Consider the following 144179-nt stretch of genomic DNA (forward strand, 5'->3'; position numbering starts at 1 on the left):
TAAACGCCATTTTTCTGGAAGAATTCCTTGATTATATTGGGGCAGAAATAACCACAGAACTCTAAACACACCTCTATTATAATACGTAAAACAGGTTATTACAATTTTATGGATATGCTGTCTCCCTGGTTAACTGTGACCAGCTTGATGTAAAGAAATTTGTCCTACAATCTCTCTATTATCAGCATTGTAACCTGCGGTGTGGCAAACAGTATGTACTTAACAACTTTTAAAATAAATAAATAAATAATACCCTATTAATTCCTCAGTCTAAGTGTATAATCATGCAAATTCCATCAACCAATAATTCTCAACCATATTGGTAAGATTGTATATTATTAATATAATAGGAATTTATACTCAGTATTTTAAGCGAATGTCCTTACATCTCAAGGAGTCAGATGACTTTTCAGAAGATTCTGTGGTGATCTTGAAAAGTAAAGGATCTTATTCTAGTATGCAGAGGACTGAGGTGACCATAACCAGCCAAGATAGAAAACTTCACCATATGTAAGGAGCATCACTAGAAAAGGAGGGTGGAAGGAAGATGGCTTTGAATCTACACCCATCTGATAGAGGAAGCTCTTGTGTCCCTCTGCATTGCCATCCCGCTGGGTGAACTGGCCATTTCCTTTACCTTGCATTACTTTCCTCTATCTTTGTGCCTTCAATACTTCATAACACTTGCCAGTTTGTCAACCTGTCTCCCGTCCTTGACTTAATCTATAACATATTAAGGACTCCATATATGATTGATGAAGGACTAGATGCATGACTAGAGAAAGATCAAAGGAGACAATGCCCTCTGAATTTTCTTCCCAGGTAGGAATCTAGGCAAAGATTCTTATCATGGTCTTTGCACAAGATCACTGGCAAACATTTTGAACATTTGTCTGGCAAAGCTTTAGAATTCACCAGTAAGACTTGATCTACCAATTGAAAAGTTCTCAATGTATAATAGATCTGATCATGAAAACAGAGGATTATCCAAAATAAACTATGCCAGAACCAAATAGGCGAATGAAGTGTTTCATGTTAAAGTGTGAACTTGGGCAAGTCATTAACATCTCTGAGCATTGATATGCTCATGTCTTAAGAGAGAGCTAGTGATATTAGGTTGGTGCCAAGGTAATTGTGGTTTGTGCCATTAAAAAAAATTGCAAAACCACAATTATTCTTGAACCAACCTAATAGTAAGGTTTACTGAGAACTCACTAAGAAAAGCCATGTAAAGTAAGTAGCACAGTGCCTGAAATCCAGTGAGCGCTTAAATAACAGCCAGTCGCACAATAACAATAATAATAAACCTCGGCTCTGAAAAATGCCTCTAATAGTTGGTTTGTCCTACAAAATAAAGCCTAATTGTTTTTATTAGGCATCCCTCAACAATATAATCCCAGTTTCCCTGTCACTCTAGGATCTGCTAGAATGGAAATGGCTCTTCTCTTTTATTTTGATTTTTTTTTATTAACCTGAACCTGAAGATTCACATCACTAGATTCAAACAGATTAAAGATTTTCATGAGCCCTTCATTTTCTCCTAAATATGATTCCAAGTGCCACCAATAAGAAGGTGAGAATCTTCACTAACTGGATAGTGGACTACCCCTCCAGCAAACGACAGACTTGTTTCTTAACCTCTTTAAAAACCTTCCTTGGGGCAAAGATTATGGGCCCATAAACTGAATTTTGTTTTCACTTCCTATGGTGAAATTTTATTCCAACTTCTCTTTAACTTACAGGCATACCTTAGAGATATTGAGGATTTGTTTCCAGACAATCACAATAAAGCAAATATCACAATAAAGCAAGTTATACAAACCTTTTCACTTCCCAGTACATATAAAAGTTAGGTTTATACTATACAGTAGTCTAGTTTGTGTGCAATAGCCTTATGTTTAAAAAAGTACATATTTTAATTTAAAAATGCTTTATTGCTAAAAAATGCTGACACTGCTGTGCCAAAAGTGAACACGTGCTGTTGAAACAATGGTGCCAATAGATTGCTCGACACAGTGTTGCCACAAAACTTTGATCTGTAAAAATACTTAAAATAAAACAGTATCTGTGAGATGCAATAAAGCAAAATATAATAAAACAAGTTATGCCTGTATTTGCTTTACATATTGGGATTCAAAGAAACTGATTTTTCCTTAGAATACTTAAGGAAATATACATACTAAAAGCAGCTTGCACAAGGTAGCTTATGCCTGCAGTCCCAGCACTTTGGGAGGCCAAGAAGGGTGGATCACCTGAGGTCAGAAGTTCGAGACCAGCCTGGTCAACATGGGGAAACCCCGTCTCCACTAAAAATACAAAAATTAGCTGGGCGTGGTGGCAGGCACCTATTTTCCCAGCTACTTGAGAGGCTGAGGCAGGAGAATCGCTTGAACCTGGGAGGCAGAGGTTGCAGTGAGCCAAGATCACACCATTGCACTCCAGAGCTTAGGTAATGAGAGCGAAACTCCCAAGTAGGGAAATGTAATATGTTACATGTTATCCTTTAGTCTTGTTATAAGCACACCATGTAGGAAAACACATAACAACAACAGTCTGTTCAGCTGAAGGTATCAGTTAAGGTGGTATTCAGTTGCATGTATCAGAGACCTGATTATAGCAGCTTAATCAAATAGGACCTTTTTTCTCCTGTAATAAGAAATAAGAGGTAGGCAGGTCCAGCACAAGTTCCACTCTTCAAGAACCTCATCAAATATGTGGGCTTATTCAAGAATCTTGCTCCATCATCCATATTGCATGACATTTGTCTTTATAAAGCAAGATGGCTATTCCTCTGGCATTGTTCCTGTGTTTGGGATAGAATCAGGAAAGGCTGGGACAGGGTAAGGGAAAAAACTTCCTGCCCTATGAAACTATCCCTTTTTGCCAGGGGTATTATTTCTTGCCCAGAATCCTCCCCACCCTCTTTGGAATTTTGCTTGACTTTCATTGGCTGGAACAGGGTCTATATAGCCATCCCCAGCTACAAGGGATTAGAGGAAGTGAACACTATTTTCTTTTCTTTTTTCAGATGGAATTCCACTCTTGTTGCCCAGGCTGTAGTGCAATGGCATGATCTCAGCTTGCTATAACCTCCGCCTCCCAGGTTTAACTGATTCTCCTGCCTCAGTCTCCCAAGTAGCTGGGATCACAGGTGCCCACCACCACACCTAGCTAATTTTTTTGTATTTTTAGTAGAGACAGGGTTTCACCATCTTGGACAGGCTGGTCTTGAACTCCTGACCTCAAGTGATCCACCCACCTTGGCCTCCCAAGGAGGTAAACACTTTTAACTGAACACATTGACACCCTTTACCAAAACACAGTTCCAGTGGTAAAGCAGGAGAAAGAAGGGAAATAATGAAATATGGTAGGCAGCTAACAGTATCTGACACACTTAAGAACAATAATCATCCATTTGTTCCTGTAGGAAGGACAAATTTTTACAGTATAAGTGCTACTTGTGCAGTTTCCCTGGATCCCCAATAATAGCCACTTTCTATTCAAAACAGAATAACTAAAGGATGCCTTTTCCTTATCTTGACATTCATAATACTGCCCCCCTCCTCCTGAGAAGGCTTTTTTCTCTCCTAGTCTCCATTGAATTCTTTCTCATGCTTCATGAGCCAAATCAAAAACAACTCTGAAGCCTTCTGCAAATATCTTACCCCACTCTATACCTGGGGTCAAGATAAAGCTTCCCATCCTCTGCAGTAGCTCCAGAACATACTAACATGTCATCTACACTGGGATTTTATTCAAATTATTTGTTCATAATTAATTATTAATAGCTAATGTTTACCGAGTGCCACATTCTGCTGCTATATGCTTCATATGCATTATTTTATTTTATCTTCACAACAAAAATTGGGCACTCCAATGTTCATTAATGCACTGTTTCCAAAATGTGAAAATAACCTACATTCCCAACAAAAAAAACTGAATAAAGAAAATGTGGTATATATACACAATGAATACACTATTCAGCCTTAATGAGAAGAAAATTCTGTCATGTGTGACAACAAGAATGAAAACTGAGGATTTAATGCTAAGTGAAATAAGCCAGTCCCAGAGACACAAATACCATATGATTCCACTTACATGAAGTATTCAAAATAGTCAAATTTATAGACACAAAAAGGGAAATTTCCAGGGGCTAGGGGATTGGGGTAATGAAGGGTTTCTAATCAACAGGCTTAAAGTTTCGGTTGTGCAAAATGAATAAGCTCTAGATCAGCGGTCCACAACCTTTTTGTCACCAGGGATTGGTTTTGTGGAAGACAATTTTTCCATGGACTGGGGAGGGAGTCCACGGGGGAATAATTTTGGGATTAAACTGTTCCACTTCAGATCATCAGGCATTAGTTAGATTCTCATAAGGAGCATGCAACTTAGATACTTCACACACGCAGTTCACAATAGGGTTTGTGTTTCTATGAGAATCTAATGCTGCTGCCCATCTGACAGGAGGTGGAGCTCAGGTGATAATGCTCACTGGCTCCTCACCTCCTGTTGTGCAGCCCAGTTCCTAACAGGCCATGGACCTGTACCAGCCCATGGCTCAGGGGTAGGGGACCCCTATGCTAAACAAGATGGTACTTATATTCAATAATTATGTATTATACACCTTAAAATCTGTTAGGCAGATAGAGCTAATGGTAAGTGTTCTTACCACAATTTAAAAAGAAAATACTTAAGGTGGTCCATTATTTTCCTTTTATACATTTATTTATTTTTTGACAGAGTCTCTCTCTGTCATCCAATCTGGAGTACAGTGGCGCGATCCTGGCTCACTGCAACCTCCGCCTCCTGGGTTCAAACAATTCTCCTGCCTCAGCCTCCTGAATAGCTGAGATTACAGGTGCCTGGCACCATGCCTGGCTAACTTTTTGTATTTTTAATAGAGATGGAGTTTCACCACGTTGGCCAGGCCAGTCTCGAGCTCCTGACCTTAAGTGATCTGCCCACCTTGGCCTCCCAAAGTGCTGGGTTTACAGGCGTAAGCCATCACGCCCAGCCCATTATTTCCATTTTATTGATGAGTGGTAGGGCTGAGTTTTGAACCCAAGTTAAACTGACTATAGGATCTAAAAGCATCATCACCATACCATTCATAAATGTCTCTCTGAGAACACTATCATCCTTTTTGAAGACAAAGACTACTTCTTAAACGTCTATTTCTTCACGGGATTCTTTATAACACTGGACTTTGTTCACTGCAAGGGATCAATTAATGTCTCATTTCACAGACAAGCAAATTGAGAGTGAGGGAAGTTGTTAGTCATAGAGCCTAGGCAAGAACTATGTTATTTTTGCCCTGCTTCCAGTTTACTTATCTTTACACTACACTGTAATCTGCTATCCAATCTTTTGAAAAATGTTGAATACCTACCATGGGCCATGCAGGCACTATGTTTTGCCTAGGTCAAAGGTCCTAGTCTTAAGGATCACAATCTTGCTTATTGAGAAGAAACAAATACTGGAAAGGATCACATGAAACATTTTCATCTTTCAGCCTGGGGCTGTGTGAAACTGTTGCTAGTTCTGGGTCCAAAGGAATGCTGGGAGGAAATCCACCAAGTCTGCCATCATTTATCATTTTGTGGGGTTTCTGCCCCTGGTTTCTCCTCTGCTCCCTACAGACCATTTCTGATGTCACAACAGCAGTTCAGCTCTACAGAAGACACATGTCTGGAAATCCTCCGCTTTTGCTCTCCTGGGTTCTGAGTCACACCACTTCTCCCACCACCTGAGGGATAAGTCTATCAGAGAACCTCACAAGACTTTCAGTATGTCAGAATTGTCATTACTCACTGTGCAGATTTTTTCTGGGCTCTGCAGTCTTTGAAACCATTTGCAGAAAAAGAAAACATAAACTTCAGACAACTCTCGATTTTATGCCAATGAAAGTATAGGCCAGGCATGGTGGCTCATGCCTGTAATCCCAGCACTTTGGGAGGCTGAGGTGGGCAGATCACTTGAGGTCAGGCGTTTGAGACCAGCTTGGGCAACATGGTGAAACCTCAACTCTACGAAAAATACAAAAATCACCTGGGCATGGTGGCATGCACCTGTAGTCCCAGCTACTCAGGCTGAGGCAGGAGAATTCCTTGAATCCAGGAGGTGGAGGTTACAGTGAGCTGAGATTGTGCCACTGCACTCCACCCTGGGTGACAGAGTGAGACTCTGTCTCAAAAAGAAAAAACAACAAAAAAAGAAAGTGTAAAGAAGAGCCTTTGCCCCTTGTGTTTGGGTAAGCCAAGCCCCAAGCTCTCTACCCCTCTGTCATACAACATTGCCACCACCAGAGGTAGCTAGCATGGAACTCTGTCTTCAACAAACTGTTCACTGCAGAGGATCTTGCTGACATTGAAGTAAGCCAATGAGGTTATCTATTTCTTCATATCTGCTTCATATCTGCAGTAAATGTCCAGGCACACAGATGCCCTCCATGGGGAAAAGGGAGGAAGCAAAAGTTAGCCATGGCCAGTGGCTACCTCTGGCCCCAAATTTCATCTAGAGGAAAGAAACCAACCTGGCCCAGTGGGCTTAATCAATTATGAAAATGGCCTTCAAAGATCCTTTTGCGGCCAGTGTATGAGCAATAAAAATGCACTTCCTACCTCTACAACATGGAAAAACTCTGACTTCTTCTTCTCCTGGCTTTTTTGTTGAGAGGCTGAGGTGATATAAATGTCCCTTGAAGAAGACATATTGAATTATTCATACTTCTAGAAGTTTAACAGCAACTCTTTGACTCTTTGCACCCACTTCTGAGGATACAGGGGTGTTTATGCAAGGCCAGTGAAGATCTAAAGATCAGGTTTGATTTGGTACTCGCTCTGAGGAAAGGGGATAAATAAGATGTGTAAAGATAAAAGGGCAGGTGTTGAAGATGTCTTTGGTTCCCCTCTTCCCATACCCTGGGCATATCTGTGATTTTAGCTGCAGCTATAGTGGATTATTTCAAGAGAGCTAAGACTCATGTTCCTCTGTGAGTATATTCTGTCTTCATCTCTGTCTAGGGGTCTTTTCTAAGGCAACAGGAGTCCATTCAGTTGGAAAGGCAGCCCAGAAATGCAGGGGAATTCATGTCTGTGAGGGTAATTCTCAACCAATAAGGTCCAGAGTTGGTAGGTACACAAGACAGCCTCCCTCCCACAGATAGACCATTCTGGGGGACACTCTCACACCTCTCAGGAGGATTGAGGAGCTGCCTCAATGCTCTACTCTTATGTTGGCCTTTCCTCCTTCCCTGTCTCTCTCTCCTGGACTCTCCATCCTTGCTTCCTGGGACTATTTTCCAGGTTCAGAAGTCCTTGTATTAGGTACTTCTTTTAGTAAAATCCAAACTTACATACTACTGATATCAAAACAGTTCATTAGTAGATTCAAATCAGTCAACTGGATAAATTTGAGAGAAGAAAAAATCAGTTCATACTTATTATTTGACATTATACAAACCTAGGGAAAAAATGTTTGATTAATTTTTTAGTAATTATGTTGACAGTGCTTGAAAGCAGACTACAGGTGCTATTATACTGAAGCAAGTGGCCTACTGTAACAAAGGATTATGTAAAATTTGTTAGCACAAAGATTGCATACACTAAGCCTCCCTAGCTCCTTTCTATTCTTATCTAACATAGACCTTTCTGCCACGCAAAGTGTCCTCCAATTTGGTGGTCAGGCAACAACAAAATCGTGGCTCCTGAAACTTAACTAATTTCTATAGTATGAACATATTCTAGATTATTAAAATATTTTCAGTTCAAACAAGAAAATGCAATAGGCTTCACTTTGCCATAATCAGGCCTCTGTCACATGCTGGTGTTATGTTCTAGGACTATGATTTAGCTGCAGCCTATCTGACAACATGTCATAACAGAGAGGTTAAGTGTGGTTCAGCTGTACATTGGTAATTATCCTTATCTGGTCTGATTTGACATAGCTATAGAAATACTGTAATTGTCTTACAACATTGAGTCCTAATAAATTGAAAATCAAATAGACTAAGTATTAGTTAGGGTTCTCAAAAGAAACAGAGCCAATTGTACACAGAATGTGTGCGTGTGTGTGTGTGTGTGTGATGTATATATGTATATAGTATTATGTAGTATACATATATACATTACATTCTTGCTGTTTGTGTATATATATACTGTGTGTATATATACATATAATTGACCCTTGAGAAGCTGAGCAACACAAGTTTGAACAGTGCAGGTCCATTTATAAGCAGATTTTTTTCAATAAATATATTTGGAAAATTTTTGGTGATTTGTGACAATTTAAAAAAAAACCCACAGACAAACCTTGTAGCCTAGAAATATGTTTATAATTATGAAAAAATTAGGTATGTCATTAATACATGACATATATGTAGATACTAGTCTATTTTGTTATTTACTGCAAAAAATATATACATATCTATTATAAAAAATTAAAATTTATAAAAACTTATGCACACAAATGATATATGGTATGTTATTTGCTGTTAAGAGAAATGTAAGCAAATATAAACATGCAATACTAAGTTATAACTACATAAAATTAACTGTAGTACATACTGTACTACTGTAATGATTCTTTAGCCACCTCCTGTTGCTATTGTGGTTAGCTCAAGTGTTGGAAGTATTCACTTAAAACTCCCTGTGATGCTAATCATCTCTAGTAAATGGTGTATTGCAGTAAAAATGACATTTCACAGTTCTTGTGTATTTTTCATTGTGTTTAGTGCAATACTGAAAAGCTTGAATAACATCATGGGACCCACATGAAGTGCCTCTAGTGATGCCAGAAGCACTTCCAAGAAGCAGGGAAAGGTCATAACATTACAAAAAAAAAGTTGAGTTGCTTGATGGTTACCATAGACTGAGTTCTGCAGCTGAAGTTGCAAAACATTTCATGGAAAAGGAATTCAGTGTAAGAACCATTGTAAAAAAAGAAAAGGAATTCATGAAGCATTTATTGGAGCTACGCAACAGCCATGAATACCTTGCATTTTTTACAAAATACCTTCTTAGGTTGAATTGAAAATATAGTTCTTTTTGTGGGTGCAGGATGACTATAAAAAAGGCATGCCTACAGACTCTAGTATGATTTAAGTCATCACATGACAACTTAAAGTGAAAGGAAGGTGAGGGCTCCAAGGCTGGATAAGTTAGTGCCAGCAAAGGATGGTTTGATAATTTTAGACAGATGTTTTGCTTCAAAAATATTAGGATAACAGGAGAAGCAGATTCTGCTGACCAAGAGGCTGTAGAATTCCCAGATGTCACTTTAAAAAATCATTGAGGAGAAAGAATATATGGCTGAACAAGTTTTAATGCAGACAAAGGCACCTTATTCTGAAAAAAAAAAAAAAAAAAAAAAAAGCCACAAAGGACATTTTTTAGTATGAAAGAGAAACAAGCCCCAAGACTTAAGGTAGGAAGGGCTAGACTAACTCTATCATTTTGTGCAAATGCAGTCAGGTTTACAATCAGGATTGCCCTTATCTGTAAAGCTGCTAATTCCAAAGCCTTGAAGAGAAAAGATTAACACTAGGTGCCAATCTTTCAGGTGTACAATGAGAAGGCCTGGACAAAGGGAACTCTTCTTCTGGATTGGTTGCATCAAGGCTTTGTCCCTAAAGTTAGGAAGTAGCTTTTTAGTGATTGCCTTTTAAAGTTTTCTTAGTATTACACAATGCTCATGGCCACCCAAATCCCCATGAGTTTAACACTGAAAACATCAAAGTGCTCTACTTGCCCCTAAATACAGACATCTCTAATTCAATCTCTAGATTAGGGAGTCATAAGGAACTTTAGGGCACCCTATGGAAAGAATTGTCAATGCTAAGGAAAAGAGCCCTGATAGACTATCTTGAAAATCTGGAAGGATTATACCATTGAAAATGCCATTGTTATAGAAAAAGCAATGAAAGCCATCAAGCTCAAAACAATAAATTATTGATGGAGAAAACTGTGCTCAGATGTTGTAAATGACTTCATAAGATTTATGGAAGAGCCAATCAAGAAAACCATGAAAGAGATTGTAGACATGAGAAAAAGGTGAGGGTTGAAGGATTTCAAGATAAAGACCTTGGAGTAACTCAAGAGCTAGTAGACACTACAGCAGAGGAATTAGCAGAAGATGACTTGATGGAGATGAGTGCTTCCAAGCAGAGCCAGACAATGAGGAAGAAGACATAAGAAAGAAGGCGCTAGAAAAACTAATGTTAGATAATCTGTCAGAAGAGCTGTATTTATTCAAAATTGCTTTTAACTTCTTTTATGACATAGATTCTTCTAAGATATGGGCACTGAAACTAAAGCAAAGAGTGGAAGAAGTGCTACCTTATAGAAGCATTTTTAGAGAAATAAGCAAAAGAAGTCAGAAATGACAATGCATTTCCATAAACTTACACTGAGTATGCCTGCCTCTCCTGCCTCCCCTTTCTCCTCCTTCACTTCCTTTGCCGCCTTCACCCCTAAGACAGCAAAACGCAACCCTCCTCTTCCTCTTTCTCCTTAGACTACTCAAGGTGAAGACAAAGATGAAAACCTTTATGATAATCCACTTCCATTTAATAGATTATAGTAAATATGTTTACTCTTCCATATGATTTTCTTTTCTTTAGCTTACTTTATTGTAAGAATGCAGTGTATAATACATAGAACAAACAAAATACGTATTAATTGACTGTTTATGCTATCAGAAAGCCTTCTAGTCAATAGTAGGCTATTAGTAATTAAGGTTTCCTGGAGTCAAAAGTTTTATGTGAACTTTCAACTGTGCAGGAAGTGGGCACCCCTAACCTCAGCATTGTTCAAGGATCCATGTATATGTATATATATATACATATGAAGAGATTAATATGGGAATTATCTCGTGATTATGGAGGCTCAGAAGTCTCATGATTGTCTGGAAATTAAAAAACCAAGAAAGCCAGTGGTGTAATTTAGTCCCAAGCTAAAGTTCTGAGAAGCAAGGGGCCACTGGTATAAGTCCCAAGCCCCAAGAACCGAGAGCTCCAATGTCCCAGGGCAGGAGAAGATGGATGTCTCAGCTCAGAGAAAGAGAGAGAGAGAGAACTCCCCTCCTCTACTTATTTGTTCCATCAGAGGCTCTCCATAGATTAGATGGTGCCCACCCATGTTAGTGAGGGTATGTCTGATTCAAATGCTAAGCTCTTCCAGAAACATCCTCAAAGACACACCCCAAAGTTATCTTTTACCAGCTTAAACATTAATGACAGCATTAAAGAAATTGAAACAGAAAATTAACTATTACATATTTAAAACATGGAGATTAGATCATCCCTTCCAGGTCTACCTGTGAATGACATTCCATAACATTAACACAATACATTTTAATAATTGTATTTGCCTATTCTATAAAACTGGGTATATGTTGAGGGACAATATGTTTTAGATGAAATTGCTGCTAGATGAATATACATTAAATGATAAATCAAACCATCAAATACTCATTAAACCAAAACAGAATTAGAGGAAGTTATTTCATAGAAGACTTGGGAAATCTCAATCAAGTTCTGAATGGTAAGAAAGAGTCAAAATTGCTATAATCTATGTATTTCTCCTCTTCAGAGTAAGAAGCAAAGTCTCCAGAACTCATAAAGTTTCTCAGTCAAAACCCCATTTTTCTCTATCCAGAGCTGCGAATGTGTGTTCTCATCAGATCACAGAGCCTACTCCCAGGCTGCTCAGTAATCCATGAGCCTCCTTGCCCCCGACTCCCAGCCCCTGCCCCCATCCCCCACCCTGCCTTCCTTCGGAGCCTATCTGTCTGGGACCAAAAGTTAAGTTAAATGAAGCCAATTGGCAATCCATTCTACTACTGGCATGAACAGCTTTATCATGTCAAAATGGTTCCTCTGCTTATGTCTCCTGAAAATTTATTTCCCTAAGTTTTTGTCAGTCTTGCCAAATGTGCTGATCTGGGAAATGCTTGGAAAAAACTGGGGGAATGTTTCAACTCTACCATTGTTGAATTTTGTCTCCACTTTAAAAATCAAGTGGTGTACCCCAAAGTGCAGTGTGTACATGAGCTTCTTGTAGCCACAGTATAAAGTCTGCTTTTATAAACAGGTTACCAAATCCCAACAAGAAGTATAAGGGCCAAGCAACTCAAAAATCATGACACTTCATTTTCTTTCCATTATGTAGTGCTAGTCATAGCTCAGAGCTGAATGAACTTTGTATGGCTTATTCCATTTAATCTTCACAACAATCCTATACATTTGTTCAGTTCTTTTTAACTCCATTTAGAAAACTCAGGCTGACAAAAATCAAGGAATTTGCTCAAAGTCATAGAGTTAGATAGAGGTGAAGACAAAGTCATGATGACAAAGGAAAATTTTAAATATTCTGTTTTATTTTTGAAATATCACTAAAATAACCTATTCGTCAAGCAAAACTGAGTTTATTACTCACTGTTGTGAGAATTTACTACCTTGACAGAGTTACAGTAGCAGTAACGTTTCAAGGTAGGAGGGCAAAGCTAAGATATTCATGAGGTTGACGGGTGGTATGGTTTAAGGTGGACCTTTGATTTCACTGGATAAGGACTATAATACAATGGGTTATCATTGGTGGATATATCAAAGTAAGGATTTTAAAAGCAAGAACTTCAAGGAGTCTTAGAGAGGAAGTCGTCATTTCATGCTATTGAAAATTTGAGCAGTTTTAAATGAGTTATAGGTAACTTGCTGAAAGAAAGAGAAGTCATCCTTTGGAATTTTTAAATTTATGAGCAAAAGTTTTCTGGAGTAGTAAAATTGTGTTGTAGAAGACTGTGGGAGAAAACAAAAAGGGTATGTTAATGTGGAATTCTAAGTGTGTGGGTGCAGATGATTTTGGCTCTCCTCATCAGACAATTGGTCTTGACCTATATTTGGAAAATGTGGTTACAAGACTTATCCTCAAAGGGTTAAAAAGTATAAGGAGATGGAAGTTTCCTAGGTTTCAAGTTCACACGGACTACTCTGCCTCAACTTACATATCAGCCTTCAGAATGAAGACCCTTCCTGGGAGTAAAAGGCCTTCTAGATTGGAGACTAGAAATGAATAATCTCTGGAGGGAGAAGGAAGAATTTATTCTATCAATTGAAGATTACCAGACCCTACAACTGTGCCTGCCATATAACATATGCTTGATAAAGATTTATTGAATAAATAATACATTATTAAACAATATAATAACATAATTATTAATAAAAGTTCATTTTACTATCTAATGAGTTCCTGCTCTGTACCAGTTATCAGGCTGGTACTATTTAATTCCCATCATGCTGGGGACAAATTTCCAAAGCCCACACTCAAAGATGCAGAGCCAGGATTGGAATCTGGACTGCAGAGCTGAGAATGCTAAGCCCAATATCGACTACCCTATGAAGAAAAAAAGAGAGCAAAAGAATATTAGATTATCAGAAGGGGAGAAGAAAATTATAGAGTGAAAACTTTGACTATAGGATTGCTAGAAGTATTTGGGGTGTGTGTAAACTCCCAGCCTTGCTGTTTCTATCCTGCACGTTTGCTTTGTTTCTGTTTTTTAACTTTCCTTCACACTTTCTACTGTTATAGCAAATATCATAGTTCAAGGAAATTCCTGCTTATGTGGGGTCCCCCCTACTGACCCCTATGCTCTTGGAGCTTATCTTTGTATCTCAAGAATCTGGCATAATTCTGGGTACAGATTTGACATTCAACAAACATATCTGCTGAATAAATAACATATCCCTTTGTCACATTAAATAGCAATAAACACTTTAAATGCAAATGCTTAGGGCATCTCTATTTTAGGAGACTTCCACATCCTAGTTCTGGAGACACTGATAAATAAGACAAAATAATACATCAGATAGACACCAAAATATGATCCTTGTATTTCAGAAAGCTGATTTTGGAGAATGTAGCTTACACTTGCTGGTGTCTAGGTTTCTTCATACTAAACTTCAGAATTAGCAGACATCTATGTAGTCATAGATAGTCCTGGAAAAGCTGCCGTCATCTGCCTGTAGGAACAGGACCTTTGTCACTAAACTCATGCCCTCTGTAAGCAGGTAATTTCCCCGGAAGGTAAAGGAAAGAAAGGGGCTGTGTTTTTCAAAGTCATCTATCAGATTAAGTTTCTCTTCAACTCAGTTAGAAGCAGGAGGACTGCACTAGTAAAATTTCATGCACATGAAATATAATCCCAGCACTTTGGGAGGCCGAGGAGGGTAGATCATGAGGCCAAGAAATTGAGACCATCCTGGTCAACATGGTGAAACCCTGTCTCTACTAAAAATACAAAAATTAGCTGGGCATGGTGGCGTGCATCTGTAGTCCCAGCTACTCGGGAGGCTGAGGCAGGAGAATTGCTTGAACCCAGGAGGCAGAGGTTGCTGTGAGCCGAGATCACGCCATTGCACTCCAGCCTGGGTAACAAGAGTGAAACTCCATCTCTCAAAAAAAAAAAAAAAAAAAAAAAAAAAAGGCCACCTTGAGATTACAGTGAACTGTGCAGCTAGCCTGATAAACAATAGGAAAATCAAGGAGAGGCTAACAAACTTTTTTTAAAAAGCAGCCATTAAAATTCTAAAACCTTGAGGAGGAGAGAAAATGACAATTCAGGTTGCATTGTAGCAATGGGCTCTTTTACAAAAAGACCTACGTAGTTTCCTGATAAAGCTAATTATCTATCAGTGCAATTTCCGAAGCTATGAGGCTTACAGTAAAGAGTTCCTCTTTAAGATTTTATATAAATTACATAAGGGGGTGCCAAAACTGCCCTTTCAAGACTATATTCTCCCCAAGGTTAGAGATGGTTTTCTACTCATCTTTATTGTGGGCGCTAAAGGAATCCAGAAACTAATTAATCCATCATTCACTAGGCCAACCTGGCTTGTGATGAAAATCATCACAGACTAGCTTAGAGCTTGTATTTTTTTCACAAGAGATGCTGCACAAAGAATTTGACCGCTCTCCAAGATGATTCCCCATGTTTTCACAGCAGTGGCTTCAGACTGGGAAAAGCACCGATACCATTTACTGGCATTTCAGCGATTAAGTGAGTGAAGGAGAAAAAAGCAATTTTATTTTTAAGTTAGAAAATCCTGAAGCCAGCATCACAGAGAGACTTAGAATTCAACTGTTTGCCTTACTGGAAACCATCTCTTAAATAATGCAAAGGGAAAGCTGCATGTACATCCTCAAAGAGTGAGTGTTTGAAAAGGCAAGAAAGCAGGCCTACCGGATCCCGGAAAATCCCAGTGCTGCTCCAGGGCACACCCAGGCTGTCAGGTGGGCTCCGCCTGGGCAGAAGGTTATGCAAAGCAGACCAGTCCAGGGCTCCAGCCTGGAGGTAAAAAGCTCAACTCATGCATTCTTATCACCACGAGGTGTAAGAGACATACAGGATTAGAACCACATTCTGGACACTTCAGCCTTTGCTCTTGGGTTAGTTTCATTGTTCAGAGACTATACCTAACACTGAGATGAGAGACATAAGTAATCAGCATAGACAGGGGAAAAAAACCAATTTGAAACTCAGGATTTAAGTTCCGCCTATCTGTTAGAATTTGGGTAAATCTTTCACTTCTTTAAGACTCAGTTTACATACATAAAATGGGAACACCAGTCCCCGCCATGCAGGTTTATGGAGATGAACAAGTGAGATCAATATGTTGGTACACTGCGAAAGGGAAAGCAGTTGTTGTTCAAGGAAGGTCGAGAAGGCAGCTGCCTAAGAAACTGCCTGCAAATAGGTCTGAAGTCCTTAGGGATAAATGTAGTTGCTGCACTTTTAACTTTGATCTTCCCCCCTTTCCCTTTCTGTGACCCTCCCCACTTGTTCTAGCCTTCCTACACTGCCTTTCTTTCTTCATACACTTCCCCTTTTTCAGGATCTACCATCACAGCTTTCCCTTGGGGTTTTCGTTAGGTGACAGCATTTTAAATTAAGTGAGTAGCTTTCCCTTCTTTCTTTCCTTCCCTGGTCAAAACCTAATTGTTTGTCATTCCATTCCCTCAAAGCTTTTATCCTTTGTTAGGAAGGGAGAAGGGATGACTGACATCAAATAAGCTACTCAGTGAACTAGACACTGTACTTATATTACCTAATGTAAGGATTCTCATAGTGACCAAGAGCTCAGCATCTCCTGGGAACTTGCAAAAAAAAAAAAAAAAACACCAAATTCTCAGGCTCCATTCATGACCTGTGGAACCAAGAACTCTAGGATGGAGCCAGCCCTCTGTATTTTAACAAGTTTTCTAATTGATTCTGTATACCCTCAAATTTGAAAACCACTGATCAAATGCAGTCCTTTCAATGTGATAATCATGATTAGCATTATACAGGTAAGTAAATTGACTTGAGTCTGAGAGGTTAAATAACTTGCTTGAAATCACACTGCTTATAAATAGCAAGTTTGAGATTCAAATTCAAGGCAGTCTGGCCACAGTCTGGCTCAAGTCCATGCTGCCTCCCATAACACCATAATGATCATCACTGAAAATGTCATCTTATTCCTGAGAGAGAATAGTGGTATTATAGCAGTCACACAGTACTAGGGCTAGAACACAGGTTTGGGGATTAAACATTCAAACCCTGATCATATGCCTCTTAGTAATGTGACTGGGAAAGTCATACTATATATAAGATGTAATTTCTTCATCTGTGTATCTTTAACTTGATTTAATTTTCATAAGCTTTAGCAACAAAGATTCCAGGTAGTTCTCTCATCATTCATGCAAGAACGAGTGACATTTGAAGCACTGACATTATCTTACCTTCCCTCCTACAGGTAAACCTTTTGTGTCTTGAAGCTCTGGGCCTCCTTAGACTCATTCAAGTTCTATTGTCCAAGAAAGGGAGCATGACCAGCTGTTCTGTTTAAAGGAAAAGGAAGGGGAGCTATAAAATTGATATGCTCTCCAACCCCCCATAGCCAGAGTTAGGAACAAACAAACTCAAGTCCTTAAGGACCCAAGTTCAGTTGGAAGCAACAAGATCTTTTATCTGAAATGAGAAAAAATGGAATAAATATTTCTGTGCTTAGAAACTGATAAGGAAAATAGCCCAACTATTAGATAAAGTAAGAGAAATTGTGTCCCTGAGTCTGTAGTGGACACACACTTGAACGTAGCCTGGAAATAACCAGCCATGTTATTTCCTAGATGGCTGGTCCTGTGGAGCTTGACCCTTGCCTGGAACTGACAGACTCAATGACTTAAGTTTTCATCTTGGGGGGATAAACAGAAGCACATTTTTCTTAGCTCGGGCTGAAGTGAAAGAAGTGCAATCTTTCTCCTTCAGTGAATCTCAATTTCCTCATCTGTAAAATAGGAATAAATGAATGAATATTTCTAAAATGTCATTAATAACAACAATATTTATCAATTCAATTTCATTGCCAATTTCTCTTAATTTTTAGTGGCAACCTAGAGGGCTATGTTTAGAAGGATTCTGAAGCTCAATGTCATAGCTGATTAATAATAAATGGCACGGACATGGGGAGGCCAAGGGGCTACTTTTAAGGTACACTCCAAATTCCTCAACATGCCTTAAAATAAAGACCTTTGTGATAGAGACTTCTTCAGCTTCACCTCATCACATTTCTCAGTCACTCACCTCATCCCTGACCACTCATCTGCTCTAACCAAAATAAATAATTTTCACTGCCTCGGAGATAGCATTCTAATATTGTTTCTTCAGCCTGGAATATTCTTGCTCTTTACCTTTTCTCCTCCCAAGCTTTATCATAGCTTCACGCCTTCTGCCCACATGTGTACACATACACACATCCCATATTTTGCAGGAGGTTGTTATATCCTCCTGTGATATGTTCCTTAGTAATCCATCCTAACCCAAAAATTTGATTGGGTGTGAATATCAGTTTTCTTGTCTTTCACTGGATTATAATTGCCTGTGGTCAAGAGTACTGACCTAAGGAGTACTGCGTCTAAATATACAGAGAACATCTAGAAAGTGCCTGGCATATGGTAAGCACAACATAAATATCAGCTATGACTGTCATTAATTGGTACTAACCTGTTGTTTTGAAATCGCCAATATCTGGACAATTTCTTAAAACTTAACCATAACAAAATAATGAGATTGAATATGTGAAAAAGGTCTTTAAATTTAAGTAGTATAAACAGGAATTACAACCTCAGCACTTAATTCTTATGTCTGAACTCTCTCCACTGATATTATACCTGTAATAACTGGAACCTTTCCTTTCTTAAGCACTTAAACATACATATGGATTCCATAGTAAACTGAAACTGATTACAACATATTATGTTACATATAATACAACAAATACAGGTGATTTTATTAACATTGAAACATATTCTAACTTTGCCCACTCCAGGCTGATATACAAAACTTGTACCTCTTATTATATACACTATACTGACACATTAAAACAGAAAATAATTGTGACTGGCTATGATCAAGAAATTATTTTGTCTGGCATATAATGCATTATTTATTATAACTTGCATGATCAGCATTTTGATATCTTAAAACACAATTTCATAACAATATTGAACATCCAGACTTATCTATTTGTTTATCTGGTTCTAAACTGTAAAGAAAGTAGTTTCAGAGGTCATGATTGAAACCTGGTCCACCAAACTTTCTATGACTCTTCTTGCTTTGATGCTCAAACTCAGAACACATTGAAACTCTGTACTAATAACATGTTTTCATCTCATACAATACAGGTTAAAGAGTGTCAGCTGAGAAATATGGAACACCAAGGTCTTTACTAAACTTAAATTCAGAATAAGATTCTCATTTTTCCCTAAACCCATGAAAAATGACATAATGTTCTGGTTCTTTGAAGAATCAGAAGTCAATATTACCTTATATACCAACAACAAGAGAGTTGCTCAAATGTAGATCTACTGTTATAATTGATAAAGTAAAGCTATGAATTTATGCACTTTTAACATTGTGTTTGCTTTAAGAATCTTTAGAAATAAAAGCTGTTGCCATTTTGTATACATCAAGGTGTGGAAGAGAACTTCTACTTTCAAAACAATGATGGACAACACATAAGCCTTGGGCAGGAATTATCTTATTGATCTTTAATTGCATGCCTAGCAAAGGAAGAGACACAAAGTGGGTCCTCTGGAAATATCTGCTAAGTTGATCTGAGCTGAAACAGCTGTCTTCATGGAGCATATCTGATTCTTCACAAGTTTAGTCAATTTCAATCAAATATATATTTTATCTAGAAACATTTCTCAAGCATGTTTAGTATCATATACAGCTAGATTTTATTTAGGGAATTGCTTTCCATTTGAAAATCCAAGCCTAAATCCAAAGTTCATAATTTCAGGTGAGTTTTCCAGAACTCATTGGCATTAAGCAACGTAAGCAGAATTCAACTCTCAGAATAATGTTATTTCTAAAGGAAAATACCTCTGCTTTCATACACTAGTTAAAGAAAATACTGTCAGGTAAATAAGCAATGAGTAGGGGATGCTGATGTTGTTCATTGCACCCCAGGAAGAAAGAATATAGAAGGAGAAGGATTGAATGAGTTTTCTTCCTCAGAACCCTGCATATGATATTGACACCAGCTTAGTGAACAAGAGGACAAAAAAGAACAAAAGGCCTGGTTAATAAAAAGGATCTGTGAGCCTGCAGTACACTGCAGATCCTACAGAATCTACTTGAAAAGGTGCCGAGTAGTGAGTCTGTCACCACAAACACTCCAATGACATATGGCCAATAGGTTGTTGGTAAATATTTAATACACTGAAACTGGAGACTCTAATGCCAAACCACTAGGGTTACAAAGAAGGAGAGCCATCATGACAAAGCCTGGGCCTGCTGGTGACAGTGGTGCTGTGTTACTGAGCTCAGGTCTGCAGACTAAAATTAAAACTCACTCCATTCACATAACACAACTCCCTGCAGGAGCCCTTGGTAGATTTTCTCTTTAGTTAAAACTGTCTTCTATGGTTCGGCAGCTTTAGCGCAGAGGGAATTATATTGTTGGACCTTCACATCTGTCTTACATACTCTACAGTGACTGAAGTTACTGTCTGGTCTTGGGGTTCCCAAGTCCCCAGTGCAATAGCAGCGTTTACTTTTTGTCAGACTTGTCATGCTCTCCTTATTCTGATAACGTGGGATAGATTCTGTGTTAGCTAGTCCAATATGAGAGAAATACAATATCTGATTAGTGATATATATATGTGTGTGTGTGTATGTGTGTATATATATGTATATTATATATATATATATATATACATATTTTTTTTAAATGAGAGGTCTGAATTTTGGTTGATGATAACCGTAACCCAACTGTTGCCTAGTCCTGAAAAAGTTTTAGCGTATTCAACAATACACCAAATAGGAGCATTCATTCCTACTTCCTACCACCCAATACTGTTGACTCACACCAAAAATTCAGGTCATCAGGAAAATAACTGGAAAAGGATAGAAATGTTAATAATAATATTAGCTCCTATTTTTGACTGCCTGTTTGTACCAGGTCCTGTGCTAAATGCCGTTTGTACATTATTTCCTTTAATCTTCACCATAACCTTGTATGGTCGGCATTATTATCTGCATTTTGTTGAAGACAAACAAGAAAAAGTATCTGTCTCAGAGGGATAAGTCCAAAATTAGAATATAGTTTCCTCTGATGTAAAGCCTGTGCTGTCTGTCACCAAACTGTGATAACAGGTCTCTGAAAAGTCCTTCTAGGGGAAAGGTCCTATGGGACCACGCAGGTAATACAGTGAGAAGTGGGATGAGAGTAAGACAGAAGTGTAGCTAAAAATTCTCTGTTCTAATTCCAAAGGGGAAAAAGATTAATTGCAATTGATACTTTGTCTTTACATCAGGGATACATCAAAGGGGAGAAAAGTTGAGAAGTTAGTGAAGGGATACATCATACCAGAAATAACGATTGTCTGTCCCGGAGGGGCTGGTCTGTATGTGAAGTTGGAGGGCTGTGCTGCACATGTCATCATCTTGCTTTAAGGAACATTTCCCAAGAAGGTCATTATAAAGGGGCAATGACATTGCACATGAGATTTTTCTTTAGATTCAACCTTCCCTTGTTTATTTGATACCAAATATTTTTAAGATACATATAAATGCATTAAGCTGCTAGTGGATCATACTATAGTCTTACATTGTATTGAAATTTTAATTTAATATTTAATATTTTCATAAGCATTTTCATTTACATGTTTCAAAACTTATTATTAAATACCTATAAAATATCTCATCGGCCTAGCTAGGACCCCCTGAAAGGATGAAGGCCATTACTAATTATATATGCCCATCCTAGTGTTTGGTTTTGGCATCTGTTCTGATGATATTGTAAGGCACACTATTCTCCCCATCCCCAATACACACACATTAATACACACTCATGCCTGAACTAGTCACCCATGGTCAATGCAGTGGTCTTTAGGACATAATTCAAATTACAGTCTCAACATTTTCACTAGGATTATAGATCCTCACAAACCAGAGTGTCTGCCTGGAGGTCAGGTGACCAAGTCTGTGTTGCATTACTCATTGTTAAAATTTCAGCCAAACGAGGAACATATGTAAAATTTATAGACATTCTGGCATCATTCTTAATTAGTAACCACGATCTGAGCATTTGTTATTTAAGCTCATTTAATTCCAGCCAGATTACACTGTGTTGCAATGCAAGCTGCCTTCTGCAGCATCATGCAAGGTTCCATTAGCAGGCTTCAGGGAAGCATGAAAAGTCACATTCTATCAGTTCTCGGAGCATACTGTCCTGAGCTGGAAGCAACGTGCGCTACCAGGGGCCACAGCTCTGGCACAGTGGACCACAAGGTGGCGCTATCAGTGAGGGGCTACTGGCCAGCGCACCTTAGTGCCTGCCACAGACCTTTTTAATTTTCTGCCATATGTTACATAATAAACATTAATTAAAGAACCATGTTTTTGTGAGTGTGTGTACTCATTCACCCATGTGAGCAGGGGTAAAGAAATTTTTTTTTTCCAATGTAGATGGTGTGGTCCGGAAATGCCATTGTTGACCCGGGTAGAAAGTGTGATGCTTAATGAAGATTAATGGATTTTTAAAAATGAAAACAAGTGTCAAGTTATGGGTTCAAAGGTTCTCAGTTGGCCATGTGGTTGCATGTCAGAGGCCTTGATGTACTGTGGTCAAAGTGTTACAGCTCTTTCTAATAAAATCTGAAACTTTTGAATGAAAAATCTGGCAGGGTTTGTCTCTCCACAAACACGCAGGGCAGTTTGTGCCAGTATGTGCAGAAAAGCAGGAGGAACCAGAAGGGATCAGGGCAGAGAAAGATGTTCAGTAAACGAACTGTCTCTCTCTCTCTCTCTCTTCTCTTCTTCTTTCTTCTCAGGGGGAAAGGAGGTTATTTGAGGACCTTTTGCATATAGGGGAAGACTTGGCGGCAAGGTCCGTGTTTTGGACTAGAAAAAAAAACCCTGGGGAAGCGTGGGGTGGAGCCCAGGGAAAACGATGAGTCATGGAAATGTGGTCAGGAACAGTGCACTGTCATCCAGCCCATCTCAGCTCCCACTTGGAAATCTAGTCCTGATTCCCCTCCTGTTGGATCTGGGCCAGGACTGTATTTCTCTGAATCTCATTTTCTTCACTGGTCCAATAAGGAATTGAATGGCATGACCCCACAGACCTCTTCCCAATTTGAGGATTCTATTATTAATTTAGGTGATAAAGTCTAACTTCTCTGCAATTATTGTTTGAAATAAATCTCTGCTTATGTAGACAAATTTCCTCTATTTTACAGCACATGCAGAAAAATGTTTAGTAACCCCTAATCTTTTTAATATAAAGCTCTGTTATTGAACTTCAAACTTGTTTCAATGAATCAATGTTTGTTTAGGACCTTTCTTGGGCTCAGTCCTCTGGTGAGAGCTGCTGGAGATATGAGACGTATGAAGTAACTCCTGCCCCAGAGAGTTTGCAGGTCAGTGGAGAGAACATGAAGCAATGAGTAAATGGGACAGAACGGGAGATGGTGGCAAATTGTGAGGGGTCCTTGAGGGGAGGAATCTTAGACAGATCTTGGAGGAGACAGAATGTTACTGAGCTTTGAAAAATATCTACAGAAGGGTAAAGGCAGGGAACTGACTAAACAAATAAAAGGAAGTTATTTATAATTCACAGGATGTATCCAAGCAGGGAAAAGGGCAGAGGGGACGGAGCAATAGCAAGGGCACGGCTTAGACCATGGAGGAGTAGTCACAGAACGAAGCAGTGGAAAATGTGAGAACAATGCAGAATCAAAAGGAAGACCTTAAAGGCCAGCAAAATTTAAAATGTATACTGTATCTATCTATCCATTAGAGCTATACTAGCTTTTGAACATAGTCTTTAATCATACTGTACTCTTACATTGTGTTAGGCATTCTAATTTAATATTTTCATAAATATTTTCATTCATTTCATATGCTTCATAAACTTATTAAATACCTAAAGTATCTCATCAGCCTAGGACCACCTAAATTTGAATCTCTGCCTTACCATGTGCTACTTGGGGCTGACCTTGGACAAGTTTTTATCCTCTCTATGCCTCAGTTTCCTCATCTGTAAAATTAGAATAGTAATAAAATTTTCATTAAAATTATATGCATTAAGGTATCAGTGTCTAGAACAATATCTGGAAAAGGGATAGCACTCAATAAATGTAGTGCTTAAGTAGATTTACCATAATTTATTGAATCATTATCCAGTTTTAGGAACTTACATTATTTTCAATCTTTTACTATCAAAAGAAGCATCACTGCACACCTCTTTGTGCAAAAAGCTTTTTTGTTATTTAGAGTTAGATACTTCTTTAGAAGAAAAATTCCCAGAATTGGAATTAACAGAGTCAAAGGGTGTGAATATTTGAAGATACTTGTTACATATTGCCAAAGTAGCTCCCCAATGGACTGTACAGCCTTGCCTGCATGAGATAGTGCCTTCCTTAAAGAGAAACAGAAAAGTCCCCAACTTGATAGAGGGTATTAGTATATCAGTGACATCAGGTTTATTTGTATTCCCTTAATTATTAGTGAAAACCAACATCCTCCCATCTTTATAAACAAACAACATTTTCACTTTTGTGAATTATCTTTCAGGATTTTGGGTTATGAATCTGTTGAGGTCTTGATCACTTTAACACTGCTTCCTGTTGGCATTATGTATTCAGTTTGTACTTGGATGATATTTAACAGGCACTGATACATTCCTCCATAGTTGTCCTCATGTCATTTAATGCATATGTGTTCCCTTTTCGGTATAACAAGAACAGTATGTCATAATTCCTTAGCATCCATTTCTGACAATTCTTAGTACCTGAAACAATATTCTATACACAGTAGGTATTACATAAATACCTGATGAGCCACCGGAAGAATGCCATTTTTCTTCACCACTTTAATCAACAGTTTTCTAGAATTTTAAATTCAGACTTATATATATATGCAATGTTCAGCACATGACTCTCAACTATACTCACATACTTTTATTAGTGAAAATGCCAAACTTAGACTTCATCATTGAAGAATGGTCAAGGAAGAATAGTGTTCATTGGTAAATCTCAACAGTATAATCAGACAATCTTTACCCAGGGAACCACTTCCTCAATCCAAAATCTGAACTCCGTTTTTCAACAAGATCTCAGGCCTGAGAAAAGGGAGAAAAGAGAATGCACTCTCTTCCCTTCATACTTTTTGGCCATGGAAGGTTTGATGGATAGCAGAGAAGTAATGAAGTGTATATTCTCCTGGATAGTCTGATGTCAGCAGGGAAAGCAGAGTGGCCTATATTTCATGAAGCAAAACGTTGACAAGGGCCAAACTGCAAGCTCTCAGCACTCAGGTCATTTAATTAGCATTTGTTATTTTTATACATTGGTAGTTATGGATGTCAATGGCATTTTAATATCCCAGAATGGTCATAGCACCAGTATACTCACTCCCACTAATATTTCATGGCTCATGGATCATTTCTAAATCAAGAGCCTGGCTGGTAATATATTTTAACACTTTCCATAACAGAGCTAGAAGGAGGCAAAAAATGATACTCTCTCCTGAGTACACAACATACTCTCTCCCACTTAGTTTATGATAACCAACATTATTTTTCATTTATTTTTATGAGATTTATAGGGCGTATTTGCTCTAGAGAATTCTGTTCAGAATTACAAGTAGTTAGGTGATTTGCTTGCATGCTGTTAATTTTTACTTACTGTGTTAAAGCTTTAACATATTTTAGACTTAAAGACTGATGATCATACTCCTCTGAAAGACCCAAACCAAATATTAAGCCTCTCTGTGAAGTCTTTATTTTATAACTAATACCTTCTTAAAAGCAGAAGTAATATAAATCAAACTCTCTTCCTCCACCCTATCATATTGTTACATGATATGTAACAACAAAATATAATGAAGGGAGCTTAGTTTATATTAATTCTCCCTGTTGTGTAGAAGACACCTCTTTAGTGGTCTGCTCAACTCCTTACTGCGGTAACCCACATTTTGGAGAGCAACAGATCACAGGGTAAGATGGCAAAAGCCACTTTTTACATTGTATCCCACCCCTATCTACTGCTAATTGGCTCAAAGGTAGCTACCTGACATGTTAGAGCAAGCAGAATCTTTCCTAAAAACTTGAAATTAGGATCGGGGGCATGGGGGTTGCTTTTTGGCCTCTTAGCTAGGATCAAGTGGACAGAGAGAAGAGAAGAGGGAAAATGCTGCGAAAGATGAGGAGGTAGAAGACTAAAGAATGGAAAGAAGGAGAGATTCAGAAGTCCAGTAAGAAATTCAACTGTGATTGACACAGAGTAAAAAGTGGCATGAGATGTCTACCACTCTGTACCTGCAGGTATCAGAGGGACACAGGTGCTGTGTGTCTAGGAAGAGCAGAAGCAGCAGGCAGGTAGGGAGGAGCAGAATCCAAGGTGAAGAGTGGTTTAATGGCTCTCTAGATCTTGTCTCCAGCCTCCTCTCTAGTCCTAGTTATGTTCTTTTCTGCTTGTAATAAATGCCCTGTTTTAAACTTAGATCAGATTATTAAATTGGTTTCCAACACTTGACTACAGCATCCCAATATTATAATTGTAAATGTCTCCCTAGTTGGACTATGAGTTTCTTAAGGGAAGGGACTCTACTTTATCCGTCTTTATTATATCCTAAAATATCCAAAGGAGTGCCTGGCAATAGTATGTGCTCAACTAATATTGGTTAAAAATGTTGAATCACTGAATCATTCAACACACACCCAGGAATAACACATGAAAAAGACCCATTGTGAATATTTTGAGATAAATTTAGCAAGTATTTTAACAATTGCCACTTCAGCTTGGGAGTTAGTATATGCCACCCACCTTTGAATGAGATAGAGACTAGATAATTTCAGATTATTTCAAAGTTTCTTTCTGGCAAAAACGGAAATAATGAGCCACAGCATCACAGTTTTTACTTTTCTCAAAATATTCCAGTCTAGTGTAAAATATTTTGAACCTAAATAGAATTTTTTTAAAGTAAGACCTTAAAATTTTCCAATTCATAATAGGTAGATAGCCATTCATTTATTCTACAAACATATGCTGAGCCCCTTATACTAGGTACTATGTCAGGTACCAAATTGGAAAGGAAAGAGTCTAAGAAAGAGTCTCTTATCTTGAATATGTCTTGGGGGGAATATAGTTATCAAAATACATAATAGTAATATTTGACAAGGTTCTAAAGTGGAGATCTCTATAAAACATAATGTAAAGTAGGACTCAGTGGGGGAAAGAACAGAGAAGCCCTCCCAAAGGAAGTAAGTTCTGAACTGGATACTAGATGATAAATAGTAGTTAGCACATTACAACAAAAATGATTTATATTAAGTTGTACAAAGTAGAATATAAAATAGCAAGTGTTGGGAGATTGTTTGGGTCAGATTGTGAAGGCCCTATTAGAAGCTATACCTAGGAGTTCAGATGTTGTCAATGAAAAAATATATTAACAGTATAACACTATCACACATGTATTTAAGTAATTATTTAATAGATATTACTGAGAATTTAATAAGTGCCAGATACTGTGGTAAATATTTCATAGATGTAATACTATGAATCTACAGGGAGAAATATAACTTTTGTAGTACTCCAAGTGGTGTTATGTGAAATTATATGTATAAAAAGAATATATTAGCTATTCCGCAAATGTTACTTCCCTTTTCTTTGATGTTAGCCTTAGAACAAATCCACTAAATAGCACACTCCTTGAGAGTGAGTGCTATGTTTTAGTTTTCGTGGAACTGAAAGTACACAGTAGGAGAGTAATAAAAGTTGTGATGAATAAATCGATTAACAAATTACACAATTGCTAGTGAGTGTGGGAGGCACACTGGAGGATGATCTTTAGAGTCAGAAAATTCTCACATCTGACTTAAAGCCCTCTCTTATATCTTCTGCAATAATCCTTTATTCCTCTCCAAAAGACACTGCCATCATGATAATAGCAATAAAGAATAAAAGAAGGGCAACTTTTATGCATCATCAGTGACCTTAGCCATGACAGTGACCACTCTAGAAGTATTCCTTCACTCATAGGAGGCTACTTACCAGGGTGGTGGGAAAATTTAATAGTGTGAAATGTAAGGTATGGTATAAATGAAAACAACTATATGAAATGGTAAAGACTGAGTTAAAACAGACAGAATCATAATTAACCCAGGGCCTTGAGTGATACAAAAATAGGGGAAAGAAATGATCAGGAGAAAACAACATTATAGGCATTTCCCAAAACCTCCGCTACCTGTGTGTTTTCCTTCCTCCCCAACTACAGGATTTTAGCAGTTCAGACTCGATCTTCAGGGATGAGATTTAACTAATATAAATACTTCTACAAAATGCATAGAGTAGTATTTATTTACTTTATTTATTTTGGGGGAAAAGTCAAGATTAAAATAGCACAGCTGTTGCACCTCTTCAACCCAACCATCCTCAATCAATACATAGGACTTACAGATGACCACTGGCTGTGGGCAGAAAGTATTCTCTCCCCGTAGGTCTAGCATATTGGGCCAGGTGCACCAGAGGAGGAAAGATTCATCTTCTTTAGAAACATCTAAAATAGGTACTTGCCAGAGACAGGGCACCAGGCTGCAAGGCCCGTTGGCCTCTGAAATATTTTAAGAACGGATAGAAAATGTGTTTATAAATGTGACACTGGCCTAACTTTCAAAAGAATCTAGAAGACCACACTGAGGTCAAACAGAAAACTGAAGAACTGTTTGATAAAGGCAACAGTACTCTCTGCTCATCCTTGAAACCAGAAGATTTAGATTCCAGGCCCAGAGCCACCACTTACTTACCAGGTGTCCCTAGGCAAGTCACTTAGGGTTTCCAGGGCTCTGTTACCTCTTGTGTAAAATAAAAGTGTTGGAGTGGAAGTTAAGTATTGGGATAAGGGACAGGAGTGGACTCTGGCTAAATTAAAATAAATGTATTAGAAGGATTTGTGTTGCTCACAGAATTGAATTGAAGGAAGGCCCAGATAACAAGGCCAGGAAAGAACAGGGACTAGAGATGCTCTGGGGACCTCAGGAGCAGGAACTCCTGCAAAGCCTAACCAAGAAGACCATGCCAGAGAGAATGAGCGTTAAATTTTCTCTTCTTTTTTTTTTCAGTCTTTTTATCACTTTATACAAAGTCTAGAGGGAGAGAGCCCACTGACATGGTTTCTGACTCTGCCTGTCTATTGGCTAAGCAAGAGCAAAAGAAGTGCCCAGTAAATGCAATTTACATCTGATGGGGGAAGGATTATTCCCCAAAATGAAGTATGGCTGAAGCCGAAGGAAGATAGGATGGTCTCCAAGTTGCTGAAAATCCATGTGTCTGGTTCAGTGGGCATTAGATACCTATAGAGCAGTAATATCCTGTGATTTCATTTAAATTTTGTTATACTATAAAAGAATATTGATACATAAATGGAAGTAATCAACAACACAAGGGAGATACATACTTAAAGGAAAATGGTGGCTTTTCCAAACAGTCTGATTTAGAAAGTCTTGGATGGGTCTATGAATGAGTACTTTCAGAATGTTCCCAAGGGAGTTCTGACACCAGGTTAGATTTGAGAGTTACCACTCTCCTCCCAATGTGTTTGGCTGGAAACTACACACAAACACACACACACTTTCCCTTCCAAGAGTGTTTTCACATATTATTTAATGACAGCCAGATGTAACAGCCATACAGCCTAACATCATGGTTCCCTAACCTCCTCTACCTTATACTCTAGCCTGGAGGGCAAGAGAGCATGGTATTACACAGTACAGTTTAGCCCAAGCAAAAGCAGCAAATACTCTCCCACTCTCCTTTATTAGAAACACTCAATTTAGCAATCCTCCTCCCTCCTGCTGTGCTCACTGCTCCTTCTCCCCACCTCATACGCCATATGCTTTTAATCATGCCCCCACGGTTTCTCTTCCTGCAATGTCCCGGGCAAATTAAACTTGAAAAACAGAAATCTGAGAACTTGGAGCAAACATGGAAACTCGTGACAATGGTGGGAATCAGCAACCAGACTGAATTCTCTAGCCTACAGGCAAGGAGATTGTTTTGGCCCTTAACATAACTAAACCAGTAGTATACAGACTTCCCATGAGAGGGTTTAATTGTACTTTTTGTGACTTTCCTTAAAGATTTTCTTCATGGGCCTCTGAAGTTCATTCTAAAAGGTCCTCTTAGAACCTTACTCAAAATTTCACAATTTTATTTTTATATTTCTTTCCCTGGAGTTCCATTTAACTATATTTTAGGGGGGTCTATGAAATCTCTGACACTGCCCCCCAGAATATTGAGTGATATAATCATGTGGATTTTTCTAGTGAGAACACACTAACTTGCACGAGATTTTCACAAAGATGTATGCACTTCAAAAAACACAAAATCCACTCATCTTAAAAGCTATACATACATTAGTGACTAAAGTGTTTAAATCTGTAGGTCAGAGAAATCTGCTGCAATTCCTTTCTTCATCACTTCCGAGATGAGACCTCAGGCAAGTTACTTCTAAATCAATGTGCACAGTCATTTGGCAATAAAAACATCTGCTGCATCACACTATCTTACAAATTAGATGAATTAAAAATACAAGTGATCATGCAGCACCTGCTACTCCATAAATACTGGATTTTAATATTATTATTATACATTATTATTATTACTGGAAGATGCAGAATCTGAAAGCCACAGATGTCCAATATCATCAGGTGTTCACAAAGAAGAACATAAAGGCAGGTCTTTCTATTTCCAGGAAAATTCACCAATGGGAACAGATTCCTAATTATTTTGGATTTATCTGGATCCTCTGGCCCAAGAAGGGGAAAACCTTATTACATTAGAATCATGTTTGCAACATGGCAAACATCAAATCTGACAGGCTTTGCTTCTGTTAAGGATGAATTCAACTAAAAATCTAACGAATGAAATTCACAGCTTCACAGATTCACAAAGATTCATGGGACCTTGGGAGTCATTAATCCCAAGCATTTCATTCCTGGGTAGAAAACTGAGGTTGAAATTGGTCAGACAACTAAGACACAAGAGAAGTCAATTTGAAAGTAAGCCAAGTGGCCAGTTTATTGTGGGCTAAATGTTAATTCTGTGTCCTGATAACATTGCCTAAAATTATACCTGAGAATCATAAGAATTGGATCTTAATTTTGGGCTGTAATATACATACTAAATGTTTATTCTCAGAGTTTTTAGCAAGTACCAATTAGGTGTAAAGCATTGCAAGCATCAGGGAATTTAGCAGTGAGTAAAACAGATCAGATCTTTGACCTTACAGAGCTTACATTCTAGAAAAAAAGATATACACTAAACAACAAATTACAAATTGATGGTTTAATTACAATTGTGCTTAACAACTGCATGGGTCTAAACACACCTGCTTCACACACAGGGCTAGCATGATTACAATGTGAACAAGTGCCTGTTGGGCACATAATAGAGTGAGTGATTCACATTGTATCATCATATCAGCTTCCCCATTCCCTACATTGTTTGCCAGTTACCGCTTTGTGTGTAAAATACAAGTCAAGAAATTTCATCTCACAAAGTGCATTGGGTTTTGACTCCAGTTTGGTGGAGGTCACCATGATTTTTATTTTTTTCATAGACACCACTGAAACACTTTCATGTTTTAGAATACTTTAGTGGTCTTCTCCAGGTTTTATTCATTTTTTCCCCCAGTTCTGAGAAAACCTTTGACAGGTAAAATCATGAGCGACTTAAAATGAAATAGCTTTTTTAAAAATTTAAACACAAAAAGATGTTTCTTTTTCTTCACCATTTAAAGAGGTGGGGCATAGCGCGATGTTCTGGGAGGTTCTTTTCTTCATGCTGACCTAAAAGGCCAGGACTCTGTAAAGTTAAATTGTATCCTCACTGTATCTCTAGCAGCCAGGTTGAAGCCCAGCCATCCCTGGCTCTACTCACCTTTAACCATCTCCCAGCCTCTCCTTTTTTCTCTCTGCTCCACACTGACACCACATATTCTTCCAATTCTTCTTTGGTGAAAACCCTGCCCCATGCAAGCCCCTGAGTTATCTCCCTATTATTGAAGAATCAAGTTGAACTTCTACTGACTTTCTAATCCCAGCTTTGCCTTGGACTCACTATGTGGCCTTGGGCAAGCTCCTAATTGTTCTAAGCCTATTTTTTATGCATGTAAAAGGGGCAAATACCAACAGAGGGTGATGGCAGGATTAAGTGAAATGCCATGGATTAGCTCCCAAGGCCACATTCAATAGGTTTTCAAAAATGTTCTGTCCCTTTTATTAATCTAACAGGAAACCTATGACTGGGGTTTTCTGAAGGTGTTTTGTGGAGCCCTAGCTTTCTGCAGAGGGGCCTCAGGATTATCGTGGCCAGTGAGAAGACAGACAGCCAGCCAGATACTGAACCTGCAGCCCTGCTGCATCTACAGCAACTTCTTTTACATCTGCTCTGTGTATTGGGATTCTGAAAGCATTTTGTTTCAAAAAATAATTTTAGATCAGAATGAGTTGAAAAGTGGGAATGTTAGCCAACTGTAAATTTAGAAGGAAGAGTCCACAAAAGACTCCACTCACTTCTGACACCAACTGCAAGTTCATTGGGTTCTCAAAACCACCTTCAGTTACAATAATTCACTAGGACTCAGAACACACTGAAAGAAATTGTATTCACAGTTATACTTTGTTACCAATAGAGGATAAATATTGAGATCAGCCAAGGTCATAGGCACATAGCAGATAGGGCAGTGTCCAGAAGGGTGTCAAACATGTAGCCTGAGGTTTTCCTCTTCCTGTGGAGTCAGAGATGTGTTATTCTTTTGGTTTCACTGTGTGACAATACTCCCAGAGAACTGCCATCTAGAGTAGCTTACTCAAGCCTTGGTATCCAGAGTTTTTACTGGGACTTCACCATACAGTCATGACTGACTATGCACATGGACCTGATCTGAGTCTCCAGGACTTGTGAAAGTGGACTAATATTGCGTGACCTAAAACCCATGCCCTAAATCTATTATTACCCTCTGGTGTGGGCAACTACCCCCAAATCACTTTGTTAGATGATCTAGTATGACCTAAGGCCCTCAGGCAAAGACACTTCTATCAGGCATGACAGTTCATATGCCTAGAGATTACCTCCCAGAAGCCAAGGGCAAACATCAGAACTCTCTTTGAGTCAGGTTAAATTCTTTACTATACAAAAAGCTACTCTTCATGCACCCTATCTACTCTAGCTAAGTCTGTCAAGAGCTGCCCCACCTTGATTTTTTTATTCATTCCCCACCTAGAATTCCCTATCACCTTCATTCTGTTTACTCCCAGATCAAGGCCTATCTCAAGTCATACCACTGCCATCAGAGCCCTCCTTGACCGCACTGGTCCATATTGACCCCTCACTTTTCTTATTTCCAGTGATGCATTTTATCTATGTACTTTCTAACACTTCAGTTACATAAACATTTATTATTTGTGCAGTGTTCTGAAAAAAAGAGAGAGACATAAATGACCAACACATTGATCTCTGATTTAAGAAAGATTCGCATCTAGTAGGACAGGCAGGTTATTTTCATTCAATTATTTAAAAAATATTTATTGAATTTCTATTCTGCACCAGGACATAAACTAGTTTAACTAGTCTGGGAAACTGAGATCAGCTCCACGTGTATAGTCAATTATGACTGTGTGATGAAGCCCCAGTAAAAACTCTGGACACCAAGGCTTGAGGACGTTACTCTAGATGACAGTACTATGTGAGTATCGTCATATGGTGAAACCAAAAGAATAACACTTCTCTGACTCCACAGGAAGAGGACAACTTCAAACTTCAAACGAGTTTAACTAGTATAGGTCCTGGTGCAGAGTCGATATTCAATAAATATTTATTAAATAAGTGAATGAAACCTAAACACAAGAATATATAGTTATCTATAATTACAAACAGAAAAAAATATAAGAACCAATGAAAGAAGATGAAAATGACAAAATCTGATTCTTGCGGGTCTTGGTATCCCATTATTACATGAATGGTGAAACATTTACTCTAAGATGATTTTTAAAGTTAGTAGTTTTGTATTTATTTTAATGAAACACTTACAACAACATTATGTGACCAGTATAATACAACCTGTGATTTCAGTTATTGTTGTTTAAAACAAGGCAAATTATAAAAAATAAGTAATTTCGTGTATTTAACAATGACTATGGCCATATTGCTGCATATGAGCTGAATCATAGATAACTTGCAGCTATAGCTAAAGTCATGTAATCAGGAATAGGATAGTTGAACTTTAGGAATTACACCATTGGTAAAGGGAGTGACATGCTTGGATGTGGTTTTTAGGAAAGTCTCCAAGGAACTGCCATGAAAAAACAGATCAGGTTGGGATAAGCCAGCAGCTACGGAGACCAGTAAAGATGCTATTGGAACAGTTCTGGTCAGAAATGAGAAAAATAGAAATTAGAGGAGAGGAGTGGGATTGGAGAGGAGGTGATTGATTTTTAACAGTCTTTAGGACTTTGAAGATAGACCGGAAGTAGGGGTTAAGAAAGAGGGGAAAATCTAGGATGACACCTGGGCTTCCAGCTTGTGTAACTCAAAAGATTATGGTGGCGACGAAGACAGGAAACATGAAAACAGAAACAGGTTTGGAGGGGAATCAACTGAGTTTTTTAACAAGGTAATAGGAGTCTTCACTATATTTAAATGCATGAAATTATCTCATTGTTTCATATATATAAATTATATCTCTTCAAATAAAATGTAATCAAAAAAATAATGGTATCCTTTTTCATCAAAAATAAGAAATGATATTCATTTTTTACATTTCCCAGGACATGTTTGATGGAAGAGGATCAACCTTTTACAGAAAGGGTTTTAGAGTCTCATTCCCAATTAGCTATGTGATCTAGACAAAGTTGCTTAACCTCTCTAAATCTCAGTTTCCACATCTCCAAAATGGGATAAGAACATTAATACCTGCTGCCACATTTTAAAGAGCTGCACAGGTTTTAGTTGGGGATGGGAGGTGGTCTTGTGTCAAATAAGGATTTTTTCCTTGTATTGGTTTGAATCTCATCAAAATATCAGTAGTGAGAAACTATCTGTGAAGAGGCCTTTTTCAGTAACCACATGTATAATATTTTTCTTCCAGTATAGCTTTCAAAGAACAAAGCTTTCTGAAGACTGTATCTAGACATTAAAAGGAAATAGATATTTTCCTATCTAACCCCATGTTTTCTTCATCCTTGAGAAAAACAAGACTCCACACCTGAAATTCACTTTAATGGTCAAAAGGGCTTTTTTCCTTTCTTCTCCCTCACCCACTTGCATGTTTTCTCAGGCTACACCCAAGCCTGGTTGTGATGTGCATTGCATATTTTAATGCATAACTCCTGGGTAGTTCTCTAATGTACAAAAAGGTTAGGCTCTTCAAGTGCAAAATGAAATCCACTGGGCTACAACTTAAACAGTGTGTTTCCAATGTGGGGAAAATGTCAATAACAGGCTTCCCAGAGCTTCCACAAGAAGGCAGAAGGAAAAGCTGTGACTACACAGAGAAAAGAACTAGAAGGTTTCAAATACCTCAGTGCCAAAGAACACAAGTGATTTCTAGTTGCCAGGTAAGTTGCACTGGAATTCTTCCACCTGACCCTCCAGATCCATGGCCCATCCTCCTGCATCTGAACTTGGTAGATGACATTAACAGGCTCACTCACCCTCTGGCTTCCTTTTTGGTTCAGCCAAAGGGAACCTGAGCAGGAGATTGGAGGGAAAGAGAAGATGACTATGTTTTTTTTATTCTTTTAGCTTTCTTTCTGGGGAGTCAGGGAGCATGGAGAGAGCAGTCAAAGGGGCTGAATATCCTATCAGCTGCTTTTTACTAAAACATTCTCCACTACCAATTTCTATTAATCACTCTCTCCCCTTTCCTCTTCAGGCATAGGGTGCTAATTGTGCTTTCTGTGTCCTGCTATTGAGTAGTAAGTAGTATTTCCTGGGGCAAAGCCCTCATTCCTCATCTTTCTTTGCTGTATCCTTCAGTCACTTACCTACTTCAGCTACCTTTGCTCTGTACGTAACTCCAAAATCTTTGTCTCTAGCCAGAAATTATCTTTCTTAATGTATTCACCATTCCTTTATTACTCAACAAACAATTTTGAGTATCTACTATGTATTAGATAGTAGATTTCTGTAACACACGGGTAAATAACAACATCAACCTTAATCATGGCTCACATTTATGTAGTATTTTTATATGGCAGACACTGTTGACGGGCTTTACATATATAACTCATTTAATTGTCATATAACACTGTAAGTTAGGGTTATTATAGTTCCTATTTAAAGGTAAATAAACAAGCACAGAAAAATTCAGCAATTGCTAGAAGCCACACAGCTAGTAGGCAATAGAGATAGCATTTGAACACTGATATCCTGGCTCTAGAATGTAAGCCCCTGAACCATTATGCTATATGGCCAGTGTCACACTGCTGAGGTAGTCCCCATCTATCTCATGCCAGAAACTATGGTTTTAAACCTTGTATGAGGTATATTCGAGTGTATCAGAATCTAGAAGCTCTTACTTCCTTTGACAGCTGTCTAGAAGCAAAAATATCTGAATTAAGCTTAAATGTAAGAGTTTGTATGAATGGTTTTTTTTTCTAAAGTCACTGGTAATAAATATTACTAATGTGGATCAAACCCACTCTCTAAATCTCAGAAAATAGTATCTGGCCTGAGAAATCAGACATCAAGACAGAGAGGTATGACAGAATGAATTCACCTCTCTCCACCCTGGAAGGCAATTTGCACAATGTCTAATAGGCTGTAAATATATGCACATTGTCTGATTTGGCGATTCAATTTTAGAAATATGTTCTGAAGAAATAATCTGAGAAATGTACAAATATCGGTAAAAAACATGTTCATCTGGAGCATGAATTAAGAATGTCAAACTTGAAATAACTGAAATGTGTAGCAAGAGGAAACTTCATATTCATAGAATATATATTAAACAGTGACGAAGAATGAATATATTTATATGTTCACAGAGAAAATGCTCACAATTTATTTTTTAAGTAGTTTAAAAAGAGTACATATAGTGTAATAACATTTTTTGTTTAAAGAATTACACATACGTGTAAGATAATTTTAAGAATCTGGAAGCATATATACCATGTTGTTCTCTCCACATTGTAGAGTTGTGGATGGGTAATTTTTATACTCTTTATTTTTATCGCTACTTCCAACATTACCTCAATTAACAATTTTTTTCTTAAAAAGCCACTTTCTTTAATAAAAGGCATATTAAATTTTCTTCCACAGAAGCCAGATCAGAAGTGGGTATTTTAGTATTTACTTGCTAGAATACAATTTTTTCCGAGTCATGATTCTGCAATCAAATACAAATCTATTTATTGTAAATTTACAACCACCAATTCCATAATAGATCTCTTTTCTATTTAAATTGTCAGAGTCTAATTTACAGGTAACTCTCCTTGCCTTTTTCCTTGAATAAATGAAAACAACAGGAATACAGATCTCTCTCCTGCTATTTGCCAGATAGATGATCTCAGAAGGAGTTACTTCATCTTTCTGATCTCAAGTTAGTTTCCTTATATGTGGGGATAAAAAATAATAAATAATTCAAATAAATTTAATAAGAATTTAATAAGCTGTATGGAAGAGGTATTCTGTAAATTTAAAGTGTTACGTAAATGTTAACCAGGGATAGGTGATAGTATTTTGCCTGTTTTTCCCTGTCACTAACTCATTGTGAGACCTTGAGAAAGTCACTTAACCTCAACGTTTGTCAAGTTCTTCATCTTTAAAATGAAGAAATGAATGGTTCTGGAGACTTCTTGTTTTTGACTCTGTCATTCTATTATTTTGTGACTCTACTGGGCTGTTTGTGGGTCGTGACAGATGCTTGCAGAGCCCTAGAAAATGATATAAAAATTTAAATCATTGAGTTTGGCAGAAAACATGAGGCTGTCTTCAGTGCTGATGTAGTGATGGGTAGGATGGCTTTAAAAGAAATGCTCAGTCCTGGTTCCTCTGAATCATTTTCTCTCCAAGTGAGGACAAAGATGAAGAGTGAAGAGATGCTGCAGCAACTGTATACGTGGAAACTGACCCAGAGTAGACTCCCAAGGAGCCTGTTGGAGAAAGTCATGCCCAGAGGACAAACTCTGTCCCCTGGAGGCCTGTTGCTGTCTTCCCAAAATGCTCTGGCTGACTCTCCTGCACTGCCTGTCTTGGAAAGCCCTGTGATAAAACTGAGTGGTAATGACTCTTTAAATGTATTTATGGTAGCAAAAAAAAGTGCGTGTGAACGCTGAGCAGAAGAATGCTCCTGACCAGAGAAATGTGTTACTTATAGAAAATAACTTCTGGAAAAAACATGTCATTTTTCTCCCAGTGAAAGGTACAAAAATCTTCAGAAAAACAGAATATCAGAAGCACAAAGGTATTTAATGATCAGTTGATTCAGCTCAGTCTTCTATAAAGGTGGAAACTGAGTCCAAGTAGGAAGAGAGGGGAACAACAGGGAGATGAGTTACTCAATACCTACTGTTTTCCAATGCAGGGAAAGGTCTAATTTTTATTTTCTCTCTCTCTCTCTGTCTCTCTCTCTCTCTCTCTCTCACACGCACACACACACACACACACACACACGCACCTGACATATATGCACTCATATATACACATACATACATATATACACATATATAATAGACACATATTATATATAGTATACTTGTGCGTATAATACTGAGATATGTAAATAGAGTTCATATCAACTCATAAAATGGATATAAAACATTCTCTATTTCTTTAATAAGAAAGCAGAGATTAAGCTAGATTGGATGACTTCTCAAGGTCACAAATATAATTAGTAGAAGAGCTTGGGTCTTTTGTCCTTGACAATCAGAATCAGAGGAAAGAAAAACTTTTTTCCTTTTTTTTTTTTTTTCCAACTTAGAACATCCGGCCCAGGGATGAGTAAGCAGACACTAAGGTACTTTTTTAACTTCCTAAAGATATAACAACTTGGATGCCTCTAAGTATCAAGCCAGTTATTCCTTTATAGTCTTGCTTTCTATCCTGGCCACTGGCAAAGTGGCATTATTATCCTATGAGTCATCATGCTAATAAATATATCTAATTTGAAGATAACCCCTTCTTCACTTTGCAGAATGATTTAACCCTCCCTCCTCTTCATCTTTTTCCATTCCCAGCACCAGTCTCTCGTGTCTAAAAACAAAATGTCACTGAAGCCAGTTTCATGAAATGAGGAGAGGATGATAAGATCCTAAAATATTTCAAAACCATGACTTTAGAATGGAACTTTTGGAGCTGTGTGAAATGACTTACAGAATGAGTGCCTTTGATAACAGAAGGGATGCAGGAAAGAGTATGTTCAAGTACATACTAGAGTTTGCAAAGAGACTGTCTTCTGAAAATTACTGGTAGTGGTCAAGGAGTGATATGGAAGGGAAGTGGTCAGGTAAGAAGTCTACATTTTTTCAGTTCTTCCAAGCTCCTGAAGCAATTTATACCTTGGTTTGTGATTGCATTTATCTCCCTGCCTTTTGGCTGTTTCTTTCATAACTGTATCTTCAAGGGCAAAGATTATTGATTAAAAAGATAATACTCAGGGACTAGCCCAGAGCTTGGCATAGAGAATATTTTTGCAAATATTTGCTTACTGGAAGAATAAGGTTCACAGAAGTAGAATTTCGGTGAGGTTGTTGAATGCTTTTTATCTGCATAGCATTTTGTCCTTCTCTCTCCAACCCTACAATAATTCTTCCCACTTTGAAAAATTCAAGTGGACATAACCCTCATCCACAATGACTCCAGTGATGAGCTTCTGAACCAGGCCTAACCTGCAAGAGCTTGCTCCCACTAGGCTTCCCAGGTCAGGTAAATGTGTGATTCACGTCAGACCAATCAGGGCTTTCCCCTAACATTCTGCCAGCACACTTGGGAAAGTCTTTTTTTTTTTTTTCTTCTTTTTCTGATTGCATATGCTCTAAAGACCAGGTAACTTGGAACCATCATGGGGCCTTTAGCTAATGAGAGAAAGGGACAGACAGAGAAAGAGGAGTATGTTACATGAACATTCAAAGGCTAACGGAGTTGAGAGGGAAAACCTTAGTGCCATTCTATAAACACCTGAATCCAGCTTTTACGTGAATCTTACCTCTTTGTCTTTCCAGATACAATAACCAATAAATTATCTTACCATTTTAATTGTTCTTTCACAATCAATCAAAAGAGACATTGCCAAGACAATAAATCATGTGACTTCTCAAAGTCCCTTTCCAAAGTTTAGATAATTTCATCCCATTAATGGAAAGGATGAGCTACTGGCTGACAAAAATTCAACATAAAAGTACCAACCAGGGGTTTCATGGATCATCTATATTAAAGAAAAATTCATATTAATAAGAGGTGGTTTTTTTTCTAGTTTTGTTTTGTGTTTTTTTGTTTTTTTTTTGTTTTGTTTTTGTTTTTGTTTTAAACACAGTCTGGCCCTGTTGTCCAGGCCAGAGTGCAGTGGAGCAATCATAACTCACTGCAACCTCCATCTCCCGTGCTCAAGTGATCCTCCTACCTCAGCCTCCCAGGTAGCTGAAACTACAGGTGCCTGCCAACATACCCAGTTAATTTTTGTCCTTTTTGTCAATGTTGCCCAGGCTGGTCTTGAACTCCTGGTTTCAAGCAATCTACCTGCCTCAGCCTCCCAAAGTGTAGGAAGCCATTATGCTCAACTTTAATGAGAATTTTCTAGGCAGGCCTGTGAAGACAGTCTCAGCAAAAGCACTATTTTCCTCCAAAATTTCAAGTTCTGGCACATCTATTCAATCTCTCACCTGTTTGCCTTGTTACTGTTTCCTAGAACAGTGTATAATTGAATGATTATTAGGAGTGGACTCAGAAACCCTGGGCTTTATCATCTACTGTGCAGTACCGAACTGCAACCTTGAATAAAGTCACATTAATCTTTCCATGTCTCACATTCCTTATTGCTAACAAAGGAATAATAATAGCTATTTCATGGATAGTCACAGGAGTTAAATGAAATTAATTACATACAAATATAGAGGCCTGATGTCAGGCATAAAATATCATTTGTGTTTTTTCACTCTAGCAACTGAATTATGCAAATAATATTTACTGAATGCATACTATGAGCCTACTATGCTATTTTATTTAGTTTATGAAAAAAATATTCAATGCACATTGATTGACATCTTCAGGTGGACAAAAAAGGAATATTCAAAGACATTTTCCAGTAAAATTTCATCAAACAGTCTTCATTAGTTAATCTTGACTCTCTTTTCATATCCTTACAAGACAGATGGGCATCAGCTCCTGCCCTTTCTAAGTAATGTAATTCCCTCCAAATCTCTTCCCACTCTGGAGCTGTTTACCTTTGTGAAATTCTGATGGCTGAATCCTCACACTTATTATTCTGATCAGCCCATCAAATGTTTTCATTTATATCCCTACTCTTTAGAATATAGAGGAAATTTATATAATATTTTTTTTCACTTTCACAGTGATTTTTCTCACATCCTTCTCAAAGATTCCTACCATGGGTCTTTGAACCTAAGGTCCATAGTATGTCTTTTCCACAGCTCAGCTGGGATTTTGTTAATCATTACTGTTGGCTTATTAGAAAACAATGACAATATTCTTGCTGTCATAATTAAGTTATCAACATGATTGTTATTCTTTTTCAGGGTCTAGTTTAGATACTAAAGTCATGATCAAACCAAGGCTTCTGCTGCCCTTGTGATATTTACTTACCAATGGGGAAGAAATAAAACAAATAAATATATAGTCATATAATGTGTAACAATATATCAGGCATTAGTAAGCTTCAGGAAGCAGAATAAAGCAGGGTAAAAAAGTTGGCACTTCACATAGAGTGGTCATGGAAGGCATCATTAAAGAGGTGGCTTAAGCAGAGAGCCAAATGAAGTGAAGTGAGAAGCCATATGATTATCTGGAGAGGAACATTCCAGGTGAAGAAAACAGCCGCGGACATGATTGAGGACCAGCAAGGAGGTCGTTAAGACTGAAGTAGAGCAAACAAGGGAAGAGTGGTAAGAAACAGCATATATGTCTGGTTTTAATGTAATTGTCCATTTATATATCTGTTTGCCACACACAACTCTAAACTCCTACTAAGCACAGCAGCATCTTCTGCTTCCACATTTCCAGTGCCCAGCATAATACCAACAAAGAGTGGATGCTAAAATGCTCAGTAAATATTTATAATAAATGATACAGGCATGATTTAATTATTGGAAACTCTGTAAGTGATTGTCAGATTTGGAACCAAATAATACATTCTGGTTAGGCCAGATGTGACATGTTTTAAACACATGTAACTACAGAAACAATGTTGCATGGATAATAAATAGCGAGTCTTATGTTTTGGTGTTTTTCCGTCAAATGAGATTACTCATTTGAAAAGCATTGAGGTGTTACAGAACTGCTAGTGGGCATATTTTTGTATGTGATTCCTAATTAATTTAATGTGCTAAATGTGCTAAGAATGTTATCTTATGACTTCTGTGACTGAGAAATGTAAAATACAAAAGAAAACAGCGATGAAGGGTTAGGAAGTGAATGAGGCAAATCCATTGTTGAATAACAAACATGGTAATTACACCAGTGACATCTTTGGCACTGAAATGACCAAATAAATTATTACTTGCCTAATTATCTTGTTTTAACTAGATATTGCATAAAGATATTTTTCTAGACATACTAAGGAATAATCTTTTATATTTTTAGAAATTTTGAAGTTTTCAGCAATATTATAGTTAAATCTCAAAGTATCCTTCATGTTAAACACTCAGAAAGGTGATATCACAGGACTAAAGTCACAGGTGTCAGGCAAGAACTTCAACTCAAGTCTTTTAATTCCCAATCTAGCGTTCTTTCCACTTAAGAAGGATTCAGCCATTAATAAGAATCGAAGAATCATTTAGACAACAGCAAACATGGAATTAAAACTTCTAAAAGTGGCTAACTGTAGTTTTTTAAAAAATGTCTGGGACAGGACAATTTTAAGTAGGAAATAGTCTTAATTTTATAATCACATTGAACTAGCCATGAAATATATAAACATATATTGCATGCAAAATATAACAATTTACTTTTATTCAGGATCTCAACAGAACAGAATAAAGGCCATTTATTTATTTTAGTTCATTTTGAGGACATTTTAATTTTTTTATCTAGGCTAGACTTTTATGAATTTGCATGATTCCTAAAAAAGAAGTTGTTGAAGGCTCTCTTTATGTAATATACATAATTTAAATCCCTATAATTATCAGACTATAGGAAAGAAATCACCATACAATGGAAATATACTCTTAGGACCACATGTAAAATTTTTCTTCAATTTAACATCCCTTCTTTTTACTAACAATGTCTTTTCTACTCTTGATATTATTTATGTTGATCACTTTTTATTGTTTGTAAGATATTAAATATCCAAAAATACAATGTAAACACAATGCAAATTAACTACATATAAAGATACACATCTTGTAAGAGATTTACAGCTCTATGAAGTATGTTAAATTTTCAATGCAGAACTTCTCAGATCTTCCCACAGTCATTCACTGACTCAGGAGAATATGGTAAAATTAGATCAGCTAATTAATACAGAAGAAAAATCAGCAAGGATGATGAGATATGCATTTCAAAATAGAAAAAGTTTAATACCAAAGGATAAGAGCAGTCCTATAGAAAATTAGTGCCAATACAGAATATTTTTGCAAAAGTGGCCCTCTTAATTATCATGTTATAAAAGTCAAATGCAAACTAAAGTTTCTAATATTGTATTGTCACACGATTATGCTGAAAAAAGTTGCAACGTGAAATCAATGCTCAATATACTCTTTGTCCTAATACTAAGCACATAGTTGCAATAATAATTTAGGCATTATTAAATGTAAGATAAAGTGTTTTCAAGGTTTAAAATTGTAGAAAACATACAGTGGCTACTTCGTGATTCCTTTATAAATCACCTCCAAAGCAAAAAAGGAACAAAAAACAAGAACACAAAATCCTTCTTCACCAAAACTACAGCAACTAGAATGTAAATAGCCTACATATGTAAACTACACATGCAGAATTCTACATATGTAGAATGTAAATACAGGGAAGAATGATAATTGAAAATTATAGGGTATGGAAATACAATGAGTGAGGATATCCATAGCTTTAGATCTCAAACAAACCCAGAAAATGTTATTTATCCAGAGTATGTGTCACATCTAGGGAAACAAAACTCATCAGAACAAAAGGTGAGTGGTAGGGAAAGTATATAGGTTTTAGTATGAGCTTCCATAAATCAATTTAAGCATAAAATCTAGATTCTTGGACAGCATGACAAAATGTAAAATATATGGAAAGCAATCTGTCGGTGAGGCATAGAAAAGAGATACATTTTATATTATCAACAGTACTAGAGTACAAATTTAAGACTAAGAAAATTCACTCATCCTTCTCATCCAGAATAGAACTTTTGTTGCTCCCTCACATTAATCACCTGAAAAACTCTCCTCTTTAAAGACCGCATACTATAGAGCTATCGTCTATATGCCATAAGAGAAAAGGAGACAAAGGATAGGATTTTTGTAGCAGAAGAAAATCATAACAATATGTATCACTATGAATTTTTTTTCTTGACGGAGTCTCGCTCTGTCACCAGGTTGGAGTGCAGTGGCACAGTCTCAGCTCACAGCAACCTCAGCCTCCCAGGCTCAAACAATTCTCCTGCTTCAGCCTCCCAACTAGCAGGGACTACAGGCATGTAACCCCCATGCCCAGTTAATTTCTGTATTTTCAGTAGAGACGAGCTTTCACCACGTTGGCCTGGATGGTCTCGATCTCCTGACCTCGTGATCCACCCACCTCAGCCTCCCAAAGTGCTGGGATTACAGGCATGAGCCACTATGCCCTATCCACTATAAATTTTTACAACATAATATAGCAACAACTTTTATAAAACAGGAGCACAAAGGAGACCTAAAAGAGCTCAGGAATCTATGAAATGTAAACAGAAGATAAAGTGTTAGTATAAATAGCGCAGAAAAGAAGTGAAAGAAAAATTAAAGTCAAACTGGGCCAACAGGAAGTTTCTTTGAATTCCAAAAAACAGAAAAAAGTAAAGATAACATTTCCTAATAGAAGTATCAAAAAAGAAAGGAAGCAAAGGATGTAAGGAGGGAAAAAGGGAGGGTGGCAAGGAGGGAGGGAGGAAATGGAGAGAAGAAAGGAGGGAAGGAGAGAAGGAGGGAGGGAAACTATAAATGACAAAAAGAAAACAACAAAATCTACCTCTAGAAAATTCTAAACCTCTCTCGAACAAGTATTAGATGAAATAAGAAATTTAAAGTAAAGCTGAAAATCATTTTTTAAATAGCCATAATTTATAGTCTATATTTATGAAATATAGCTAAAAAATGCTCACAGAAAAAAATCATAGCTTTAAAAACATGTCAAAAGAAAGAATAAATGAATCATTGGAGAATAATCATTATTTAATAATGAGTAATAACATACAATAAAATAAAAATAATGAGTAAAAACATGTAATTATTTCCATAAATGTGGCAAAGATGGGTTCATATAATTTAACACCCACTCTTGAAAATACCTCTTAATAAAATAGGAATAGGAGGACTTAGAGTCAGCATCTTAATTAAGGGGGTAACAATGGGGACTAGTTCCATAAAGTAAAATGTTAATTGAGAATGTCTTTATCATCATTAGTCTTTAACACTGTGGAAAAATTAACCAATGCAATTAGGAAAAAAAAAGAAGTATATAAACATTTAAAATGTGGACTAAATGATTAGTTGTACACATAAAAAATGATTTTGTAGGAAATCCAGAGCATAGATAAGAAACTATTACAAAATAACTTGCTATGGTATCTATATATAAAATTTATATACAGAAAATAATGAGCTTACTATGTGCCAATGAAACCATTAGATGAAAATATCTCCGTTTACAAAGTCGACAACATAAATTTCAAACTTAACAAAACTCATGTTGATCAACATGAATACAATTTAAAAATGCTCATCATTGGCTCAGAAGTAGTAGACAAAAACATGAAAAGGTTTGTCATGATCTTGGATGAAAAATTCAAAATCACATACTTCAGTTGTGCTTTAATCAACAAATGTAGTGTATTTTCAATTTTTAAAAAAGCAGCAGATGTACTTGGGAAATAGAAAGTAGAAAAACATTAGTATTTTATAAATAATAAACAACAATAATCCAGTATTTTTTAAATAAAGAAAGAGTGCTAAAAAGAATAATTCTGTCAGATATAAGACATGTTATAGAGCTGCAAAAATTTTAAAATGTGCTATATTTAGTGAAAAGATCATTTCTGGCTCTTGTCTTAAAGTTAGCAAAGCCAATGATTATTGAGGAATTGGGTCACTTTCTTTCAACAATTATTTACTAAGCAGTAGTAAGCCCCATATCAGGCCCATGTTAAGCACTAAGAGATAAGAGTTTCATGATATATTCTTAGGTCACCTATCCTCACAAAGCCTATTACAGCTAGTGCTCGACTTACGACCACGACTGGCTCCGACAGACCGGTCGTAACACGATTTGGTTGTAAGTTGAGTAGGCTATATGCACGCGGAGATGGTAGTGCTGCCGGAAGCTGGTCCGCACTGTCGTACGCCCAGCTGGGCAACGTTTGCGCTGCCAGACACGGAGCAGTCGTGGCTAGCGATTGTGGTCGTAAAGTCGAATGATCGTTAAGTTGCATAGGTCGTAAGTCGATCAATACCTGTATCTGTCTGTCTTTTTTAAACCTTGTGTTGCTGTTGTTTTGTTATTTGTTTGTTTTTAAGAGACAGGGTCTCGCCCTGTCACCCAGGCTGGAGTGTAGTGGAGGTTGAGTGCACTGCAGCCTGAACCTCTTAGGCTCAGGCAATCCTCCTGGCTCAGCCTCCCAAGTAGCTAGAACTCTGGGCATGCTTCATCATGCCTGACTACTGTACAGGTATTTTTATTTTTTATAAAGACAAAGTCTTATTATATTGTCCAGGTTGGTCTCAAGATTCTGGCCTCAAGCAATCCTCCCATTTTGGGATCCCAAAATGCTTCAGTTTTAGACATAAGCCACTGTGCCTAGCCCTTTTATGAGTTTTATAAAGTTGAAAAAGTCAATTACCGATTTTCTTAGCCTCTCATTCTAGGGGTAGCCATGAGTCATCATTAGGGGAAGTACAATGGGATGTTCATGATAAGACATTTCTTTCCCAAATAAGAAAATGGTGAATGAGGAGAAGGCTCTCACCACCATTGCAGTCCTCTTGTTTTCTGATTTTGAATGCAGTCATGACTTCTGGATCTGTTACAGCCATCTTGAGAGCATGAGTGATAACACTATGGTAGAAAAGCTCAGGAAAGACCAGAAGGATAAAGAATTGTCCAGGTCCTTGTTAATATTGTCAAATAATTGAACCAAACCAGCAGCTAGCTATCTCCAAACTCACGTTATAAGAGAAAAATACTCCTATTTAGCTAAGCTACTGCTAGTAGGGCATCCTGTTATTTGAAGTGGGATGCATTCCTAATTGAAAAGATGAATGTAAAAAGCAATAAAAACTGGGCAGATATGGTTCCAGCTTTTACAGAGTTTAGCATAGTATAAGGAACATTAAAATACAACATTAAAAATTGATTCCAATTTTGTTACTAACCCTTGTTTAGACTTTGTCTCTCCCTGTCCATTGTTTAGAAATCATTTTTTTCCACCAATTTGTTTTGACTCATACAAACTCCATGAGTTAGCCTAAATGGGGTGTGTGTGTGTGTGTGTGTGTGTGTGTCTATGTATGTACATACATATATGCACTACTGTCATGGAACATTAAATTGAAAGAATGGGCAGGAAGTAATAAAGTGGATGTCTGTGCCCCTGGTGAAAATGGCATGGAGAAGGTTGTGTCTCTTAGGTTCTGATGGATGAATTCCAGTTCAGTAGTTAGTGGATAGCTAGAGAATTTACCACTGAATTTTGTGGAGGAAAAGACAGGGGCTGCCTTACATTTCATGTCTTCATTAAAATGGCATGAGTGAGTAGTTTTAACTTCAAGCTGGTTTTCCTTCACACATGACCTGAGGCTCCAACCAAGAAGCTATGGTTTCTTGACTCTCACTGGACAAAAGGTTTTGCCCCCAAGAACACAAGAACACTCACACATATGGGCAAAGCCAACCAGAATTCTCCGTGCAAAAGTCTCCTCACCATTCTTTGTCATGTTTATTAATTATCCTTTCATCAGTTGGAAGACAGTGGGCCCCCTGGAACGCCAAGCTGGCTGAGGTAGGCACCGCATTCATCACCGGACAACTGGTGGAGGCTGACATAATGTATACAGATCCAATTCCAGACAGAGATAACCTTCCGTGGCAAATGCTCATAGCCGTATGGTTTCCCAGACACCCAGTGCCTAAAAGACAGGTTGACCTTTTCAAGTTTAGCTTATCAAGATACATGTTCACCTCACCAGGAAAAAAAAAAAAAAGGAACTTTCTGCCTATGAGTTCAACACAAGAGGTTTCTGCCTTACCTGTGGATACACCATCCATCTTCAGATTTTTAGTATGAAGTGGAGCCAACAAGATACTGCCTTGTATATATAGCTCAAAATTTAATTCACTCACTTGCTAAAGCACATATAAAATGCGATCATATATTTGAAAAACTCTTGATAAACACTAAAATATTATATCTATACATGATATGAATATTAGGAATCCTAATATAAAACAGTGATGGTGTTATATCCTTGTTCAAAAAACATAAAAGCCTCCTATTTCCTACACAATTAAGTTTTAACTTCTAATCATTAAGAGAGAATGGTTATCCCCTTTCCCATGGTCTCTATAAAAAATATGGGGGTTCTTCAAGTCTACTTTCCAAAAGACAGTCATACTGAAGGCACATTTGCTGTCCTTCTCTAGTAAAGTAATTAATATAATTGGTGAAAACCATAAACAGAGAGTGAAGCCACCCCACTGATCAGTTGGCAACAGATCACGGAACCCAAGGGGAGATTTCTGCTTTTCTGCTCCAGCTTCATCTCCTACAAACAGATGGAGGGAAATCTGGGTCATGTGGCCTCAAGATATAGGCTTCACTCTTTTCTATCTGTTTTCAGAAAGTCCTATCTAAAAGTGGTCCCTTGCCCCATCTGGCTCTTCAACCCAGAAACTTGAAAGTAAAAAGGGTGAGTAGGTGGAAATCAAGCACCAACCTACACTGAGGCCCCAACATCCTCAGGGACCTCCAAAGTCCCTGCCTATGTTTCTAGCCCCATCTGTCCCACATCTCCATGGGTTTTCAATGCTGTGATCATGCTGCATTAGTCAACATCCCCAAGTCGTGCCTCTTCTTTCCTTCCCAGTGCCGTCATTTATGACGTTTCTTCAACTTAGAATTCTCCTCCTTCTATTTCTGCTTTTTGAGACTATGCGATTCACAATCCTAGTTGCACATTAGACTCACCTGTCAAATTTTGAAAAATGCAGTTTCAGAGCCTGTCCCCAGAGATTATGATTCAACAGGATCAGAGTGGGACCCAGGCACGGGGAAGGTGTGTGTGTGTGTGTGTGTGTGTGTGTGTGTGTGTGTGTGTGTGTGAGTAAAGCTCTCCAGATTGTTTTAAGGTGGAGCTATACTTGAAAGCCACTGATTTGTCTTCCCTCAAGTCCTACTTCCTCTAGAAGGCCTTTCCAAAAATGCTTTTAGCCAAAAAAAAGTAACATCACTTATTACAGGTATTAAATGTTGACGTTTATTGACATATTCCATGTGACAGGCACTGTGTCAAGGGTTATTCACACAGACAAGCTCTTTTAAAGGCAGGTATTAGTGTAGTCAATGAGAGCTGGGATCCAGATATCCTGGTTTGTTTCTTAGATCTTCCACTTACTAGTCATATGACATGGGTAAGTTATTTAACTTCTCTGTGCCTCAGTTTCTTCACTTGTGAGAAAAATAACAGTTTCCATCTCATAGGGATGTGATGAGGATTAAATGAGTTAGTATTTACACAGGGCTTAGAAAAGAACATGGCATGAAGTAAACTACTATAGAAGGGTCTGTTGAAGAAATACATTTCATTATTTAAAGTTCACAAGAATCCTATGATACTGAGGTTATTATATCAATTTTATAGCTGGAGAAATTGAGGCAGTCTTATTTAGAATCTGTGCTTCTTAACCACAGTTAGGCTACTCCACACATAATGAATAGGAAGAGTTTCAGGCCAGGGACTGAAAAAGAAAAAAAAAAAGCATAGAGAAAGGAACAGAGAAATAAAAGCAGAAAGCAGAAATGGGAGAGAAGAAGCAGAAAACCTAAGATAAAAATTAGGGGAATGCATTATCAGTTTACTGGTTAAAGTCTGAAGAGAGGAAAGAGAAGTGTGGGAATGCCCAGGTTTCCACCGTAAGTGATGCATGGGTAACAATGGTATGATGAACTGACTTGGATCTTTCCTTCTCCAAAAGTTCTGTAACAGTGCAGGGTTACAATTACTCAGGGACTCTGTTGTTTTCAATAATAATTTGGGGAGAATACAAATATTCACCTGATTGGAGAAGGGAAAGGGTATGCTTTACATAGTGTTTCCCAGAGCCACTTGAGGGAAAGAGCCCTGAAAGCATTGTGTAGGAGTGTGTCAGAGAGGAGCCTGAAATCCCATTTCTGATTGGGACATCCAGTCAGTGTCTAGTTTTGCTAATTAGTTCCTGAGCTATTGAGATAAAGTAAAGAGCACAGGGAGATGGTATAGTGATCCAATCTGGAAGACAGTCCCAAGATTCCAAGAGGCACAAAATCTATATCTCCTCTTTGCACCAGAGTCTCTCAAAGGGTAGATGTTAGGCTGGAGATGCAAGCTTGCTGGAGGCTATTACCTTGTGGAGCAAAGAGAACACTCATCAAAGGACTGTGTGCCCTGAGGCCACCAGCTGGAGGTTACCAGAAGACCAAGTGGAGTTTCCCAAGTGGCCATTAGATTTCCATAGAAAGATGGTCATGCACAGTGGCTCACATGGGTCACTCCTATAACCCCAGCACTTTGGGAGGCCGAGGCAGTCAGATCACTTGAGGTCCGGATTTTGAGACCAGCCTGACTAACATGGTGAAACCCTGTGTCTACTAAAAATACACAAATTAGCCAGGTGTGGTGGTATGCGCCTGTAATCCCAGCTACTTGAGAGGCTGAGGCAGGAGAATCGGTTGAACTGGGATAGGCGGAGGTTTCAGTGAGTCAAGATTGTATCAGCGAGCCAAGACTGAGCTACGCCAGCCTGGACAACAGAGCAAGACTCCATCTCAAAAGGAAAAAAAGAGCATTTAGTACTCAATAAACAGAGACTATAAAGCCTATAAAGTAGGCACTATTCGTATTTCTAAATTTGATATCTGATTTAACCAATGCCCAGATAGTTCAATATCTTCAGCCAGCTCATGCAGTTACCCAGAGACAGTCACTGCTAAACACGTCTTCTGATTCCTTATTTAGTGCTAACTTGTTTCATTCCTACTCTTCAAGTTGCCTTGTCTCCAGGTTGGAGCTACAGAAAGAATTTGGTAATTCACATTAATGCAGCAGCGTTCTAGAGCAGGTAGTTGGACAAGCAGAGCTGCATCCACTATCTAGAAACACTCTCCTCAAAGCTAATTCTAGGCTGTTGAGTATCTGGTCATTGCTACACCTCTCCATCATGCTGCATTACAAAATACAGCAGTGTGACTTACTTTCAACACCAGCCACTATGAGCCAAGTGGCAGTAAAGAATAGGCTCCCATCATGGCCATTGCTGTGAAAATGCCAGCAGCAGGTGCAGCTGGGATGGAGCTTATCAGGAAAAGGCAATGTGACCAGAAGTGGAACTTCAGTTCCAGAGTGATTATGTATAATATAATTTCTGTGTTGAAAAATAAAGGAAATTTTATCATATTACATTACGCCCAAAACCATGGCTGTCTTCTGAGCCAGAGAACCAAAGAGAAAGCAGAAGCAGGATTTCCTCAGGCACCTAAGTATACCATTAGCCATGCATTGTTAAAATACCTGCAAGTCATCTTCTAGACTTCAGGAGGGTAGGAGAAAGGGGCCAAAGATGAGGGTGTGAGCCATCTTAGTGTTTCCATTTCTATCACTTATACTATCTTTGAGAAAACTTTGTAAACCAAAGCTATGTGGGAGGCTTAAGTAATCTGAAGTTGGAGCAAGATGCTGTTCCTTCTGCCACTGCTACCACTGTACACCAGGCCCACAAATTTTACTGAATAGTGGCACCAGTACTGCCGTGACTGGATATTGAATACCACTTCTACCATTGCCACTGTGGAATAAATTCTAAACTGCTGCTGCTTCTCTGTAGAATCTGGTTGGTCAAGGTTTAGTCACATATCCTGGTCTCCAGGTGGTTACCAGATTTAGCAAATAAAAATACAAAATGCACAGTTAAAAATTTCAGATAACAATAAAATTTTTTCCATGTATTTCCCATGTAATATTTGAAATATACTGAAAAACTGTTGTTTATTTGAAATTCACATGTAACTGAGTGTCCTTAATGTATCTGACAATCTTACCCCAAGGGACCAGCGGAAAGGAAAAGTGAGAGTCTGGCTTTTGATGTCTGGCACATAGGATGGTAAACCCAGATTTCCACAAAGATGCACACGATGATGAATTTTCCAAATATAGAAAAGAGTTTATTATGCTGTGCTGTCAATGATAGGTATATCTACTCTTCAAAGTCAAATTAATATGTCATCCCTTGTCATAAGCAATATAAAAAAAGAAGTTATTCTAACTTCTCAGGGACACATTTGTAACCCAAACACCTAGAGGATAGGATGAAGCAGGCAGAAAGCCATGTTCATGTTTGCTTCCCATGAAAACCTGTTTTTTTGCAGATGTGTTAAGTACAAGGCATTGGATATTTTACATATTTTTTAATGTCCAAGCCTGGGCTTCATCCAGGGATAAAAACGTGCAGAGGGTACAGATGTAACTGGCTACAACTGCATCTGTGAACTCGACTGGGCTGTAGGGTTTCCTCAGCCATAGACCTTTTAAGGAATTTCACAGACAGAGAGTGTGGACGCCTTGAGTAGAGGCTGTAACTCAGGCTTTGATGAGACAGTTTCAATAAGCACCACATAACCATAGTGCTTCAGCAGGCCCAGAAGAAGCATGGCCTTAAGGAACCCTGCTCTAGTTTTGTGAGACAGGTGCTTCCACTAGACCCCAGGACTGTTGTCTGTGCCTGTGCTGCTGGATAGGAGCTATGCCTGGGAAGGGCCACGAGCCCCTCTGATATATAGCCCAAATAAAGGGGAGGCATTATTGTCCTTGAAAGGCACCGTCTTCCAGATAACCAGAACTATGTGTCCCACGCCTGTGGGGCTTTGTTCTCAGCAGAGTGTCAGATGCTGTCCAGCCTTGGAATGTAGTTGCTCCATGCAACCAGTACCAGGTGGGAAACGGAATCCTCACTGGGCCTCTCTCCCAGGTCACCACAGGCTTCAAAGTCTCCCCAGGGCAATCCAATCATTCACCTCTGTCTTTTACACATCCCCTCCATCAATCTTTTCCAAACAGAAAAAAGGAAAATGACGTTTTCAAAGTGTTGCCCCTTCCTACCTGACACTTTTTCTAGGCAGTTTCCAAAGGAGCCTCTTTTTAGAGCCCTCTTTTTTGTGCTAGATGGGGAAAGGAAAAAATGTTTTCTAAAAGCCTCACTGTGATTTTATAAAAATGTTGAAGATCATTCTATTTAATAATGTCCTCCCTACTCCATCCCCAACACGCACACTCAGACACTCATAGATATTAAATCATTTGTTAGCTTACTTGTATTCACAAATATTTGTTAGGTATGTTTATCAAGAAGTGCCAAGTACTATGCTAAGCATGAATGATATAAAGATGAAAAAGATGAAGTGATCTTGGCCTGCACAGAGTTTTCTTCTTTATATACCCCACAGAAATAAGTATAAAGCTTTACATATGGTTCATTCAATTAAACTAGTATTTAATGAGTAATTTGAATTCATCAAGAGAATAAATTCACTATGATAATTAAATCTTATTAAGAAGATAGATGCCCTTCCTTCCTTCCTTCCTTCCTTCCTTCCTTCCTTCCTCCCTCCCTCCCTCCCTCCCTCCCTCCCTCTCTTTCTTCCTTCCTCCCTCCCTCCCTTCCTTCCAATACATATTTATGAAATGTTCACATTGTGTCAGGTGCTGTGCTGGAGGCTGGGTATCCAAGAATGAACAAACTCTCAGAGGAGTCGCTCCTGTAGTCGTAATTACAATCTAGTGGGGTAATACACATTAAAAGATCATCTCCAAAATGAAATTATAACTGCAAACTGTAGTAAATTATGATCATCTCTGTTGACTGAATGAATAAATGCTACTATGAAAGTATTCAACAGAGGAGACTGGTAAAACCCACAGGGCTGGAGAGCTTAGATTTAATTTGGCATATGACAGTATTACGGCCAAGTAAGGAAGAGGAGGGAAGTGGGGAGAGCCTATCATACACCAGGCACTGTGCTACAAATTAACAAATATTGTTTCAGCCTTTTGAGGTATTCATTATTATCTGCATTTCATGAGCAAAGAAACTGAGTCAGATATTTGAAGTAATTGGTTCACCATCAAAAGTAGTGCTAGAGCTTAGATCTGAAATCAGAACTGCTTGACTTCAGAATCTACGTTATTTTCATCACACCACATTCCCTCTCCCTACAATTACTAGGGTGCCACTTTTCAGCAAATAGGCAAAACAGTAAACATGATAGTCTCATGTCCTAGCAGCCTGTGCTTTGCTCACTTGGTTCCACTTTGGCCTTTGTGTTCTTTAAACATGTTCCCATCTCACGGCCTTGAACTTGTCTGTATGTTTTTGTAGCTCTGTCCCTCGCTTAGTCAAATGTTTGCTCAGCAGTGACCTCCTTAGAGAGGCCTTATCTGACCATATTCACGAAAATAGTGCCTGTCAGTCTGTTTACTCTCCTTTATTTTCCTTTATACCACTTATCACTATGTGACAATATATTAGATATTTGTTTGTTGGTTGTCACTTCCCCGTAAAATGTAAGCTCTAAGTAAGTTAGGGAATGCATAAAGCAGGGTCTTAGCAAAAGATGAACTCTACTATGATGGTTTAACTGAAAGGATTTAAAAAGAAAGGTGGACACTTTACAGTGGTATTTAGGTAGATTTAAAGAAAACAAAGAAAAATGTTGAGACATCTAGAAGTGTGGGGGAAAAAATGGAAGCCATTACCATCCCTAGGCTTAGTGGAGAGATAAGGGGAGGAAATACTGTTCCTGAAATCAGTTATTTCTGGAGCATAAAGGAGAGGCTGGCCAACAGCAGCTGTGGTCATAGAGGAGATAGCCAATGCTGGGGCATCTCTGAGCAGAGAGAAATCCCAGGCAAAATACTCCAATCTCTCGCCACTCCACCCCTGCATCTTTTGCATTTCCTATATCATTGGCTAAACCCAACTGGAATCCAGCCAGTGAAGTTACACAGGTGCACTCTACAGTAATCCGACTCCGAAGCACACAGCGGGAAGAGAAGGTAGAGAATAAATCTGAGACTAGAAGCGAATAGGGAATAATCAAATATAAAGACTTCATTTGTTTCGTTTGCTTCGTTTTCCACCATCTAGAACATTGCCTCCCATACTTTGAATGGTCAATTATGTGTGTGCATGAAATTTTTTTTCAAATGCCCTGTGAATGAGAAAGACAAGAGATGGACATCAGAACACACAGGAGCAACACAGGTTTGGTTCAATGAGTATTTCTAACCAGGCGATGGTTGTGAGCATGGAATGGAAAACCATACCTGAAAGCTGCTTCTAAAAAGTGACTAGATTTCAGTTTGTTCAGTGTAAAACACTTCTGTAAAGTCTAAAGGTCATATAAATTGTGAAACACAGATCACACCTACAAATGTGAGGGAATGCCTTCTGCATGCAATATAAACCAACATCCACCCATTCAGTTGGTCTGAGCTGGTGTCCAGGTAGAAAGGAGAAGAAAGGAGTTGAGGTTAAGTGATCACGCTGGCTGGTATCTAAGCTGTGGATCATCAAGATGCAAGCAATGGAAATGCACTTAAATGTGCTGAATAACAAAAACAAGAATATATCGTGAGGACACAGGGCTATCTAAAGGGACCTAAAGGAAGGAGATATAGGAGGGACTACTGTAATTACTCTTTTCACCTGTATAAGACTAGATGGTCTGTCAGTCTTTCAGCAAATATTCTGACACCTGTATAAGACTAGATGGTCTGTCAGTCTTTCAGCAAATATTCTGAACTCTTACTGTGTGCCAGGCACTGGGTTAGATTCTGAGGTAAATACAACAGAGTCTCATCTCTGCTTGCCTGGTCATATTTAAATATTCTCTTATTCTCTGTCTCTCTGTCTCTCTGTCTCTCTCTCTCTCTCTCTTTACCTCTCTTTCCCTGTCTCACTCCCCCACCCACTCTCTCATTGGCTTTACTTGGTTTTGTGCAGACAGCCTAAACTAGCGGCTCTCGCCCCTGACATGTCTTTATTGACTTTCGAAGGCTAGTGCCCGCATAAATATGAAGTTTCTGTGTTTTTAAGTTCCAAACAGAGAGAATCTAAGGAGCTAACTGGGGGTTCCTATGATCCATTCAAACCATCAAGCAGACCAGTGGTGATTCTCACCCATTCAGCACAGATAATAGAAGCATACTCAGTAAAGAGAACATGAGCAGAACTGGAGAGAGGAGACATTATTGGTACAATGGGACATCTCTTCTTCATCTCCACCCATTCAGCCTTCCCATGATTTCTTCATTTGTACACACCATGGAAAATGTGCAAGGACAGGATTTGAAAGAGGATATGGGAGGGTGCGTAGGTGAATATAATATTCTGGCTCTGGTTATGGATGCCCTGTGAGTGGAACGCACACCCTCTGAGGATTTATTCTCCCAGCTTGTTTGTAGAATGTCCACGCATAACTCATCAGATGACCTATCTACCCACAGACTCTGCCCTCTGGGTCTGTCACCAACAATAAACAGCATGATACATGACAAAATATGAAAAAAGAAAAGGCATTTGTGCCTCTGATTTAGTTCTGACTAAATGAGCAACTACAGTGAAGACATGCAGATCAAATGGAAATTCCTGACATTAGTCCATACTAATGAAAACATCTATGGTATAATGAAAGATACAAAAAAAATCCTTATAAAATGTAAAGCCCATAGAAAGATGAGATGATTCACAGTAACCCAAACATAAGGCAGTTTGGAATCTGAGTCATGTGGTACTCAATGAATTATCAATTCTTGCCAGTGGCAATAGTGGTAATGTTCAGAACATTTAAAATATTAACTTTAATTCATTTATGCCTTGCCTTGAAAAAGCTGGAGAGAGGCAGAAATTCAGAGAACAGCAGAATCACGTGTGATTGTGTCCACTTTACTGTTTTAGACCATTCAAGCTGCTACAACAAAGTACCAAAAACTAGGTAGTTTATAAATAACAGAAATTTACTTCTCTGTTCTGGAGTGTAGGAAGTACAAGATCAAGATGAGGGCAAATTCAGCGTCTGGTAACAGCTGTTCTCTTGCTCATATATGGTACCATTTCACTGTGTCCTCACCTGGTGAAACATGTGAACAAGTCCCTTTGGGCCTCTTTCATAGGGGATTGATCCCATTCTCATGGGATGAAAAGAGCCCTTATAACCTAATCACTTCCCAAAGGCCTTAGCTCCTAATATCATCTCCTTGGTGATTAGGTTTCAACATATGAATTTTGTAGGGACATAAATATTCGGGCCATAGTATCCACATAAAAAATTGCTCCCAAGATGCCCCTAACTGTGATAGGTGTCACTATGATAGGTGTTTTCAAGATTAGAGGAGTTAGAGCCATGGATGAACAGAATGGTCCATATGTTTCTTCATCTCTGAAAAGAAGCTTAACACAAACAAGAAGTGTATGATGGCACTGGAATCGAAGGGCTCCATGTGGTACTGAAAGGGCAACAGTGGCCCACCTGTTCCACCCCCAGTCAGCCTGACCAGGAGAACCTTCAAGAGCTTCCAGAAGGCAGTGGACACAAATATGTTTTATATGAGTTCCAAAGACTCACAGAACCAGTAGCGACCTTAGCCTTATCACCAACAGCTCCTTCATCTTATAGGTGAGAGAAATCTGGACTAACAGTGGTAAAAGCATATCACCCAGGGTTATAGGTAGTCACAGGTCTGCCATGAGAGTTGAACACCCCCACTAGCGTATGCCTTCTGCTAAGCAGAATTCTGGGCTGACCTCCAATGATTCTCATCTTTGTATAATCCGATTCCTTTTTGGTGTGGGTGGCACCTGAGATATCACTCTAATGATTATGTTATATTTTGTGGCAAAGAGATATTATCCTGGGTGAGCCTGATCTAATTAAAAAGCTGGCTTCTGGCTAGTGGCAGAAAATAAAGTCAGAGAGATGAGCTCTAGCTGGCCTGGAAGAAAACATCTACTTTGTGAACTCCCTGTGGGGACCATGTGGCAAGGAGCTGCCAGTGGCCTCCAGTAGTTGAGAGAAGTCCTTGGATAACAGCTAATAGGAAAATAGGAACCTCAGTCCTACAACTGTAAGCAAATGAATATTTCTAGCCAACAAGTTAGATTGGAAGAGGACCCAAGCTCCAGATGAGAACTAAAGCCCCAGCCAACACTTTGATATCAGACTGGTGCGATATTAAGCAGAAAATCCAGCCATGCTGTGCTTGAACTTCTGATCTGCAGGAATTCAAAGATAATAAATGGGTTATGTTTTAAACTGCTAAGTTTGTGCTAATTTGTTATGCAGAAAAGTAAACTAATATACTCCCAAATGAATTTATCTGGGAAGGACTCTTTTGATTTCAAAGAACTGAAGCTTTATCAAACCAGCTTGAGTAGAATAGAAAATGGGAGGAGAGATAATTATTATAAAGGCAGAAACTGCATAGAATCCAAGGACAAAAACAGAATAAAAAATTGAATACTAAAAAAAATAAAAGTAAAAAACAACTAAAAAGAGTAAGCCTGAATTCTTACAAAACTCTTACAACTGAATTAGTCACCTCATCTACCCACCTCACTGTGAACCCCATGTTCCAGACACATGAACTATTCATTTATTTAAACTACTTCCCTGCCTCTATGCCAGGGTAATAAATACATTTTCTCTTGATGCCTACTTCATTTGACTGGCCATAGCTGTCTGTAGTGCTGCTCTGAGGAAGATGATGAGATTGATGTTTGGGATCAGCAAGAATGATGAATTAGGAGAGCAGGTAGTGGCTGTGTAAGGAAGGGAGTGGCTAATAGCATGTGCCCATCTATTTGCCAACCCAGTAGTCTGTCACTTTTTATTCTGTCTCTTCAGCTTGAAATTTCTCTTCCCTGCTAGCCCAAATTCTACTAATCATTCAAGGCTTCTCCAAGAAGCCAATCCTGATCACTCCTCACTCTGCTCATCCACAATTAGAATTATTTTCTCCCTCTTCCTGGTCCCAGAGTACTTACAGAAAGTATTTAAAGAAAGTACTTGAAGGAAAGTGCTTTAAATAAAAATACCTCAGTTTTCAAATGTAATACTGTTTGGGGTTGAATTATGTCCTCCACAAAGATATTTTGAAGTCCTAACTCCCAGTACCCCAAGACGTGATCTTATTTGGGAAATTGGGTCATTGCAGATGTCATTAGTTAAGACAAAGTTAACACTGGAGTAGGGTAGATCATTCATCCAATATGACTGTTGTCCTTACCAGTAAAGAAGGGACAGAGACAAGGCATCCTTATGGACTGGTGACCAAGTAAAGACAGGGACAGAGATTGCAGTTGTGCTGTCACAAGCCAAAGAAAGCTTGCGGCTACCAGAAGCTGGAAGAGGCAAGGAAGGATCCTCCTCTGGAAGCTCCAGAGGAAGCTTAACCCTGCTAACACCTTAATTTGATACTTCTATCCTCAAACTCTGATAAAATAAATGTCTCTCATTTTAAGCCACCCAGTGTGTGGTACTCTGTTATCGCAAGCCTAAAAAGCTAACACAGATACCCTATTAGGTTTTTTGTAAATTTCTGTATCTTTTATTAGAGTCTAAGGTCCCTGAACACAAAGTCTGTATTGTATTCACATTATTTTCTTACATGATAGATATTTTCAGTAAATTTGAGACACGTGGAAGGATTTATTAACACATTTGTTGATTTAGAAATATATATTGAGCATCTATTATGTGTCAGATAAAACTCTAGGCCCTTGGACATGCAGCAGGGTACAAAATCAATTTTTAAGATCCTGGCTTCAAGAAGCTTTTCAATGAATGAATTAAAGACCAAGTGATGGATAATGAACAACTATTACATCTTCCAATCTGGCCAGGATTGGTTCGGGTATCTGAAGTAAGCTAAATTTGCAGAATGAGTTTAATAGTTTAATGCATTCAGTTTCTAAGGTTAATGCAATGGCTCTTAGCAGGGGCAATTTTCATCCCCAGGGAATATTTAACATTGTCTGGAGACATTTTTGATTATTACAACCAGGAGAGAAGGCTGCTGGCATCTAGCAAGTAGAGACCAGGGTTGCTGTTAAACATCCTACAGTGCACAGGACAGACCCCACAGCAAACACACACACACAAAATTGCTGAAGTTGAGAAACCTTGAATTAGAGTATACAGGGAAACCTGGGAATAGGTAGGGAAGTGAATGAATCTGTATCATCTCCCATCAGCTAAGCACTGTGCTGAGATAGTTAGATATGTCACTGTACTTCATCTAATTTTATAGATGAAGAAACCAAGCCTCAAAGTTAAATAACTTTCCCAAGACTGAACATTTAGTAAGTGTTAATGCCAACATTAACCCAGGTCTGACTCCCAATGTTCCTCCACATCACAGCTGCTTTGTTCAGTACAACTTCCCTGACTTGAAATTGAATTGAAGTTGAACGCCAGGCGTGAGGACATTGAATCCCAATCAATAGACATAAAGGAGACTCCTGGGGCCATTGTTATACCGCCAGGCCTTCAAGAGTGCTCTGTGGGGACTATGGGTATCACGGAGTAGACAACCCCATCTGGGGATCAGCTCAAAGTGGGGGTGGTGAGATTGAAGAGCTGACCCTCCCCTAAATTCCTGAGCCAGATAGAAACATAGGTAATGAAAGGCTATTCTCTAGTAATACAGGAGTTCCATAAACTAATGAGGACTATTGGGAAGTGGGAACGGGAAAGAAATATCTAAAATGAAATAACGAGAATATAAAAACTACAGCAAATAGAAAAAATAGAGATGAGAAATATCTGAAAAAGGGGGGGGGCTAAAATACAGTTTATTTATTTGTCCATTCAACTGATATTTATGAAGCGCCTACTTTGTGGTAAGTAATACCCAAACACTGGATTGTATGCTGGTGAACAAGTAGATGTAGCTCCCTGTTACCATGAATTACAGTCTGATAGAACACATCAAAACAATCCCATAATAGGGGTGTGTGTGTGTATATATATATGTACACAGATTTAGTCTCAATTACATTTAGTGGCAGTTTGGAGAATCAAGATGCTATTATGTAACCTTGAGTTTACATGTTTTCTCAAATTATGCATCCTCTGTCAGCTCTTTACATGCATTCTTCAAGGGTAATAGCATAATGATGATAATGATCTTCTTTCTTGTGTTCAAAAAGATTGCTTGGCAGCCTCTGATGAGACTTAAGCAGTAGGAGACAAAAGGAAAAAGAGGACTGGGTTTGGAGTGGCACATTAGAGGAAATTAGCTGGGAGGATTAAGGCTCTTCAGAAACAGAAAGGCTCTTTCTAGAGTGACCTAGTTGAAATGATTTAAATATATATCATATTTGGCACTCTAATAACTTAAAATTCTATTTTTCTTGTTGTTGTTACCATCTTCATATTCCCCTCCCACAGAGAGCTTCACAACAGGCAGTTCTAAAACAAGTGGCTACAGTAAATTACCAATTTTTCTGGGGAGGTCTCTGATAAATCTTTGAAGTAGGTAAATTCTATCTTCAGGGTTCATTCATGCCCAACGCCTAGAAGAGTTCTAGCCCATAGCAATTACTCGAAAAATATTTGCTGAATAAATGAATGCTCTTTTCTTTCAGGACAACCTCCCATCCTTGCAAGGTATTCAGTACTTTCTCTTTCTTTGATGACTGTGGGGGTCACCCTTGTAGTTCCTGATACCAATCATCATTTACATAGTTGATGAGTACTTACTGTGTGTCAGACATTGTGCTACTAGATACTTCGAGACAAAAGTATGATTATAGTTACTGCTGTTATTGAGTTATTTATCATTATCACTATCACCTAGGAAATGATATGCACTCCTCAATGGAAAACATCCATTTTTTAAAAGTTAATATATTTTAGAAAGAGATTGTTTCTCTATTATTCTATCAACTCCTTTACCTCTGCTTCTTACTAGAAAGTCAGCTCCAAGGAAGCAAGAAACTTGCCTCTTTCATTTGCAGCTGTGTCATCACTGTGTGAACACAGTCTGGCATATAGCAGCTGTTCAATAATTACATATTGACAGAAAAAATAAATGAGTAAATTTGTAAATGCATAGAAAGGATTTTGGAAGTATATGGTGGGCAGGGAGCTTGGTAGATAGAAAGAAGGAAGAGAATATATCTCTTTACTTAATACACTTTTATATTTTTAAATATTCCATAAGAAGCCTGTGTTATTTGTATTTTTTAATAAATAATAAGGTTTTGTAAAGATTTTCATAGCAAAATTAGATCAGTTTATACAAATATTATAACTCAACTTTCTGCAGTTGAATTAAAGTCCTACTATATGAAGCAAACCACCCTCAACAAAAATCATAGGATAAAAATATTGGGTACACAAATAAGAAATAACAGAAAACAAGTAAGAAGGAACCCAGACTGGATTTAGTCATTGCTATGGTCAGAGTGTTTGTGTGTCCTCCAGATTTATATGTTGATATCTAGAAAGTGGACCTTTTATGAAATAATTAGTTCATGAGGGTGATATCCTCATGAATTCAATTAGTGCCCTTTATAAAAGAGGGCCTTGTCCCTTACACCATATGAGGACACAGTTAGAAGACACGATCTATAAGCCAGAGTTTAAACCCCCCCCCCCCCAGAGACTGGTGGTACCTTGATCTTGGACTTCCCAGCCTTCCAAACTGTGAGCAATAAATTTCTGTTGTTCATAAGCCACCCAGTCTAAGATATTTTCTTAACCCAAACAGACTAAGACAGTCATCATCAACTAATAATTTTGTCATTTTTAGAAATTCTTGTTTAAACCTAGATGAGTGGTTCCTTCTGAACTGCTTACAGAAGCTTCCAGAGCAAGAAGATGGTTAAAAATTTGACTGTCTTTTAAAGACTTAATTTTGTCTGAGTGACACATTACATACATACATACATACATACATACATGTAGACATTATACATACACATTACATTAGATACATAAGTTATAAAGGTATGTAAGGTATATCTTTCCTGTTCCCAAGAAGGAGCTGCCCTCAAGAAAGAGCTTAAGGTTTGATGGATAAGACAGATATGTAAACAGAAGAACTGTGATACAATGTGCCAACATCTGAACAAATTGTTCGTGATAGGAGTTTGCTCATTAAAGAAGTTAGGAGATAACTAGGGGAGAAATACATGTCTGGTAGTTCTTGATGAATAATCAGTCTTTCTTGTAGCAGCAACCAATGCTCTTGAACTTTTAATAGAAAAAATTGACTGGAAACCTAATATGTGTTTAGCAGGGATGAGAGAGTATTAGAAAGCGATAGTTGAAACAGTATTTCACTTCCACAAGCCCTGCTTGTTTGAATCATATGTAATTATCTAACAAGAAGGAATACATAGCAAAGGCTAATAACTACCTTGATGACTACTTGCTTCAAGATAGTATGTTAGTTTTTGCCCCAAACCCTAGCCCTTTACCTATAAAATAAATACTATAAGATATTGAATAAGTAGAGCTATGGAAGAATAAAATGTTTGTTTTTTCCCAAATTATATCACATGGATAAGTGGTCATGTTGCTACTTAGAATAAGAATTATCAATGAGAAAAGCATCTTGCCAACACTTCTGACATTTTGTGTTCTCATTATACAGAACTACTTGCAATTCTGCAAACACATACATACGACTTAGGATTTCCACTCCCTTCCCACTCACACTAAAACTCTACTTAGAAATCACCTTCTCTCTGACTTCCCCAGCTTGCCAATAGCCTATCTCTCATTCTTTTCTTTGAATTAATTCTTTCCCTGTTATGTTCCTCTCTTATAATACCTAACTCACAATAGTGTAGTTTCTTGTTGATATGGTTCTCCTTTCCTACCACCCTACAGCTCCTTGAAAACAGACAGTATCATGGCTCATTCAGCCTCATCTTTTCAGTATCCAGCACCTTGTCTGGGACAATGGCAGTGTGAAGTCTGGAAAACAGAAATTATTGAGCCAGAATAATCAGTGAAGAGGCAATGTTTGTTTAAACAAAAAAACCCAGGGGCAGAATTCATCTTTTCTCCACCCATCCTAAATATCAAATTCTTATACATAAAGTTCAAATGTAGTAAGCCATTGTGTTTTAAACCTAATTATCAACCTCTCTGCTATGGTTTGAATGTATCCCCCAAAAAGCATTTGTTGAAAACATAATTCCCCATGTAACAGTGTTAGGAGGTGGGGCCTGGTAGGAGATATTTAGGTCATGAAGGCTCCATTCTCATGAATAGATTAATGCTGATTATAAAAGGGCTTGAGGTTGATGGTTCAAGACCCTTTACACTTATCTATTGTTCTTGCCCTCTTTTGCCCTCTCTTTGCCCTTCTTCCATCGGAAAACACAGCAAGAAGGCCCTCATCAGATGCTGGTCTCTCAGTCTTTTACTTCACATCCTCCAGAACTATAATCAGTGAATTTCTATTCACCATAAATTATCCAGTCTCAGGCATTCTGTTATAGTAGCACAAATGGACTAAGTCATGCTCCTACACTCAAAACTCACATATATATTTCTATTTCTGCAGTTCTGATCTCAATGAATGATACCACCACCCACAGTTACCCAAATCAGAAAATAAGACATCATATGAAGTAGACATCTATTGTTTTATCTACCCAGTAGCTCTTCACTTTCATTCCGATGAACCATTCCATGAACTCTGTTTGAAGGAGCTGTCCCTGGCCAACTCTTAACCCAAGTGCTTTGGAATAACACAGTCTCTAGGGGAAATGCACATACCTTGTCAAAATCAGGCATATTCATTTCACCAGTCACAGTGATTGGCTCCAAGAAGGACAGTGGTCTAACTTAGACCACGTCCATAAGGCTCAGTTCTATGACTGTTGTTTGACCCATTGAAGAAGTAGAATCTCTCTTTTCTGAGGCTGAGTGCTGAGATAATGTCAGGCTGAGACTACTAGAGGCATCACACTGAGCCTAAGAATAAAGCCTGGAGAAAACAGTGGACAAATGGTCCCTGAGAACAACATTGGACACCTTAATGAAGTTACACCTGAAGATTGTTTAGTTCCTTGAGTCTAAACATTTCCTATTTGTTTAAGCCGGCTTGGGCTGGGTTTTCTGTTATTTGCAATAGAAATTTACATCATTATGGACTCTCCCTCTCCTATGCAATCAATCACTAAATGGAGTCCATTGCGCCCATTTAATGTCTCCTGAATCTGCCTCTTTACAAGTAGATAGTGCCATATCCACTGGCAAGAGATACTTGCTATCCGCATTGCTTACTGAATTTTAGCCTCAACTTTCTGCTCTTGTTTTTCACTCTCTCCAAGCCAATCTCTATGCTACAATCAAGGTGATTTTTCTAAAATGCATGACATGATCATATGACTATGCTGAAACCACCACCTACATTAGACTTTCTCTTACTCTTTCAGTCTACCAGGGTCTTTCTTTCTGTCCTGTCAACCACCATCCCTTGGTATTGTGTGCAGGCCACTTTTCTACAAACAACTCCAGCAGTTGTGTGACTTTTGCCTCAACCTTCTGCCCTGGTCTTGCCCTTCTCTAATCCAGTCTCCACACTGCACCCTGTATTAATTTTCTAAAATATGTAATAGGATAAATTATTGTCTTTCTTAAAAATTCTTCCATATCTCCCCATTGCCTACAGTATAATATCTGAAACCTATACTACATGGAAGGTCTATGCTTACTTCTCTAGCTTTATTGCTAACTACTCCCCTCACCTGTACCCTTCTCTTCAGCCATACTAAACTACAATCAATTCCCTTAATGCATTGACCTGTCTTACCTCCTGATTTTGTTCATTCAGTTTCCTTGTTTTGGAAAGATTTCTCTACTGCTTCCCTTTTCCCCAGCCAACTCCACCTAGAATTTCCTACTTGTTATTAAAACAAGTGGTCAGACACTGATCTCAAAACAATGCTTAGACATTAGTGTATCTGGAAGACTTTCCTATTGCACCTTACCCAAGTCTGGGTGAGACATGCTCCTCCTGGGTAGTACATAATAATCTTGTGCATACCTCTCTTGCAGCACTGAACTATAATTGCCTGGCTTAATTTGTCTGTTTTCTGCCTATACAAAAATCCCAAGGAAGTAGGAATTGTGTCTTATTCAGTGTCGTATCCTCAGCATCTGACACAGAGCTTGGCACAAAATCAATGCCTAATAAATATCTGTTGACTACATGGTTAAGTGTACGGTAACTTGAAAAAATATTCTACCCTAAAGTTGATAAATATTTTCTCCTAAAGATGGGAGTCAACCTTAGCTGCTGCCTCCCTCAGAGCTGAGAACAGGTCTCATTGCAGCAGAGGGAAAAAATAAGCAGGAACAGATGATGTGGCATATGCAGCTCCTTGCTCTTTTCCTGCAGCAAGAATTCACTTTCGCTTTCAGGTAGGCCGGGGCTGCTGTGCAGTCTATTCCAATGGCCTCCTCAGGGAGCCTAGAGGAAAGACGACTTGGCACTGAGTGAATGAACTGCGTCCTGATGAGAAAGGGGGGGATTTTCCACCACTGTATCAGTCCAGCAGACTGCTAAGCGGCTGCATTTGTTGGGTGACAGGGAGGAGGAAGGAAGACTAATAGACCAACCCCGGCCAGTGGTGCAATGCAGCTTCCAGGAAAGAGAAAACAGTGAATTTTCCCTGGCCACATACCACACTACAAGAAGAGAAGGGAGGTGGGGAGAAGGGGCCTTTTGGACACTGATCTCGTCCCAGATCTGAGTAACTCCATCCTTTCCTTACAAGTCTGTCCAAAGAATGCCCTTTGCTGCGTGCCTTCCCTAAACCCATCACCTCAATTAAACCTTCCCTAACTCTCCAACTTACAACAATCTCTCTGACTCTCCTACCAACCACCATACCACTTACTGACCAAACATCCATTGGTACTAAGTACTGACCACTTTGCCACAAACTGCTACGGCTGAGTTGCCATGCATTTTCTTATTCAACAATAGAAGCAAGCCCTCACTTTCCTCCCCAACCAGACTGAAAGGTTAGGGATTACATTGTGTACTTCTTTATACGTCCTTTATACTTCTGTGGCATTAAACACAGTGCCGTTTGTGATTAAGATATCAAGAATCAGGGCCAGGCATGGTGGCTCCTGCCTGTAAACCCAGTGCTTTGGGAGGCTGTGGTGGGTGAATTACTTGAGGTGAGGCGTTAGAGACCAGCCTGGGCAATATAGTGAGACCCTGAAAAACCTTTTTAAATCACTGGGTATGGGGCCACACACCTGTATTCCTATTCACTCAGGAGGCTCAGGCAGCAGGCCCTCTGGAGTCTGGAAGTTCAAGGCTACAGGGAACTGTGATCATGCCACTGCATTCCAGAAGGGGCAATGGAGAAAGATCTTGTCTCAAAAAAAAAAAAAAAAAATTGAGAATCAATCAACAGATGACTAAATAGATTAAGTCTGGTTTACTCATTCATGGAAAGGCTCACTGTAAAGGAATCTACTAAATAGACACAGACAAGGCTTTCTACAGGAATCAACTTCTCCTGACCCGAAAACCCCAGAGTATCAGTGGCAGATCTTCATTTTACCCTAAACCAAATGACATTTGATAGACAGGATCAGGTGCTGGAAAATATGAGCTTCCATGGATCCCGTATCATATGCTATCTATCTACAGTTAGTTCATAATCTGCAATGCTATCCCCAGGGCTCCTAGGGTTATGTTGTACCACTGCCACTAGTCCCTATTTGGTTTAAATGGGATCAAGATGTACGCTATTTAAGTAGTAGTGAAATGTCTGTTGTTTCAGGGAAAGAATTTGTTCTCTGCACATTTGACAAGTACAAGTGCACCCCCTTTCCTGTGATATGGGAATCAATGTAGAATATTCACAGCTACTGTCACATTAGAGGAAAGATATTATAAGTCCTTAGGGCTTCAAGGACAATCAAGATATGTCTGCACTCTCAAGAGATTGCAGTCTAGAACTTGTGTTCAGCAAAGGGTCAGTTCACCAAATAATAGGAGTTCGGCAAAGGGAATAAACATATGAAAGGAAAAGGAACATGGGCTGAGCACCAGTGTAACCAGGGGATTTAGTCAGTGAAAGAGGTCAGTTAGTGTGAGGTCATTCTAGGCTAAGGAAACTGAGAAAGCCAAGTACAAAGGCAGGAATATGCCGCACTGTTCAAGAAACAGTATGAAAATCAATCATTTGCAAAACAGATAAGTAAATTGATGGTTACCACATAACAAGACTCACAATAGCAGTCTCTTTAACAAAATGTGAAACCTATTACTAGAGTTGTTTTAGAGGGTTGTTGGAAATGTAAAGTTGTTTTAGAGAATTATTGGAAATCTGCACTGCATCTTTAAGGTTTTGCAGTATGAAGCTGCTTGTGAGACTGCATTCATTGCTGAGAGCTGCAGCAGTGCTTCCCGAATCTTAATACAAATATGAGTCATCTGGGGATTACATTAACATGCAAATTCTGATTCAATAGATAAGGGGGGTAGGCCCTGAAATTCTGTATTTCTACCTAGCTCCTAACTAACATGAATGCTACAGGCCCACAAACAACATTTTTAGCAGCAAAGTACTAGAACATCTTTCACTTTGTTGAAGTAACTCCTATCTATCATTAAACATCCTAGATGATAGAATCCTTGGAAGAAAAGATCATATGTTGCAAAACGTATACAAAAAATAACTGTAATCAACTTTATTCCCCATACTGGTTCAAATAGGGGCTGCTCCCCATCAGATGTGTATTTCAGTCAGAACAACAATGTAGGACTTTTAAGGCCTATCACAAGGATCAGCAATGTAATGCCTATGAGCTAAATCCAGGCCCCCACCTGTTTTTATAAATAAAGCTTTATTGGAATATAGTTACACGCATTCATTTACACATTGTCTATGGTTACCTTTATGCTACAATGTCAGAGTTAATTCATTGCCGCAGAGACCATACGGTCCTCAAAATCTAAATTAGCTGCTATGTGGCCCTTTTTCTGTAAAGTTTGCTGATTCCCAGTCCTGTAAAATTGAGGACATGATTTCTGAGTGTCTTACTAGCTATGAACTTACACACTCAGCTACCCTTTAAGCTTTCTGACCTCAAATCCAAATGTCTACAACAGTGCTTAGAAAAAATACAAAGTCCCCCCAAATTATCTTGTTCAGAAAATCCCCACATCATCTGGCTGGTCAGAGAGATGGTAGGAGATATGAACCACGAGGCTTCATATAAAACTCTTGGCAATTGCAAAACACTTTCAGCACATTTATATCCTTGGGTATGACCTGTGAAAGAATAGTGTGCTGGTTCAGGAGTAAATTCAAGACAATGTTAAACTGCAGGTATGTGGTTGTTTTCACCCATCCTGGAACCCAGGTCAGATTTTGTGGTCTGATCCATCTTGCTTGATAAAAAGCCAATCCTTTTGAGAATCCCTGTTTCTAGTAATTAGTTTCTATTCTAATCTTTCATAGAATTATGAGAGCTTCAAAAACACAGGAAGTAAATCTCTGCTAACTTCCTGGGGAATTTAAAGTGTCCCAGAAAAGAGGCATTTTTCCTGGATACTCTTCCCACCTGTTCCATTCGCCTGGATTCGTCAATCATGAAGCTCAAAAGGAAATTAGGAAGGGTCCATGTGAAGGAGGGGCAGGGGCAATAGTAGGCGCCCTTAAGAGTTTGGCATGAGGAAACTGAGGCCTTCTGAGAATTAAACTATAAAATCAACAGAAATGAATCATACTAAAAATATGAGAAGTCATGTTAAAGATTGCACTTGCAGGCCTGTAAGACTTGATGTTCATCCAGATAAGATTATTAGCACATTTAAAGGAAGACAGGGGGATGTGCCTGGCAACAGAAAAACTGCTCAGTAAGAGAAGCCTGGAGTGGAGAGGAGGATGTGAGGAGTTAACATTTGTGGTACTTTTCTTAGCCCAAACCAGAAGAGAGGATGCTCAGGACTTACCTCTTTTGAGGATTTCTTCCTTTCTTTCTCCCTAATCTCTCGTGTCTCTCCCCTCTTCAAACCTTCTCTTTCCCTTTCACCCATCCCCCTTTCTCCAGTGCCCCCCTTCTCTCTCTCATCTTCCCTTTGTCCTTTCCACAAATAGGCGTATATTATATATTCGGCATTAGGCCCTGTGCTGTAGAGTCTGGGGATATAATGTGGAAAAAAAGTGGGCATGATCTCCACTCTCAGGCAGCTCAGAAATCTAGTGAGGAGGCAGGCATTAGTCAAATAATGGCACATAGAAATGTGTAATTTCTCTAAGTAATGCCTGTGGTAAATGCTATAAAGCAGTAGCACAATGCAACATTAAGGTCTTTGCTCTTGCAATGTCTTCTATCTAGAACCTGCTTTTCCTAGATACTCTTAAGGCTATCTGCTTACTTTCTTTAGGTCTCTGCTCAAACATCGTTTATCAGTGGAACCTTCCCTGATAACCCTGAATGTAAAACAGCAACTTCCTCCTTCCTCACCTCTTGTGTGCCATTTACATTTTCTCTATCATATTTACTACTTTCAGATATTATATATATGTATATGTTTCACATTTTCTTTTAATGGTGGTTCTTTTTTGCATGGCTCTGTTCATAGAAGGATGGAAAGTTAGCTTCATGAGAACATGGACTTTGCTCTATTATATTCCTAGGATCCGTAGTAGACACAGATACATGTTTATTAAAAATATGAATAATATATATATATATATATCATCTGAAAGTGTTATTACAATTTGTTAAAAGAGTAATAGGAGTTTACAGGATCAGGAAGAGGAAAGCCGTAGTGGGAAGAGAGGAACAGGTAAGACCTTGGAGACTAAACAGTGGAGCTAGAAGGAAGATGAGGCAAAATCATGTCAGACTTTATGACATGAGATTAATAACAAGTTATTTTTTCCACTTTTATTTTAAGAGCAGTTCAAAGCCATGGAAGGTCTTAAACAGAGATGACATGTTCAGATTTTCATTTTTAAAATGTCATCCTGGCTACTGATTGGATGGTGGATCAGAGGGATCAGAAAAATGCCATAAAGCATTTGAATCATGCAGCCAACTCCCCTTCTCTGATTCCATGCTCACTAAACTCATCTCTAATTCAAATTTGGCTTTCTGGAATTTGACAGAGAGAGACCATGACATGTGCTTTCGAATGTACATGAGGGATACGTGAGTCAATATAAAGTAGTAAATGCATATTCTGTGTTTCCTGTCAGTCTCTTCAAACTCAGGTTCTCTGAGACCCTCCTGTGAGATAGATCCTGCCTAAAGCAGTAAAGCTGAGGGTCAGCCCTTAGGTATCACCCATAAGCCTAAATTAAATGTCCATTCTGCAGCGCCTCAGAAGAACCCCAGCTGACCTGCCCTGATAAATCCCCAAACTCAAACCTTGCTGTCCACTTAAGTCTTTGGGCTACTAAGCAGAAAATCACTGTTTAATTCTGAAGAGGCCTTTGCAGACTTACATGAAATTACAAGCCAGTGCAAAACCCAGCTTAACTGGTGGCTGATCTCAAGGAATGAGCAGTTGTGCACAAGGAAATGCCATGGTTCGACAACTCTGACTTTTGGGGGAGCAACCCTAAATGAATATCCATAAAGATCATTATTTAAGGTGACAACAAGGTAATAAATAAGGTATTTGTTTGAAAGCAAATAAAACTAATCACTGAGGTTCTGCTCAAATCATTTGGAAAGAAATTTGCCTGCTGAAAATGTGAAATGCAGCCAATGAATCAACCACACCCATGAAATGTCTAAAAGGGACTTCCAAACAATGAAGTGCAAATGAAACTTCTAAAAAGGCAACAGCTTGTTCCCTTAATGCAACCCCATTCCACGGGGTTTTTTCTACCCAGACATCTGAAGACCCTAGCCATCACACAACTTCCAAGATGCCCCCACACCTATTCCAAATATTGCTCTAAAACCAAATTTTTCCAGGTTGACAGTGTAACCACATGGTATCCTACACAAAGAAAATAAAACAACATTATTTCCACATGTCATCCTTGACATTTACTTTTGTGGGTTTTTTGTTTGTGTTTTGGCTCCTAGTTTCTAAAGAAAAAAGTCACTTCCTCCAGGATTCGCTGTTAAAAGACATTAATTCTACTCCCAGCTTTGCTACTAACTAGTTATGAGACCTTGGAAAGGATCTGAGCTATAGTACATGACATTTATTTGTTTTTTCATTCAATAGCCTTTGATACTTTACACAATGCCAGGCCCCATGCTATGTTCTTAAGAAATAAAGGTGCACAAGAGAAATCCTCTTCTAAGACATTCCAAGTTCCTTGGGGACAAGAACAGCATTGCAACAACAGCAACATGCTGTTGCAGAAATATGCAGAGTATTAAGTGGGCCTAGAGGACAATGCAGCTCTGCCCAAGGGAAGCTGGAAATGCATCCAAGAGGATGTGGCAGCTGAATTAAGATTTGAAAGAAGAGTTGGAGTTTACCAGGAAAATGGGGCAGGCCTCCTCTGGGGATGGAGGATATTCCAAAGACATAGCAAGAGCAATGGCATTGAGGTAAGAAAACAAATGTTTTGTTGAAGGAAATTGCAAATCTTCAAGAGAACCAAGGGTGTTATGAGTTGTGCAGAGTGAGAATGAACAGAAGATATGGGATAGGACATTCTGCCTTACATTGCCAGGCCTCTGACCCTATCCACTTAGTACTCGCTATTCCCATTCATGCTGACTACTCTTTCTGCCTGCACCAGTGAATCTTTTCCAGAGTGCTTTTGCTGGTCTCAGCAGCATGTTCTTCCTATTCACGGGGTGGAGTGAAGTACTGAGGTGTTAAAACCACACACCAATGATGGACGGTAGTTGGTTGATAAATACTCAACAAGCTCAGCCTCTGAGACAGTGCCCTGTAATTCCCAGTGTGCTCATAAGCACACATAATTAGCTTTCTTCCCTTCCCTGTTTCACTTCTCCACTTGCCTAACGTTGTTTCCTGGGATGACCCCCTCATATGGTTTGGCTGTGTCCCCACCCACATCTCATCTTGAATTGTAGTTCCCATTATCCCCATGTGTCACGGGAGGGACCCAGTGGGAGGTAATGGAATCATGGCAGGGGTTACCCTCATGCTGTTATCATGATAGCAAGTGAGTTCTCACAATATCTGATGGTTTTACAAGGGACTTTTTCCCTTTTGCTTGGCACTTCTTCCTGCCGCCATGTGAAGGACGCGTTTGCTTCCCCTTTCGCCATGATTGTAAGTTTCCTGAGGCATCCCTAGCCATGCTGAAGTATGAGTCAATTAAACCTTTTTCCTTTATAAATTACCCAGTCGTGGGTATGCCTTCAATAGCAGTGTGAAAATGCACTAATAATACACTCTCCAAATAAATAAGTAACTTGCACTGAAATATTTGCCTTACTTTGGGTTTCCCTTAAAGATTTCAGTACAAGTAATTTATTTGGCATGTGTGCAGCACATGCTGCATCACAATTACTACGATGTTCCTCTCCTGAGGGTTGGGATGAAATGCGTGTAGAAGGCTTAGGCATTAGCTCTAGGGTTTTAAAGACATGAATGCAATATTAAGCATAAAAATGGTGAAGTTGTTTGTCTTGTTTTAAGCGCAATAGAAAACTTGAAAGTACAATGACAGATCAGGCAACTATCAACGCAGGGCATAATATGAAAGGTGGAGAGGCTCCAGGGCAGCATGAAAAAAGACTTAATTTCCTGCAGCTTGAAGGCAGACTATGGATGAAGATAACACCCAAAATCTGATTGTAGAAATGACAGAATTTAAAAGGAGGCAAAATTCACAGCTCTGGCAAGACCCTTATGTGAGAGTTCAGGTCCTAAAGGGAATGAGTGAGTTCCTGAGAACAGGAATAAGAATATTTGGTGAATCTGCTTGAGAACATTCAAACCTCAAATTACCCTCACCCATCTGGGCTAAAAGAAGAGGCTGCTTCCACACGGATAAAGAACATCTCTCCATGGCCTAGAAAGCATGCAAAGCCCTTCATTTGAGATAGACTGATTCTAAGATAAACTTGACTTCTTCAAAATCTTCCCTTATCTTCCCCCATTGCTTTGAGAACAGTGAAAAATACATTTGACTAATTAGAAGATTTATTATTAATTAACTTTTGGTACATGTATGCCTCTCATTGTATACAGTTTAAAGAACTCATACTTTTAAGCATTTTATGTGAACTCACTAAATCTTAAGATAGATTTCATTATAAAGATTTATGCCCCTGCATTTTATTTATTTAGTAAAGGTAGAAAAAGGAAAAAAATACACACAGTCTTATTAAGTTTATTTTTCAAATAAGATAGTACAATTATGTCAAATACATAGAACCTACAATCACTACAGAAAATACTTTTGGATAGCAGTGACTCTAGACATATAGGATATATATGACCAAGTCACAGCATGGCCCAAGCAGAGACTTACTGAAACGGGAATGGGACCAAAATAGCAACCATGATCCTTGAGCCACAGAGATCTAAGGTGACTGCTAATACACCATTCATGTGCCAAAGGCAAGGTAGATGGGCAGTTAAGAAGAATAAAGCTTAACTCATATAGCAAAAATATAAAAACAAAAATATGACTCTCGAAACTCAATAACTTTCAAAACAAACCAATAAAACAATGTACAAAACATTTGAACAGATGCTTTGCCAAAGAAGATACCCAGATGGCAAATAAGCACCTGAAAAGATGATCAACATCATTAGTTATTAGGAAATGCAAATTAAAACCACACAGAGATACTACTGTACACTTACGAAAATAGCTAAAATTAAAAAAACTGACCATACAAAATGCTGGAGAGAATGTGATGGAACTGGAACATTTCCATTTTAGGAAAAAAACTGGCAATTTTTTAAAAAGTTAAGATGCACCTTTTATGTCATGCATCCATACACTTCTAGATGCATATAAAGAGGAAAGAAAATATACTTCCATACAAAGACTTGTATATGCATTTTTAAAGCAGTTTTATTCATGAAAGCCAAAAACTGGAAACAGTCTATATGTTCATCAACAGGCGAATGGATAAACAAAGCATGGTATATCCTTATAGTGAAATATACTTAGCAATGAAAAGGAATACATTATAAGTACACACAACATAGATGACTTTCAAAACTATTACATTGGGTAAAAGAAATGGGGTTATGTCTACCCTCACACAAACAGCAGAATTGCTATTGCTTACTACAAAAGCAGTAACTCCCCAAACTCAGTGTTCCTCAACCATGTTGCAAACCCACTGTGTGTGCAGCATCTACTCAGGCCTCTCCACATGATTCCCACATGATTTTGAACAGTGGTAATGCCAAGGATAGAGGATATGCATGGACCCAACAGCATGATGTCCCACTCACCAAGGCTAATGTAGTAATCCCCACTGTCAAATATTTAACTTGTTGGCTAATACCAACCAGCCATTTGTTGGTAAGTCAATGACATCAGTTTCCCCTCTAAAAGGGTAGTGATTCATCCTGAAATTGATAACATATTCTGGTTATGAATTTTCCTTCTCTGTCTGTAATATCTTAGCATCACTATTTGATGGTAAAGAGAGTGTCTATTTACTAAGATCCCATATAATATCACCTCAGACAAATGACTCACTTTAAGATAAAGGAGATGTGAAATGGGCATGTGATAATGAGATTAACTTTTCCTACCAATACTGCATTATCTAGAAGCTGCTGGCCTGATAGAATGTTGGAACAGCCTCTAGAGATGTAGTTAATATACCAGCTTAGGGATTAACCTTGCAAATTTGATGTGCTGCTCTTCAAGATATGGCATGTGGTTCTAATCAATGGTCACTGTGTGGTGGTCTGTTTCCACCAGAATACCAGAATCTGGGAACTCACAGGCGAAACCTCTACTTCCAGTGATCTACAAAGGGAATTTGTGCTTCTCATTTCCACAACTTCGGGGTCTACTGGTCTTCATGGGGAGGCACTTTTGCCAGCAGACAGTAAAGGTCCTTCTAACCATAAAGCTATACCTCCTGCCTGATCATTTGGGGCTTTCTATTGACAGGAACAACTGGAAACTTTCACATTGTCAGCAGTAATTAACCCTAGGAATCATGAGAAGATTACTGCTACAGAGTTGGAGTAGTAGAGAGAATGTATGGAACTTAGGGGATTCATTGGGGCACTTCTTGGTATTTCCAGACAGTTGATAAACATGAAGCATTAATTCCAGAAGCCAGAGAATGACTAGGGCCAGTAATAAGAAAGTTGACCCTGTGAGGGATGAAGGTCTGGACTACTCAATAGGGCAAGCAACCTAGAGAAGCAGAATTTTTGGCTGAGAATGAGGGAAATCTAGATGGATGGTAGAGGAAGGCAATGGTAAGTATCAATAGTAGCTTCAGGAGCATCAACAGCAGTGGGTACTGTAGCTTATGCCACTAAACTTCTTTTTTATTTTTTCTTCCAAGAAATTGTAATCATCCACTATAATGAAGAACCAGTAAGGGAACAGAATAAACTTAATATGTGGCACTAGTAGATATCAAAGGGGAAAGGAAGGGTCTACCTGGTGGGCTAGCAGATATCCGAAGAAAAAGGAAGCAATTCTAACTGGCCTCCTGGGCGCCCCCTCAGCATTGAGCACAATTGCCTGGCAGCCAGAAGCTTCTCATTGATCAAAGTTACATGGTCTTCCTTCCCCTCCTTCTCTCACTTTCCCACTAGAGGAATGCAAAAGGCTATATGAGGAAAGGCGAGCTGGATGATTTCCACATTCACTTTTATTCTAAAGTTCTATACATTGAAGACCAAATCTGAGACTCAACCCCTTTGAGATTTTCCCCCTCATGAGCCCCGTATCAAATTGAGCACATCTCGGTTCTTCTACTTCTTAGTACTGGCAGCCTGGATGACACTTTTATTTCAGATTTACTTTACTTTCCAGTTGCTTACAAGTCCCAGGGTGGTCTCCTCAATCCATATCATCTAAACTAGTGAGTTCCCAAGTATTTTATCCTCAAAGTAATAATAACTTCACCCAAGTACTCACAACAATGTTGTGAAGTAGGTTCTATTATTATTGTTCCTATTCTGTAGAAGCATAAACTAAGACTTGGGGATATTACATTATTTCCCCAAGGGCACTCGGCTCATAAGTGGAAGCATCAGGCTTTGAACTCAGGCACTCTGTCTTCTTAACTAGTATCCTCTAACACTTCTCAAGAACTCTTTTTAATCATGTTTTTCCTTTATGAAAACCTTTTTTTGAAACATTTGTCTAGATAAACTAATTAGGTATGAATTACCAAATTTTATTAAATAATGAATTTATTTTCTTTTTTAATTAGCCAAAGATGTATGGAATTTCCAACCATAAACTTGAACAAGCTAGTATAATAACTAGAATATAATCTCTATAAAAGCTATTTGTTGAATGAATGAGCTTAGCTTATATAAGTTCAGCAAAAGTTAAATACATTTGACATTTAAGTTAGCCTCTGCAGTTTGGAAGGGGGTCTTTTTGTGTTAAATTATCCCAGATATAAAATATAAAAAACAAATTCAACAAGCTTCATTGTCACCTGCTGGACTCTAAGTGGTCTAAGGATTCCAAATTGTTCCTCATCTGCTGAACTCTTTCTAGAAGGGTTTGGAGAATAAGTGGTTGTTGTTTTGTTTTGTTTTTTAATCTTTTGTTCTATTGGAAAGCCGGAAGACTCTTTCTTTGCAAAAAAAAAAAAAAATGCTGATTCTTCAGGAATCAGTTTTGAGCTATAGTGGTAAGGAATAGAGCACTCAATCTCATTTGGACTACTCCTGACATGCTGATTTCTCTGTTTTCACAGTTGTCCCCATATGTCACAGTTATAATTATCTCTTAAAAATACAAATCAGATCCTAGCACTCTCCTACACAAAACCCTCATTGGGCTGCCAATGTTTATGTTAAATTAAATCTCAACTCCTTACGATGGCCTATAAGACTCTATAAGACCTATTTTCCAAGAAAAATACTATGTTTCTTTTTTTGTCCCTTGGAAAACTGAACAATCCCCAGAAAATCCGTGAAATTTGGTGGATCTTCCTACAGAAATGCATTATTCGCCATTCAATCATCTGATAGTAGTTCACCAATCCATTCTTAGACACGGAACTTTCAATTGGTCTCTTGGTGCCTCAAACTTGAGTGTGAACTTACAGCTAAGGACAAGTGGGTATCTTAGGAAAGCTTCCAACATGAAAGAAAAAGACTCAAACAGGCAAACAAACAAAAACAAATTCATACTTAATAGTCTCACAATTAAGAAAGCATAATGAAAATTTTTGCATCCAAATAAGAAGAGGATGCCATGAAAATAACAAAACAAGTAGTGAAGAAGAAATCACTCCTGGTAATTTACAGTAGCCAAATAAAACACTCAATAAGAGCTTTAGAAGAAGGCATCAAGGAAATCTCTAGGAAAGTACACAAAGGACAAACAGAACATAGGAAAGAGGAAAGAAAAACAGGAAAGGAAAAATAGAGGGTCAAACAGGAAGTTTAACATCTCTCTAGTGTGCGTAGCAGGGAGACTCAAAAAATAGAGAAGTGATAAATTTATCGGGAAGGGAAATAGTAAAATTTCCCAGAACTGAAAAGGAAATCTCCAGAAAGAAATGAAACGGGAAATATAAAACAGGTAAATCTTGATTTAACTCAACACGGGTAATTAATAACTAATGTCTAAAGTTAACAAGCCAAGAAATAGCAGTATACGCATGTTATTTAGAAACTTTAAGGTAAATACCCAAATCAATAGGTATGAGGGTTGAAATGAATCCCTCTGAGAAGAGAATCTGGAGGATAAGATAGAATAGGAAAGAGTAAGGGAGTGCTATTTATATACATATGTAAAAAATTATATGTACTCTTTGGTATCTTAAAATATGCACATGTATTACTTTGACTAAAATATAAAAATAAAGCTACAGTATATAAACTATGTAATCAATGTTTTTTTTCCAAGGCATGGTTTTTGTCCTGGGAATTTTGGCCTTCTGGTAGCACCTTTCAAGAATATTTTCCTCATGGTATTCTTTTCAAACTGAGATGCTTAATGTAATTTGTGATATCGTGCTGATGTGAGTTTTATGGAAGTGATCTGAGGCCCATGCTTTGGGAAACTGATCTATTCCAAAGGATTCCCTGTAATTGCAAGCGTTACAGCTCAGCTAGGGGTACTGCAGGACAATTTGAGGAAAAAACAAAACCAAAAACAAAATAGTTAAGTGTGATTTTGGTCTTTTTCTTTGTCCTGTATCTTCCCTGTCAATTGTGGAATTCATTGTGAAATCAGAAGTGCTGGCTGAGTATTCAGGCCCCTCAGTACTCTCATTTCTCCTATCTATTCCCTGTACATATGGCTCATAGAATCCAACACAGTGATTTGCCCAGTATTAATAACTCAGAAGGTACCTAATAAATAGGAAAAGAAGGAAGAGACCGGAAGAATGGGTTATTAAAAAGTCATATGCAGGACACAACCAAGTTTTTTATATCTAAAATGCTGCACAATGAACAATAATTCGTTAGTTGGTGACTGGCTCTAATATGGAAAATAATTTGTTTTGACTTTTATAATAAAAGACCTTCAATCTATAGTGATTGTGCATCTAAGCCAATGACCAGCACAAGATGTAGAAAGAAAAAAAAAATCATAAGCATTGACTAATGCTCATAAGTACTTTAAAGTCTCTTCTGGGATACAAAGTTGACACACATGAAACAAATAAGTGCGTAGCTACTATGTGATGTCATTTGGGCAGGAAGTACAGAAGAACTCATTGCCTCTCAAACAGACCAGAAATTCTTACTTGAGCAATAAAACATGTATGCTACCTACACCGAAGCACTTTTCATGTATCCTTTTAGATACTATGCATTACTGCTTTATAAGTAATTATTATTACTGTCTCCATATTAAGATAGACTTGGAGGAATTAACTATGTCTGATTCACACAGCCAGGGTGGCAATGGAATTTTAACAGATTTCAGACTTAGGTTGGTTTGCCTATTGTTCTAAAGAGCAGATAACACAGAGAGAGATGCAGAAGAGAGGGGAAGCCATAGTAAATGAGAAAAAAGAATTGGAGCTGGAATGGGTACAGGAGGATGCACTGCCCATCAGTACTGAGAAAGAGCTGACTGGGAGGAAGCCTGTACTCAGGCATTTACGAGCTTTGGAGCCAGACAGAGTGAGATGTACATTACAGCTCTGTATGTTACTAACAGTACTAAAGAGCAGAAAAGGTCTCCAGCCTTTGTTTCCTCTTCTATAAATTGGGATAACTGCTTCTAAGGTTTGTTGTGAGATTTCAATGACACAACTTCTGCTTTCAAAGAGAATCTCTCATAAATTCTTGATTCTCTCTCTTTTTTTTCTGATTGGAGCAGAGCATGACTGATGGTGGAAAATAGTGGTTGATTGTTGGTCACAAACACCTGGCCTAATCTTATCAGTCAAAACAATCACCTGCACAAAAGCAGGGCTGTACATTCTTCACTGGATTTTGACAGGTTCGTCGGTTGTTTTATTTTGACCAGCTCAAGTCAGTCCAAACAGTTTGTGCAGTTCTAGGAAACAAGCTGAGTTTGGCCTGTGCATTTTGGCATCCTGAACCACAGGATCATGGGGGGGAGGGGGAGAGGAGGGAGGATGGAAAAGTACCCAGCAGTGCCTCCTGAATACAACTTCCTGCTGGCGAAATCCACCTCTCGCTGACTCTGAGTCACCAACAGCATGCCTTCCCTCCCCTGCGGCCCATCCGCCCATTAGGCCCGGCAGCTCCCCTCCTATGCTGACTTCCCTCGCTCGCTCCCACACGTGTGCTCAAGGTGGAGGCAACCCTAATGAGGAATCACGAGGCAGCTGCTGTGGCAGGCGTTTCTTCCTCAGCCAGCAAAAGGAGGCCTGCAGCAGCATTGCCTGCAGGGCCTGCTGGCCCACTGCCTTGCAGGTCACCCCTCAAACCCAGGCTCCCCTCACCCCTGTAACCTGGAGCTCCCCCCTAGGATGGGGAACCATAGGAATACTAGGTTGGGCTCATAGACCCCAAAGGCACCAACACAGTCTCAGTGATGAGGGGAAACCCTTAGACACTTGCTCTTGGGACTTTTCTCATGTATTAACACAGTGGGAAACCTGAATGCAGTGTGATATGATGAGCATCAGGAAGATGTTCACTGCAAACTCTTCTTGAAGCTACTGTCCCTCAGCCTGATATCAACATTCTCTATAATCTTTCTTTTCAGTCTATTTTCCAAAATCGTTCTCTGCTCTAGCACAGGGTTTGTTATGAACTTGACTAATCTATCCTAAGACTGCCCTGCAGCACTTGATAGAAACACAGACTACAAGATTCTGATTCAGTAGATTGGGGTGGGGCTCAGGGATTCTGTGTATAAGACAGACCTTAGATGATTCTCCTGATCCAGCAGGATGGGGAGACAGCACTGGCCTGGTGGTTTCCAGTGTTCTGGATGGGCAGTCCTAAGGCTCGGCTGAGGTACCCCAATGATCACTTTAGAAGAGGGTAGTAGTTGAAGCAAGGGGAGCTCAGAATCTCAAAACGCCTCCCTGTAATGGGTTAAACTGACAGGTTGAATCAAAATATATGTTGAGTTTTAACCCCCGGTTGTTGCTAATGCAGTGTTATTTGGAAACAGAGTTATTGCAGATGTTACTTGACAAGATTAGGTCATTCAGAATTAGAGTGTACCCTAAATTCAATATGACTGGTGTCCTAATAAGAGGAGGAAGTAGGAGGTTTGGATGCAGATATACACACAGACACAAGAAAGAAGGCCATGTGAAGACAGAGCAGATTGAAATCATATTGCCACAAGCTGAGGAGCACCAAGAATTACTGGCAGCCACCAGAGACTGGGAGAAGTGAGGAAAGGTTCTTCTCTAGAGCCTTCAGAGGGAACATGGCCCAATTAACACCTTGATTTCATACTATGAGAGGATAAATTCTGTTGTTTGAAGCCACCAAGTTTGTGGTAATTTCTTGTGACAGCCCTAGGACATTAATACATTCCTCTGGTTGTCTTCTATCACACACACACACACACACACACACACACACACACACACAGATGCACATTTACCCCTCACATATACCCTTTAATTAGAGCAGTTTGTTATTTTTATTTATGTTATATTTTGGAGTTCAGCATAACCTTTCACTTGGCAATGGAAAAAATAGGAGATTTATTACTAACCAAAATTTGAAATCTATCACTTTGGCCAAACTGAACCATGACCTATCCCCCAGGCATAGCCTGAAGTTTTCTGATGCTATATTTGTACTCACAACATTCTGTACATCTGGGCACTTTACCTAATTTTCTCTTGTTAAAATATCATCTAACCATGAAGCTCAGCTTCAACATGATCTCCTTCATTAAGTCATTCCTGAAATCCCTTCAATTACATGTGACTTCTTTGGCTTTTGAATTCCATCTGAATTTTGGATCTCCTCTCAGAGTATCTATCTTTTTCAACATTGTACCCTAGCCACATGGGAAATGTCTTGGTCTCCATCTTGATTGCACCTTGGGTTCTATATTTTATCCATTTTGTATCCTGTTTCACACTCTCACCCAGTGCTTTCTAGAGTATCTTTCACAGTGAAACTGTTATTCGGTGATCATTTAATCAATACAAGCTGATGGGAAAATTTCACAAAAGGCCTTATTCACTTGGATTATTTGTGCTGTGTAGGTGTGATTATAATCACACGATAAAATAAAATTTTATCAATGTTTCTTAACAAAACATTAATTTCAAATTCCCAAACACCTACTTTCTTCAAAATATGTCTAGCCCTCAAAGCTTCCTTAGGCCATATTCTTTGCTAAGAGATCACTTGTTTTAACTTACTTTAAAAATGGCGTAGATGTTTTAATTCATCCTAATAATCCAGGACAATGGGTTCTTACCACAGAAATCATGCAAGTAATAAAAAATATTAATCCAAAAAATGATAAGATTGAATTTGATATCTTCATTATGGTTTGATATACACTAAGCTCAGCTTTCTTAGTCCACTTGAAACTGAGTACTTTATAAAGGAAAGAGGTTTAACTGACTCAGTTCTACATGGCTGGGAAAGCCTCAGGAAACTTACAATCATACCAGAAGGTGAAGGGGAAGCAAGGCAAGTCTTACATGGTGGCAGGAGAGAGAGAGAGGGTACAGGGGAAATGCCACTTTATAACCATCAGATCTTGTGAGAACTCCCTCAGAAGATCTGAGAACTCCCTCATTACCATGAGAGGATAATGGGGGAAACTCCCATGATCCAATCACCTCCCACCAGGTCCTTCCCTCAACACATGGGGATTACAATTCCAGATGAGATTTGGGTGGGGACCCAGAGCCAAACCATTTCATCAGCCAACCAGAATCAAGCTTACTAGAGTTTTCAATCTGATATATTTGCTTCTCATGTGTAGGAGACAAGAGTCTGATGATCATAAAAGATACTCTCTTAGGGTTCTTAGGTTAGTTTAGAAACAGAATGTGTTTCTATCTGCAGTCATCTCAATCTGTTTCAGGTTTAACAGCCACCTTTAATGTTCTTGGAATGTTACAAAGCAAGGTCCTTATCTTAATCATCTTTAAGATATCTACACCCACCATGAAACCTGCTATTCTCCAATTGCTCAATAAAAATCTACTGAATGAATAAAGGAGCCTTATTAATCCAAAGAAATCTTGCAGCATAGCAAGATTTTCAAGCATCCATTAGAAAGGCAGAAAATGAAATTTGGACAGTTGTGAAACAAGATAAACAATTAAACAAATAATCAGAAAATATAACTTTCCAGAATTCCCCAAGCTTCAGAGATCTGATTATTTCAGATTTTCTGTTACCTAAAGATAAAGAAGGAAACTCCAAAAAGCCTCCCTATGTGGAGAACACTGTTTTACACCAGCATGCTACATAAAGAAAAAGAGGTCTATTCTGGTCAGTTGGCTGACAGCACTATTTTTCAGGTATCAACAATATTCTCTATTTAGTCATCAAATGATCTCCATCAGGTTACCACGTCCTGGTGCTATTCTATTTTCATGAGTGTTCTTTCGTCACCAACACATTTTCATCCTTCTTAATATTTCCAATGGCATCACTTCACTCCACTAACGTAAAAAAACAAGCAATCTAAAAATTACCCTCTGCTGTTTCCCACTCATCCACAGAGAGTGAAGTTGCCATTTATGGACACTTGCTGTTGCCATGTTTTTCAGAAAGTTTGCCATTCCACAAGCTGTTTTTAGCCCCCATACCCACGACACTTCTACAGGCATTTAGTATTTCTTTATCTGATGCCTTTCCAAGGCAATACCTCCGCCTCCTCATTGAATCATGCGGGCTGTCTCTTAATCAAATGATATTTTTTGAAGTGTTTCCTCACTGGAACCCACAAGGTTGTTTCTCATATTTTCCCCCACACCTGCTTTGTATACTAACCTAAGGAGAACTACTTACGTGGTTTATTGTCCTTTTTGGAACAGAAATACAATATTTGTCATTTTCCTGTTCTCCACAATCTGGCCCAACAGTTGAGAGTGTCTAAAAATATCAACTAATACTTCGTTATTTTCTTGCTCTCCAGAAAATAATATATTTTCTCTGTTTGTATCTGGTGTTCTATAAAAGCTTGGCCAGATTCAAAACTCTGTGGTGCAGTAAAAACAGCTTGAACATTAGCAGCAGAAAGATGAATTTAAATTCTGTTGATCAGAGACGTGACACTGAATACAAACACATATAAACCTCAAATTTCTTGTCCACAAAATGGGGATACAAAGATTTAAATCACAAAGTTGGGTGAGTTAAATGAGATCATTGGTCTGCAGTTCACATAACTAACACACTGCATGACACATATGAAGGAACCAACAGTGTCTCCAAATATAGAAATGTCATAACTGTGACAAGACGGTGGAGCAGGTAACTGTGCAGAGGATGGCTGTTCACCATCTATGATATCTCAGTGTTAAGATAAAAAGGAATTGTTAGCTTAAGGTTAGAAATTGAATTCTTCTTAAGAGGAAGTAATTTTTGTTTAAGAAAAAAATATCTTGATAAATCTCTTAAAGAGTAGCAGTTGAAACCTATCATACAATGGCAGAAAGCAATAAAAACATAGCTTAACTACTAAGCAAGATGAAGGAACTGAAATTTAGGGATGGGAGAAAGCAGAGAACTTAAAAGAAAAACGAGAAAAATGAAGAGAGCAGAGCAACATGGTGAGAGATTAGAGTCTAAGTTACCCAATGTGATCAGGGGAATTTTTAAAGGAGGAAAATGGGAACTGTCCGATAATCAACTTTAAGCTATTGTTTTAATGATATATAATCCCCCTCCATATCCTCAAACCTAACTCTTATACAAAGTTCTGGAAGAATGTTTCATCACTTGGGTTTTGTCCTGTAGTGGTTATGGATATCAAGCAGTGAAGATAGAATTCTCCTTCTGAAGTAACACAACAGGGAGAACATGTGTGAAGTGCTGAAATAATCCATTTTTATGTACAATAACTTGGATTTGGAGAGAACCATGAGAATGTGAGCTACTGGAAGATTGCAGAAAACTTAGAGAAAGTAAGAGCCTTTCCATAGAACTGAAAGGGGCTCCGGCACTGTTACCTAGACCAGAGTTGGCAAACTCTTCTCCCAAAGTGCTGAGATTACAGGCATGAGCCACCAGGCCTGGCCAACAAACTTTTCTTCTAAAGGGCCAGCTGGTAAATCACACAGATTTGTGGGACATATAATCTCTGTTGCAACTGCTCAACTTTGCATTGTAGCAGGAAAGCAGCCATAGACAATGTGTAAACAATGGAGTGTGATTGTGTATCAATAAAATCTTATTTACAAAGACAAGTGCTTGGCTGGATTTGGTCCATGGACAGTAGTTTGCCATCTGCTGATCTTGACCAGGGTTCAGCAAATTGCCTTCCAAAGACCAAGTGTGGTCCTCTGCCTATTTATGGCTGTGAGCTACAAAATGTATTTTATTTTAAAAATGATTACATTAAAATGATTATATAAGTATCTACATAATATCTACTATTTTGCTTCTTGTACTGAAAAGCATAAAATATTTACCATCTGGCTCTTTAAGAAAAAGGTTATGCTATGGATTGAATGATTGTATCACCCCAAAATTAATACGTTGAAATCCTAACTCCCAATGTCATTGTATTAGGAGGTGGGGCCTTTGAGAGGTAATTAGCTTATAACAGCAAACCCTCATCATGAGGTTAATGCCATTGCTGAGGAAGACACCCTAGATCTTGCTTCCTCTCTCTGTTCTTCACCATGTGAGGATGTGAGAAGACAGCCATTTACAAACCAGAAAGAGTGTCCTCACTAGACACTGGATTTGCCATTGCCTTGCTCTTAGACTTATGAGTCTCTAGAACTATGAGAAATAAATTTATGTTGTTTATATCTGTGGTATGGGTATAGTTTGGGCATAGTGTCCTCAACTAAGGCAATTTGCCAATCCCTGTTCTTAACCATAAGGGCTAGTTGATACCTGTATTAGTCTGTTTTCACACTGCTATAAAGAACCTCCTGACACTGGGTAATTTATAAAAGCAAGAGGTTTAATTGACTCACCATTCAGCATGGCTGAGGGAGCCTCAGGAGACTCATAATCATGGTTGAAGGTGAAGGGGAAGCAAGGTACCTTCTTCACAAGGCAGCAGGAAGAAGTGCCAAGCGAAAGGAGAAGAGCCTCTTATAAAACCATCAGATCTCTTGAGAACTACTCACTATCACAAGAACACCATAGGTGATACAACCCCCATGATTCAATCACCTCCACCTGGTCTCTCCCATGACACATGGGAATTATAGAGATTATGGGGACTACAATTAAGGTTTTGGGTGGAGACACAGCAAAACCATATCAACACCTGAGTTCCATGTACCTTAGACAAAAATTTTTGTCCCTTTTGTTAAGATCCAAAGTTGAGACCTGAAGGAAAACATGAAGAAAAATTTCTTGTTGACTCTTAAATACTCCCCCAAAAGCCATCTCTGCATATCAATAAAAGAGGCCAGTATATACACAGTTACAAAAGCAGATAACCGGGAAGTCTTCTTTTGCTATCTCTTGAGCCCTCACTTAAGGATACACAAAGACCGGTCAGTTCTCTTTTGAAAATATCTACCCTAATCCAAGTTACTAAAATTATCATTGATGTTATCCTAGTCCATGCAATCATCCACCTCTCACCCAGATAACTACCATAGCCTCCTTCCTAACTACTATCTTCCTACATTTCCTCCCACTCCTCCCACCATCTAGTCCATAATAGAAGTTGGAGAGTTTTTTTTTTTTAATTTAAGTTCCTTTTTACCCCTTTATATAATACCCTCCAAAAATTCCCCTATTTCATTTAGAATGAAAATCTAAACTCTTGACCATGGCCTGCAATGTACTGGCAGATCTGTCCCCTACCTGCCTCCCAAATATTAAATGATGTGATTCGAGCCCACTTCACTTAGTTCTTGTCTCCTTTACCTTCTCTCAATCTCTAGGACTTGGCCAAGCTCTTTTTCAAAACAAGATCTTTCGGCTTTGCTTTTGCTTCTGCCTGAAATAATTTTCTTCTGGCTTTCCACATGGATGACATATTTTCATCATTCAGTTCTCAAATATCAACTCATCGGAGAAGATTGTCATCTCTCTCTGAAGTTGATCCCTTACCCCATTATTCTGCATCCCACACCTTGTTTAATCTCATACAATGAATTTACCTCATTAGTAAGCTCCATGTATACTACGCATTGCATAGTGCTCAGCACTCATTAGTAAGCACTCATAAATATGTGCCGAGAAAATGACAGAATGCAACAAAGTTCATATTAATAATCACAAAACAACCCAACATTTTATTGCAATTTGGCTATCCATGAAACCTTTTCAGATCCATTAACTCACTTAATCTTCATGGAACTCTGTGAGGTAATTATTTTATGATTACTTTATAGATAAGGATAATGAAGCTCTCAGAGGTTGAGTAAATTTTATGAGATCACACGACAATTAAGGGAAGAATCCAGGCATGAGAAACATATTCTCTCACTGTAAATTTGCTGCTCTTTCCAAGACAACCATGTAAATATCTACTAAGAGTCAAGTAGCACTAACATGCTGTGGCTTCAGATGTGGTTCTTTGCAGTTACCATTTTGCAAAGCCTAAGGGGTGAGACTCCTCAGGGACCCTCAGGGATGCAAATCCTAGTAGGAGAGATGAAAGTAACTAAATGCAGTATATTTTGTTAAGAGAGAAAGAACTTCTGGGTTTAGGATTATTAGGAAAATTGTATTTGTTTCTTAAGGTTGCCATACCACAAACTAGGTGGCATGAAAAACCAAAAACTTATTCTCTCACAGTTCTGGAAGCCAGATGTCTGAAGTCAGGTGTCAGTAGGGCCATTTTCCTTTTAAGACTCTGGGTGGAGTCCTTCTTTGTCTCTTCCTAGCTTCTGGTAGTGTCCATGAATCCCTGGCCTTCCGTGGCTTGCAACTGTATTACACTGATCTCTGCCTCTGTTTCATGCAGTGTTCTATATTTCTATGTTTCTCTTTTTCCTTCTTATAAAGACACCAATCATATTCAATTAGAGCCCATTCTAATCAAATGTGACCTCATTTTAACCTGATTACATCTGTAAAGTTCCTATTTCCAAATAAGATCACATTCAAGGTACCAGAGGTTAGGACTGTATCTTATCTTTTTTGGGAACACAATTTAACCTGTAACAGAAAGCCTTACAAGGGAAAGAATAAAGACAACATTTTGAGGTCAATCATTCTAAAGTAGTAAAAAAGATAATTTTATTAGTTAGGTTTCTGCTAGGATAAAGCTACATAGTAAACAACCCAAAAATCTCAGTGACATACAAGAAACATTTTCTTGCTAATGAGGCTGAAGGCTGGCCAGGGTAGCTTTTCCCCAAGTGTCAGGTCAGGTTCAAGCCTTCTTTAAGTCTCTCATTATAGGACCAGGGGTCCTGTTCTCACAGTGGATGGCCAAAGTGCAAGAAAACAAGCAATCCAGGCAAGCACACATAAAGCCTTTGCTTGCAACACCTCTGCTAATGTTCCACTGACCAAAGAAATTCACCTGACTTAGCCCAACATCCAGTGGAGCCAGGAAGGATATTCTATCCACTCTAATGAGAGGCATAAAAAGGAATGAAGAATTGAGAAAAATTATCCAATATTTTACAAGGTTTATTACCAAATATTTATTCGGTGGGGCTCTGATACGTTTCAAGGAGCTCAGACATAGAGACTGGGACTGGGACTTTCTTCTCCAAGCCCTCATGAAGGTCTTACATATGAAGATCTTTATCTATACTGTGTAACAATTCCATGTATCAGATATTAATAAAAATCTCCCAGGAATTTAGGTATCATGAAGAACTCTCTAGAATTAATGGGAAACTGGTTTTCCCAGATATTCATTCTGTATGTTTTTTGTTTTCACAAATGGAAAACATGGGTCCTGCTTGTGTAACATACAAGGAGGCTATTATAGAGACGATGATCCAAGAAGTTAAAATGAAGAGAAAGATATCTTATGTGAGGCCATTGGGAAGAGAAACAGCCAAAGAAATAAGAGCCAGTCAAAGCACTTATAGGAGTATCAAGAGTCAGAGCTGAGTGAAAATTATAAAAGAATCAGGTCTAAAACAGGGCATGAGGTCAAGCGGAGACTAGTAAAGAAGAGTAAGGGGAGTCCTGGAAATTCCAAAAATATCTATCTCTCGAGCATCTTTGGCTTCCCTCGGTGACTGGCATGGGTGGGGCCTATTGGCACATCAAATAAGGTGAAATATAGATGCAGGGTACATGTGTTCCATCTGAATACCCAAACCGCAGAGTAACATGCAAAATTAATTTTGTTCTGCTGCAATAACCTACTCCATTCAGGGAAAGAATATACTATTGAAAGATATTGACAGCATAGAGCTGCAGTGAGGGAAATGCCCTATCAGTATGAAGTGAGGCAAAGGAGCCTGAAATGGTTCACTGAAGGCTTTGCATTTAAATAAATAGAAAGTTATCAGGTCCCTATATTGACAGAGGTGCTTCCTAGAGCCAAATGAGTGGAAACCTCTAGGTTTTCTAGGAATATTTTCAGATGAATCAGGAGAATGAAGGTTCTTGAAATTGTGGCATCTTAGAAATACTGAAGGCGCTGAAGATTTTTTAGCTGTGGGGACCCACAAATATTTAAAATGTTTTATGATAAACTGTTCCATATGTTGCCAATGAGATATGAGAACTAGGAAGATTCCTGTAAAGCTTAAAATAGGGAGGGGCAGGCAAGGTGGGGCTCAGGAGATACTCTGGTCTGGGTCTCATGTTCAAAACTTTTGGCATTATTTCTATATGAGGTTTTGTGTTTAATTGTTGTATTATCAGTGTTTTCTCTGTATATGTCAAAAAAGTAACACAAACATTACAAATGTAAGATAATCCTGGCTTGGCATTAAAAAAATATTTTATGAACCTAAAACAGAGAAATTACTCAGATCTCTCTCAACCTGTAAGACGCGTTGGTTCCCTGCCACTTACATCATTTGAAAGGGAAAGGGCATCTATCTAAGGATGTTGGAATTTATGTACTGGAAATAGTATTGTACTAGATGTCTAAGACTCCATTCAACATCAGCATTCTTTAATTCTAACTTATCTCGCCTGTACTATCTTGTCTGTAAAGGTGGTTGAGAAATTCTTAGCATTTCTCAATGTGTAGTCTGCAACAACATTATCTACTCCTGGAATGCTCTTTGTTCTCTCCCCATCTCCAACCCCACAACCTCCACTCCCAACACCCCAGTAAAGTTCAGTAATGCATACTCCTTCTGGTTTTAATTGGAATGTTAGTTCCTCACAGTAAACTAATTTATCAGTTTAGGTTAATATTTCTATTGACACACAGCTACCTCACTTAAACTCCTTGAGGGGCTGGAATCATGTATCATTTTGCCAATATCTAGCACACAGCATGGTGCCCTGTGAACAGCAGAGGCTCAACAAATAGTTATTACATAAATAAATGAATTATTTGGAATATTAATTGATGTCAAATGAGAAATGCTGAATTAACTATTTTTAACAGGTTTCTTTATTACAATTTTCAGATTCTTTAATATGTGAAAGACTATAAAAACGTAATGCAAAGGAGATATATTTGCTTAATTCTAGGATATGCTTTTAAAATATTTTTTACATTTTTCAAATTCTATCTTTGTATAATATAGTGCTTTATAAGTTTATTTATCTACAGCTCCACTAAAACCTGTTATTAACTCTTAATAATTAGTTCCTACAATTAGTGGTATCATAAAATTAAGGAACTCCATTAGTGTACAGTGCTTCTCAAATGTGGTTGATTGTGGAATTTTTCTTTTTTTAGATGGAGTCTCACTCTGTCACCAGGCTGAAATGCAGTGGTGCGATCTCAGCCCACTGCAATCTCTGCCTCCTGAGTTCAAGTGATTCTCCTGCCTAAGCCTCCCAAGTAGCTGGGATTACAGGCACATGCCACCACACCCAGCTAATTTTTTTTGTATATATAGTAGAGATGGGTTTCACCATGTTGATTGTGGAATATTTTTTAAAGAGCTTCTGGGACTAGCGTTCTCTGCTATACATTTTAGGAAACACTGGAATAGAACACCACTTCCAAATTTACTAACCTTTGAGTCTATTGGCCAGAATCGGGAAGCAACATGCTATACATGGAAAGAACAACAAATTATAGCTGCTGAGACTTGAATATTTCTCAGCCTGTTTAGTAACTCCAAACAAGTCGTTAAAGCTCTCTGACTTATGAGTATTTTACCAATAATAGAGGGACAATGATATCTTCCCTGCTTACCTCATAGGACTATTATTAGAGGCTAACAGGAAAGTAAAATGTAGAGAGGTCAGATTCTGGTTAAAGATATTAGAATGAACAAAGAGTTTATATTCCCCTCTTCCCAAAAATACACTGAAATGACAGTAAAGTGATCTTTTTAAAAGGGCTAAGCTCACAAATATAAAAAAAGGAAGAGGAGAATACAGCAACATTTTGGAAGCTGGAAGGCAGATGGATGAGTGATAACTGATTCAACAGATCCTAAAATACTGAAACCTAAAGAGGAAAACAGATAAGTAACTTAATTTGCACTCCTCAGACCCAGAATATAATTGTAGGAATGAAGTCTTTGAGAAGGCAAGAAAGAGAAATCCAGAGCAAAAACAGGATGTAAAGGTCTTCCCACTTGAGGAGAAACAAGAGGAGGACACTGCCCCTCCCAAAAGAAGAGAGAGAAAGTATGAAAAACAAACATTCCAGAACTGACATATGTTTCCTCATTGAAAGTTCCTGCTGGTTGTCCAACACAATGAATAAAAGAGAGCTACCACCATGATACATCATCATAAAAATTCAGAATTCAGAAGATGAAGATAACTGAAAAGCTTTCTGGGGTGGGGATGAGGAGACAGAATCAGAATGGAATTAAACTTCTCAATAGCAACAATTAAACTAAGAGTTTGCCTCATATGTTTGACCATATTGATAATAGATTTACACTTACACAAAGGGTTTGGTAATAAATTAGTGCTTGGTAAATAGAAAGCAAATCAAAGAAAACCAATAGAATTATTTATCCTGGAAAAGAAAAACTTTTGAAAGAAATGAAATGTAACTATAGAACACCACATCATTCACCTGCAAAAATGTGTTCACAAAATTATGATAGCATAAACATTGAACATAAATATAACCATAAATTTTATATAACTATATTCAAATAAGGGTTTCTTATTTTTCTATTGTAGTTATGAAAAATTATCACAAACTTAGCATCTGATGAAGGTGTACATTTATTCTCTCATATTTATGTGGATCAGAAGTTCAGGCAAAGCTTAGTTGAGTCCTCTGCTCAGCATCTTACAAGTTGCAATCAAAGTGCCAGCTGGGCTGCATTCTCATCTGGTGGCTTAACTGGGGAAGAAGCCACTTCTAAGCTCATTCATATGGTTGACACAATGTATTTGTGTTGACTACAGGACTCAGAGTAGCTGCCTTCTTCAAAGCTAGGAAGAGACTTTGAAGATGAAGAGATGAATTTACTATTAAGATGAAATCTTATGCAATGTAACATAACCAAGGGAATAACATCTCCTCACCTTTGTCATAATCTATTGATTAGAAGCAAGCCCAAACTCAAAGGGAAGGGATTAAACAAGAAGTTAAATGCCAAGAGATGGAGATCATTGGGGCTGCCTTAAAGGCTAAAATGCCAAACACTGTATAATGGGCAAACTTTTCTTTTTCTGATACCCCATAGTCACATGGTCTGGTAGAATTAGAGATTTGGATAGAAGCTGAGCTGTTCCATTAAAACGAAAAAAAACTTCAGTAAATTTACAGAGTTGTGTAACCATTCTCAAAACCCAATTTTAGAACATTTCGATAGTATCAAAAAGATCCCTCATGCCCATTTACATTTAATTTCTGTTCTCATCCTCAGCCTCAGTCAACTACTAACGTGTTTTCTGTCTTTATAGATTTTTCCAAGCTCTTACAGCTTTTGACACCAAAATGAGCCAGTTCTTCTGCACCCCTTTCCTTTTTCTGCTCTAAGTTGCAAGGGGCTAACTCCTGCTGCCTGTATTCTTGAGGTCCCTGTATCACCAACTTCCCAAGCATCTCTTGAGGTTCTTCCATAAGTCTCCAACTGGCACTTGACAAGCCCATTGGAGTTTCAGCTTTCCTCAAAAAGCCTTGATTCCTAGCCTCCAAGAACAGCCTCCTCCCTTTCTGGCCCTGGGGGCAATGGTATGCTGGAGTTGGCTCTTGCTGACTCATGATAATCAATTGTTAAGTATTTGGGAATTTTGTAAGCCTGTTGTTAAACCATTGGTAGCTTAAAATTGAATACAGTAAGAGCATTTATATCGTGAAAAGCACTACAATCAGGATATTTTTGTTTTAGTTTTCAAAGCTAGTTTATTAGTACACCACTGCTTGGCTTCCACCATTTGCTAATTTCTGGATTATCTCCAATGTATTCAGCCTTCAAGATGTCTCCCAAATATCTTTGTATCATAATATTCACACCCTTATATAGTCCCTCCCTCCCATAGTAAATAGGGCTGAGTTGGGTAACCATTAGATTATTGCATAAATAATGATATTTGACTACCAAGGCTAGGTCACAAACAGCATAATGGCTTTTGCCTTACTCTCACTTGAATTACTCTCTTGGAGAAGTTAGCTGCTATGTTATAGTAGACTCAAGCAGCCCTGTGGAGAGGTCCACGTAGGAAGAAAATGGGGCCTCCAGCAACAAGTCATTTAATTGAACCAGCTTGGAAGTAGATCCTTCAGTCATGTTCAGCTTTCAAATAATTGCAGTTCAGATTGGCATCTTGACTGTAATCTAATGGCAGACTCTGAGATAGCACCAAACAGCAAAGCTGTCCTTGGACATGACCCACAGAAACTCTATGAGACAATGATTATTATCACTAAAGCCATAAGGTTTTAGTGTAAATAATTATGCAATAACAGATACCTAATGCAGATTTCCGTATAAAGAATTATGTGCTACCATAACATAAGCCTAAATTATGAAAGTGGCTTTGAAAATGGACAGTAGATGGCAGCTGGAGAGAATCTGAGAAAAACGTCAGTGAAATCCTGAAGCATCTTTAAGGGTCTACTAGCAGAATACTCTGTGAAGGCTGCAGGTGAGGGCTTAATAGCAGAGTAAAGAAACTATTACTGGAATCTGGTGAAGGAGATCCTTGTTATATAATGTCAGGAAGTTTAGAAGCACTGACCCATTTGATTATATGAGAAATGGGAAACATATCTAAAGATGAAGTCAAAGATGTGACTTCAGAAAGAGTCACACCAGTGCCTCAAAGAACCATTCAGTCAACTAACAGAGTTTCTAAGCAGCTGAAATTTGTTGACCCTCAGCAGTCTCAGCAGCAGCCCAAGGAAGAGAAAGCCTCATCTTAAAGAAATTCATGGATATACCTTGTGTCTTCTAATACCTTAGAAATAATAAACAAAAGGAGATCTTTGCTTCTTGGTCCCATAGCAGTGCTTACATCAATCCTGACTCAGTACATTGGCCTAGAGGCTTTGCAATCCCTGAGAGATTTTCATCTCAAAGATAACTGAACATTGTATACCCTAAGTGACTTCAGTGGGCATCTGGCCCAGAACAAGTCACTGTACCATAAATGGAAACTTTCTTCTCAAATATGCTTTTGGAAATGTGTTTTTAGCTTGTTATATAATCTAAATTCACTTGCAGAGGAGCTTCACTTCAACCATTGGCCATTCTTCCCTCAATGGTCCCATTTCCACATTAAAGGGAATGGACCCAGCTAGTATGGCAAAAGGGTCAATTCCTGACTACCATATTTTTTATGCACAAACACAAACTGGTATCCACAATGTTCCCAGAAATGACAAGAATAATGAGATAAAGAGGGAGTGTCAGGGAGATAGCAGATTAGGGGTTCTTGAAATTTTAAAAATAAACTGCCTTCACCCACATCCCCAGTGTCCCTCCCATACACTAGGAGTCCTTGAAAGAATAAATCAGCTTTGATCTAAGAAGAATAAAGCAATTCAGGGCAGTTTGAATTTCAGTGGATTAAGGGAGACATTTTCAGCAAATGTACAGCGAGAGTAGGGAGGCATTGTTTTGTCACAGCAAATCATTACAAAGAATAGAAAGTGTGCCTCAAACACCAAGATAGAAGGCTATTGCATGCAGGGTCAGTAAATTACCTAAACTGAGTATCTACTGTAGAACAGATGTCCAAACCTATTACTTTATTAAAATAGCAACTTAATCACCAGGTCTCTCTTTTAGAGAGTTAAATAAAAATGTTCCATGTGACTAACATAGCTTCTCTGAAAAGAGGATATCCTGTCCACAGGATACAGAGTTTCACAGACAAAAAATAATTTATAATTTTATAAATAAATTATGCAGAGATTTAAGTTGCCCAAAGATAGGCTCAAATAAGTGTGGAGGTTCACAGGTAGCTCATAGAACAAAGTGTAAGACCATGAGAGAGGACACCCCTGGGCTGCTCAGATCATTTGCACAGCATAAATAACGAATGATAGACATTTGGGAAAGCTTCTTTATGATATAAGCTTGTAAATTTTCTACAGATAGTAATAAGAGTCATAGTTAAGACTTAACTGAACGCTTCAATGAACTAAGATCAGGTACAAATCCATTAATTCTCACAACCACACAGTGAGATAAATGTTATAAGGATTCCCAGTTTGCATATAGAGAGAAACGTAGATGTTAAATAGCCAAACATCACATGGCTAGTATTATAAATGGCCAAGCCAAGTAAGTAACTTAAGCGCATGCTCTTAACCGCACCAGACAGGAACTTAAAATAAACATTGAGTAATTAAAAATAAAAATATGAAGCCATTTCTATAAATAATAATTAGGGCCGTTGTTTGAGAAGGCAGAAACCAGTATGAAGTACAAGGAAGATAAGAACTCTATAGCTTTCGTAACCATTGGAGGTAAATTTTAGTTAAGTTCACTGTGTAACTACAAACATTCATTTATTTATACACTGTTTGCCCTCATAAATCCTGTGTTCAAAACCATGCCAAGCATAAGCATCTTTATATCCAAAATAGATAACATAAGTACTGCTTAACTATACAGTAAAGATTATGCTGCCCAGAGAGGGCAAAACCAAGAAGGCAGCTACTCCTTGCAGGATGCTGTTTCCACAAAGTTTGGTTTTGTCTCAGAATGTGAAAGCAACGCAATCTAATCTGGTGTGACTGAAACAAAGTACTTAGTGCTCTAAGTTCATTTAACTGAATGTGCTTGGACCACTTACATGAAACATCCTAACCTATTTTTATTGATTATTTCCACTAGTGGCACTTGCTGAAGTTGAGCAGGAAATCTAAAAAAGTCTAAGTAAATTCCCAAATGAGATGGTTTTTGAGCTAACTTCAAAATTCATGACTCTATGATTCTAAGTTGTTGTTTCTCTAAAGAAACCTTCCAAACAAGTGAGACTGTTCTTTTAAATGTACCTGTCACAGTCTTCAAAATGTGCTTTCGTATATACCTTCCCTGACCTTGAAGATCACACCATTTCCTCTTACAATTGAATGGACAAGGGAGTAATACACGTTCTCAAAGAATCACTCTCAAGAGTTCATTTTACTTCCCAGATCTAACTGAGAGCGACTGAACAATTTGGAAAGTACCTGATATAACAGTTGAGTATTTTGGAGAAAATTCTGCCATGTGGAAAAGAAACTGCGAAAATGATTTCTATCCCATCCATTCTGTTTAAGAAAAAACAAAAAGGATTTTGGGGTGACCTTGATCTGATAGAATGGTGTGAATATTTCTTCATTGAGGGAGTAATATTGAATGTAGATTCTAGTGAACTATTAAACTTTCAAATGGGACACCCAGAGACTTAATAGACACATGAATGAAGGTTTCAATTCCTTTTCTATAAAATACTATGGATATGCTAATGCAAAACTTATACAAAACCAAACATCTAATTATTTTATTCTTTTTTCATAATATGCAACCATTGTTTGGTTGAATATTATGTCTCAGGTATTGAGCTAGGTACTAATAGCAATGACAACCATGAGCTAGTGAACTCTTTAAAGGTAAAAACTATAACTGACATTATTTTGTATCCCAAGTGTCTAATACATTGCTCTGAAATGTTTAATGAAATAAATGAAATAGATAAAAACTTTTCTAAGTTTTAAAACATCTGGCTATAATATTTTTATGATACACTAGATGGTGTGTAATAAACACCAGATTTCTTTTACAGATAGGTCTTAACTGGACCTTGAATCCTTTGACACAAGAAAGGAGAATCTAAAAAGTTGACAAGATTGGCCTCAGCAAGATGCAAACCTCAAGGCATATTAAGATGGATCAAATTCTCTTTTATCTTACTTAAAACATAAGTGCTTAAAAGAATGTGGCCTCAGGAGATTGACAGTAAGATATGAAAGTCCAGCTTAAGAGGTTGACTCTTGGCACTTCAGGATGCCAAAGCAGGGATATTGCCTGAGCTCAGGAGTTCGAGACCAGTCTGGGCAACGTGGTGAAACCCTGTTTCTACTAAAATACAAAAATTATCTGGGCATGTGGCTCACATTTGTAGTCCCAGCTACTTGGGAGGCTGAGGCACAAGAATTGCTTGAACCTGGGAGGTGGAGGCTGCAGTGAGCCAAGATCGCACCACTGCATTCCAGCCTTGTGACACAGTGAGACCCTGTCTAAAAAAAAAAAAAAAAAATTGACACTTGGGAGGACAGGTAGGATAAGCCCAATCCCGTATTGCCTCCTTTTTATGCTTGGGCTCTCATAGGAGGCCCAGATATCAGAGAAACCACTAAAGGAGCCAGAGTACAGCCAAGGGAACCCTGCCCAGAGATGAGGAGACATGGTAGGTATTAAGTGTGAATATTCTATGGACATAGAGAAGAAAAACCAAACGTTTGTAATTTTTTAAAGTGGGAGGAGTAAAGGTGAGCAATTGAAAGAAGTAAAAGGTCTCAACCATGACATTTCTCTGAAATGTGGATTTTTCTGGTTGGGGGGGATAGTAAAGCTTTATTGCAAAACTACTCATTCTTACTATTGTAAACTACAGTGCAAGTTTCTCTTTATCAGGTTGAGTCTTAAAGGGGTACAGAATTGAATATACACTGTGGGATTACTCATTAAGACATAGGAAATCTGAATTATACAGCATCTTTGCCCTGACTGTATTTATTTCTATACTTAAGATTTACACTCCATTGAACCCAAAATGACTGACAGCAATGTACTGGCTAATATACAATGTAACTCAACGAAAACCAGGATTTCATTCACCAAGAACAATTTCAAGGCAAAGATGCTCCTATGTACTTAAGTGAATGGATTGGGCAGACATTCCATTAAATTTCACAAAATGTAGTTCTAAACAGTCTAATACATTTAATAAAAATGGAAAAAAAACCATGAAGTCATAGAAGTCTTATTTCCTGTCATAAAGAACTTAAATCTAGGTGCAGTCAAAACTTACCTTAGATTTATAATCAAGAAAGAATTTATTTATCCTAGCAAAAAGGATGCTGTTTAACAACAGCATTATGGGTGGTATCTTTAGCCCACATTCTGCAAAAAAATAGAGAAAGGTTATTTTAAGCAGATAATTTTAATATCAAATCTTTATAAAATCATAGAGTATCATAAACTAAAAGTCACCTAGGAAACTTCTACAGAATAATCTAAATAATATAGTTCAAATAATTTGCTTGACTTAATACAGGGATAGAATATAAAGTCTCCAGTTCCACAGATAAATGACATATTTATTTAAATGTCAGCTGTCTTTGGAGAGCATTTGGCTGATGCTAAATTTATGATCAGATGCCCTAGTAATTGCCAATAGCATAAACAGCCTATGTTGCTAATTAATGACAATGGTAACTAACAAGTGTAGAGCTTTTTTCAGTTTATCAAGCATTTTTTATATCCATTACCACACTGTATTTTTATTGTAACCCTGAAAGACAGGTCCTACCACTGGTTTTCTTTTAGGAACAAAAGAAATAAAGGCTCAGAATTGCTAAGGAGCAGACCAAGATGGTGCATACAGTAAGGAATAGTTAGAACTCAAACTCACGTTTCCTGACATAAAATTTCATGTCCCTTCCACTAAATATTTTTTGTCGCTTCTAGTTAAATATCAACCCAAAGTAAAATTCTCTCATGGAAAAGGCAGCTTTGGTTTGGGGACCAATAAAGGTTTTATTTTGGCAATCTTTAGTCAACAACGTGAAGGAAGATGGGAAGAAGAAGGAAGGGTGACCTGAATATACGATTTTCTTATGAATATACAGGCTGGATCCTGTCAGCCTCTGTGGCTATTATAAGAAAGAAAATTGGCCTCTTCATGACCATTTATACTAATCATTAAGAAGCCAGAGTTTGACATCATAGAATATATACCAAAATATTTTCTCAAAATGCCTAAAGGAGATTTAGAAACTATTCTTTTTTCCTTAAAAAATTTCATCATGAGTTTCATACTTCTATAATGATTTTTATTGCCATCAACATATCCCTTCCCGGCACAATTACTAGAAAGTCCTCTTGGGATAGACATAATTTCCTAACTCTCTTCCATTGGTTGGGGACAAAAAGGTTCTGCCAGGTGAGGAAGTCTCCACTCAGGGTCAATAATCTAATTCTACTGAGGAAACTGTTGGTATTTATTCAACAGACTTTCAGAGGTAGGGCAATTAGGGATTCCATAACTTGGCTACAGAAAACAATACACTGATTGCCTTCTAATTTGCCTTTTTGGCCTAAATTTATACATTCCTCATTTTATTCATTTACTCATGTATGCCGCTAGTGTTGATAGGATGAGTTAACTCCAAAAGGCAGCAAAAAATATGTGATTCTTGAAGAAACAGCAGCTACTGTTAAACTGCTCTTCAAGGCCTATCCTTATGTAAATAACAAAACCATTTTACAAGTGTCAAAGAACTTAGTCTTTTGAGGAGAGAATCTTCATGCTGGGCATATTAAGCCTATATATTCCAATATTATAAGTGCCAGGGACTTAGGATTGATTTATCCCTGGGCACGGTGGCTCACACCTGTAATCCCAGTGCTCTAGGAGGCTGAGGTGAAAGCGTCACTTATTAAGGCCAGGTGTTCAAGACCTGCCTGAGGAACACAGTGAGCTCTCATCTCTATAAAAAAAAAATCAGTAAGTTTAAAATATGTATTTTATATATATTTAAGTATGTATAAATTTATGAATGTTTTATATAAATAGAATTTTAATAAATAATTTATATAAATATATATAAAGAGATTTCACATAGATAGGTATTGATATACCCCTAAAAGAAAGAAGGAAATAAATTCTGCTGAGCAGTCCAGGGAATAAATACCAAAATATATAAATAAGTAAATAAATAAATGGATTGATTTATACATGTTAAATAATGTTGTAATTCCTGAATTAAAGGCCATTCTATAGACAAACTAATTTTTTTTTGACAAGGCAAATAGTAGAATGAGAAAGTCAAATGACCTAAGAAAATTTATTAAAATTTTCCCCAGTAGAGTGCCATAGTCCTTGTGTATTTCTGAGGAACTTTAAATAAAGTCATTTAGGATGATTGAGGTTTTCTAGGTGCAAGCCAGTGATATTAACATTCTTTTCCCACAGGTTGATGGTAGTGTGCGACCTGAGGCATACGACTTTGGTATTTACCTGAAAGAGAAACCACTTGATTATCTCGAAACCAGACAGTGCCTTAACAATAGGTTAGAAAGAGATTGCATTAGAAGAGACCACTGTAATATTTACAGAACAATCATTTGTCAATCCAATAAATAACTATTGAATGAACGGCCATAAAGGATAAGGACCAATGTTAAGTGCTAGAGATACAGCAGTAAATCAGAGGAGCTATTTGCCCTCACTGAGCCTATGGTCTAGAAGAAAAGAGAGATATAAATGAATCACAGAGAAATTATATATTGAGAATTTCTCTGGGTACTTTAATCAAAAATCAGAAAGCGGGTATTAGGAGATAGGACTCAGACGACATAAGGCAGGTGGTCCGGGGAGCTGAGTGGTCAAAACAGGCTTCCTAAGTTCCTTTTAAGGAGAGGCCTAAAACAGTGAGTAGGTATTAACTCGGTAAAGACTACAGGGCCGTGTGTGTGTGTGCCCATGTATGTCAGGGCATGCCTCATTGAGAGGAGGAGTTGAGTGTTCCAGAAAGAGGGGATAGAAATCTTTAATGGCACAATGGAAAAAAGAGAGAAGATCTATGGGACTGGAGTAGCAATTTGGTATCTGAGGGGAGAGAAGGTGGAAAACAGAATACAGACAAGTTCCTGCCGGCCTTACAGGCTGTTTTAAGAGTAATGAGTATCAACTTAAAAGCAGGAATAAACCTTTGAAGTAGGAAAGTTGCTGGGAATACTCTGAACCCCTCTGTGGTGACTGAGCAACCCCAAGCCTCTGGAAGAATTGGCAAAACCCAAGCTACCTAAGAAGAAATTGTTGTTAATTTTTAACCTGTAAATTCTCTTAGAATTTGGTTTCCCTGAAATGAGTTATTTGCTCTGTGATGCTTGTTACTTACTGTATCGATTATATTTGAGAAAATGAACGATAATGTGAAATGTAGAGATGTAACTTGTCTTTGGCCTGCTGAGCTGCAACTTGTAACTTTGGCTCTGCTGAGCTATTCTGGTAAAAACAGGAACTCTGTGAAAGGGACTAACCACATAACTTGACTGCCGGAGAGAGATGACAGCGCGTAATGGGCTTCTTGTTGCAGAGAGCCTATAAATGGATGTGTAATGGAGAGGCTTATTACCTAGATTCCTTTCCCAGGAAAGGCATATTGATTAGGGTCCTGGAAAGGGAACACAACCCTTATGGAGAGCCTATTAACGGATGCGTGAGGGGCGTCTGTCTCTGTGGTTGATGAGGATGTAAAAGTCTTTCTTCATCCACTGCTCCTCCAGGCCTGCATGGAGGCCCCCTCCTCTTGCAGTTTTTGTGGTCAGGCTGGTTGCCCTGTGTCAGATCCTGTTCCCCCTGTAGCTGTGAGCCCAATATGTTCTTGCTGATAATCATAAGTTTATGTTTAACCTACAATCTTGCTAAGGTGCGTGATTTCTATGCTGACACACAGAAAGTTATTTTTACATTGTTCTGCTTTTATAATACCACGTTGTGATTTTTGTGCACCAGTTTTTGCAAATGTGTATTCCTTTTGTATGATTATCACTGAAACTTTGCGTAACTTCGCTCCTCCTCCCCTATTGAAAGAGCATGATAAAAAACTGAGGCTTTCAGGGGAATGTCAGACATCCACTGAGCAGCATTATGTGGTGTCTCCCCTGGGCTCAACTTTAAGGAAAACTTTTTCCTTGTCTCTCTTTCTTTTTCACCTACCACTCCATCACTTTGAGAGATCTTAAACCCACGTCGATATATTGGGAGCTGGTCTCGCCAATAGAAAGTAATGTCATCCAATTTGTATTGTTTTTTTAAATTACTCTAGCTGCAGACTGGATTGAGGAAAGCAACAGTGAATGCAGAGAGACTAGTTGGAGGCTATTGCTGGAACATATAAAAGATTACAGTTTTGACTGAAGATGTGGTAGTGTAGATGGAGAAAAGTGGATGGACTATACAGCACTTGGAAACTCATTGCATATGAAGGTGGAAGACTTGTAGGTTTTACACTAGTGACTCTTTGGAGGCAGATGCCACTACTTAGATGGGAAACCCAGCAAGAGATATTCAGGGCCTACAAGTCTTGAAACTAAATTACACACACACACACACACACACACACACACACATAAATTATAACTGTCAACGTTATAGGAATGTAATATAAAAACAAGCTATACTGAAATGTAAAAGTATATCAATACATCAAATTTCTTTGAGTACTTCAACTAATATTTATAAGCAATTTGCTTTTTAAAGTGCTGTTCTAACATGAATATTGGTTTAAATTTTCATAGCACACTTTAGAATACTCTCATAGTAAAAAAAAAAAAAAAGAAGAAGAAGAAGAAAAAGAAAGAGCTTTTAAACCTATATCTCAGATATTGGCTTTCCAGATAAAAGAGACTTGGTCTTGCCCATATTCAACAGGAATGTGAGAAAGTTCAAGCTGGTTTGTCCCAATGAATATTTTTAACTGTCTCGTTCCTCTCAGGGATATAGATCCTAAAGAGCTTCCACCACTGAATGTAGCATTTAAATTTTAAAACAATGTTACACTACTAGGTAGTTATTTGACAATATAACTAGGATCTGGAAAATGGATGTGAGTTGGGGAAGGCTTCTAGGTTTTGATCATGAGTAAAACAACAGTAAAAATTGTAAAAATGACAGCAACTTTATAGAAATTTTACAGTTTCCAGAACACATCTTCATAATCTCATTTGATTACAGTTGGTATATTTCTCACAGGGAAAACATGATGATAAGCTAAAATCCTACAAAATGCACTGAATTTTAGAGCTAAATAACTTGTGTGCCCCCTTAAAGCTTGAGAAAAAAAACAGTAAGTTGAAGATAATTTAAAGACGTTCTGCTTGACGCAGTGGAAAGCAAACTTTGCCAAACCAAGAAACACTTTTTTCCCCAAGAAAATAGCCCAAGCCAACATTTATTTAAAAGATTGAAATAGATTAAAAGATGACACATCTACAGTGACTTATTAAGGGAAACCCAGGATTTCGAGGGCATAGTCCCTAACATTTATGGTGGATGCCAAGGAAGATTAAAAACCTGCTCTCCCACAACACAGCTGTTTATGCCTCTGTCATCAATAGTTTAGGCTGGACGGACAAAAGGTCTGCTCCAAATTGGCAAGCCTTATGTTCTTATTATGTGTGTTTCATCACTGTGTTCTAGAAGAAGAAAGACCATCACCACCAACCAACATCCTCTCATTCTGGTGTCATCTAAAAATACCTGCAGACAGTATTACCCTGCGATTACCTCACACGCCTGCCCATCAGCCATAGCCACCTCCTACCTCCCGCTCACTAATAGCACAGTCCTGTATCACCTCCTACTCAGCCAAGCAACACTACTGTAGCTGCTTTAGATACACTCATATCTATATATATAGTCTCATATATAAATATATATTCAGACATATACTCATGTGCACACAAAAATGCTTTTACAAAAGAAAAAGGGAAAGCTAGTTATGTGAAAGTAGCTGCACTTTGGAAAGTTAGTGTGATATGCCATTTGGAAAATAGTTCCTGTTCCGTCTGGGTTTTCACCCAAATGCCTACAGAAAAGCATTTAATCATCTCAGACATGAGCAGTATTTGGTTTTATTAACTCTTGACTCTTGAGCAATTGGAGCCCCCATTTTCTAAGTCCATTTATCAGGTCTTCTATTTCCCTCTTTTAATATTATAACATTATAAATTTAATATTTATAATATTGTAGTACAAGTTTTGAACCAGTCTGGAGCATTTTCTATTTTAAGAATGTATTTATGGATACTGTACTCATCATTCAACAAATATAGATTCCACTGCTACCTGTTTTTACTGTTTTTTATTATTATTATTTAGTAAATCACTGAGGTAATGGTATATCATTTTGGGACAGAAATTAGTAAGATGGAAAGGAATCAAGAGCAGGTACAGGGGAAGGGAAGCAGAAACAGGACTGGGAGAGATCTGTCTCTGATAGCAACAGCAGGCAAAACCTCTATTAGCATAATCAGAGCAACCATGGCTTACTGCAGGGATCAGGGAGCCTGTGACTCTCAACTCAGCTGCACCTAGCAACAAGCCCAAATGAGCACCATGGAGTAGCACCTAGGGCTGTGAGCAGGAACTGAGATCACAGCCGGGAAAGCACTTTGAGGGTGAAAATGGCATCAGCCTGCAGGGGAACGTCTCCATGATGGTCCCATAATATAATTGATAGTGATCATTCGTATAATGGTGATTGAGCAGACAATAGAATGGGCACTGTGCAGACAGGACTAGGCTAGTTGCCAGAAACCCAGGACTCAAATCCTGACTCGGACGCTAAATTGCTCCGTGACTTTGAGCAAATCTCTTCAAATCGCTGAGCCTCAGTTTTTCCCATCTGAGCAATAGTTACCTCTCCCATTTGCCTGACAAAGTTATTGTAAATATTTAATTAGAATTGTATCTGAAATGCTCTAGGAAGTATAGCACAGGATATGGCTGTACATTTATGACTGAAAGACTGTGAATCCTGACTCTGTATTGGTCCATTCTCATGCTGCCTGGGACCAGGTAATTTATAAAGGAAAGAGATTTAATTTACTTATAGTTCAGGATGACTCGGGAAGCCTCCGGAAACTTACAATCAAGGCAGAAGGGGAAGTAAAGACATCCTTCACCTGATGGCAGGAAGAAGTGCTGAGTGAAGCGGGGGCAGGGAGGGAAAGCCCTTATAAAAGCATCAGATCTTGCGAGAACTCACTCACTATACCGAGAACAGCGTGGGGGAACTGCCCCCATAGTCTAATCACCTCCTACAAGGCTCCTTCCATGACATGTGGGGATTATGGGAACTACAGCTCTAGAGGAGATTTGGGTGAGGACACAGCCAAACCATATCCAGCTCCACCTGGATACCATCCACGTCCCAGACTAAAATAAGTATCTTCCACTGCCCGCGGCTTTTCTCAGTGACACCATGTTACTGGAACGTAAGCTCCACAGGGACAGGTATTTGGAACAACGCCAGGCATACAGGGGGTCCTCAATCAATATGCATTTTATGAATAAATGACTCAACTAAATTGCCCAAATAAGGGCATGTTATTGGTGATGTTTTCTTGTTTTTCATTCTGACACATCTAATAAACACCTCCAGGTGGCTATAACACCTGGTTTCCTCAGTGACACACAGTGTTGTGCTAATAAATGCTTAACAATTGGCTCTCAGGGAAATATTTCTGGCATTTGCCACTTTTCATGGTGTATATTCCCACTGTGACTGATTTCAAGCTACCACCATGATTACATTTGGAGTTGGGAAGAGACGCCCCCCATCGAAGTGCGTGGGCTGGTGTGAGTCAGCTCCAGCTCACCACAGCCTCCGCTGCTCTCATCCTAGTTAAGACGCTCACCTCTAGCAGCTTGGCTTGACTCCTGGATGTTCCTCATTATACCCATCATCCACACAGCCATCAGCATGGTCTTTCAAACACAAGCACCTGATCACGTTTTTTTTTTCCCACTTAAAAACCCTCTGGCTAACATAATAAACCTCAAATACATAGTATGACAGACAAGGCGTTTCCCAGTCTGAAGGCAGTTTACTGAGCCTCTTCACTCCCAACCTGGGTGCTAGCCACACTGAACACAGTTCCTGCATTTTTATATCTCTCTGATTTTGATCATGCTGTTCTCACTTCCAGGAAAGGTACCTCCCTTTCCTCTCCACATGACAGACCACCTGCCTATTCTACAGGCCCAAATGAAGAAGGACTTCCACATCAAAGCTTTCTCTAATCATTGCAAGTATTTCCTCTTTACCCCTCATTTACCAGCCCCAGGTAGAATGAATTTCTCCCTTATTTGCATCTTCACATCTTTGTATTCCTACTTCAATGATAACAAGTATCAACTTGTATTATAGTTACTTGCTTATTTCTCTCTCCCTTCTGCTGTTCTATGAGCTCCCCTTAAGCAGGACCTGGTCCTTTATGAACACTCAGCAGGTATTGAAGCACTTGGTTGAGGTCCTTCAACACTTTGCTTTGCGACTCAAAGTTCTCTATAGTTCAGCAGCATTAAGTCCACCTGGGAACTTTTTCAAATGCAGTGTCTCAGGCCTCACCCAGACCCTACTAAGGCAGAATTTGCATTTTTAAAAGATGACTTTACGATTCATAGGTACATTAAATTTTAAAAAGTTCTAGCTCAAAGAAAAATAACTAGGGCCAATTATTGATGAACTTGACAACTAGGCAAAGATATTAGTATTTTTGGGAAATAGAAATCAATTAACAGTCCTTGAAGTGAAGAAATATAGCAAGAATACTACCAATTGACAATTAATATCTCAGCTTGGTGCAATGATTTAAAACAATAATGTTAAAGCAGTGGTTCTCAACTGAGGGCGATTTATTTCCTCCTCCACCCACCAGAAACTATTTGGCGATGTCTGGAGACATTCGTGGTTGTCACAACTGAGGAAATGCCCCTGGTATCTAGTAGCCAGAGGTCATGGATGTTGCTAAACATCCTAAGGAAATGCCCCTGGGATCTAGTAGCCAGAGGTCATGGATGTTGCTAAACATCCTAAGATGCGCTGAACAGCCCTTCACAATGAAGACTCATCCAGTCCAAAATGTTAATAGTGCAGAGGTTGAAAAACCGAGGCATAGAGGAAGGAAAAACAGGAAGCTGACGAAATAATGCAGGCATATAATTATGAACCAAGGCCAGTGTCAGGGAAGTGCTCGGTCAGCTCAAAGGAGGGAAAAGAATTAGAGTTGCTTCAAATAAATTGGCAGAATTTAATGACAAAGGGTGAAAGAGAGAAATCAGAAAATGGCTCCTAGTTTTTTCCTTTGGATAAAAGCAAGAATGGCAGCCACACTGGCAATAATTGGAACAGCTGTCATTTCCCTTTTGGACAGAAAGAGATGTATTGAAGCAAGATGCAGAAAGAACTAGGCAAATCAGAAGGATCCTTATTTTACTACACTTATTTACTGAGCACCTACTATGTTACTGAGCTGTGTGCTTTAACTCGTGACCATATTCAATCCTCCTACAACAACCCTTAAAGTCAAAATTGATAGCATGTTCCTACTGAAGCAACTGAGGCTCAGAGAAGTTACTTAACTTGCTACATTAAGAATTAGGCCTCAAACCCACAACTTCTGACTCAATATGCTCTCCTCTCTGATAGACATAGCAAGAGAATTCTATCAATTGCTGCTGATTAATCATAGTATGGCTGCCTATATGAATAGGCATTCAGAGGCATGTCTGCACTCATCAGCAATGACCATAATCATTAATTAGACATACCTGTCACGGAGCAGGAATGAGACACAGTGGCACATCTACTGCATGTTTTAGGTACTCCTTCTGTACTGTGAGCATCCAGAGTCAGAGATGGTAGACTCACTTTTTCATTCATTTGAAGGATCAGTCAGAAGTGTTTTGAATTAAAATTATTACAATTCTAACAAGCAGTGAAACTTTTCCCTTTCATGTAAGAAGATCACTGAATCTATATCCTATTTCTTCTTAGAAACCAATAAAAATGTACTAAAAAAATGGTGGCATTGAATCCATATTATTAATGCCAATTAATATTGACATTACTAATATTGAAAAATTATTGTCATTGAGCATCCTGAGGGTTCGAGTTGTCATTTTTGTAAAAATAAAATAAAAATTATTCTCAGCTTCTTTCAAAACTGTAGTGATAAAGTGATATTAAGCTGGTGCAGAAGTGATTGCGGTGTTCCCAATGAAAGTAATGGCAAAATGGCAATCACTTTTGCACTGGTGTAATATTACTTTATGGGAACATAAATACAGCTGAAAGGAACAAAAGATTCCGCAAAAAAAATACAACCTAAAACACTCATTTTTCTGTGACTGACTTTATGCTAATTAAATTTAAGAAGCATTTAGTGAGTACTACTGGGAGTCACTACTCTACGTGCTAACGCTATGAACTGAATAAAAAACAGTCCTGATTTCAACAATTGTGAGACGCGTAGAGATCTAAATCAGTATAAAGGAAGGGGAAGGTTAAAGTCATTTTCCTTGCCCTAACACACTTAAACCTCAGTTCCCTGCCTGACAGTCCCTACTGAAAGTTCAGGACCAAACAAAAATAATACCTCCTTTCTGTATCTTTCCTTGATTTTTCCAGACAGAATTAGTTTTTCCCTCATCTGGGTCTTGCAACACAGAATATATTGTTCTGTATAATACACTATGCATATTAAACATGTTAATTATTTATTGACATGTTTATATTTTTCCTAGGACATCATTTTGTTGAAATCAGGGCTGTTTTTCATTCAGTTTATAGCATTAGCACATAGAATAGTGACTCCCAGTGGTACTCAATAAATGCTTGTTACATTTAATTAGCATAAAGTCAGTCCCAGAAAATGAGTGTTTTAGGTTGTATTTTTTTGCTGAATCTTTTGTTCCTTTCAACTGTATTTCATCTTCCTAAGCTGTTTGTGTTGATGTACACTGTTAAAATGATTTGACGAAGTATAAAAGAGATGAATATCTGTGTTTTTAAACTTAGAATAATGTTTTCTAGGTTCACCCACATTGTAGAATGTATCAGTATTTCATTCTTTTTTATAGCTGAGCAATATACCATTGCATGGATATGTCACATTTTGTTTATTCAATTATCTGTTTATGGACATTTAGGTCATTTCCAGCTTTTCCCTATTGTGAATAGAGGTGCTATGAATATGTACACTTTTTTTTGTTTGAACACCTGATTCCACTTGTGTGAAATAGTCAGTATAGGCAAATCATAGAGACATAAAGCAGGTTAGTGGTCCAGGGTCTGGGGATAGGGGAAGGGAGAAATGGGGAGTGACTATTTGATTGGTATGGAGGTTCTATTTGGGATGACAAATAAGTTCTGGAATAGACAGTGATGTTACTTGTACAACATCATTAATGCCACTGATGTTACACTTTAAAGTCATTAAAATGGTAAGTTTAATGTTATATATATTTTACCACAATAAAAATATTTTTAAATGATAGGTAGAAAGATAACATAATTGGGCCAGGAGTGAGGCTCTTTTGTACATAAGAAACATTCCATCTGCTGTTCTGCAATTCGTCCAAGTTTGCATTCAGAAACTGAGAAGCTGTTGCCAATGCTGATCAAACCCTCATTTATTGCTGTGAGTGGTGTCAATGCAACCATCTTTTATAGTAATTTTATAATATATGTCAGCACACATAACAATGTTCATGCCATTTAAACTTGGAATACTTCTAGGGATTTATTTTAAGAAAACATTTCACAAGAACTACATAGCTGTGTGCATAAAAACGTTTATTACAAATATGTCTATATTAATTAAATGTTGGGAGGGAATCTTTGCCAACAATACAGGGAACTGTTATTTAACACATGCAATATTAACATAGTAACATACATATGGAAACTATTTAAAGATTTAATGTTAGGTGAAAAGAAGGGAATACTAAGTTTTAACTCTGTATGAATATGACTTATTTAAAATGTATGCAGGGATTGATTGACATTAGAGAGTTGTATATTGAAAGGAAAAGTGTAATAGGTGTAATAGGACTTTTTTTCTTTTAAAAATTTCTTTCCTAGTCACTCATTCAAAAGTTACTCATTCATTCCAAAAAGCAGTTTTGAGCAGCTAAAGTATGCCAGACACCGTGTTAGGAGTTGTGGCCACCAAGATCTGCTCTTATCATGTTTCCATTCTAACATGGAAGATTGAAGCAAATAATTACAAAAGTAATTATTTAATTGCAATTGTGACAAGTGGTGGGAAGGAGATGTACAATGAGTCAAGAATATGCACGTTTTATTTGAAGTCTCTTTTGGGTATTCGGTGGAAATGTCTAGTAATGGTTGAATGTAAATATCTAGAGGTGAGAAGAGAGATTAGGATTATCAACGCAATTGTGGGAGTTATTAGCCTTTTGATGGTAATTTAAGCCACAGCAATTGCCAGGACTGCCTAGAGAGGAATCACAGACTGAGAAGATAAGAAGGTTTAGGAATAAGAGTAGGAGGAGTTTCAATAAACAGATGCAGTTTCGTGTAGTTGTCAAAACAGGGACGCTGTAATTATATTTCCTAAGTTCAGATCCCCAACTCTGAGAGTTATATAACTTTCTTGGATCTCAATTTCCTTATCTGTAAAGCTGGGATGACTTCTCATGGGCTGTTAGGAGGATTTGCTGAGATAGTGTATATAGGGTGCTTTGACAGGTGCCTAATACATATCAAATGCTACATAAGTGTTGGCTAGGTGAAAGTCAGATATCAGATGAGAATAACCCAAAGGACCCTAGAAAGAAACGCAAGGCAGTAGGAGGAAAATAACAGGAGAGTAAGGTAAAAAGGAAGTGGATGAGAGTGCCAAATGTTGTTGAGAGTTTACATAGAATGAGGACTGAAACATCTACCTTACATTATGTTACAGAGATGCTGGTGGAGCAGAGGATATGAGAGGGAGACTTGTGTGGGATAAGAAACGAACAAAAGTAACAATATTGTCATCATGTTATAATTTTTCAGAGGAGGGAGCAAGGAAAACCCCACAGGCAGCATCTTAGAGCGCCACTATGGCCTACTACCCCAACCCCACAGAGGCTCCCACAGCATGGGAGAAATTACTCCTCAGCATGCTCTATGAGATCATAACCTTTTTTTCCCTGCCACCAGACCCAAATGTAAAGCCTTAAATATTTCCAATATTGTCTTTAAAGGCCAGCCCCTTAATTGCTGTCCTGACTCTTCCCTGAAGCCCTTACCAATTCCCTTTATTAGTGTCCAACTGATTGAGTTACAGAGGAGCTGGCCAAATTTATCATCACAATTGCTCTCACTGTAATCACATTTGGACCCAAATCTGACTGAAGTGAAAGTGTGAGTCTTGAGACCCTTTTGCTAATAATGAGGAGTGCTTTGAACATTTCAAGTTTGAAAAAGAAATGCTAACTCTTGACGGCCAAAAAGTACAACAGGCTCCAAACTTGACAGTGACTGTAATGGTTTCAGCAATGGGCAGCATCCAGGACAATGGCACTTGGGCCAAAAAGGCTGCTCAAGTGCCCTGGGATGGGTGGCTATATAGGGAGAGTCAGGAACTAGGAAGAGGCAATTCTGGGTCTACGGGTAGGACCTGAGGGTCTAGCATCACCATCAACAGGGCAGGGGATGACAGGGAATGAAACACTCCCAGATCTGATTAATTAGAAGAGTGTAGCAAAGATGGCGTCCAACAAGGCACTGAGAAACAAAGTCTGATTCAAAGTCTTTAAAAAAATGCAATGAAATGGAATGAAAAGGAAAGGGAGGGAAAAGAAGAAAAGGAGGAAAAGAAGAAGAGGTGAAGGAAAGGGAAGAAAGAAGAGAAAGAGAAAAGAAGAGAGATGGGGAAGGAAGAGCTGAAGCTAAAAAGCGCTTTGACTGGTAGCTTGAGCGGTAGAGTATTGTTTATTACTTAACCCATTTCCTCCTCTGTAAAATAGGGGTGATGTTAATCACTGCTTCAGAGGATTGCCATGGAAGAATTAAATAACGTAGGAAAAGTACCTGGCCCATAGCAGTTGTTCATCAGATGTTGGTTTTCTGCCTTCCTCAATGACAAGTATAGCTCCAGAAGCTGCCTGGGGATTTTAATGTTGCTATTTTTATTGAGGCAAAAATACCTGTTGGGTCTACCCAGAAAGCCAAAATTTTGGCCTCAGAAAATCTTTAACCCAGATAAACAATCGGCTCTCCTAGCTTCAAAAAGACTAATGATCTTGACTCTCTACCCCTATAGCACTTTAGTCTTCTCAGCTAAGACTCCTCACCTCCACTCTCAGTTCCATTGTACCAAAGGCTGGAGTCTGGGGACAATTCTACCCCCACTTAAAGCCATCTTAAGGATCTCTGGATAAGTAGCTTAGAAGTTCAATGTTAAGTCATCCTACTAATGGCCATACTTTAATCCTGCATCCAGTGTTCATCAACTGTATCCTGGTTTTGCTCCTCTTAGCTTTTGTTTTATAAGGTCTTCAATGAGCCAGGAGTTGTATTAATTTTCTCAACATCCATACTTTCTTCTTAGAGAAGCATACAGCCCACAGCCATGGACTCCTGATATTCATATCATGTCACCTCTCTTCTTGATCATGGTTACTTGGACCAGAGGCAAACACTTGCCCAAGACTGACTACTCATATTTCCTCTTCTACGCTTTTGGTATCTGGACACCAAACAGTTATGACACTTTGAAGAAACCCAAGCAGAAAGGTCACGGAGAGCAGAGACTGCCAACTGGAAAAGATATGAACCACTTGCTATAAGTGAGTGAATAAGAACAATCAGCTTAAGAAAAAGGGATAAAAACAGTCTCAAGGGAAGAAAAGGTGAGTTCCCGTATGCGTCCAGAAACAAAGCAAGGATAGAAGAGAGATGGCTGTTGGTTTTCTGGGTGTCTTAAGGCTTGGCTATAATTCCAGCATTTTATTTATGGGCAATTTTCCTATAACTATGCAATGTACTTTCTTATTCTTAAGTTATGTGCGTTTATTTCTTTTTTCTGCTTTCCAACAAACATGCCCAAGACATAAGGGGAAGAGTTCTACATTTGAATCAATGTCTTGAGGTAGAGTGTCTCCTATCAGACTATCTTAACTCATCCCCCACCTACCTATAACAGTGTCTGTCCAAAGACAGCCTCTGCCCTGCAGCTGAGATACTTGCATTTGTCCCCAGACCTTTTTGATAGAAACTGCATACTTTCTAGATTTACTACTGTTGTTTGCTGTTTCAGTCTTTCTCCAACAAGTCTATGGATGACATTGGATCATATTTTTTAAATAAAATGGACACTTCTGAGAGTTTTCAGGATATGCAAAGACATGATATACAAACACATACACACATGCACATACACACACATACTGTGGTTTTTCTGTTAAGGGAGAAATTTTGAGAATTGGAAGAGTGACTTTTGTTCTCATTCTAGCTCTGCTGCATCCAAAATAATGTGATCTTGGACAATCACAAGCTAGCAAAAATAACAGCCTCTTAAGCCTAAAAATCAGGGATAATATCACCCATCCCATAATGTTACTCTAAGGATTAAGTAAGAAAAATGAATATGAAAGTATTCTATAAACTATTCAGTGCTACACAAAAATGAAGAACCATGATTTCCTTTACAGAAAATAAACTTTAAAGGCCTGTACTAAAAGAAGCATCTCAATTTGTAATGCTAGTGAACTTAGAAGCTTACATTTGAGAATCCTTTCGTAGATACTTTAAGGGCACCACATTTACTTTGCAAACAGCAGAGACAATCTTCCCTCCCCTCCCAAAAAAAAAAACGGATATATTCTATGAACATACCATCCACTATTCTGCTGTTTAGGCAGAGATGAAGAAGGAGGGAAACTGGGCTTTTGTGCTGGTATACCATATTCCTGCACTATACAAATTACATAAAATACGTATAAAGTGTCATTAGATAGTGATTTCTGTGACCTGTTCATTCATTCACACATTCATTCAATGAGGATATTTTTAGGGGCTTAACGTGAGCTCAATACCATCATAGGCATAACAAGTGTAAAGAAGAAAATTATCCAGTTCTAGCCCTCAGTGAGCTTTTGCTCAAAGTCAGAAAACAAGACAAATTGGCTTTAATTCAGTACTCATTCATGTACTAGTCATTCATTCATTCAATCATTCAATCAACTGACATTCATTAAGATTCCAGTGTGTGCTAAGCTAGTAACAAACTGATTCAGCTAAAGAGATTTTTAAAGAGGATCCCAGTCCCTATTCTTTTTTTTTTTTTTTTTTTTTTGAGACGGAGTTTCGCTCTTCTTACCCAGGCTGGAGTGCAATGGCGCGATCTCGGCTCACCACAACCTCCGCCTCCCCCAGTCCCTATTCTTAAGCGCCAATAATCCTTCCAGGGACACAAGTGAAGAAATCATTTTTTTCTTTTCTCCTCTGCTTCTCCCTTTCTTCTCTCCTTCCTTCTCTCTCTCTCCTTCCCCCCCCCCACCTCCTTCTTTATCTTCCTTCCTTTATCTTTTGGCTCCAGTCACTATTTATAGAGCTTCTACTATTCAACAAGCACGAGGCTCTGTTTTAGTAATCAGCAAGACAGACAAAGGCAAGTATAGGCTGTGGTGGCCAGCCTCCAAAATGGCCTCCTGGTAGTCACACCCTTGTGTAGTCCCTCCCAGACTGAGTAGGAATGATCTGTGCAGCCAATAGTATATTGTGGAAACAATGGTTTGCATCACTTCTATCTTGCTATCTTGAATCACTCATTCCAGGGGAAGCCAGCTGCTGCTTCATGAGGACACTCAAGTAGCCCTAAGGATGCAGCCATGTAACTGAGATGGATGAACTTAGGCCTTCATCCAACAACCAGCAGTAATTGTCTGTGTATGTGAGTAAGATCCACTGGAAGCAGATCTTTCAGACCCAGTGAAACCTTTAGAAAAATGCAGCCCCAGCTGATATCTTCACTGCAATCTCATGCAAGACTCTGAGCCAGATACACAGAGAAAATGCAGGCATGACATACAAACTTGCAAGTACAAATAAGTAGACACATTATGAGAAATGTCATTGAAGATAGCAAGGTTGTGTACATACACAGGTGGGTGACCCAACCTGGTGTTGCCAAATTGGAGACTGTTTCCTGGAGTTAAAAAAAAGTTAGTCAAGTAGTCTGACTAGTATATGTAAAGGCAAAGAGTTGTGAGGAAACTTGGAGGAATCCAGTTTATAAGTGATCAACATTGTTGAAAGCAAAGAAAATGTGACTGTCCTCCAGTCATTAACCAATAAAATCCACACCTTGCATGCTCTTTGCCAACATGCTTGGAAAAGCAAGTTGGAGTTGAGATATTCAAAACAAACTTTAAGAAAAGAATGGCTCCTGTACCTGTAACCAGATTGAGAGCAGGGACATAGATCGAGAAATACCCATAGGATATTCCCACAGGTTGAGTAAGGCAGTAGTAGTAACAGGCCAGTGTCCATCCACGCCTTGTCTCCCAGAGTGGTGAGGGGAGGAGGCTGTCAGGCAAATGCAAGTACCCTGTCCACCTCAAAGATGTATTCACGTGGATGTAGTAGTTCACGTGGATGAAGTTGGCTATCTGAGCTTGAAGTATAAAGCATATGAGAATTATATACTTATTTCCCCTCCTTCGATACTGCACTTAAAAAAGGACGATGTATTTCTATGGTCTATCTAGTTCAGCTTAGAGTTGTAGAGCTCATTGTAACTTAGTAAATTGGCATTCTGGCTTCATAAATGAGGTCATTGTGAGTGTGGGCAGGAATAGCACTGAGATCAGATTTCTGGACCTGCAAGGATGTAGACCAAACTATGCCCTCCTTAGGCACCTGACTGGGTAGAGAGCTGGTCTTTCTTTAAATACATTCTCACTTCATCAGCATACCCTGCTTGCTTTTCCAAGCATGTTGGCAAAGAGCATACACTCTGGAGCCAAGACTACTTGGATTTAAATCTAAGTTGTGTAAAATTGGGCAAGTTACTTAATCCTCTTTGCCTCAGTTTGTAAGCCACTTTGTGCCTTGTGTGTAAAATGGTAATTACAGTAGTGTAGGCCTCAGAGGGTTGTTCCAAAGGTTGAATAAGTTCATAACATCTGTAAAGAGCTAATACACTACCTGATTCCTTCATTATTATTATTTTTCTATCTACACTGCCTACCGTGGAAATTCTGGTAACTGCAAATAATTCAGTTCACTTATAAAGTAACAAATAGGGAAAGTAGGAGACAAAAGACGAGAGGTCACATGATAGAGGGCTCAAAACTCGGACTTAGATTCTAAGAGAAATTAGGACCGCTGAAAGATGATACACTAAGAATTAATAATAACTGTACCCCCTAGAAAGGTCTACGTTGTGGCAGGTAGAGGATGATTTAGAAGGGGTGAAAAATTAGAGGCAGGGAAACCAATTAGATGATTGTAGCAAAGTCCTAAGAAATGACAATGGGAATTGAAAAAAAAATGATACAGGTTAGAAAACCATCTATAAAGTAGTATAAATAGGACATGGTGATCAATTAGAAATGGGGCTGAGGATAGCACTGTGGCCAAGCTGAGATCATCTGCCGGTTACTTATTCACTTTGTGCTTCAGTTTACTCATCTCTAAAATAAGTACATACCTCACAGCATTGTGTATTAAAGTTCAATCAAAATGTAGAGTGTGAATTATAAGGATGCAGACCCCATAAGATTTTTATGATAAAGTGCTTAGAACAGTGTATGGCACATAGTATGTGCTACGGGAACAAGTTGTACCTAGGATGTTTCTTAGTTTACTGGTTTACTTGGGTGAGTGGATGGGTGGTAATGTGAATAACTGAAATAGGGAAAGAAAGAATAGGAGCAGGAGTTTCAAGATGAGTTTGAGGTGATGGGGCTTCCCAGGTACATAGTTTCAACGTGTTTGTGTATGTGTGTGTGTGTGTGTGTGTGTCTATGTGTGTGTCTGTGTCTGTGTGTCTGCATATGCATACAGGCTCACACATACTTAATCACTCATGTAACAACACACTGTGACAAATTTTTGCATATATCATCTTATTTACGGAAGAGACAGCTATTACTGAATTTGCAGTTACTCTCTTCATTTTATAGAAAAATAAGTTAAGACTTTGACAAATCAATACAGCATCAGCCTCATAAAATTGTTATAATGATTAAATAAGAGAGTATACATAAGATACTTGTACAATGGCCTGGCATGTCATAAGAACTCAAAAATGTTCGTTATTAACACTGTTAGTGCAGTTGTGCTGTTGCTATTGTGATTTCTCAGGGTTAGACATCTGTCAAATCACACAGCTGGGATTCAAACCCAGGACGCACCAACTGCAAAGCAAATGCTCCTAATCACTATTAGTGTGTAAGACTTTGACCTCTACCATGCAGATGTCTAGGAACTAGGTAGTATAAAGAATACCCACAGACTCTGCCCTCAAAGACCTTACAGTCTTACAGTTCAGCTGGATGATCTGATTGAAAAGAAAAGAACGTAGTGTGGGATGAAGATTGCCTAGACTAGAACAATGAACTAGATTTTAAAATTCAACTAGGTGAGGAGAGTTGGGAGAGTACCAAAGGCAGGAGAATCCGAGTGAGCAGAGTCTCAGAAGTGTGGACAAATGGAAGGAAAAACACAGATAATATGGAAAAGCCATACTAGAAAGTGTCAGTTTCCCAAACACAGATTTGCAGAAAGGTTGAGTGCGAATCTAACCATTCCAACTCGAAATGCTTACAATTAAGCCCAGGCATTGCCTCTAGGTTTGAATTGGAATGAAACCTTAGTTGTCAAAAGGAAAGCCGCCAGAGCTGTGTTTGCTTGATGCTGCCTGCAGGAGTTACACTCGTAAGAAATCGTGGGAGGTGCACATGGGACTCCCCACCCACTGGGGTTGATAATCCGCGCTAATTGTACACATCTCCAAAGCCTCCCGTGTGAGAAGGAAAAAATAAAAATGTTCTCTTAACATTTTTGAAGTTCATAAATGTGGCAAATGTTCAATAACTATATTTAGCTCCTGTTGCATATTCCTTAGCTCTTAAAATATGTTAAACCAACAATTTCATGCACTTGACAGTAAAAGCATACTTTCCTGCTCTTTTCTCTCACCTATCTGGATGACCACACATGTCCACCACAGCTATGAAGGGTTAGCTCAAGATTTGTTCTTACCAAAGTTGTCCCTTCCTTTGCTTAGCATTTTACATTTGTGTTTGGTGTTGGACTCCAGTGAGGTCCTGGGCAGCTAGCAGGGAGATGGAAGAACTGGATGAAAGGGTACAGAGTGTCTAGCATCCACAGGGCAGAAACCCAAAGGTGAACAGAGCAGAATCTGCTGCCCCTGTTTGCTCTCCATGTACCTATATATCCATTGCTCTAGGTTCTTGTTTCTCAAAGTACTGTCCTTGGACCAGATTCCCTCATCAACAAGTAGGTGCTTGATAGAAATGCAGATTCTCAGCCTTCCTCTGCCAGACCTACTGAATCAAAATCTTCTTCTCCTTTCCTTTCTTTTAATAGTTTTAACCTTTATTTTAGATTCATGGGGTACATGTGCAGGTGTGTCTGGGTATATTGCAGAATGTTCAGGTTTAGATTATAATTGATCCCATCACTCAGAGACTGAGCATAGTACCCAAAAGTAAATTTTTCAGTGCTTGCCCCCATTTCTGCCTCCTCCCTCTAGCAGCCCGTGTGTATTGTTCTTATCTTTATATCATGAGTAATCAGTGTTCAGCTCCCACCTATGAGTAAGAAGATGCAGTATTTGGTTTTCTGTTCCTGCATTAATTCACTTAGGATAATGGCTTCCCGCTGTGTCCATGTTATTGCAAAGAACATAATTTTGTGTTTTTTTTATAGCTGCATAGTATTCCATGTTGTATATGTACCATATTTTCTTTATCCAATCCACCATTGATGAGCACTTAGGCTGATTCCATGTGTTTGCTATTGTAAATAGTGCTGAGATGAACATATGAGTGCATGTGTCTTTTTAGTAGAATGATTTATTTTCTTTTGGAATATATACTCAATAATGGGATTTCTGGATCAAAATGGTAGTTCCTTTTTAAGTCTTTGAGAAATCTCTAGACTGCTTTTCACAGTGGCTGAACTAATTTACATTCCCACCAACAGTGTATAGACCCTCCCTTTTCTTCGAAGCCTCAGCATCTGCTGTTTTTTAACTTTTTAGTTAATAGCCATTCTGACTGGTGTGAGATAGTATCTCATTGTAGCTTTGATTTACATTTCCCTGATGATTAGTGATGTGGAGCATTTTTTCACGTATTTTTTGGTTGCTTGTATGTCTTCTTTTGAGATGTGTCTGTTCATGTCTTTTGCATACTCTTTAATAGGTGTCTTTCTCTCTCTCTCTCTCTTTTTTTTTTTTGCCTGTTTAATTAAGTTCCTTACAAAATCTTTACTTTAAAAAGATGCCCAGATCGTCCTAATGCATATTAAAATTTTAGAACCACTATGCTAATGTAGACTTCTCACCCCACATTACAATTGTTTGTTTCCTCGTTTGCCTCTCCTTGCTCTGTGAGTTCCTTCAAGGAGGAACTGTGTCCCATGTGCCCAGTAGCCCAGCACCTAGCCCAGTGCTCAGTAAATAGAAATCAAATAGCTGCCACTTATGTGCTTATTATTTGCCAAGTGCTATATATACACTGTTATCATTTAACTTTTGCAACTATCCTTTGAGAAGATCACTGTTGAATCCATTTTGTAAATAATGAGGCTCAGAGACTTTAAGTAACTCACCTGAAGTCACACAAATAGCAACAGAATTGTCATTCAAATTCAGCTATATCAGAGGCCACAAGGTGTGCTCTTGATCGCTATTGTATATTACACTACTTCCATAGTAGACGTTTAATAGATGTTTATGGAATTAAGCAGACTTTGCACAGTAATGACTGAGCCTTTCCTTTATTTCTTTCTGTCATGAAGTAAAAGGGCAAGGGCTACAGTTTTAATCTGCCATGCAATTTCCAACGTGCAGAGGCTTAATGTCTGCATTCACGGAAATGGCCTGTAACTATACTAGGAATTCCGCATCCCCCACCCCTCTTCTCTTGGAAGATTTGCAAGTGTTAGTAAGCCCTGCAGACAAGCAATCCTGTCAGGCAGAAGGCAGCCCAGAGCCCTTAAATAAAACATTCTCGCAGCCTTCCACGGAGAGCAGGGAGACAAATACCGCGGATGTGAAAGGTGTCGCTGGGATTACCAATGACGTGCTAATGGCTGCTCAGGCAATCTCCGAGCCTCCTGCGCTCTGAGTCACTCGCTCCCTTTGGAGCCTGCGCTCACGTCATTAAGGGACTGAGAGCTATTCACAGATCACTGACTAATGGCAAGCTTGAGCCCGGCCTGCACTCCCCCGACCAGCCTTCTCGAAAGGACTAAGGTCATGGACAGGAGGCCCTGGAGCTTTTTATCACGGCCACAATGAAGAGAGAGGGAAAAGACAAAGTCTTCTGCCTTCCTTCTCTCCATTCTGCTAGCTGTACTTCTGCAAATGAGGAACTTTCCTCTTGTTCCAGAATGTGTTGGAAACTCTTTGCAGGGAACAAGCAGAATCCTGAGCAGGGTGGTTTACTTTTGACAGTTTATTATTATTCTAAAAAAACTTTCTGATGTTATTTTAATTCCACAGGCATTTCGTTACTAATCAGCCCTGGGGCTTTCAGTTTCTAAAGTACATACACATATTGTCTTCTTTGGATTATTAGTGTGACTGCTTGCTTGAATTTATTGTAATTTTATTTGTCTGCTTGCAACTGCCATAATGGGAGCATCTAAAAGACTAGGAAATAATAAATGTAAAAATTTCTTTCAGACACTGAGTTTTTTTTTTTCCTAGCCTGCCTAAATCCTTTGAAATAAAACATCACTTGGTTTTCCTGCCAGGCACTTCTCCCTGAAATAAAGTCACAGGTCTGCTTTGGTCACTCTGTCAATATCTTTGACAGCTATTTCCAAATTAACTTTTAGGGAGTCACAACTTGGCAAGTCTAAAAAGCACTATATTTAGCTGCAATTTTGGAATGATCTAGGAAAGAAAACTGAATCTGAAAAAGCAAAATGTGGTTGAGCATTTTGTGAAACAGGTAACGACAACAGAATTATTTTTTTCCTAAATAAACCATGGTCTGCTTGGTGGCCACCTCTATTCTTTTCCAAAAACAATTCAATTACCTTACACAAGTTTGAATTTTTCAAGATTAACCCCAGGCTTTATTATTGAAGATAATTTTCTTGATTGGTAGAAAATAAAGCTGTTCGTATACAAGGCAAACTGGTTGGAGATACATCTTAGCTCACTTTGTTCTATGCTAATATCAAAACATGAAGTTTAAGCATTTGGTGAGTGAAGAAAATATTGCACACTGGAATCATTAAGATCAGTCATCAAAACGATGAACAATTTTTTTTCCAGAATTCTAGAGCTCTGATACACAGTTTGAGAGTACATTTCTCAGCACGAATTGCATTGTTCAGTCAAAGAATGACCACAGAGCAAAAAAATGCAACATGTTTCTAATTTCTGTGAAAAGTCAGGTTTAATATAGACACATTTCCCTTAGATGTGGTCCACAGAATATCTTCTTTGGGAGATATCATTTGGAGAAATCATGACTTATCTTTTTGAACAAATAAAATTTTGATTTATAAAGGAGATTTTACAAAGGCGTACTGGGATCAACATTGGCTGTGATCATGAAAATAATCAGACTATTTAAGGCATTGGGCAAATCTGATGTGTTGGAGAGGCACAGGACATTTCTTATTGCTTATATGCATCTCATACTTTGGTTCTTGACTTTGTTTGAAAAATGCAAACATATATACATCTAAATTGTAAATTTTAATTGTTTCGGAGTTACATATGACTATTACAGAATGCGACCACGATTTATCTTCCATTTTGTTTTCCCAGGGATTGACGAATCCTACTAAGCCTTGTTAATAGGCAGATTTGGACACCTGAATAGGTGTCACCTTGAGGACGATATGCAAGTGATTGAAGGGAAGATGAGAAAGCAATTTTACACAATTCATTGACTGACAATAAACAATGAATTTCGAGAGGCTTCTTGAAAATCCACTAAGATAGTGGGAAAATGGAATATCAACAAAGTTATCTTAACATGTGACACCAAGGCACTGCTAGCAGGACCCCAGGGTGCTTGTCCTCTGTAAAAATCTGAGAGAGAAATCACTACAGAACACTTGCAATATGCAGACACTGTTCTAAACCTTTTTTTTTTTTTTTTTTTTTTAATTTGAGATGGAGTTTTGCTCTTGTTGCCCAAGCTGGAATGCAGTGGCATGATCTTGGCTCACCGCAACCTCCGCCTCCCAGGTTCAAGCGATTCTCCTGTCTCAGCCTCCCAAGTAGCTGAGATTACAGGCATGTGCCATGATGCCCAGCTAATTTTTTGTATTTTTAATAGAGACAGGGTTTTTCCATGTTGGTCAGGCTGGTCTCAAACTCCCAACCTTAGGTGATTCACCTGTCTCGGCCTCCCAAAGTGCGAGAATTACAGGTGTGAGCCACCACATCCAGCCCACTGTTCTAAACTCTTATCCACATCACCTTATCCAGTCCTTACAATAACTTTGTGAGGCAGGAATTATTATTCCCATGTTACTCATTAACCTACTTTGAGGAATGTTTGCATGTATGTGTGTGTGTATATAAATGGATAATGGGAGGTTGTTTATAGAACTTTTTGGAAAGACCTTGTCCTGCAATCCAGCCTTTTGCAAGTGCTTGTCTTAAAAAAAAAAAAAGTATTACAGTAGTTGCCTAATTTTTAACAGATTTAAATATATTAGCTCAGGAGAGGAATTTTCTTGCTGCTTAACAGGAAAAAAAAAAAAAAACCTGAAACTTACCTTCTGTCTATTTTATTGTTTACAATACTTTCTATATATTTTATGTATATTCTTTTAAATATGGAAGAGGAAGTATCTGGGTAAAGGAACATGCCTGTAGCTAGCCAGAGGCCTAAATAAATAAATACTAGTTGGGGAAAAACATTGAGGCCTCAGTTGGTAAGAAAGACCTGGGTTCTATGTAAACTCTGCCACTTATATCTGAGTAATACTGGTGGAAGTTATTAACCTCTCTGAGTAACAGTCTCCTCATCTATAAAACCCACAAAGACATAATACATATCCATGGATTAGTTATGAGGATTAATTGAGAAAAGGGTGTATTTTTAAAACCTGGCATCATGCTGCTGCTTGACAAATGTCAATTCTCTTTCCTCCTGCATGAGTTTTTTTTTTAACTTTGTTTTTACCCAGTGACTGACAGAAGTCACAGGATCAGACCTAAGAGATAGCTTTCAAAGAAACCCTGACAGATTCATGTCCAACTATGCCCACGCTGAGTTTTAAGACAAAATTCATCCCTAACAGAGCAGAGTCTTGGAAACACAGAGATTCATAATATACGTTCTAATTCCTAAAGACCTTATGACAGTATCTTGAACTTTACATACCCAAGTTGTTTTAGCTGTCTTGATAACATTTTGGATAATAAATAATTGGAAATAAGCTTGTCAAAGACTCAACTCCACCACATGCGCTGGGAAGATTGACTATCTTTTTTATGATATTGTTGTCACTATTGTTAATATAGCTAAAGTTAACTTGGCAATAAAAGAGAAAAATATGTCTTAAAATTAATTTATCCTCACAATCAAAAATTGATGAGAACCCATACATGGCCTAAAGAGAAAGTCTTAAATTTCCAATGATAGAGATACTGTCATAGATCTTTCAGTCATCAACTCTTCATTGTTTAATTCCACAATGAAGATTGATACTTTGGGCCAAAGCAAGAGTATTTATTTGCCTCTTTAATATCCTGGGAACTCCATCATTACTGGCTTTTAGGGTGTTCATGCTCATTGGTTAAACAAAGAGGCTGTGAAGATAAAGTAAGAATCACTCCATTTCCTAAGCAATATCATGAGCTGCTAAAATGGAATTGTTCATCCATTCTTCCATTCAATAATTTAAGAAATAATAAGCACTTAATATGTTCCAGGCATTGTGCTATGGACTCTAAGAAAATCAGAAAGACCCTCAGTGAGCTCACATTCTAGAGCAATTCTCTAAATTAGAATTTCTCCAAAGTTTTACTATTGACATTTGGGGCTGAATGACTGTATTGCAGGGTGTGTCCTGTACACCACAGGACATCCTGGCCTCTACCCACTAGTGCTAGTGGCACCTCCCTTCCCAGTTTTGACAAGAAAAAGTTTCTCAAGATATTGACAATATCCCTTAGGAGAGATTTGGGAACAAAATGGCCCTGGTTGAGAACCAGTGGTCCAGACATACATAACAATGAGTAAAATAAGTAACTGCAGTTAGTGGAAGCTCCCTGTACTATTCTTGGTCTAGGCCACCAAAATTCAAAAATGAATCCTAGGCTATTTTTGGTTTCCAGAAAAGTTGATGACATTAACTCCCTAACAGAATTCAGATGAAGTCTCTCTCTCTCTCTCTCTCTCTCTCTCTCTCTCTCACACACACACACACACACACACAGAGAGAGAGAGAGAGAGAGAGAGAGAGAGAGAAATTTGAGCCTTTCCCAAGAAGCCTATTATTTTTCGAAAAAAAATTAGTATTACAGAGTCAATTGCCTAGGAGGCTTTGATATCTACCAGATCCAATAATGAATCCAATAATGATGCCAGTTTAGGCATCATTGTTGCCTACAGTATGGCTTTTGTAGGAGGCATCACAGAAGAGCAGGTATACTGTGATCACTGGAGAAATTGTTTTATTCACTCATACAATTCTATAATGATCTAATACATATCTCTTACTGGATTCAGGAAGTTTTACATGACTTAAAATATGTTATTAATTACCTGAAACGAAAACAAACTAAAACAAAACAAAAGATAAAATGCCTTGAGAAAATTCCTTCATCATTTAGAATCATTTAAATTTGAGATATACCATGTATAGCAACTGGTAGTCATATCTGGAGTGTTGAGTTAGGAAAAATTCTAAGATCCCACATGTTGGTGGGAAAGAGTGTCAGGTTTGGTGAGTGATGTCTACTCTATCCACTGAATGCAGAAATAGAAATGCATGTACCTGGTATTTGCCATCCTTGATCCAGATACCAATTTCAGTCGTAGTTCCTGTATTGGTCTGTTTACATGCTGCTGATAAAGAAATATCAGAGTCTGGGCAGTTGATAAAGAAAAAGAGGTATAATGAACTCACACTTCCACATGGCTGGGGAGGCCTCACAATCATGGTAGAAAGCGAAAGACATCATCTTACAAGAAAGAATGAGAGATCCAAGTGAAAAGGGAAACTCTTATAAAATCTTCAGATCCCTTGAGACTTATTCACTACCATGAGAAGAGTATTGCAGAAATTGCCCTCACGATTCAATTATCTCACATCGGGTCCCTCCCACAATACGTGGGAATTATGGGAGCTACAATTCAGAGATTTGGGTGGGAATACAGCCAAACCATATCAGTGCCTATTATTCACATGGATTGGATAACTCCATGAATGAAGTCTATGAATGAACTTGCTATATTCATTTCTGTCCAGCTCCTCAATACTATAAATATGATCTTACTTGTTTCTATTCAACAATTTGTAGGACTGTGTTTTTTCTAATATGTTATATGAGGAACAAGTAAAAACTAAAGTTCAAATGTATACACAAAACCATTTTGAATCTTGATTAATTTTATATGTCAAGAAAATGATTAGGAGTAACATAAGGCTTCTCTCAGGATATACTGATTGTTTTTCCATTTTTTGTTTTATACACAGATATAATCTGGGGTCATGGATACATTCCATCAATATGAATTCTAGGTTCTTCTAGGTTAACAGCATTTTATTAAAGTCTGTATTTCTCCTCTTACATTTACATATTTACCTTTTAATTTATTCATTTAGCAAATGTTTATCTAAGGCCATCAATATACAGGTAAGATGCCAGATAATAATTGAGTCAGACATAAACCTTTCCCTTAAGGTTCTTAAAATTTAGCAGAAGATATAACAAATTTGCATAACCAATTATAAAGTTACAAAAGGTGAAATTACAAATGCCATTGCAGAAAATTAAAAAAAAAAAAAGACAATTGCAGGAAGACCCAAGAGATAGAGATTTATTTCCAAGTTGGAAGTCAATAAGGAGATTGCCTTGAGTGGGCCTTGAAGTATTGGTGGAATAACAGGCATGCTAGGAAACAAAGAAGGCACTAGTGAAAGCACAGAATGAGGAAATTTTGGGATGTAGATAGAAAATCGCAAGCAGTTCTGTATGAATGGAAAGCAGTAAAAAAAAAGAAGTAGCCAGAAATAAATTTGGAAAGACAGTCTAAAATCAAAGTAGGTAGACATGATCTATTAACGATGAAATTCCAATTATATTTAATAAAAGAAAGATTTGGGTCATAACCTCCTTTTTAATTTATGGCTCATGAATATGATTCAATTGTTAGAAGAATGGGCTGCTTGCCCACTTACCAAAGGAAACAGGCAGCATCCCTTATGCTAATGATAGTTTTATTTTTATTTTTATTTTTTTTGAGACGGAGTTTTGCTCTTGTTTCCCAGGCTGGAGTGCAATGGCGCAGTCTCAGCTCACTGCAAGCTCTGCCTCCGGAGTTCAAGCGATTCTCCTGCCTTAGCCTCCTAAGTAGCTGGGATTATAGGCATGCGCCAAGTTTTATTTTTTATAAACTGGGAGGGGCCTTTAAAAAAGAAGAGATTCTTTGGCTAGTTACTGGAAACTCCTTTTAAACAATACTAGAAATCATTTTATTTGGCATTCATTATTTCATATTTAAGTGCAGAGTTAAATGTTAAGTTAAAGAGTTATACACACAGGAAGGTTTTTCAACTATTGGAAAGACATTTGCAATCTGCTCTTGCAAAATGTTGGAGCCATTAAGACAAAAGTGTACTCTAACTCGTATTCTTCAGGGAATAAACAGGTGATTCTATGACTCAAACAACTAAAAGATAATAGTGGTAATAACTAGTATGATTGAGAGCCTACTATGTGGAGACGTTCTATAAAGCCCTATTTGATTATTCATTCTGAAAATGTTAATGAAGCATCTATGATGCAGAGGATGTGGTGCTAAGCACTGGAGACAGAGTCAGCAAAGGCAGGCAGGTTTCTACTTCCACAGAGCTCAGAGTCCCCTAGAGGAATTAATCAAATGACCACTGTAATAATGTATACAGTTGTCCCCTCTTTTCCAAGGAGGATAAGCTCCAAAAACCCCAGTGGAGATCTGAAATAATAGATAGAAGCAAATCATACACACACACACACACACACACACACACACGCACACTTAAATATATAGATATTATTTTTTTCCTATTTTCCTATTTCCTATTTTTTTTCCATGGATATATACATATCTGTGTTAAAGTTTAATTTAAAAATTAGGCACAATTTTTAAAAATTAGACTAATAACAGTAACCAATAATGAAATTATTATTGCTAAAGCATTATTAAGTAAAATAAGAGTAACTTGAACAAGAAGCTCTGCAGTATCACAACCAGCTGATCTGATAACCCAGATGCCTATGAAGAGACTCCTGTGCAGGGAGCATATGTAGCATGGATACGCTGGACAAAAAGAGGGTTCTCATCTTGAGCAGGGTGAAGTGGGATGGTGTGAGATTTCATCATGCTATGAAGAACAGCGGGCAATTTAAAGCTTATGAATTGTTTATTTCTGGAATTTTTTTATTTAATATTTTCAAAATGTGGTTCGCCGTGGATAACTGAGACTGCAGAAAGTGAAACCGCAGATAAGCGGGGGAGTACCTTAATTACAAATTGATAACAGAGTTCTAAAGGGGTAACAAGGTACTGAGAAAACACATTAAAAATGAAACTGACACAGGCTGTGAGATAAAGGCTGAATCATGCAGGTCCCTAAATGAAAATGGGGTGGGCGGAGGCAAAAGCATTCGATCAAAGGGAACACAAAAACTCTGAGGCAGTAGGGAGCATGGTGTGTTTGAAGAATGCAAAGAAAGCCAATGAGTTGGAAAGCAGAAAGAGATGGGTGGGGAGAGAATGAATGATGAGACAAGTGCGTTAGGTAAGGTGGGACAAAGCATAGATTTGCGTACATACCTATGATCAAAGAGAAAATAGTGAAAGGTTTAAAGTTGTGAGTTTAGAAGGGAACTTGATCATATTTTCACTGTGAGAATGTTATTTTCCCTGCAATATGGAAATGAAGAGAAAGAACGCCAAGGTACAGGAATAAATCCTTTTTTGAAGGCTATTACAATAATCTAGGCAAGAGTTGGGAATCTGTAGTAACAGGGGTATAGGAGACCCAAAGAGAAAAGACAGAAAGAGGTAGGTGGCTCTGATAGATATGTACGTGGCAGCACCGGCAGAATCTAGGGATGGGAAAGACAGAGAAGGTGAAAGAAGTGTTTGGATATGGTATAGGTTCTAGAATACAAAATTGGATTGATGGTAGTTCCAGTAATTGCCTAAGACACAAGAAACAGTGGAATGGATCTAATTTCCCAGGAAAAGAGCAATTATCACCTCAAAGTCCCCTCTGATATAATGCAGTTGTTAAGTCCATTTTACAGGTGAAGAAACTGAGAATTAAATGAGGGAAATCTCCTTAGTTTGTCTTTTTTATAAATGACAGAGTGAGAATTGGAGCATAGGTCTAAATGACTTTAAAGCCTGTATCCTTGAGGTTTTCTTTTCTTTTCCTTTTATTTCTTTTCTTTTTCTTCTTAGATTAAAATAGTGAGTTCTGGTTTAAGGTGCAGAACTCTGGGAACTCAACCAATTACTTGTCTAAATTCTTGAGCAGACAAAAACTCCCTTTTGAAAAAAACATGTGTATGTATGTGTGGGCAGTTGGGGGGGGGGTGTCTTTCCCATCCCTGGATTTACTTCTATGTGAAAGAAGAATAACTTGCCACTGTTTTTTACTCATATATAATGTTGCAATAACTGCCATTTTGCATAACTCTTTATTCCTATTTAGGATTTTATATAGGTGCCATATCACAGTCGACTTCTGATTTAATATTCTGGTGTGTTCTCGAAAGACCAGCAATCTTTATCATATCACTGCTGCTTGTCAAGGGGAAGGCTGTCTTTTTACATTAAACATGCAGTCAATGGGATAAACCAACATTTAGTAGTACAACTGTAACGCCAACTACCTACTAGCATTATTATAAGATCTAAATGACTCAAAAAGTGAAGCAGTACCTGACACATAGTAAGTACTCAATAAACACTAGGTATTATTCATAGTTATTTATAGGATCTGTGTCTTGCTCACTTCTAGCTTGTGTCTTTGTTGAAATTATCTCCCCTCCCAGAATTGCTTCATTTTTCTCCATCAATCCAAGCTCATCTCTTCATTTAAAGCTTAGTGTAGGACTCACTACTTCAGAATGAAAGCCCTGCCAAAAAAATTTTTTTGGTGGGAGAGGAAATTATTAATCCGTTTGATAAATACATTTCTATCCCTGTTCTAGGTACTGAGTGCCTCGGTCAACAAAACAAAGTTCTTGATGTCACAGATTTTACTTACATTTTAGTGAGGAAAGACAGTCACTAGACCAATAAATATATAAGTACATAACATGCCATTTGCCATGCAGGGTAAATGCTAATTAAAAATTAAACAAAGTAAGATCTCACTATTATTTAACATTTAAGTAGACAACCAAATGAAGCAACAGGGTAAGAAAAGAAGAGAAAAGGATGATGGAGTGCACTTTGTCTGTTCAAGGAAGATCAAGGTAGTTGATGTGATTAAAGTAATATGAAAGAGAAGAAAAGACTGGAAATGAGGTCAAGGATTCAGGGAGAGCCAGATGGTATGCCAAGGGAAGGACATTAAAAGTTATTCTGGGTAAGATGGGAAGCTGCTGGAGTATATAAAGAAAGGAGTGATATGATGTGACTTGGGTTTCACATTTAAAACAAAATCACTCTGGCTGCTGTGTGGATAATAGACAGTAGCTCAGGGTAAGAGTGTAGACAAGGGGTCCATTCCAGGGAAGACATGGTTTTGCTTTATTCTAGAGTGATGGCATTGGGAGGAGTGAGAGATGACCAGATCCTGGAAGATCTATCTAGCGGATGTGACTTGTTAAATAGTTGAGATGTAGGGTGTGAAACAAAGAAAAATATCATGAATGACACCAAGGTTTTGGATCTGAGAAGCTGAAAGAATGGAGCAGCCATTTACTGAGGTGGAAAAGATTGAGAGAGCTGCAAGTTTGGGAAGAAAAAGACAAGTCCAGTTTGGACATATTAGGATGGAGTTGGCTATTAGAAATGGATGTGGAGATGTCCAAAAGGTGGCTGGATAGAAATGGCAAGAATTCAGGGAGAAGTCAGGGCTAAAAGTATAAATTGGGGCATCAACCTTCCAGACATGGCATTCATAGCCAAGGGACTGAATGAGATCACCTAGAATGAACATGGATCAGGAAGGAATTCCGAGGGCTGGGTCCTGGGGCACTTCAGCATGCAGAATTGGGAAGAGAAGAGGTGAGAAGACTGAAGTAGGAACAGAACTGAGAGAGTGGTGTCCCAGAGAACATATTTCAAGGAGGAAGGAGCAATTATTTAGCAAATGCTGGTGATGACAAAAGAAATGAAAAGTTTTAGCACCGAGTGTCTCAAATTTTGGCATTTTTCTACCTTATTTTTTCACCAGTTTTTAAAGAACCTGTCTCAAGGTTTACATCCAGCAGGCAATGGGCCAGATCTTACCCACAAGTATGTTTTGTTTGGCCACCACAGACTTTGTTGTTAAAAAATTGAATTTGACCTGAAGTTTTCTTTTTCAGTTGTGTCCCTGCCAGGTTTTGGTATCAGGATGATGTTGGTCTCATAAAATGAGTTAGGGAGGATTCCCTCTTTTTGTATTGTGTGGAATAGTTTCAGAAGGAATGGTACCAGCTCCTCTTTGTACGTCTGGTAGAATTCGGCTGTCTAGACCTGGACTTTTTTTGTTTGGTAGGTTATTAATTGCTACCTCCACTTCAGACCTTGTTATTGGTCTATTCAGGGATTCAACTTCTTCCTGGTTTAGTCTTGGGAGGGTGTAGCTGTCCAGGAATTTGTTCATTTCTTCGAGATTTACTGGTTTATGTGCATAGAGGTGTTTGTAGTCATCTCTGATGGTAGTTTGTATTTCTGTGGAATTGGTGGAGATATCCCCTTTATCATTTTTTATTGCATCTATTTGATTCTTCTCGCTTTTCTTTTTTATTAGTCTGGCTAGTGGTCTGTCTGTTTTGTTGATCTTTTCAAAAAAGCAAGCTCCTGGATTTATTGATTTTTTTGAAGGGTTTTTTGTGTCTCTATCTCCTTCAGTTCTGCTCTGATCTTAGTTATTTCTTGTCTTCTGCTAGCTTTTGAATTTGTTTGATCTTGCTCCTCTAGCTCTTTCAATTTTTTTAATAGGGTGTCAATTTTAGATATTTCCTCACTTCTCATATGGGCATTTAGTGCTATAAGTTTCCCACTAGACACTGTTCTAAATGTGTCCCAGAGATTCTGGTACATTGTGTCTTCGTTCTCATTGGTTTCGAAGAACATCTTTATTTCTGCCTGCATTTCATTGTTTATCCAGTCGTCATTCAGGAAGAAAACTTCAGGCCAATTTCCGTAATGAACATTGATGCAAAAATCTTTAATAAAATACTGGCAAATCAAATGCAACAGCACATCAAAAAGCTTATCCATCAAGATCAAGTAGGCTTCATCCTGGGGATGCAAGGCTGGTTCAACATACACAAATCTACAAATGTAATTCATCACATAAACAGAACCAAAGACAAAAACCACATGTTCATCTCAATAGATGCAGAGAAGGCCTTCAACAAAATTCAACAACCTTTATGCTAAAAACTCGTAACAAACTAGGTGTCAATAAAACTTATATCAAAATAATAAAAGCTATTTACAACAAACCCACAGCCAATATCATACTGAATGGGCAAAAACTGGAAGCATTCCCTTTGAAAACTGGCACCAGACAAGGGTAGCCTCTCTCACAATTCCTATTCAATATAATATTGGAAGTTCTAGCCAGAACAATCAGGAAAGAAAAAGAAATAAAGGGCATTCAATTAGGAAAAGAGGAAGTCAAATTGTCTTTATTTGCAGATGACATGATTATATATTTAGAAGACCCCATCGTCTCAGCCCAAAATCTCCTTCAGATGATAAGCAATTTCAGCATTCTAAGGATACAAAATCAGTGTGCAAAAATCACAAGCATTCCTATATACCAATAACAGACTTAAAGAGAGCCAAATCATGAGCAAACTCCCATTCACAATTGCTATAAAGAGAGTAAAATACCTAGGAATACAACTAACAAGTGATGATAAGGACCTCTTCCAGGAGAACTACAAACAACTGCTCAAGGAAATAAGGGAGGACACAAACAGATGTAAAAACATTCCATGCTCATGGTTAGAAAGAATCAATATCATGAAACTGGCTATACCGTCCAAAGTAATTTATAGATTCAATGCTATACCCATAAAGCTACCATTGACACCTTCTTCACGGAACTGGAAAAAACCACCTTAAACTTCATATGAAACCAAAAAAAAAGAAAAAAAAATCCTGGATAGCCAAGACAATCCTAAGCAAAAAGAACAAAGCTGGAGGCATCATGCTTCCTGATTTCAAACTATACTACAAGACTACAGTAATCAAAACAGCATGATACCAGTACCAAAACAGAGATAGAGACCAATGGAACAGAACAGAGGCCTCGGAATTAACACCACACATCTACAACCATCTGATCTTTGATAAACCTGACAAAAATAAGCAGTGGGGAAAGGATTCCCTGTTTAATAAATGGTGTTGGGGAAACTGGCTAGCCATGTGCAGAAAGCAGGAACTGGAGCCCTTCCTTACACCTTACACAAAAATTAACTCCAGATGGATTAAAGATTTAAACATAAGACCTAACACCATAAAATGCTAGAAGAAAACCTAGGCAACACCATTCAGGACATAGGCATAGGCAAGGACTTCATGACTAAAACATCAAAAGCAATGGAAACAAAAGCCAAAATAGACAAATGGGATCTAATTAAACTTAAGAGCTTCTGCACAGCAAAAGAAACAATCAATAGAGTGAACCAGTAACCAACAGAATGGGAAAAAAATTTTGCCTTGTACCCATCTGACAAAGGGCTAATATCCAGAATCTACAGAGAACTAAAGCGGATTTACAAGAAAAGCAAACAACCCCATCAAAAAGTGGGTGAAGGATATGAACAGACATTTTTCAAAAGAAGACATTTATGCAGCCAACAAACATATGAAAAAATGCTCATCATCACTGGTCATTAGAGAAATGCAAATCAAAACCATATTGAGATACCATCTCATGCCAGTTAGAATGGTGATCATTAAAAAATCTGAAGACAACAGATGCTGGAGAGAATGTAGAGAAGTAGGAACAGTTTCACACTGTTGGTGGGAGTGTAAATTAGTTCAACTTTTGTGGAAGACAGTGTAGAGATTCCTCAAGGATCTAGAAATAGAAATACCATTTGACCCAGCAATCCCATTACTGGGTATATATCCAAAGGAGTATAAATTGTTCTATTATAAAGGCACATGCACATATATGTTCATTGCAGCACTGTTTCCAATAGCAAAGACCTGGAACCAACCCAAATGCCCATCAATGATAGACTGGATAAAGAAAATGTGGCACATATATGTCATGGAATACCATGCAGCCACAAAAAACAATGAGTTTATGTCCTTTGCAGGGACATGGATGGGGCTGGAAACCATCATTCTCAGCAAACTGACAAGAACAGAAAACCAAACGCCACATGTTCTCACTCCTGGTGGGTGTTGAATAATGAGAACACATGGACACAGGGAGGGAAACACACACTGGGATCTGTTGGTGGGGATGGAGGGCTAGGGGAGAAACAATGGGGGGGTGGGAGTTTGGGGAGGGATAACATTGGGAGAAATGCCTGATGAAGGTGATGGGGGATGCAGGCAGCAAACCACCAAGGCATGTGTGTACCTATGCAGCAAACCTGCAAGTTCTGCACATGTACCCCAGAAATTAGAGTATAATTTTTAAAAATTGAATTTGAAAGGCTTATGTTGGTCATGTGCTCTGCAGCTGACCAAAGGTCTCTTTGTTTTGCTTAAAACATGTATATATTCTTGAGTCTAGTGGGCATTTATGATCATAGTGTCAAACACATACATGCAACAACAACGCAGTTATTATTGTACTGAAACTTCTCTCCTCAGTCATAATGTAAGAAATTCAAAGGCAGATCCTTTGGAATTTCCCATTATATCTAATTCTGTGTGTATGGCAGGGAGTATTATGACCCCCACACCCACCCGCCCCCACACCCCTGAAGGATATTCCATGCCTTAATCCAGAATATGTTATCACCTTACTTGGCAAAAACAACTTTGCAGATGTGATGAAGGTTAATTACTTGAGCTTAAAATAGGGATTTATCCCGGATTATCTGGGTAGACCTGGTATAACCCATGAACACCTAAAAGCAGAAGAGAGAAGTTAGAGAGATTCAGAGAATGAGAAGAATTTGCTCTTGCTGGCTTGAAGATAGAGAAGGCCACATGTCAAGGAAATGGGGAGCTAAGACCAACAACTACAATGAACTGAATTCTGCCAACAACCTGAAAGAACTTGGCAGCAGATTCTTCCCTCAGAGCTTCCGAAAGGAAAGCAGCTCCGCTAACACTTTGATTTTAGCCTTTGAGACCCTGAGCAGAGAATCCAAACATAGTACGCTGGACTTCTGACCTATAAATCTCTGGAATAATAAGTGAACGTTATTTAAGCCACTAAATGTAATGTATAGTAATTTGCTACCTAGCAAAAGATAACTAACGTAGTTAGTGTCCTTACTAAAGTATCAATATTGAATTATATCTGTGGTTATCACAAGCCTATCTTTTTCCAGAAAAACTTCTTAGATTTCTGATTTGCATCCTTTAAATTCAGAGCTCTTATCTGTACCATCTTATTGTCTTTTACCTATTTAGCTTGTGTTATTTAACTTTTCATGTGCATGTTTATGACTTCTATTGAACTACTAAGAGCTGCTTGAAGGCAAGGACTGGGTCTTCTATCCTCAAAATTAACTTCTGAAAATCTGATTTCATCAGATCAATGCAGTATTCAAACTATTGTATGGCTTTCAAATGCCATTAGCATAAATAGCGCTTTCTGGGCATGGTCAACACAGGCACAGAGCATGATTTGGCCCCTCCCACCTCCATATTATCGTTTCATAAGACATCATGGCACCCTCCTGCTGGAGCTCCAGCCACAGAGGTGTCATCGCAGTCTGTGAATGGCCATGCTCACTCATGTCAACTAAATGGTCACCACTTCCTGAGAGAAGCATTTCCTGGCCTCTTTTACTAGGTCAGAAAAATCTTTTTATAGTGTACTAATTCATTTTGTGTTGCTATAAAGAAATGCCAGAGGCTGAGAAATTTAGAAAGGAAAGAGGTTTATTTGGCCCACTGTTCTGCAGACTGTACAAGCATGGCACTACTATCAGCTTGGCTTCTGGTCAGAACCTCAGGGAAGTTTTACCATGGCAGAAAGTAAAGGGAAGCAGGTGTGTAACATGACGAGAGAGGAGGCAAAAGAGAAAGGGGGAGGTCGCAGACTCATTTTAACTACTAGCTATCATGTGAACTCACGGAGGAGAACTCATTCATTGCTGAGAGGAAGCGCCAAGCCATTCAAGAGGGTTCTGCCCCCATGTCCCAAACACCTAGCACTAGGCCTACCTTCAACATTGGGAGTCACATTTCAATATAAAGTTTGGAGGAGACACACTTCTAAACCATATGATATAGTGATCACTCCTTCCTTATTATGGTTGCAATTTAACGCTCATCTGTGGTAATCTAACCCATATTGTATCACTTCTTTATAAACTTCAAGATGTCAGAGACTATTTCCATTTTTTCTTTCTAGTCCATTCTCAATACCTAACAGGGTGCCTGGCATATAATAGTTTAAAAAAAAAAAAAACAGATAAACGCATATGTAACTGTCATAGGCAGAATAAGGTCTTCCCTCAAGATATCCACATCCTTATTCCTGGAACCAGTGAATATGTCAGATTACATGGCAAAGTGGAATCACGTTTGCAAATGCAATTAAGGTTGCTTATCAGTCAATTTTTAAGAAGATTATCCTGGATCATCTGGATGGCTTCATATAATCACAAGGGTCTTTACATGTGAAAGAGGGAGTTGGAAGAGAAGAATCAGTCAGGAAAATATGAGGAGGAAAAGAGACAAACAGAGATGTGATATTGCTGGCTTTGAAGATGAAAGAAAGGGGACATGAGCCAAGGAATGAAGCAGCTTCTGGGAGATGGATTCTCCCCTAGAGCCTCCAGAACCAACACAGCTCTGCAAATGCCTTGGCTTTATTCCAGTAAAACCTGTAAACAATTTCTAACCTACATAACTATAAGATAATTAATTTGTGTTATTTAAGCCTCCAAGTTTGTGGTAACTTGTTACAGCAGACAGAGGAAAGTAATGGAATCACCTACACCAGTGCTTTAGCTTCTTGATTAACTTCAGCTCAAACGACGTTCCCGGAGCAAAACTGAATTTTAACAATGTCATGCATTGTGACAAAATATACATAATTTAGAGCTAGAAAGAAACTTTAAAAAATAGCAAGCACCTCTAACTTCTCTCCCCCATTACAGATAAAAACAAAGTGAAGCTCAAAGATGTAAAATAACTAGCAAAAATGTACATATCTAGCTGGTGTTAAAGCTTCAGAGAGACCACCTATGTTGTAAGACAGTGAGAGAAAAAAATTAGTGAGAAGAGTTAGGGAAACAGCTTTGGATAATCTGTTCTACATATGGTGATCACGAGGAGTAACAAGTAGTACAGCATTTTTCTGCCTTGCAGATTAAAAAGCTAGGAGGTCTCTACCCAATTTTTAACAAGAATACTAAATAAAAAATACAATAACAAATAACAGATTGGCTGCAAGAGAAGAGAAAGTACTCTTTGAGTAGGATTTGCCACATGGGATTAGTAACTGTCTCATTATCTGTTGCTTGAGTTTTTAAAAAATGCTCACATTGTATAAATAGATTCCTTTACTCTTTGGAACAAAAATTATGTGTATTTAGGTTGTAAAATGAAATACTGGCAAGCCAGAGAACTAGCTACTATGTTAACAAATATCAGTGGTTTCTTTTATGTCATAATATAGTAGGTCATTGGTTCATGTCACCAGTGTGACTTGCTTTTTGCAGCAGAATTTATTTTAAATTGTACTGTTCGAAACCTAAATGCATGTTTCTGGGTATCTACCGAATCTGGGGCATTTTAAGTAGAAACAAGTGCAAAGCATCATCCTGCTCTGTGAATGAGGTAAAAGAATAATGAACACAGAAATAATTTGCACATCGGTGGCCTTTGATGTCAGCAATGGACTTTAGTTGGAAGCTGCCATGAGAAAGAAAAAGCACTGAGTCTTCCAAAAAGTGCCCCTTCTAAATGAAGACAACCAGTCATTGTGTGTGGAATATGAATATTATAGTCTTGGTTTTTCTGTTAAATTATTAGCTTTTTAAAATCTGTGATAAACTTTGATGAAAAGTTTCTCAGGTTAATAATAATCCTGTCATAACACAGGTATTTTGCAAGTCTCATTAATGTTAGTAAAACCAACTCTGGTTAATAGAAAGTGCTAGGCAAGTGCAAATGGTTATTAAAGAGACTGTACAAATTAGAGAAAAATGACTAATAGTAACATATTGTTCTGGGATGTCCTCCCCCAAGCAAGGCAAAAAAAAAAAATATATATATATATATATATATATATCAGTCAACTAGTCAGCCAGCCTTTATTTAGTACCTAATCTGTTCTCAGAAGTATCCAAGCCTAAGGATGCAAGAGAAGCAGGTGGCCGCCACATTAACAAGAACAACAAATTCTGATGGCTAATGTTTATTGAGAACTCACTATCTGCCAGAAAATTTTACCTGGATTAGTCACAATCTTCATACCAACTCTGCAATGTGTAAATTTCCATTCCCATTTACAAATGAACAGTCACGGGAAAGTTGTAAAGAAGTTAAGAATCTTACCAAAGCCTACATAACCAGTATATGTAGAGTCCAGACTCCAAAGCAGATCTTCCTTCCACTCTGTCATGTTTCTTTGGAAATGGTACAGCACGTTGCCAAGAGTCATAGAAGTAGGAAAATTATCAGAAGGCAAGCTGTACGCAAATACTTTCACTGTTGATCCCATCAGCAAACATATATGCTGCCTTTAGAAACCAGAGCGTAGTGGTAAAATGCTCAGAATTTGGACAAAGATTGTCCAGGTTCAATCCCAGTTCTTCCACTTAGGAAAGTTGATTGATGTGACTCAGATTTTTATCTCTACTACCACCCTCATGGGGTTGTTAGGAGTAATCTCATATATGGCACCAGCTTCCTTAGAGGGTTTCAATGCGGGAACAAATACACAGCACTTAGAACAGAACCTGGCCCCAAACTGACACCATGTGAATATTAGATATTCATGAATATCTAATATTCGTGTGAATCAAAGCATGAGGGGGCACAACTAGCAAGGGTTTTGATAGGCAGCATTGGATGAATAAAGCAGAAAAAGAATGAAAAGGTTGATAAATCTGTTCTTTTGCTGGGCATTCATTGAGTGTGAGCCTACAAATCAATGGGATAAATTACTGGGCCTACCCTCAAGAAGCTTCTCAAATCTTCCTGCATTTATCATGCAAGTTAGACTAGGACAAGTGAGTTTGGGGTTTGGTCTCGGGTGAATCAGTCCCACCCAAAAATCAATGTGATGCTTATTCTTTACCTTCGGCGTACAGCCTGATTACCCCCTCCACTCTTCCTCACCTTCTTTCTGGGACATCCAGCCCTCTTCATCTATTCATATCTTTTAGTCAATCAAAATTGCCACCTTGAAAATTATATCCAGTCCCTGTACAGAAGTCTTTTCTGGTTGTCTCCCAATGCAACTCTCTCATGCTCAACAGGTTCAAAGGATCTAGTTTTCTAAACACATACTACTGTTTTCTCTCACATGCCTTCTGTTATCAGGGCTCTTATTTTTCCACATTATTCTTTTGTCATATAATAACTACTCCTTTCAGACTCAGCTCAAACAGAACTCCTATGCAAAGCCATCTATTTTCTGTTCAAGGCAATCTCTCATTCTTCTGTACTCCTTCTAGCTTATATTTATATCTATGCTTCCCTTATCAAGGTATAGAGAAGCTGATATTGATTTCATCTTACTTCTAATACCTTAAACATGAAGATTATTCCTGGTATCTGGCATTATCATAGCTATTCAGGCCATTCAATTAATTTCAACTGCATTCATATTCTAAGCCATAAAATTTAGCCCTTGGCTTTGCGTATACTACTTGATAGTATTATTGCAGGGCCAAGACTCATTGCTTGAGCAAAATGATAATCAGTAAATCAAAAAAAAATTGATGGAGTCATTTCCATCTTTCTGACTCCGTTCTCTAAAGCATAAAACACAGTCTTCTAAAACTTAGTATTTAATTGGAGGAGAACAATACTGATTTAGATATAGGTGACTAAATTCATAATTATAAATCTCTTTCATATATTTTTTCATCTCCTGATACATCATCCATAGTGATAGTGCTTGGGAGATAAGCCCTAAGAAGTTGATTTATATTTTATGTCCTCCAGTTGGTATCATTGGAAATAAAATTTTTCTGTGCTTAGAAACCAGAATTACAGGATGGCATGCATATGCACAGATGGGTGAGCAACTATTAGCAAAGGAAGACTTTAGGGAGCCATTAACAAAACAGGATTCATTCTGAATAGAAAAAGGAAATTACCCTAAAGGGTAAGTATAAAAAAGTATCATGAGTGTTCCTTATATGAAATGAGAAAATTTTATAAAAGGATTTAGGGAGTATAAAATCCAATCTTATATTTTGCAATCATCCTTTCTCTTTGATAATGATAGGAATATTATCTACAACCATTATTCAGCTCGTTCATACAGAATTTCCTGGAAAAGAGGGACAGAAGACACCTGAGCAAAAGTATACAAGTTTATGCCTTATTCAGCCTTGAAGAAATTCCTAAGTATTTTCCACCACATGGGAGTCTAGAAAATCTTTCTCTGATTTCTTCTCTGGCTCTCAAGAGAGCAAGACAACTTGCTAATGGAAAGCTATGTTCTGCTCTTTTACAACTGTATGGTCCATGGCAAATTCCAGGGTAGAACTTCTAGATGATCAATGGTGGCCTTCATCCTCAACTCAAGATTAAAGTAAAATGCGATGGATATCAACACACGTTTTTTTAATTCATTGGTTTATTCAACAATTATTGAGCATTTCCTAAATGCAAAGCAGTTTGCCTTCAATTTCTTCAAGGCCAAATAAGGCATAAACTTGTATGCAATGAATAAGAAGTGGAAAACTTACACGATAAATAATACTAGTTAACTACTGAGTGCTAAGAGCTTTACATGAATTATGTTAAATCTTGTGACACTCCTTAAGGTATTAGTATTCTCCTCATTTTACAGGTAAAGGAACTAAATCTTAGAAAGACTGAATAAGTTTTCCAATGTCTTTTTACTCACAAAGGGGCAAATTTAGGGTTCAAATCCAGGGATATCATATTACAGAAATAAGAAGTTTTATAGAAGAAATGACATTGAATTGGGCTTTGAAGTATAAACAAGTACATTAGTCAAATTATGCTATCATGTGCTATCGTAATAAACAATCCCCAAATCTCAGCAACAGTTTCTTTTTCCCTCCTGTATTACATGTCCATTGTGGTTCAGCTGCACATCTCTTTTATTCTGCAACTAACTTGACAGAATATGACCTATGTGGAACACACATGTCTGATGGCAGAGGAAAAAGAATAATGACAGAACCATGTAATACTTCATAAAGCTGCTGCTTGGAAGTGACTTAAGTAACTTTAGTTCACATTTCATCAGTCAAAGCAATTTACAGGTCAAGTTTGCTGTCACTGGGGTATGGAGGTAAAATTCTCTTGTGGGGAAAGATAGCAGTCCTTGGGAAATCTTTTACAGCAAGGTTTAGACAAACTGAAATGAGGAAGAACATTCTAAATAGGGGAAATAACTTGACTCCAATCACCATAAAAAGTAACCATTTATGCATTTATAGGAAATGGAATTTCAGGTCAATATGGAACATTATTGAACAGGTTCAGAAAATGGTTTGGAAATATTTGTAGGCTGATCTGGCACAGTTTCTTTAAGAGGGAGGCAGTTGAATGAAAGGGGAATAGGAAAGAGAGACTGACTCTGGCTTGCAGAAGAATAGAAAATTTTTCTTCTCCTACTGTATGCCTAAATGTCTGGCAATAATATCTATACAATTTAGACAGTGACACCAAACACCACCATCTAGTTTCTGATCTACTCTCATGACTTTGAGCTGGGCTGAGCATTGAAAGCCACCTATCTATGCTCACAGCCCTCAGGTCTGAGTAAATTGGCCACTCACTGTCCACAGCATTGAAGTAAGAAAGGCAATTCTTCTATTAACACCCTTTTTTCTCTAAAGCAACCTACACAGCTGAAGTGATTTTTCCTTGGAGAGCAACTGAGCCCCTGAAGGGCTGAGATTGCCATAAGGTTACTTTCTGAGTTTGATCCTGGGATCAAGAATAAAACACAGCTGTTTTCTCTAATTTTACAGTGAGCTTTCATTTCCAAGGAGACTTCATCTAAGCTGTCTATACAATGCCAAAATATCCTGTGAATATAGTGGGAATGCTAGGGAAATAGAAGGTTGGTTTTGACATCACGTAAATCTGTGTTATCTACCTGGTGACTGATGACCTGGGATGAACTTCAACTCATGTTACCATGTTAACAACTCCTTTAACAAAATCAAGACCATCTCACTTAGAGCTTTTCAAATCTCCTGCGGTAGCTTAGGTATATTTTAATACATTAGAAACCAAAAAAGCATAAAGTTTGTCATTAGAAAATCACCTGGCCTCTTGGAGTGTTCACAGTCTCATTTGAAAGCAGCAAAATTAAGGCTTAAGGCTAGGTAACCTGGGTACCATTTTTATCCCTTCTGGTTATGTGAGAGAGAAGACCCCAAAGTGTATGCTGCTTTGAGAAAGGTTAGCTAAAAATAAGCTCTCCAGAATCTCTGAGTGATCAGGCAAAAGCAGAAACCATTTCATATAAACTTCTAAAAAGAAGAAAGCAATATCAGGGAGAAAACCAAGTGCTTAGGACATTGGAATGTCCATACCCTCTTCTTTGATCTGAGAGGAATTGTTTTGGATAAACGACGATTGTGAAAGACCACTGGGGGAAACTTTTCCAAATCTAAGACCTCCTTCTACCTTACCAAACAAGCAAAGCATTTGCCCAAAAAAAAAAAAAAAAAAAAAAAATTAAGTAAAACAAACAAAAAAAAATGGGCTTTTCATCTGATGAGGCCCTCTGAGCCTTACTCACAGAAAAGTGTTCAAATCACAGAATTTTTAGAAGTGTTGTTGAACTAGAAATTCTATACCCTTGGCTTGAAGCAACCTTGTAAATACGATTTCAAAGCCTCTTCAAGGTAGGTTTCTCGGTGAGCTCCAAGCCAATGGATTTCAAACATCATCCCCTGTGTCTCTGGATGGGGAGAGAAGGAAAAGCAGGATTATCAGAATCTGCTGTGTCTCTCCATCTCTTCCATCAGAGTGTGCTACTTTTATATGCAGCATTATATATTGAACTTCCACGAACTATTTCTCTTGAAGA

General features: G+C 38.2%; 1 long non-coding RNA gene across 1 annotated transcript; it reads left to right on the forward strand.

Moving 5' to 3' along the window:
• Positions 1-41274: 41274 nt before the first annotated feature.
• On the forward strand, positions 41275-103957 carry LOC116555185. The gene is made up of 3 exons (XR_004270417.1): positions 41275-41656; positions 97551-97720; positions 103927-103957. It is a non-coding gene; the product is annotated as an uncharacterized LOC116555185 (long non-coding RNA).
• Positions 103958-144179: the final 40222 nt, after the last annotated feature.

This window comes from Sapajus apella, unplaced genomic scaffold (genome assembly GCF_009761245.1).
Source record: "Sapajus apella isolate SASKATOON/1434 unplaced genomic scaffold, GSC_monkey_1.0 scaffold14, whole genome shotgun sequence".
NCBI lineage: Eukaryota > Metazoa > Chordata > Mammalia > Primates > Cebidae > Sapajus > Sapajus apella.